The sequence below is a fragment of the Oncorhynchus masou genome, chromosome 29 (genome assembly GCF_036934945.1).
Source record: "Oncorhynchus masou masou isolate Uvic2021 chromosome 29, UVic_Omas_1.1, whole genome shotgun sequence".
NCBI classification, from domain to species: Eukaryota; Metazoa; Chordata; class Actinopteri; order Salmoniformes; family Salmonidae; genus Oncorhynchus; species Oncorhynchus masou.
This window is the reverse complement of record NC_088240.1, coordinates 42172882-42317060: the sequence shown is the minus strand read 5'-3', so window position 1 is coordinate 42317060 and position 144179 is coordinate 42172882. Positions and strand designations below refer to the sequence as shown.

The window sequence follows — 144179 nt, the reverse complement described above, 5'->3', positions numbered from 1 at the left end:
CCAGTTGCACAGGGCGGGGTCGAGGCCCAGGGTCTCGAGCTTGATGACAAGCTTGGAGGGCACTATGGTGTTAAATGCCGAGCTGTAGTCGATGAACAGCATTCTCACATAGGTATTCCTCTTGTCCAGATGGGTTAGGGCAGTGTGCAGTGTGGTTGAGATTGCATCGTCTGTGGACCTAGTTTTACGAGGGTATGTTTGGCAGCATGAGTGAAGGATGCTTTATTGCGAAATAGGAAGCCAATTCTAGATTTAACTTTGGATTGAAGATGTTTGATGTGGGTCTGGAAGGAGAGTTTACAGTCTAACCAGACACCTAGGTATTTGTAGTTGTCCATATATTCTAAGTCAGAACCGTCCAGAGTAGTGATGTTGGGCGGGCAGACAGTTGCAGGCAGTGATCGGTTGAAGAGCATGCATTTAGTTTTACTTGTATTTAAGAGCAATTTGAGGCCACGGAAGGAGAGTTGTATGGCATTGAAGCTCATCTGGAGGGTTGTTAACACAGTGTCCAAAGAAGGGCCAGAAGTATACAGGATGGTGTCATCTGCGTAGAGGTGGATGAGAGACTCACCATCAGCAAGAGCGACATCATTGATGTATACAGAGAAGAGAGTCAGTCCAAGAATTGAACCCTGAGGCACCCCCATAGAGACTGCCAGAGGCCCGGACAACAGGCCCTCCGATTTGACACACTGAACTTGCAAGAATTTCGGCAGATCATTTTAGAAAGAAAGAGTCCAGATTGTGTAGCCTGGCTGATTTGAAGGGGTCCAGATTATGCAGCTCTTTCAGAACATCAGCTGACTGGATTTGAGAGAAGGAGAAATGGGAAGGCTTGGGCAAGTTGCTGTGGGGGGTGCCGTGCTGTTGACCGGGGTAGGGGTAGCCAGGTGGAAAGCATGGCCAGCCGTGGAAAAATGCTTATTGAAATGCTCAATTATAGTGGATTTATTGGTGGTGGCAGTGTTTCCTATCCTCAATGCAGTGGGCAGCTTGGAGGAGGTGTTCTTATTCTCCATGGACTTTATAGTGTCCCAGAATCTTTTTGAGTTTGTGTTGCAGGAAGCAATTATCTGCTTGAAAAAGCTAGCCTTGGCTTTTCTAACTGCCTGTGTATATTGGCTTCTAGCTTCCCTGAAAAGTTGCATTTCACAGGGCTGTTCGATGCTAATGCAGAATGCCATAGGATGTTTTTGTGTTGGTTAAGGGCAGTCAGGTCTGGAGAGAACCAAGGGCTATATCTGTTCCTGGTTCTACATTTCTTGAATGGGGCATGCTTATTTAAGATGGTGAGGAAGGCATTTAAAAAAAAACAGGCATCCTCTACTGACGGGATGAGGTCAATATCCTTCCAGGATACCCCGGCCAGGTCCATTAGAAAGGCCTGCTCGCTGAAGTGTTTCAGGGAGCGTTTGACAGTGATGAGTGGAGGTCGTTTGACCGCTGACCCATTACGGATGCAGGCAATGAGGCAGTGATTGCTGAGATCTTGTTTGAAAACAACAGAGGTGTATTTAGAGGGCAAGTTGGTTAGGATTATATCTATGAGGGTGCCCGTGTTTACGGCTTTGGGGTGGTACCTGGTGGTTCATTGATAATTTGTGTGAGATTGAGGGCATCTAACTTAGATTGTAGGATGGCTTGGGTGTTAATCTTGGAACTACCCATCCCGGATCCTGGAGAATTGTCATCAACTACACTAATTAGCATAGCGCAACGGTCAAAAAATATTACTAGAAAATATTTATATTCATGAAATCACAAGTGAAATATAGTGAAACACAGCTTAGCCTTTTGTTAATCACTGTCATCTCAGATTTTGAAATTATGCTTTACAGCCAAAGCAAGACAAGCGTTTGTGTAAGTTTATCGATAGCCTAGCATAGCATTATGTCCAGCTAGCAGCAGTAAGCTTGGTCACGAAAATCAGAAAAGCAATCAAATTAACCGTTTACCTTTGATGAGCTTCAGATGTTTTAACTCACGAGACTCCCAGTTAGACAGCAAATTTTTCTTTTTGTTCACGTTCTGTTCAGAAATCCACCGGTCACGACAATCCTCAAGGTGTTTTTCAAATATCTATTCGATAATATATCAACCGGGACAATTGGCTTTTCAGTAGGAGCGAGAGGAAAAATGACTACCTCTGTCTTTTACGCAAGAATCACTCTGAGAGCCCTCAGCTGGCCACTTACGCAATGTAGTCGTTTACACTCATTCTTCAACATAAAGGCGTGAAACTACATCAAAATGCTGTAGACACCTTAGGGAATACATAGAAAAAGGAATCTGGTTGATATCCCTTTCAATGGCCAATAGGGGTGCATAGGAACACAATGGTTTCAAAATAAGAGGCACTTCCTAATTGGATTTTCCTCAGAGTTTCGCCTGCAATATCAGTTATGCTATACTCACAGACAATATTTTGACAGTTTTGGAAACTTTAGATTGTTTTCTATCCTAAGCTGTCAATTATATGCATATTTTAGCATCTGGTCCTGAGTAATAGGCGGTTTCCTTTGGGAACTTTATTTTTCCAAAAATAAAAATAGTGCCCCCTAATTTCAAGAGGTTTTAACCTGTTGTATCTAGGGGGCACTATTTTCATTTTTTATTTTCACCCATTTGAGTCCCCAGGACCAGGACTGAGAACCACTGCTCTTCATTGGGACCTCTTAATCTGCAGACAGGCTTTCACAGCTCTCCGTATCTGAGGACAGACAACCTCACAAGAAAGTACCTGTTCTGTCCAGAATAGCCTCCTCTCTCACTTTGACAGCTGGGCCTGCTATCCTTTCACCCTCCTCCAAAAAATACAAATGTTTGCCATTATCATGAGTGGCACTGGGCCGAAAACAACATCCTCCATAGTGTGGGAGAACTGCACCTAAAAAGGCTGGAGACTCATAACTAATCGAAGAACATGCATGTATATGTATATGACCAAAAGATGAGGAGTCAGTGGTAGGGTTCACTTGACATTGCAGCACAGCAAGAGTCTCAGTAGACAGGGGGCATGGGATGTCAGGAACAATGACCCCATTGTCAGTGTTTCCAGATTCCAGATTATCCTCCTGATAAAGCAGGTCATCCACCTGTTGAATCTGGAATGCTCAAAATAAACAAATCTGTATTAGTGATGATAAATGTGGAAGCAACAGGTCCAGTGAAAATAGCTCAGTGTTTATGTGGTGTAAATCTGAAAATTAGCAGCGGACATCTTAAGGCTTTTTAAATTAATGCATGTGAGACAGGTTCCATGTACAACAAGGCAGGCAGAGAGGAAGAAAGAAAAAGAACACAGAGCAGTAGAATTACCTCTGGTTATGGACACTTTTGCCAGCAATAAAGCTTCTATGGCCTGTTCCTCGGACAGTGAACATACATCACACAATATCTACATTTTCAACCCCTTGATCAGCTCGCATTCTGAAAGTATAGAAAATAGCTTATTTTTTGTAGATATGAAAACAATAACTGAGATATGAACGTTCAATCTAAACCAGCAGATGCCATTTTCAGGATATGTCAATACAGCACAGAAAGCTTAACACCAGACTGGTATTGTGGTTGTTCATTAGGTGATGAGAAATATGCAAAGATACCTGTACCATCTACACACTGCAAAGACTCCCTAACTCTTCGCCATTATACACGATTGCCCAATTGCTTGGAGACTTCCTTTGATCATTCTAAAGCCTGGATGGTGCATCCTTGCCTTAATGGCCCTGAATTTCTGGTCTCTTCATCTGACATAACAGAATATCATTCCCTGACAGACATATTGTGTTCTTTCATCCCTCTGGAAAAAAAACTGACCGTTACAGTGTCATGAAATATGATTATATATCGACTATGAAACAAATAGGACATGGCCTGTTTATGAGTTGTCATGTAAGAAAGTTAGATGAATTCAAATGAAAATGGTGAGAAAAGGCGTTCGTAGCTAAATATAAAAGTTTTGCTCTCGACAAAAATACATCCATTTGTTGCAAGTTGGGGAGGGGGGCTAATAGCTGAACAACAGACTATTCAACCTCCAGTAAAGAATAGTCGAATAGGGCAAATCTGATCTGTGATAGGCTAACGACCAAGGGGGAGTTAGAGCACTGATTATGCTTTTGGGTCCCAGTGCACTACTGTGTCTCTAACTGAAAATGAAAGGGCAATATAAACCAAATAATAAACTGATAATTGTACACGACTTTAAATGAAACAAGAAGGGAGCAGGTTTCGAACCCACAAACTTCTTGCCCAAAGTCCAGCGAGCTATCGACTGTACACGTTATGTTGGCTGACAATTTATTAGCTACGCTGTCCTTACGAACCACATAGCATATCATTACAGCAGTATGTACCTGTATTTTAGCTATCTACGAAACGTTAGTAGTTATACATCAAACTTGACAGTATATTAACAAACTACCCAACGTTTATGGACTTGATTATTCCCATCATTCTTAGCTTAGCTAAATGGTATAGTCGTTGTGCGTTGTGCTTTTGTAAATTAGCTCTGGCTATCTACTCCGATTTCATAGCACTCTCGTCTGACTGTACCATAGTGCAGAATAATGAATTGATGAGAGCTCAACACCCATTGAATATGGCCAGTGTCAGTAAACATCGGAAAAAAGGGTTTTGTTTCCAGCAGCACAGTTAGTCACCAACGCTCTGGTTAACACAAACGGTTTAACTAGCTCTGCTAGGGCGAGTAATATGGTCAGTGGTCTCATTTGTGTCTGGAAGTAGCTAGCAGGCTAGCCAACGATAGCATGGGTGCTTGACTGCCGTTGTAAGGCTAGAACGTTCAAATCAACCCTACACCTTGGCACGAACGTCCACTGTGCGCTCCGAGAGCGAAACGGTCTGAATTTACCAAGAGGGTTTTTGTTTTTTTCATGGAATAGAAACAACATAATATTAAACAAATTACGTAAGCAAGTACCAGTCAAAAGTTTGGGCACATCTACTCATTACAGGATTTTTCTTAATTTGTACTATTTTCTACATTGTAGAATAATAGTGAAGACATCACAACTATGAAATAACACATATGGAATCAGTTAAGAACAAATTCTTATTTACAAGGACAGCGTACTCCTTCCTCTCCGTTGGGGAATTGAACCATGGTCTCCCGTCCCCACGACACAGGGATTCTTTAGCTCCATAGCACAGTACTGTAGTGCCGACCGTCACGTTGTACAGTGCCATATTTTCCGTTCCTTCCTAACAGACACCCAGAGGGTTTTTCATTTTTCATGGAATAGAAACACCATAATATTAATCAAATTAATTAAGCAAGTACAGTGCCTTGCAAAAGTATTCATCCCCCTTGGCATTTTTCCTATTTTGTTGCATTACAACCTGTAATTTAAATCGATTTTATTTGGATTTCATGTAATGCACACTCAAAATAGTCCAAATTGGTGAAGCGAAAAAAATGACTTGTTTCAAAAAATGCTATAAAATAAATAACTGAAAAGTGGTGTGTGTACATGTATTCACCCCCTTTGCTTTGAAGCCCCTAAATAAGATATGGTGCAACCAATTACCTTCAGACATCACATAATTAGTTAGAATGCACACAGATGGACTTTATTTAAGTGTCACATGATTTGTCACATAATCTCAGTATATATACACACCTGTTCTGAAAGGCCCCAGAGTCTGCAACACCACTAAGCAAGGGGCACCACCAAGCAAGCGGAACTATTAAGACCAAAGGAGCTCTACAAACAGGTCAGGGACAAAGTTGTGGAGAAGTACAGATCAGGGTTGGGTTATAAAAGAATATCACAAGATTTGAACATCCCACGGAGCACCATTAAATCCATTATTAAAAAATGGAAAGAATATGGCACAACAAAGCTACCATGAGAGGGCCTCCCAACAAAACTCACAGACCAGGCAAGGAGAACATTAATCAGAGAGGCAACAAAGAGACCAAAAATAACCCTTGAAGGAGCTGCAAGCTCCACAGCGGAGATTGGTGTATCTGTTTATAGGACTACTTCAAGCCGTACACTCCACAGAGCTGGGCTTTACAGAAGAGTGTCCAGAAAAAATGCTGTTGCTTAAAGAAGAAACAGATAAGCAAACCCGTTTGGTGTTCGCCAAAAGGCATGTGGGAGACTCTCCAAACATCTGGAAGAAGATACTCTGGTCAGATGAGACTAAAATGTAGCTTTTTGGCCATCAAGGAAAACGCTATGTCTGGCACAAACCCAACACCCCGAGAACCCTATCTCACCATCCCCCAGTGAAGCATGGTGGTGGCAGCATCATGCTGTGGGGATGTTTTTCATCGGCAGGGACTGGGAAACTGGTCAGAATTGAAGGAATGATGGGTGGCACTAAATACAGGGAAATTCTTGAGGGAAACCTGTTTGTCTTTCAGAGATTTGAGACTGGGATGGATGTTTAACTTCCAGCAGGACAACGACCCTAAGCATACTGCTAAGGCAACACTTGAGTTGTTTAAGGGGAAACATGTACATGTCTTGGAATGGCCTAGTCAAAGCCCAGACCTTAATCCAACTGAGAATCTGTGGCATGACTTAAAGATTGCTGTACACTAGCAGAACCCATCCAACTTGAAGGAACTGGAGCAGTTGTGCCTTGAAGAATGGGCAAAAATATCAGTGGCTAGATGTGCCAAGATTATAGAGACATACCCCAAGAGACTTGCAGCTGTAATTGCTGCAAAAAGTGGGGGGTGAATAGTTATGCACGCTCAAGTTCTGTTCTTTTGTCTTTTTCTTGTTAGTTTCACAATAAAAAATATTTAACTTGAACAAACTTTGTTTTTACATCGCGCTGGTCCCAAAAAAATGCAATACTTCCAGATCAACTGTAATATCAATACCATTGTAAAGCAAAATGTCTCCCCTTTCCAACAAAATCAATGACGAGACCTTCATGATGTCCATCTCTCCATGATTCAAGAGGGCAATGAGCTCTGTCGGGTCTTTTTAAAAATGGCGGGTGGGAAAGCGAAATCTATTGCTTGATAGTGAGAAGGATCTGTCCAACTTGTCACCTTATCACCTTATCTCCTCTAAAATTTAAATAAAACACTATAAAGAGTTTATATAATGTGTCATTGCATTCCTATTTGAAGGTTTGTGTCGAATTTGAATCGGGTTTTTAGGGCGGTGCTAAAGTGATCTTCAGAATTAAACAGAGGCTTTTGAGAGTCATGATAGCTTGCAGTGATGATGCAAAAAAATGACTAGGTATCCCCCCTTTACCCTGTCCTTGGCCATTTCTTGTTTTGAAACGGTGAGAGAAGCGCTACACCTGGTGAAGAGAGGCTGTAAGACAGAATTAGTTGCTTTATGGGTGCTGTACGTTACACCATGACACGTCATGTCAGTTTTTTCAACTTTTCTCCAATACTAGAGAGCTATTATCATGTCAATCAACGCTTGAATAGAAACGTAGTTCACACCCCAGAATTTGATGTCAACACAGTCACTGGAGTTCCATTCGTTTTCTTTGCAGCCTTGTTTGAATGTCACGGTTGCGCACATTTACACGAAATTGGGTTAGCGTACGTTATTGACATGCTGAATGCACCAGCTGTCTGTTTAAACTACAAGCACACAGCTCGGATACCCATGCATACCCCATGCCACCAGAGGTGTCTTCACAATCCCCAAGTCCAGAACAGACTATGGGTGGCGTACAGTGCTACATAGAGCCACGGCTACATGGAATTCTATTCCACATCAGGTAAATGATGCAAGCAGTAGAATCAGATTTAAGAAACAGATTTTTTTTAAATACACCTTATGGAACAGCAGGGACTGTGAAGAGACACACACAGGCACAAACACACACATGGATTTTGTACTGTAGATATGTGGTAGTAGAGTAGTCAGCAATGATGATTGGATATATGGACTATCCTACAAATATACAGACAATGTTCTGCCTGTCTAGTCCTTTCCAACCGCCTCGCTCTGATTGCTACACCCGCCCGCTTCTGTTGGGTTTTTAGCTTTAGTCTGACTTTAATTCGAGTTTGTCTACAAATGTATATTTGATACATTTGATTGACATCTCCAACACAACCTAAAATCTCAATGAAAGAACAGGACTCAATCAAATCAAACTTTATTTAAAGAGCATTTGATGTTAGATTTAGACCTATTCTTTAACTTGGATTTTTGGTTGAGATGGAGACGTGAATCCAACATATCAATTATTAATTTGAAATGAGTAACGCATCCATGGCCACACTGAAGTTAATGTAAGTATACATTTCTTCATATGTAATCTAATAAAGTGTGCATGTTCAAGATAGAATGCATAGATGGGTTGGCTGACAACTTCACGAAAATGATGTGCGCCCTTCCATGGAGCAGAAGTCAGATTGTTGTTGTGATTCTGGATGGGCAGATTGATAGCAAGAATGACAAGAAACTGCCATGTGTGGAATCGTAAGTGGCTTGTTTCAGCTTGTTTAATCTTGTTATTGATACCATGTCTTGTTTTGAGGTGTTGACTGATTTCATGTCAATGTTAATATTACAAAATTCACTAGCTAGCTAACCAACAACTATAATGATTTATTTGAGAGACAACAAGTGGTCATTGTTAAAATGTATTTATGTTTTTAATAAATATTGTAGGCGAAATATAGCATACATGTCAACAATCTTAGCCAACCTCACCTGTTTTGCCCCATGGTTGCGTGTGCATAGTTTTTGTTGCTAAACAATCAACCCGTCTATAGGTCATCGCAGGTCTGTGGAGCTCTTCACAATTGCTGTAATAATCTGTGTAAAATCTCAAACAGCATTGATGTACTTTTAATGTAATCTCAACTGCTATCCAGGTAATTTGGTTCTTCTATTAGTTTAAGCACAGTGATTAACACATTGCACAGTGATAAACACAACATTAGAATGTTGTTGTGCTTTTAAATGGTTGAAAGCAAAATTAGTTGTCACCCAAATGCCTAATCCAAAAACATTGATTTCCCATTGTAATTTGGTTGTGCTTTTAGTGCCTTCAGAAAGTATTGACACCCCTTGACTTTTTCCACATTTTGTTGTGTTACAGCCTGTATTGAAATTGATTAAATGTAGATGTGTCACTGGCCTACACACACACACACACACACACACACACACACACACACACACACACACACACACACACACACACACACACACACACAATGTCAAAGTTAAATTATGTTTTTAGAAATGTTTACAAATGAATTATGAATGAAAAGCTGACATCTCTTGAGTAAATATGTAATCAACCGCTTTGTTATGGCAAGCCTAAATAAGTTCAGGAGTAAAAATGTGCTTATCAAGTCTAGTTACAGTTTGGACTTGAATTGGCTTGTAAATCTATAGCAAGACTTGAAAATGTCTGTCTAGCAATGGTCAAAAGCCAACTTGACAGAGCTAGAAGAATTATTTTAATAACAATGTGTAAATATTGTACAATCTAGGTATGCAAAGCTCTTCCCCAGTCCTCTTCTGGCTTTGCCGGGTGGAGATTATAAAAGTATGAGGCCATTAAGGCCAGCTTGTTCTTCAAGATGTTCAAACGTTTATAGATGACCAGCAGGGTGTAACGGTTTTCTTCCTGGGAAGGAAAGGAGGACCAAAATGCAGCGTGGTTGGTGTTCAACATCTTTAATATTGACGATAAATGAGAACACTACAAAATACAAAACAACAAAAGTGAAAACTGAAACAGTTCTAGCTGGTGCAATGACACAAAGACAGAAGACAATCACCCACAAAATACCCAAAGAACATGGCTGCCTAAATGTGGTTCCCAATCAGCAGCAATATCTAACAAGTAATATCTAACAATTTCACAACATATATCCAATACACACAAATCTAAGTAAGGAATGGAATTAATATATAAATATGTGGACAAGCAATCTCAGAGCGGCATAGACTGATACAGTAGAATAGTATAGAACAAAGTATATACATATGAGGTGAGTAATGCAAGATATATAAACATTATTAGTGACATTATTAAACTGATTAGTCTTCCATTTAGTAAAGTGGCCAATGATTTCAAATCTGTGTATATAGGCAGCAGCCTCTCTGTGCTAGTGATGGCTATTTAACCGTCTGATGGCCTTAAGATAGAAGCTGTTTTTCAGTCTCTCAGTCCCCGCTCTGATGCACCTGTACTGGCCTCGCCTTCTGGATGATAGTGGAGTGAACAGGCAGTGGCTCGGGTGGTTGTTGTCCTTGATGATCTTTTTGGCCTTCCTGTGACATTGGGTGCTGTTGGTGTCCTGGAGGGCAGGTAGTTTGCCCACGGTGATGCGTTGTGAAGACTGCACCATCCTCTGGAGAGCCCTGCAGTTGTGGTTGGTGCAGTTGCCATACCAGGCAGTGACACAGCTCGACAGGATGCTCTCAATTGGGCATTTGAAAAAGTTTGTGAGGATTTTAGATGACAAGCCAAATTTCTTCAGCCTCTTGAGGTTGAAGAGGCGCTGTTGCGCATTCTTCACCATACAGTCTGTGTGGGTGGACCATTTCAGTTTGTCAGTGATGTGTACGCCGAGGAACTTGAAGCTTTCCACCTTCTCCACTGCTGTCCCGACGATGTCGATAGGGGGTGGGGGGGGGGGGGGTGCTACCTCTGCTGTTTCCTGAAGTCCACGATCATCTCCTTACTGCTGTTGTGTTGTCTGCAAACTTGATGATTGGGTTGGATGCATGCTTGTCCACGCAGTCATGGGTGAACAGGGAGTACTGGAGGGGGCTGAGAACGCACCCTTGTGGGGCCTCAGTGTTAAGGATCACCAAAGCGGAGGTTTTGTTTCATACATTCACTGCCATGGGGCAGCCCGTCAGGAAGTCCATGACCCAATTGCACAGGGCAGTGTTCAGACCCAGGGCCTCAAGCTTAATGATAAGCTTGGAGGGTACTTGGGTGTTGAATGCTGAGCTATAGTCAATGAACAGCATTCTTACATAGGTATTCCTCTTGTCCAGATGGGATAGGGCAGTGTGCAGTGTCATGGCAATTGCATCGTCTGTGGACCTATTGGGGCGATAAGCAAATTGAAGTGGGTCTAGGTTGAGAGGTAAGGTGGCAGTGATATGATCCTTGACTAGTCTCTCAAGGCACTTCATGATGACAGAAGTGAGTGCTATGGGGCAATAGTCATTTAGTTCAGTTACCTTTGCATTCTTAGGTATTCCATGCGAGAAATTGACAAGAAACTTAAGATCTCCTACAACGCTGTGTACTACTCCCTACTCCCACAGGAGTGACGGTTTCTGATAATGGGCCTCTATACACCTATGTAGATATTCCATTTAAAAAATCTGCCGTTTCCAGCTACAATTAGCAATTTACAATATTAACAATGTCTACACTGTATTTCTGAACAATTTGATGTTATTTAAATGGACAAAAAATATGATTTTCTTGAAGAAAATAAAAGGAAATTTTGAAGTGACCCCAAATTTCTGAACGGTAGTGTACGTAATAACGCATAACATTTTCTGGGCTAACGATATAAGAAATAATACATAAAAAAACGAAATAATGCAAAGTTTCCTAAGAACTAGAAGCGAGAAGGCCCTCTCAGTCGGCGTCATCTTGTTTATGCTTATCAGTCCCGTGACATTAAATTGATATTATTTTATAGTAAGAAGAATATAATTGGACTTAGTTGAATAAAATAGAAAGAATATTATTCCCATTCCGGAGTGAATGTGCATGTTCAGTGTAAATGTGAAACAGGTCCTATATTTTAGATTTAGAGTTATTTGGCAGGTTTAGTTGTGAATGATCCAAACCTTAGAGTGTTTTAAAAAACAAAACATATGGGCTGCGTGATGCAACTATAAGCTATTGATGATTTGAGAAGGTCACAAAAAAAGCTTGTGCTCTGTTCCTTGCCTCAGGCTGTGCTCATTGTTCTCTCATGAAGTGATCATATTTTCACTATTATCAATTGAATCTGGTCTTTACACTTTAAAAAATATAAATGCAACAATTACAGTTGCAGTTCATATCAGGAAATCAGTCAATTTAATTAAATTGGCCCTATTCTATGGATTTCACATGACTGGGAATACAGAAAGTAATCTGTTGGTCACAGATACATGGGCGTGGGCAGAAAACCAGTCAAAAAAACCACTGTACGTTCCCTAGCAAGAAACCAAAAATTGTTGCTCAAACCGAAGGGGGAACTAACAATGAATCACTCACAACCAAAACAAAACAGAAAGTTGACTAACAATAACAACTGGGACCTAAAAGACACCCACCATGAGCGCCCATTAAATTTGCCATAAAAGCGGCAAACAAAATTAAAACCCACACCAAACTTTAGACAGAAAGTAAACCAAAAGTTGGTGCAAATCAGGGAAAATCTGATTGAAGATTGTTTTGTATAGGCAGAGTCAACTAAAAGGTGTTAACCCTCCACGTCTCTCAAGACCACTGAAGCACTGTGGCAGACACTTAAATATCACCTGGGCCTGTACAGGTGAAACACCTCCGACTAACGAGATGGACAAGCCAGCACAGGTGTAACATATGCTGATTAATGTGGTGACACCAATCAGTGCGCCCCATTTGTTAACGTCCAACCTCAAAATATAAATCGGAAAAACCAAAGCCTGTAGCACAACCATTTGCCTGATGCAGTTCGACATCTTCATTGCATAGAGTTGATCAGGCTGTTGATTGTGGCCTGTGGAATGTTGTCCCACTCCTCTTCAATGGCTGTGCGAAGTTGCTGGATATTGACGGGAACTGTAACACGCTTCCGTACACGTCGATCCATGCAGGCCATGGAAGAACTAGGACATTTTCAGCTTCCAGGAACTGTGTACAGATCCTTGCAACATGGGGGACGTGCATTATCTTGCTGAAACATGAGGTGATGGCGGCGGATGAATGGCACAACAATGGGCTTCACGAACTTGTCACGGTATCGCTATTCATTCAAATTTGCCATCAATGGGCCTCCAGAGTGGTGCAGTGGGCTAAGGCACTGCATCTCAGTGCGAGCTGTGCCACTAGAGATTCTGGGCCGAGTCCAGCTGCTGTCGCAGCCGGCCACGACCGGGAGACCCATGGGGCAGTGCACAATTGGCCCAGCGTCGTCCCGGTTAGGATAGGGTTTGGCTGGCAGGGATGTCCTTGTCCCATCTCGCACTAGCGACTCCTGTGGTGGGCCGGGCACAATGCACACGGTCGCTATGGGCACCTCCGACGCATTGGTGTGGCTGGCTTCCGGGTTAAGTGGGCATTGTGTCAAGAAGCAGTGTGGCTTGGTTGGGTTGTGTTTCGGAGGACGTACAGCTCTCGACCTTCGCCTCTCCCGAGTCCATACAGGAGTTGCAGCAATGAGATAAGAATGTAACTACCAATTGAATACCATGAAATTTGGGAGAAAATGGGGTATAACATTTTTTTTAAATAATGGCCATCGATAAAATATTATTGTTTTTGTTGTCCATAGCTTATGCCTGCCCATACCATAACCCCACTGGGGCACTCTGTTCACAACATTGACATCAGCAAACCGCTTGTCCACATGACGGCATACACGCTGCCATCTGCCCGGTACAGTGGAAACTGGGATTCATCCATGAAGAGCATTCTTCTCCAGCATGCCAGTGGTCATCAAAGGAGCATTTGCTCACTGAAGTCGGTTACCATGCCAAATTGCAGTCAGGTCAAGACCCTGGTGAGGATGATGAGCACACCGATGAGCTTCCCTTAGAAGGTTTCTGACAGTTTGTGCAGAAAATCTTTGGTTGCGCAAACCAACAGTTTCATCAGCTGTCCGGGTGGCTGGTCTCAGACGATCCTGCAGGTGAAGAAGCTGAATGTGGAGTTGCTGTGCTGGCGTGGTTACACGTGGTCTGCAGTTTTGAGCCAAGTTGGACATACTGCCAAATATAAAACGATGTTGGAGAGGGCTTATGGTAGAGAAATGAACATTCAATTCTCTAGCAACAGCTCTGGTGGACATTCCTGCAGTCAGCGTGCCAATTGCACGTTCCCTCAAAACCTGAGACATCTGTGGCATTGTGCTGTGTAACAAAACTGCTAATTTTAGAGTGGCCTTTTATTGTCCCCAGCACAAAGGTGTACCCGTGTAATGGCCATGCTGTTTAATCAGCTTCTTGATATACCACACCAGGTGGGTGTCTTATTTTGGCAAAGGATAAATATCTACTAACAGGAATCTAAATAAAAGGTGCACAAGATTTGAGAGAAAATCTTTTTGTGCATATGGAACATTTCTGGGATAATTTATTTCAGTTCATGAAACATGAGACCAACACTTTACATGTTGCGTTTATATTTTTTGTTCAGTATATTTAAAACTTGTTTCAATTTAGAATGGCCTATTATCAAATGGGCAGGAACAGGAGGAAAAATATATCATTTGAATAGCAAATGGTTGCTGCCTTCCAGCTGGTTCATTTTTCAATAATGCAGGAGCGAAGTTGCTGGATATTAAGCTACTCCGGTTATTTCACTCCATCCATAAATCACTATTTGAACATACCTGCATGACAGATGATATTCCGCACAAACTCTGTATGCCATGGGCTCTCCAAACCTGCTCCTGCAGCTACCCAGCTTAATTTGGTTAACCAAGTGAAATCTGTTCCAGAACATCGATAGTAACAGGTTTTCACACCAAACATTTTATTAAACTGTTGACGTGCTCGAGAAAGGAATAGAGAGAGGAGATGGAAATGCACGGTGGTGAGATATTCTGTACCTAAAATGGTTCACGTGTCAGCCTATTAAATATGAGGATAAAAAGCTCCATTACTCGTCTATTCAAAATCAAATTCACTATAATTGTAGGTTTAGCCACCCTGCACAATCAGCCAACAGCTTCTCCTTGGCCCATACATTCTCTCCCAGACTCATGGATAATTTGGAGCGTAGCATAAGGTAACCAGTCCATCCAGTATGCACAATATAGTCCACACTCAAAAGCGATTACTAGAATTTGTTTCATTATGGAGTATAGGCTAGACTAGAATGCCATGGGATGTTCACAGGAACAAGCACACCAAACTTCTCACCAGGAAGCCATGTTCACCCGTCTCCTCAGTGGTGTATCCTCCATTTGCCAGTGACCAGTATCGTCATCACTACCAATGTACAGCTTATTGTTTGATTATTTTCGATCCGTTGATTGGAACTTGGAGACGTGGTAAAACTGGATGCAGTAGAAATAATGTAATTAAAAGTTATGAAGACACCCTAAATCCCTGCTCTGTGACTACTGCAATAAGTGGTTTAAAAAGAGAGAAACACCCTTCTCTTTGAAGTGGAAAGTGAAAACTCACTTTGGCACCCGTCATGCCAAACAACCAGGTGGGCACTGGGTGGAGTGTGACTTGGTTCTGTAATTAAATTGATCAAATTAAAATCTCTGATAGGAGTTTCTCCTCAGCTGTAACAAGCACTCTGGGGACCTCCAACCAGAGACAAGGGGGTGAAAGTGAATGAAGCTGTGCACTGTTATGTCTTGTTTAGTCTCTCCCCATGCCAATTGGGCACCTGATGTTTATGATGCACGACAATGAGCGACACACTCCATGGACTTCCAAAAAGTGTCGTAGGTTCACGTCCCGAGCAAACGTCAGCTGCCAGGCGCTCTCTTCATATCAAATGCAATTGCTAAAATAGACGGAAGTCTCAAAAGCATAAATCATTTCAAATTCCATTTATTAATCAAAGCAGACGTCACCATTTTCTTGTTTAACATTTTTACAGAGTGCCAAGAGCACACTCCAACATCCACACATTAATTACAAAATATGCATTTGTGTGTTGTGAGTCCTCCAGACCATAGGCAGTAGGGATAACCACATGTTATCTTGATAAATGCGTGAATTTCACAATTGTCTTGTCCTGCTAAGCATTCAAAATGTAACGAGTACATCGGGTTGTCAGGGAAAATGTATGGAGTAGAGGGAAGTAGAATTGAGTATGCCCTTTTACTGGCCATTGGAAGAGCATGGGCTCTCATTTTATGATGAGAGCCTTGTGGAGCGCCCTGACCTTAAAGATCTCATCCAGGCCTGTATGTTTGACTCCAAGTACCTTGCTTGCTGTGGTGATAATCCTTCTCAATATATTTATTTGGCTGACAGTGGCATTGCCAAACAAACAAACATAAAGAAGTTTAAATACTCTCAATGAAAGATTTGTAAAACAGAGTCATTAGTACAGTCAAAAAAGTCCCCACTTTTTGAGAAAGTACAGTCTCTGTTGACTCTTTGTAGATTTGGTCTGTACATTTACTCCACTGAAGCTTATTGTCCAAGAGCAAACACAGATATTTGTATTCCTCTACAATCTCTATGTTCTGACCTCCGATAGATGTTGCAGAGGTAGGTGTTGTACGCTTCCTGAAGTCTATGCACATCTCTTTGGTCTTGTTGATATTGAGGAACAACAAGTTCGTCACACCACTCTGTAAAGTCATTTAGGATCGGGCCATGGAGTTCCTCATCATCATGCAACAGACGGATCAAGGCGGTGTCATCAGCAAACTTAACTACACAGTAAGCAGTTACACAATGGTGCTACCCTACAGAGAGCTGTTGAGGCTACTGCAGACCTTCATTGCAAAATAGTGTGTTTTAATCAATTATCCCGCTAACGGGTTCTATGCGCAGAGAAGTTAACCAGGTAAGCTAGTTGAGAACAAGTTCTAGTTGAGAACTGCGACCTGGCCAAGATAAAGTAAAGCAGTGCGACACAAACAACAACACAGAGTTACACATGGAATACACAAGCGTACAGTCAATAACACAATAGAAAAGAAGAAAGTCTATATACAGTGTGTGCAAATGGCATGTGGAGGTCGGCAATAAATAGGCCATAGTAGTGAAGTAATTACAATTTAGCAGATTACACTGGAGTGATAAACGAGCAGATGATAATGTGCAAGTAGAATTACTGGTGTGCAAAAAAAAAGCAGAAAAGTAAATAAAAACAATATGGGGATGAGGTAGGTAGATTGGGTGGGCTATTTACAGATGGACTATGTACAGCTGCAGCGATTGCTTAATATCAAACCTGTATGTCATCTGTAAATATGAATAAAATTGTTATGAACCTAGTTTGTTTAGCCACAGAGAGAGCCAGCAACCTTCCCACTAGCCATGATTGGCTGAGATAATGAGTGGGCTGGACATGCTGAGAGATGAGTTTGGATTGGTCTGGGTGATAAATCTTGTGTCTATAAAATGAGCTGCTCGTAAATGCGTAGATAATCCTTTCTACTGCAGTTTTTTCGAAAGATATAATGTTAGCCATGGAGAACTACAAATATGTTGCTCCTGCTCTCAATAACATTGCTGCCCTGGACGATCGTGCCCTGGACGATCGTGCCATGCTGACTCTTTCTGACTCTGAAAATGAATCAGACAATAGCCATCCAGATCAGGGGAGCATGGTCCGTGAACAGGGTGAAGTGGGTACCTAACAGGTAATACTTGAGTGTCTAGCACCCACTTCACAGCTAGACACTCTTTCTCAACAATAGAGTCCTTTTTTTCTCTAGTGATCCGCTTTCGGCTGATGTACATGATGGGGTGCTCCTCCCCATCGTGTATCTGGGACAGGACGACTCGTATCACATGCATCCGTCTGGACCACCATCGGTACCTGGAAATTGGGCGTTATGAGAATCGGATAGGAGCACAGCGCTTCCTTCAGAAGGCCGAACGCGGCTTCTGTCTCGTCTCTCCATTTCACTGTTATAGCCACAAAGTTGGGGATAAACCGGCTATAGTATCCTGCCAGTCCCAGGAAGGACTTGACCTGTGTCTTGGTGCGTGGAACGGGTCAGTCACGTACCGAGTGAACCTTCCTCTCCTGGGGCTTGACATTGCCCCGTCTGATCAAATACCCCAGGTACTGAACCTCCTCGAACCCTTATTTTGCATTTCTTTGGGTTTGTGGTCAACCCGGCTTGTCTGAGCACGTCCAGCATCACCTTGAGGCACGTCAGGTGCCCTTCCCAACCTTGGCTGTGGATGATTATATCATCCAGATTGGACGCTGCGTACTGCTGGTGGGGTCGAAGCACTCTGTTCATCAGTCGCTGGAATGTGGGCGAGGCTCCGTGGAGACCGAACGGGAGCACCCGGTACTGATACAAACCGTCTGGTGTCGAGAAAGCCGTCTTCTCCGGGAGGAGGCTGCCAACAGTACCTGCCAATATCCTACCTGCCAGTACCCGCCTTTCCTAATCGGTCAATGAGCTAGTTCACCCTCGGCATGGTGGTAGGCGTCGAATAAGTTTATGTCGTTCACACCCCGGAAATCATTACAGAAGCGGAAGCTACCGTCCGGTTTGGGCACCAACACGTTGGGTCTGCACCATGCACTGTGGGACTCTTCAATGACCCCCATCCTCAGCTTAGCCTCCACTTCCTGGTTTACGGCCTTCCTTCGGGCCTCCGGAATCCGATATGGCCTCTTTTGTACCATTTCCCTGGGCCGGGTACAGATGTGGTGTTCAATGAGGGTCGTGCGGCCCGGCTTCTCGGAGAACAACGCAGTGTTCCTATCGACGAGCTCCCTGAGCTCTTGCTTCTGGACGGTGTCGAGGTCCTCATTGCTCGGGACCACCACTGGTACCATTGGCGTCCTGGGTCCCGACCACAACAATGCCAAGGCTGTCCTCTCATGCCACTTCTTCAACAGGTTCACGTGGTATATCTGTTGGGGTTTCCGTCTCCCCGGGTGCCGTACGCGGGCCTTCTCCATATATTCCTCACGACTGGCCATATAGCTGCCAACCGCTCCCTCATCGTCTCCACGTGCTCTACCACGCTGCGTAATGGGGTCGTTTGGGCTTCCCTCACGTCCTTGGCTAGGTCCAGTAGGCCGCATGGCCTCCTCCCATAGAGGAGTTCGAAAGGGGAAAACCCAGTCGAGGACTTCTCAGATTGAGAACATGGTGGGATAGTAGCTGGTCCCAGTTCTTCACATCCTACTTGATGACCTTCCGCAGCATTTGTTTGAGCATTATATTGAGCCCATCCGTCTGTGGGTGAAAGACGGAGGTCCGGATCTGCTTGATCTGCAGGAGAGCACACAACTCTTTCATTAGGTGGGACATAAACTCAGTACCTTGGTCTGTCAGGATCTTGTTCAGGATGCCCAACTTGTTCGGGATGCCTAAAGAGGTGATTCCCTTGGATACCGCCGCCCATAGGGGAATGGCCTCGGAATGGTCTCAGGGCGGCAGGGTAGCCTAGTGGTTAGAGCGTTGGACTAGTAACCGAAAGGTTGCAAGTTGAAATCCCCGAGCTGACAAGGCACAAATCTGTCGTTCTGCCCCTGAACAGGCAGTTAACCCACTGTTCCTAGGCCGTCATTGAAAATAAGAATTTGTTCTTAACTGACTTGCCTAGTAAAATAAAGGTAAAATAAAAATTACAAATATCTGGTGGCATAATCTACTATCACCAGGATGTACCGGTGTCCTCATGCTATTTTTACCAGGGGTCCCACTATGTCCATGGCGATGCGTTCAAAGGGCACCCCGATGATTGGTAAGGGGACCAGTGGATTTCGGAAGTGTGCTTTCGGGGAAGTGAGTTGACACTCCGGGCAGCTGCGACAGTGGTCTTCCATGGCCCTCCTCATCCCAGGCTAGTGGAACTGGGCGGCAATCCGTTCCCAGGTCTTCTCTATTCCCAGGTGCAACAGGTGGACGTACCGTCGGGGAAGCAACAATACCTCTCGAAGTCCCCCTTTTTGGTGCGACACCTGATACAAGGGGGCATTGCCAGTCACTCACCCCTGGAAGTAGCTGTCCATTCTCCGCTTTCACTTGGGCTGCGGCGGATTTCATGTTCGGATCCTCCCACTGGGCTGTCCCAAATTGTCCCCTCGTTGGCTCCCAGCGAGTGTCCCAACTGGCTCCTCGAAATTCATCTTCATCTCGTGCCCCCATAGGGCCGCGAACAGCAGACAATCCCATCCCACTAGGTGAGGAACAGGAAACTACGGTACTGCACCCACCATCATCTGGCAGCTCCCTTGTGGCGCCACGATGTTGGTCCATATGGTTGGATACCGCTTTGTGTCACCGTGAACACAGGAAATGGACATCTCCCTGCCCCATTCGGTCTCCTGGTCCAGCAGGCTCGTGGTGACGAGCGTAACCATACATCCGGAGTCTAATAGTGCTTCCGTGTCATGTCCGTCAACTTTCACCGGTACCATAGGTGCAGTTGATTCAGGGTGCGCCCAACAGGAGGTGACATAGTTCACGGCGTGATCCACCTCGCCTCCGGGGCTAGCTGATGGCATAGACTCCTCTCGAGCCGGGCTAATCCAGGCAATGTGCCCCCGGGCGCCACACTCAAAACACCTCCTTTGGTTTCCATCTACCAGGGGTCGTCAGTAGCGGGTCAGCCCTACCCCAGCCGTCTCTCCATGGGTTTGCGGTCCTTTGGCCCTGTCGACTGTCGGTTCGGGGTACACAGTGGTGGGGCTGCCCTTCCGTCCCCTCGAACGGGTCGACGACTCATCCCGACTCCCACTCAGCAGGGCCTGAGTGTTCTGATGTGTCTCCACTGCTTCCAGGAGGCCCTCCAAGGTCTGGGGCGCACATGGTATCGCAGCCCTCTACATGTCGTTGGGTAGCACCCGTAAGAAGCGATCCAGGACCACTTTGTAGAGGATGGAGAGGGTGGATACATCGGTTAGGAGCCATGTCCTGGTGACGTGCAGTAGGTTGCTCATCTGGGCTTGGGGGATGCGTTGGGTACGAACCTCCAGTCGTGGAACAGTTGAGTCAGATGGGCCAGGCTGTACCCGTAGCGGTTGAGTATCTCCCGTTTGAGTCCGTTGTAGTTAGCCGCCTGTTCATCGTTCAGGTACCAATATGCCTTTTGGGCATTCTCAGAGAGGAACAGGGCCAGCAGACTTGCCCACTTCTGTCTTGTCTGTGCTGTGCTTGTCTGTGCTGTGTAAACGTCAACCCTGATCTGACCACGTTATTAGACGTGCCCGTGTTCTCCACCACTTGGGGCAGACCAGGGGGTTTGGTCAAGACATTTACACAGATCAGACAAAGACAGAGTAGGATTAGCTCGGTTTCAAGGGTGTTTATTTAAATAATAAATCAAAATCAAAATGATAGGTCTCCCCCATGAGACCCTCTCCGAGATACTGTCTTCTGGGCCTTGGGTCTTGCTGTAACCTGTCGGGCACAAAAACTGAACTCCCTCCTGTTACCTCTGCAACCATCCTCAACTATATGGGAGTTCTTTCTTCCTCTTTCTTCTTTCTGTGTGCTGCCCTTCTGGCAGCTTTATGGGACTTGCACAGCTGGTGAGCAATCAGCCCTTGATTACTCACAAACTCCCAATCAGCCCCAATTGGTCCTGGCCGGAGAGCCCGTCGAGACCTGGCACATCCAGCAGATGGAGCCATCGCCTCTTGATGTATACTCTGTCTGTCACCAGGCCTCGACGAGTCTCCCCCTGGTGGCTGACCTGCTGTACACTACAATATATATGCACATATACAGTACCAGTCAAAAGTTTGGGCACACCAACTCATTCCAGGGTTTTTCTTCATTTGTACTATTTTCTACATTGCAGAATAATAGTGAAGACATCAAAAACAATGAAAAAACACATATGGAATCATGTAGTAACCCAAAACATTATTAAAGAAATCAAAATATATTTGAGATTTGAGATTCTTCAAAGTAGCCACCCTTTGCTATCCTTGATGACAGCTTTGCACACTCTTGGCATTCTCTCAATCAGCTTCATGAGTTAGTCACCTGGTATGCATTTCAATTAACAGGTGGCCCTGTTAAAAGTTCATTTGTGGATTTTCTTTCTTAATGCGTTTCAGCCAATCAGTTGTGTTGTGACAAGATACAGCACCTTGCAAAAGAAATCACCCCCTTGGCGTTTTTCCTATTTTGTTGCATTACAACCTGTAATTTAAATAGATTTTTATTTGGATTTCATGTGATGGACATACACAAAATAGTCCAAAGTGAAATGAAAAAAATGACTTGTTTCAAAAAATTCAAAAAAAATTACAAATGGATGGTGAATGCATATGTATTCACCTCCTTTGCTATGAAGCCCCTATATAAGATCTGGTGCAACCAATTACCTTCAGGCGTCACATAATTAGTTAGATTGCACACAGATGGACTTTATTTAAGTGTCACATGATCTGTCACATGATCTCAGTATATATATACCTGTTCTGAAAGGCCCCAGAGTCTGAAACACCACTAAGCAGGGCACACCACCAAGCAAGCGGCATTATGATGACCAAGGAGCTCTCCAAACAGGTCAGGGACAAAGTTGTGGAGAAGTATAGATCAGGGTTGGATTATAAAAACAAATTTGAAACTTTGAACATCCCACGGAGCACCATTAAATCTATTATTAAAAACTTGAAAGAATGTGGCACCAAAACAAACCTGCCAAGAGAGGGCCGCCCACCAAAACTTTAACCTCTTACACTTATGGTGGCGCTATTTCATTTTTGGAAGAAAAACGTTCCCGTTTTAAACAAGATATTTTGTCACAAAAAGATGCTCGACTATGCATATAATTGCTACTGTTCGAAAGAAAACACTCTGACGTGTCCAGAAATACAAAGATCTTCTCTGTGCGTGCCCTTTAACGTGAGCTTCAGGCAAAACCAAGATGACTTGGCATCCAGGAAATGACAAGGATTTTTGAGGCTCTGTCTGTCACGATCTCCTTATATGGCTGTGAACGCAAGAGGAATGAGTCTGCCCTTTCTGTCGTTTCCCCAAGGTGTCTGCAGCATTGTGACGTATTTGTAGGCAGATCGTTGGAAGATTGACCATAAGAGACCACATTTACCACGTGTCCGCCCGGTGTCCTGCGCCAAAATTGGTGCGCAAAAGTCACCTGCCAGTATTTTTCCATGGGGCACAGAGAGAGAAGCAAGCTTCCATGAACTGCATGTCAATGAAGAGATATGTGAAAAAACACCTTGAGGATTGATTCCAAACAACGTTTGCCATGTTTCGGTCGATATTATGTAGTTAATCCGGAAAAAGTTTCACGTTGTAGGTGACTGCATTTTCGGTTCGTTTCGGTAGCCAGGCGCAATGTAGAAAACGGAACGATTTCTCCTACACACAGACGCTTTCAGGAAACACTGCGCATTTGGTATGTGGCTGGGAGTCTCCTCATTGAAAACATCAGAAGCTCTTCAAAGGTAAATGATTTTATTTATTTGGTTATCTGGCTTTTGTGAAAATGTTGCGTGCTACATGCTACACAAAATGCTATGCTAGCTTTGCATACTCTTACACAAATTAGTCAATTTCTATGGTTCAAAAGCATATTTTGAAAATCTGAGATGACAGTGTTGTTAAGAAAAGGCTAAGCTTAAGAGCAAACGCATTATTTTAATTTTATTTGCGATTTTCAGAAATCGTTAACGTTGCGTTATGCTAATGAGCCTGAGGCTTAGTCACAATCCCGGATCCGGGATGGGGAGTTTCAAGAGGTTAAGCCGAACACTCCACAGAGCTGGGAATTACGGAAGAGTGTCCAGAAAAAAAGCCATTGTATAAAGAAAAAAACAAGCAAACACATGTGGTGTTCGCCAAAAGGCATGTTGGAGACTCCCCAAACATATGGAAGAAGGTACTCTGGTCAGATGAGACTAAAATTGAGCTTTTTGGCCATCAAGGAAAACACTATGTCTGGCACAAAACCAACACCTCTCATCACCCCAAGAACATCATCCCCACAGTGAAGCATGGTTGGGGCAGCATCATGCAGTGGGGATGTGTGTCATCTGCAGGGACTGAGAAACTGGTCAGAATTGAAGGAATGATGGATGGTGCTAAATACTGGGAAATCCTTGATGGAAACCTGTTTCAGTCTTCCAGAGATCTGAGACTGGGACGGGGGTTCACCTTCCAGCAGGACAATGATCCTAAGCATGCTGCTAAGGCAACACTTGAGTGGTTTAAGGGGAAACATTGAATGTCTTGAAATTGCCTAGTCAAGGCCAAACCTCAATTGAGAATCTGTGGTATGACTTAAAGATTGCTGTACACCAGCGGAACACATCCAACTTGAAAAAGAGCTGGAGCAGTTGTGCCTTGAGGAATGGGCGAAAATACCGGTGGCTAGATGTGCCAATCTTATAGAGACATACCCAAAGAGACTTACAGCAGCTGTAATTGCTGCATAAGGTGACTCTACAAAGTATTGACATTTGGGTGGGGGGGGGGGGTGTACGCTCAAGTGTTCAATATTTTGCATCTTCAAAGTGATAGGCATGTTGTGTAAATCAAATGATACAAACCCCCCAAAAATCAAATTTAATTCCAAGTTTTAAGGCAACAAAATAGGGAAAATGCCAAGGGGGTGAATACTTTTTGCAAGCCACTATAGCGGTGGTATACAGAAGATAGCCCTATTTGGTAAAATACAAAGTCCATATTATGACTAGTACAGCTCATATATGCAAAGAGAAATGACAGTCCATCATTACTTTAAGACATGAAGGTAATCAAGGGTTATGATGAAACTGGCTTTCATGAGGACAACCACAGGAAAGGAAGACCTAGAGTTACCTCTGCTGCAGAGGATAAGTTCATTAGAGTTGCCAGCCTCAGATATTCTAGCACAAATAAATGCTTCACCGAGTTCAAGTAACAGACACATCTCAACATCAACTGTTCAGAGGAGACTGCGTGAATCAGGCCTTCATGGTCGAATTGCTGCAAAGAAACCACTACTAAGGACACCAATAAGACAAAGAGACTTGCTTGGGCCAAGAAACACGAGGAATGGACATGAGGTTGGTGGAAATCTGTCCTTTGATCTGATCTGAGTTCAAGTAACAGACACATCTCAACATCGACTATTCAGAGGAGACTGCGTGAATCAGGCCTTCGTGGTTGAATTGCTGCAAAGAAACCACTACTAAAGACACCAATAAGACGAAGAGACTTGCTTGGGCCAAGAAACACGAGAAATGGACATTAGGCTGGTGGAAATCTGTCCTTTGGTCTGATGAGTCCAAAATTGAGATTTTTTGTTCCAACCGCCGTGTGTGTGAGACGCAGCGTAAACAAAGGGATAATCTCTGCATGTGTGGTTCCCACCATGAAGCATGGAGGAGGAGGTGTGATGGGGTGGGGGTTCTTTGCTGGTAACACTGTCTGTGATTTATTTAGAGGCACACTTAAACAGCATGGCTACCACAGCATTCTGCAGCGATACGCCATCCCATCTGGTTTGCGCTTAGTGGGACTATCATTTGTTTTTCAACAGGACAATGAACCAACACACCTCCAAGCTGTGTAAGGGCTATTTGACCAAGAGGAGAGTGATGGAGTGCTGCATCAGTTGACCTGGCCTCCATAATCACCTGACCTCAACAAAATTTAGATGGTTTGAGATAAGTTGGACCGAAGAGTGTGGGAACTCCTTCAAGACTAGCTGGTTGAGAGAATGCCAAGAACGTGCAAAGCTGTCATCAAGGAAAAGAGAGTGGCTACTTTGAAGAATCTAAAATATATTTAGATTTGTTTTTTAAAAATGGGTCACTACATGATTCCATAGGTGTTATTTCATAGTTTTGATGTCTTAACTATTATTATACACTATAGAAAATAGTAAAAATAAATAATAACCCTTGAATGAGCGGGTTTGTCCAAACTTTTAACTGGTATTGTAGGTAGAGAACATTGAACAGAACAAGGCTATGTCAATAACTACATTTTAACAGAAATGCAAATACAACCGTATATAGCGCATTCGGAAAGTATTCAGACCCCTTGACTTTTTCCACATTTTGTTATGTTACAGTCTTATTCTAATATAGATTCGATTGTTTTTTCCCCCTCATCAATCATTCTACACACAATACCCCATGATCACAAATTTAAAACAGGTTTTTAGAAATTTTAGCTAATTTATTACATATGTTCAACTGAAATATTACATTTACATAAGTGTTCAGACTCTTTACTCAGTACTTTGTTGACGAATCTTTGGCAGCTATCACAGCCTCGATTCTTCTTCGGTATGATGCTACGAGATTGTTACAACTGTATTTTTTGGAGTTTCTCCCATTCTTCTCTGCAGATCCTCTCATGCTCTGTCCGGTTGGATGGGAAGTGTCGCTTGCACAGCTATTTTCAGGTCTCTCGAGTGAAGTTCGATTGGGTTCAGGTCTGGGCTCTGGCTGGGCCACTCGAGGACATTCAGAAACTTGTCCCAAAGCCACTCCTGCTCTGTCTTGGCTGTGTGCTTAGGAACGTTGTACTGTTGGTATGTGAACCTTCACCCATCAAGGATCTCTCTATACTTTGCTCTGTTCATCTTTGCCTTAATCCTGAATAGTCTCCCAGTCCCTGCCGTTGAAAAACATCCATACAGCATGATGCTGCCACCAAAATGCTTCACCGTAGGGATGGTGCCAGGTTTCTTCCAGACGTGACTCTTGGCATTCAGGCCAAAGAGTTCAATCTTGGTTTTATCAGACCAAAGCAGACTCCAAGCAGGCTGTCATGTGCCTTTTACTGAAGAATGGCTTCCATCTGGCTACTCTACCATAAAGGCCTGATTGGTAGAGTGCTACAGAGATGGTTGTCCTTCTGAAAGGTTCTCCCATCTTCACAGAGGAACTCTGGAGCTCTGTCAGAGTGACCATCGGGTTCTTGGTCACCTCTCTGGCCAAGACCGTTCTCCCCGGATTGCTCAGTTTGGCTGGGAAGCCAGCTCTGGTTCCAAACTTCTTCTGTTTAAGAGTGATGGAGGCCACTGTATTCTATAGGACCTTGCAATGCGCAGAAATGTTTTGGTACCCTTCCCCAGACCTGTGCCCCGACAAAATCCTGTCTCGGAGGTCTGCGGGCTATTCCTTGGACCTCATGGCTATGCTTTTGCTCTGACATGCACTGCCAACTATGGGACCGTATATAAACAGGCATGTGCCTTTCCAAATCATGTCCAATCAATTGAATTTTACCACAGGTGGACACCAATCAAGTTGTAGAAACATCTGAAGGATGATCAATGGAAACAGGATGCACCTGAACTCAATTTTGAGTAGTACAGCAAAGGGTCTGAATTCTTATGTAAATAAGATATTTCTGTTCTGTTTTTTTTCTTCTAAATTTGTAAAACAATTGGAAAAAAAACTGTTTTCGCTTTGTCATTATGGGGTAGTGTGTGTATTTTTTTGTATATACATTTTTGAATTGGGCTGTAAACCTTAAAGGCCGCTCAACAAGGAAGAAGCCACTGCTCCAAAACTGCCATAAAAAAGCCAGACTACGATTTGCAACTGCACGTGGGGACAAAGATCATACTTTTTGGAGAAATGTCCTCTAATCTTATGAAACAAAAATAGAACTGTTTAGCCATAATGACCATTGTTATGTTTGGAGGAAAACGGGGGAGGCTTGCAAGCCAAAGAACACATCCAAACCGTGAAGCACGGGGGAGGAAGCATCATGTTGTGGGGTGCTTTGCTGCAGGAGGGACTGGTGCACTTCACAAAATAGAGGGCATCATGAGGAAAATTATGTGGATATATTGAAGCAACATCTCAAGACAAAGGTCAGGAAGTTAAAGCTTGGTCGCAAATGGGTCTTTCAAAAGGACAATGACCCCAAGCATACTTACAAAGTTGTGGCAAAATTGCTTAAGGACAACAAAGTCAAGGTATTGAAGTGGCCATCACAAAGCCCTGGCCTCAATTTTATCGAAAATGTGTGGGCAGAACTGAAAAAGTGTGTGCAAGCAGGGAGGCCTACAAACCTGACTCAGTTACACCAGCTTTGTCAGGAAGAATTGGTCAAAATTCACCCAACTTATTGTGGGAAGCTTGTGAAAGGCTACCTGAAACGTTTGACCAAAGTTAAACAATTTAAAGGCAATGCTACCAAATAGTGTATGTAAACTTCTGACCCACTGGGAATGTGATGAAAGAAATAAAAACTGAAATGAATCATTCTCTCCACTATTATTCTGACATTTCACATTCATAAAATAAAGTGGTGATCCTAACTGACCTACGACAGGGAATTTTTGCTAGGATTAAATGTCAGGATTTGTGAAAAACTGAGTTTAAATGTATTTGGCTAAGGTGTATGTAAACGTCCGACTTCAACTGGATGTAAGAATGCTGTTTATTGACTATAGCCCAGAATAAAACACCATAGTACCTTCCAAGCTCATCATTAAGGCGTATGTAAACGTCCGACTTCAACTGTACATCTAGGATACTTTTCTGTGAAAATGAAGTTATTGAAACTCACTACCATATTTCTTTCCACTTCAGACATTGTTTCTTCAATGAAGTACAATATACCATAGTAGGCCTACTGGCCTTGAAGTCCGGTAAGAAAATTCTCTCAACTTTTTTCTCATTCATCTGGTGTGGACAGTGCGCACGGGTTGTTTATTTTAATTTGTAAATATTGGCTTAACAAGAGATCAGCTGGCGATAAACTAGTGGCAAACCTTTGTTGCAATAGGCCCCTATGTTTATCTAGAAAGCTAGTATCCATGTGCTCTTTCAAAAATGTCACCTTGAATAATCAAAACTATTTGTGCTGTTTGTCCATTTTAGAGCAATTTCAGAAACCAAAAACAACCTTGATTCTCTCCTTAACTTTTCTCTCAGTCATCAGGTGTGGACGGTGCGTTCACTGAAGTGAACAGCAATATTTACAGATTAAAAATAAACAGCTCGTGCGGAAAAGCATTCACACAATAGCGCCAGCAATATGCTGAAATCTTGGAGCACAAAGCCAATTTTCACCATGGCAACAGAATACGTTGTTGAAAAAAATGGGGGCAAAGTATGAGAATTATTGGCATGGTCCCTAAGTGAAATAAACTGCAGATCAAAGCGCTCTGTGCAGTACAGTCCATAATGGGATTATTGAGTTCAGTGTTTCAGTGTTATTGATTGGTGTGAAATGTAATAGAATGAAATCAATTGCACATCTGAAACAATAAAATGAGGAAGAGATACCTTTTTGCTCAGTAACATTCTATACGATCTTTGGCAGGATTCTGATCTCAGATGTGAGGAGAGAGAGGTGAGCTGAGAGAGGCGGAGGAAAACACCCACGAGTACAAGAGCTCCAGGGCTACCTAAAACCCTGAGTTATTGAAATTAGCTGCAGTGGGGAGGAACTTGTCTGTGTGTGTGGTGGGGGAGGGGTGTGTCAAGTAGATAGGAAAGAGGGGTCTTGTATATAGAATATCTGCCAGTGTGTGTGTGTGTGTGTGTGTGTGTGTGTGTGTACAAACCACCATGTGTGAGATAAGTGTGCTGCCGATGTACAGAGAGACCGTGGCTGTTGCTGCTATTTTTATCTGTCCTCATCACCTCGGGGAACAGCCACGATCTGCAGCGGAGTGGGCCATGGAGTTGAGTGAAAGGGGGATAGGAGTCAGCCAGGACACACACACACTCAGAGGTCTATTATTCAAGTTTAAAGATTTAGCTTTTCTCTGACCCAGTGCTGTAGTTGTGTTAGTTGCAGCAATGAAGGTCTTGCTGGTATACAATCTGTGCAAGTGCAAGGAGAAAAGGGACTGAGATTTAGGTCCAATGCACTCACAGATACGCAAGCACACACACATAAATACATACACACACATACCCAACGGTTTTGTAGTCCGCCGAACCATTGAGCCTGAACGAAATACAGCCAACAAACTCTCCCTCGTCTTCATTCTCCATCACTACCCCATTAAATAAATACCGAACCCTCTGCCCATTCTGAACAGTCCTTACTCCCATCCAGTCGTCCTCATCCCATCCTCATTCACTGACTTTGGGACCCTATGCCTTTACACATTGGCAATTTATATCATTCTGCCACTATAAATATCTCCATCATCCAGTGCATGGCTGGCACCCCACATCTCATCTGCAGCATATGTCGTGGAGAATCGTTTCAGAATATAACACTTACAAGAACCTGTGAATTCAATATAGGCTTTTAATACAAACACATCAGAAGCCTAGATGGTCTGCGGAACACACACTTTTCCAGAGCACTGGCTCTGTATTTATACGCACACAGCATATGAGTTCTTTCCTATGTTTATGAAGTTACTTCCCTCAGGTCATCTGCCACCATTATCTTTCAGTTCAGGCTTCCTATTTGTTCATTCCCAATAACGCCTGTATCCGCTCTTGATTAGATTACAATGGTGGCAGGACCCTTTCTTGTCCTAAGAATAATACACTGCTAAAAAAAATAAAGGGAACACTTAAACAACACAATGTAACTCCAAGTCAATCCCACTTCTGTGAAATCAAACTGTCCACTTAGGAAGCAACACTGATTGACAATAAATTTCACATGTTGTTGTGCAAATGGAATAGACAACAGGTGGAAATTATAGGCAATTAGCAAGACCCCCCCAATAAAGGAGTGGTTCTGCAGGTGGGGACCACAGACCACTTTTCAGTTCCTATGCTTCCTGGCTGATGTTTTGGTCACTTTTGAATGCTGGCGTTGCTTTCACTCTAGTGGTAGCATGAGACGGAGTCTACAATCCACACAAGTGGCTCAGGTAGTGCAGCTCATCCTGGATGGCACATCAATGCGAGCTGTGGCAAGAAGGTTTGCTATGTCTGTCAGCGTAGTGTCCAGAGCATGGAGGCGCTACCAGGAGACAGGCCAGTACATCAGGAGACGTGGAGGAGGCCGTAGGAGGGCAACAGCCCAGCAGCAGGACCGCTACCTCCGCCTTTGTGCAAGGAGGAGCAGGAGGAACACTGCCAGAGCCCTGCAAAATGACCTCCAGCAGGCCACAAATGAGCATGTGTCTGCTCAAACGGTCAGAAACAGACTCCATGAGGGTGGTATGAGGGCCCGACGTCCACAGGTGGTGGTTGTGCTTACAGCCCAACACCGTGCAGGACGTTTGGCAAATTCGCCACTGTCGCCCTGTGCTCTTCACAGATGAAAGCAGGTTCACACTGAGCACATGTGACAGTCTGGAGACACCATGGAGAACGTTCTGCCCGAGTGGCGCAGCGGTCAGTGCAAGAGGCGCCACTAGTAATGCACCGATATGACATTTTTGGCCGATACCGACATCCAATATTTTCCTTACCAAAAAAAATGATACCGATATTAAACATTTCTGGAATTATATTAAACATTTCTAACACAATAGATTTGAAGCGTGTTGCTCCAAGCCGCGCTCCGCGGTAATAACTATAAACAATAACTGATGGCCCACTATTGTGCCTAATCCTTATTGTGGCTAGCTTCACAACACATAACCGGGCCCGTTCGAGCCTCACTAGTAGATAAAGCAAGCTGGCTGCTTATAACCTTAGCTTTGGGCAACATGGTTAAGTAGCTGGCTAGCTATTTATTGTCATGAATTGAAGATCAATTTCAATAAGCGAACAACAAGTGGCTACCTACCTAATACGTACTCACAAGGATTCCTTAATCATTGCTAAGAATAATGAGAATGACTACAGTTTCGACTGGTCATTGTTTTCAGGCTGGTTGTATTGGTGCTAGCTAGGTACCAAGCTAAAGCTAGCTACCCCAGAAGTTGTGGTCAAACAAATAATGCTTTATTACTTTATTAATAACTTTAATGTGGAAAGACTGAAAACTAGTTGCATTTCATTTAATTTGACCTGTTTAAGTTTGACATTTATTTGGATATATCCATAAAAATTATGCCAGTTGATTCATAATTTCAACTGGCTAAGAAAAGCTGTCTGCCTGTCTGCCTGTCTACACTGCAGTAAAAGTGCACTAACTGCAGTCGACTCGGGTATTTTGGACGCTGCGCTCTAACGCTAATCTGTTTTACACTGCAAAAATACTGCGGTAAAAACAACTGTGTTATTTTGTATGCAGTATTTGCAGCATACTGCAATTATACTGCACTCTGACTGCAATATTTTGATGACTCATGATGACGACTGCTAGCTTGCTAGCTAAGATTTTGAAAGTATGTCAGTCCAATCAAAGCTACTGTAGATATAACATGATTTGAGGTCATTTTATCTGCGACCAATGACAATGAGCCTTCTTGGATAGGCACTTTGAAAGTAACTCTATTTTTGAGCTCTACCCTTAGATTTGGAGGTGACGTAGTGTCCCCACGAGTGACAGAACACTGAGCCAATCACGGCATAACTAACCCCTACGCTCTGTATTTTCCGCTGGCTGCCCCACCACCACAGAAATCACTGAAAGCACTGAAAGCACTTGGCTGAAATACATGCATTTTGGAGCTGCCTAAATCAAGAAAGCAGACAATGTTTGTATGCAACTTTACTAACTTAATGACATATATTTTTTAACATTGTTTTCAAACGGATATGTGACACGTATTAATGCCAAAATAACAAGCAGAACAGGCATTTATTTATTTATTTTTAGCTAAAAATGTGAGGCTCAAAATAGGTGGGTCTTGAGTCAGTTCACCTGTCCTAAAACACAATATTCTATAACTGCCTAGTTTTGTCTCGTCTCCTCTCTCCTTATGTCTGCTTCTGGATCGTTCCAGAGGGGCAAGTCCTGGAACAACTAATACCCCTACACTGTGGCGACCTGTCATTTAGGGCAGTTGGGGCAGAGCCCCTCCCTGTTTTGAGCCCCACATTTTTAGCAATGTTTACTTGGCATTAATACGTGTCACATATCAGTTTGCAAACAATGTTAAAAAAATAGATATATCATTGAGTTAATAAAGCCACATACAAACATTGTCTCTTTTTTGTTTTCTTGAGTAAGGCAGCTCCAAAATGTAGGTGTTTCAGCCTAACTCAGTGCTTTCTGTAGTGGTGGGGCGAGCCAGCAGAAAATATGGAGCGTTGCACCGTGATTGGCTCAGTGTTCTGTCACTCATGGGGACACCACATCACAGCCAAGTCTACGTGTAGAGCCTGAAAATTCTAGCCCATTGGGTGCTGCATAGAGTTACATTAGAAGTGTCCATCCAAGAAGCCTCAAGGTCATTGGCCACAGGTAAAATTACCTCAAATCATGTGATATCTACAGTAGCTTTGATTGGACTGACAAGTTGACAATCCACTGGCAAATCCAGTAGATTTAATCATTGTCATATGAAGAGAAATAATGAAGATAAATTATAGATCCAACGTTTTGGTGCTCATCGGCCACTGGGCATAACCATTACACAACAAGTTGGAAATCGCAAATTCAACAATGAGTGGTTTGGAAGGAATCAGTGGCAAACTGCAAGCATTGCCAAGCAATCATTATCCTTCTATTAAGTAGAGTGGCTTTGTGGTCTTAAATCTAAGATTAAGGGTTTCTTTTCCTAGTTTAAAATTATAAGCATTCAACATTGGCCATGCCGTCAATTAAGCAGGATTTGAACCGTGCTCAGAACAACTGTTGACTCCGAACTGCAAAATATGACTTTCGTGAGTTCAAAACAACTGGGAACTCGGGAAAAACTAGCTACTTACAGTGGGACAAAAAAGTATTTAGTCAGCCACCAATTGTGCAAGTTCTCCCACTTCAAAAGATGAGAGAGGCCTGTAATTTTCATCATAGGTACACTTCAACTATGACAGACAAAATGAGAAAAAAAATCCAGAAAATCACATTGTAGGATTTTCATTTAATTTATTTGCAAATGATGGTGGAAAATAAGTATTTGGTCAATAACAAAAGTTTATCTCAATACTCTGTTATATACCCTTTGTTGGCAATGACAGAGGTCAAACGTTTTCTGTAAGTCTTCACAAGGTTTTCACACACTGTTGCTGGTATTTTGGCCCATTCCTCCATGCAGTTCTCCTCTAGAACAGTGATGTTTAGGGGCTGTTGCTGGGCAACACAGACTTTCAACTCCCTCCAAAGATTTTCTATGGGGTTGAGATCTGGAGACTGGCTAGGCCATTCTAGGACCTTGAAATGCTTCTTACGAAGCCACTCCTTCGTTGCCTGGGCGGTGTGTTTGGGATCATTGTCATGCTGAAAGACCCAGCCACGTTTCATCTTCAATGCCCTTGCTGATGGAAGGAGGTTTTCACTCAAAATCTCATGATACATGGCCCCATTCATTCTTTCCTTTACATGGATCAGTCGTCCTGGTCCATTTGCAGAAAAACAGCCCCAAAGCATGATGTTTTCACCCCCATGCTTCACAGTAGGTATGGTGTTCTTTGGATCCAACTCAGCATTCTTTGTCCTCCAAACACGACGAGTTGAGTTTCTACCAAAAATATCTATTTTGGTTTCATCTGACCATATTACATTCTCCCAATCTTCTTCTGGATCATCCAAATGCTCTCTAGCAAACTTCAGACGGGCCTGGACATGTACTGGCTTAAGCAAGGGGTCACGTCTGGCACTGCAGGATTTGAGTCCCTGGCGGTGTAGTGTGTTACTGATGGTAGGCTTTGTTACCTTGGTCCCAGCTCTCTGCAGGTCATTCACTAGGTCCCCCCACGGGGTGAGATCTTGCGTGGAGCCCCAGATCCAGGGAGATTATCAGTGACCTTGTATGTCTTCCATTTCCTAATAATTGCTCCCACAGTTGATTTCTTCAAACCAAGCTGCTTACCTATTGCAGATTCAGTCTTCCCAGCCTGGTGCAGGTCTACAATTTTGTTTCTGCTGTCCTTTGACAGCTCTTTGGTCTTGGCCATAGTGGAGTTTGGAGTGTGACTGTTTGAGGTTGTGGACAGGTGTCTTTTATACTAATAACAAGTTCAAACAGGTGCCATTAATACTGGTAACGAGTGAAGGACAGAGGAGCCTCTTAAAGAAAAAGTTGCAGGTCTGTGAGAGCCAGAAAGCTTGCTTGTTTGTAGGTGACCAAATACTTATTTTCCACCATAATTTGCAAATAAATTCATTAAAAATCCTACAATGTGATTTTCTGGATTTTTTTTCTCTCATTTTGTCTGTCATAGTTGGAGTGTACCTATGCTGAAAATCACAGGCCTCTCTCATCTTTTTAAGTGGGACAACTTGCACTATTGGTGGCTGATTAACTTCTTGAAACTCCCCATCCCGGATCCGGGATCGTGACTAAAGCCTCAGGCTCATTAGCATAACGCAACGTTAACGATTTCTGAAAATCGCAAATAAAATTAAAATAATGCGTTTGCTCTCAAGCTTAGCCTTTTCTTAACAACACTGTCATCTCAGATTTTCAAAATATGCTTTTGAACCATAGAAATTGACTAATTTGTGTAAGAGTATGCAAAGCTAGCATAGCATTTTGTGTAGCATGTAGCACGCAACATTTTCACAAAAGCCAGATAACCAAATAAATAAAATCATTAACTTTGAAGAGCTTCGGATGTTTTCAATGAGGAGACTCTCAGTTACATAGCAAATGTGCAGTTTTTCAAAAAAATATTATTTGTGTAGGACAAAACGCTCCGTTTTGTTCACGTTTGGCTATGAAAAAACCCTGTATACAGTTATAGCCTGAAGCTCATTAGCATAATGTAACGTTAACGATTTCTGAAAATCGCAAATAAAATGAAAATAATGCATCTGCTCTCAAGCTTAGCCTTTTCTTAACAACACTGTCATCTCAGATTTTCAAAATATGCTTTTGAACCATAGAAATTGACTAATTTGTGTAAGAGTATGCAAAGCTAGCAATGCATTTTGAATAACATGTAGCACGCAACATTTTCACAAAAACCAGATAACCAAATAAATAAAATCATTTACCTTTGAAGAGCTTCTGATGTTTTCAATGAGGAGACTCTCAGTTACACACCAAATGCGCAGTGTTTCCTGAAAGCGTTTCCTGAAAGCGTCTGTGTGTAGGAGTTCCGTTTTCTACATTGCGCCTGGCTACTGAAACGAACCGAAAATGCAGTCACCTACAACGTAAAGCTTTTTCCGGATTAACTACATAATATCGACCGAAACATGGCAAACGTTGTTTGGAATCAGTCCTCAATGTGTTTTTTCACATATCTCTTCATTGACATGCAGTTCGTGGAAGCTTGCTTTACTCTCTGTATTGTTTGGAAAAATACTGGCAGGTGACTTTTGCGCACCAATTTCGGCGCAGGACACCGGGCGGACACGTGGTAAATGTGGTCTCTTATGGTCAATCTTCCAATGATCTGCCTACAAATACGTCACAATGCTGCAGACACCTTGGGGAAACGACAGAAAGGGCAGACTCATTCCTCTTGCGTTCACAGCCATATAAGGAGATCATGACAAACAGAGCCTCAAAAATCCTTGTCATTTCCTGGATGCCATCTCATCTTGGTTTTGCCTGAAGCTCACGTTAAAGGGCACGCACAGAGAAGATCTTTGTATTTCTGGACACGTCAGAGTGTTTTCTTTCGAACAGTAGCAATTATATGCATAGTCGAGCATCTTTTTGTGACAAAATATCTTGTTTAAAACGGGAACGTTTTTCATCCAAAAATGAAATTGCGCCCCTAGAGTTCAAAGAGGTTAAATACTTTTTTGCCCCACTGTATATGGCCCTTTATTTATCTTACGGTCCTGACTTGGTGTACAGGGAGAACACTGAAAGAACTGCACATGCTCTGAATTCTGTCGTTGTACATTTCAAAAGTGCTGAACAAATAGTTATATTGACTACGTCCATCTTAGCTCGCTCATTAATGTCTTAATTAAAATTACGGATTGTCTCTTCTCTGCTTGTCGTCCCCTTATGCCATAGTTTGTACATCTCAATTGTCAGTAGAAACCACATTTGTTTAGGCAAGTCAGCCATATCAGCTATATTTTTGTAAAAGGCAGTAAATGAGGCTGAATTAACTGTTTCACTGCCAGACAAGGCTCCGCTGATTGCCAGGTGTAGCAGTGGTAAGGTGTTGGGACTGCTGTTGGGACCGTTTCTTTTCACCGTTTGTCACCTTTATTGTGCAATTAATCTATTGTTTAGTGTTGTGTTGTGTAGTGGCTTCGCTGTTATGCATCCCACATTATTTGTTTTTGCCCCACCAAGATGTATATACTAAAATCGCCACTGCCCCTAAAGGTGTAGGCTACATGTAAACATTGCACAAACATCCCCCATCTTGAGTAGGAATACATTATCAACAAACAATTTATGGGTGTGTTCGTGTTACAAAATCAAAACATTTTCTGCTGTAAATATCATAGTGATGTGCTTATAAAGACAGTATTTCTACACTTAAACCTAGAAAATAAAAACAAGTTGTGTGTAGAGCACAAATTCAGCTGTCTTACTAAAACTCTGTGTGCAATGGACTCTGCAATAATACTGTTTAACATGCTTTTTGAATGACTACCTCATCTCTGTACACCACATATACAATTATATTTATACTTTATATTCTCAAGCCTGGTGGTGGCTGCATCATGTTATGGATGTGCTTGTCATCGGCAAGGGTTAGGGAGCAAAATCCTACAGGAAAACCTGGTTCAGTCTCCCAAACAGATATTGGGAGACCCTTCAGCAGGGCAATAACCTAATACACAAGCCCAAATGTACACTGGAGTTGCTTACCAAGACCACATTGAATGTTACTGAGTGGCCTAGTTAAAGTTTTACTTAAATCGGCATGAAAATCTATGGCAAGACTTGCTGTCGAGCAATGATGAACAACCAGTGGTGTAAAGTACTTAATAAAACATACTTGAAAGTACTACTTAAGTCGTTTTTGGGGGTATTTGTACTTTACTATTTTTATTTTTGCCAACTTTCACTTTTAATTCACTACATTCCTAAAGAAAATAATGTACTTTTTACTCCATACATTTTCCCTGACACCCAAAAGTACTCGTTACATATGACAGGAAAATGGTCCAATTCACACACTTATCTAGAGAACATCCCTGGTCATCCCTACTGCCTCTGATCTGGCAAACTCACTAAACACAAATGCTTAGTTTGTAATTTATGTCTGAGTGTTTGAGTGCGCCCCTGGCTATCCATCAGAAAATTGTGCCGTCTGGTTAGCTTAATATAAGGAATTTGTTAAGGTTTATACTTTTACTTTTGATACTTTTACACTTTTACTCAAGTAGTATTTTACTGGGTGTCTTTCACTTTTACTTGAGTCATTTTCTGTTAAGGTATCTTTACTTTTACTCAAGTATGACAGTTGAGTACTTTTTCCACCATTTGAACTGTCACGACTTCCGCCGAGGTCGGTCCCTCTCCTTGTTCGGGCGGCATTCGGCTTTCGAAGTCACCGGTCTTCTAGCCATTGCCGATCCACCTTTCATTTTCCATTTGTTTTGTCTTGTTTTCCCGCACAACTGGATTGTATTCCCTCATTACTCGTCTTGCATATAACCCTCGGTTTCCACCCCATGTCTGTGTGTGGGATTGTTATGTGTAAATGTATGTGTACTCCAGGATGGTTTGCAAAGGGTTATTGTAACCCGTGTGTGGTTAGTTTTCTGAGTGCTGTGTTTTGTTCGCCTCAATAAAGGGCTCTGTTTGCTATGCATTTCTGCTCTCCAGCACCTGACTTCCCTGCAGCCAGGTACGCACTCCTTCACCGAATTGCACACCCGAATTATGGAGTCAGCAGGAGCAGGTACCCCTGATAGCGGAGTCGAGGAGCGCGACCAGGAGCATGCGGCGATGCTTCACCATCTCGGCGCTGCCATGGACCGAGCCGTCCAGACGAAGGACCGCTGGGAGAGACAGGGAGTCATACGCATTCCCCCCGAATATTCCGATTTGGCTCTTGCCTTCTCCAAGAAGAAGGCGACTCAATTACCACCCCATCGTCGGGGGGATTGTGCGATAAACCTCCAGGTAGACGCTGCACTTCCTAGGAGTCACGTGTATCCCCTGTGACAGAATCCATACTGGATTCGAGGTGTCGGGCGAGGGTCCTTCAGTACCTCGTGGAGTGGAAGGGGTACGGTCCGGAGGAGAGATGCTGGGTGCCGGTGGAGAACGTGTTAGACCCGTCGATGCTGTGGGAGTTCCACTATCTCCATCTGGATCGCCCTCCAGGTCTTCCCCGAGGCTGGTGTCGGCCCGCTGCTGGAGCTGCGCGTCAAGGGAGGGATACTGTCACGACTTCCGCTGAAGTCGGTCCCTCACCTTGTTTGGGCGGCATTTGGAGGTCGACGTCATCGGTCTTCTTGCCATCGTCGATCCACCTTTCATTTTCCATTTGTTTTGTATTTGTTTTCCACACACCTGGTTTCAATCCCCAATTACATGTTCATGTATTTAACCCTGTGTTCCCCTCATGTTTTTGTGCATGATTGTTTCTATGTTCATTCGGTACGTTATGGCTGGTTGTTTTCACCCGCGCGTAATTGATTACCGTTTATTGTTGGTAAATTGTATGTTTGCCTTGTGCCTTTATTTTGAGTAAAGTATGTTGCTCACTCATTCTGCTCTCCTTCGCCTCACTTCATGCACCAGCTACACCCACCTTCTGACAAATGTAGACATTTAAACAGTGACTCAGAGCAACAGAGGGCCAGAAAAGCATCCCACTGGGAAAAAACTGGTTGAATCAACGTTGTTTCCACTTAATTTCAACCTACAAATGTAATGTGATGACAATGAATCAATGTAGAATTTTCAAAAAGTCAACATGGGAATGTCTTGTTTTTATCACCTAACCTTTAACCTAAATCCAATGACAGGGTTACATTTTTGTTTTATTTCACATTCAATTCACGTTAGTTGACAACTCAGCCAAATGTCAATCAAAACTAGATGTTGAACTGACGTCTGTCCTCAGTTGGATGCAATTAAAGCAAATCCCCTACATTAATCTTAAGTATAAATTCATACAATTTTGAATTTGTTCTTTGTTGAGTTTATTCTCAAAGTTTAATTCTGACTTTATTTCCCAAATAATAATAGAAATTGAGATTTTAAAGTACTATCCATGCAGAAGAAAAACAATACATCACATTAAAAAAAAATATATATATGCTTGTCCCTAATACTCTTTCAGTAGAAATGTGTAACCTACAGGAATATTGCATTTGATAAGAAATATGAAATCAAGGACGAGTAAAATGATTAATGGTTGCATCAATTGGAAACAAAATGGATCCTACACCATGATTTCTTCCACTCATATAATGTGTATGGTATGGCTAATTGCCATGTTGATTTGCTTTGGGAAAATTAAGAAATCAAATACTTTATTTTAGTTGTACGGAATAATTGTCTAATATATAAATCACCCTTAGTCTGCTCAAGATGCAAGAATAAAATATAAAATGTTCCGACGATAATACCCACCAGAGTGTGAAATCGTCTTGAAAAATGTTGCAATCAGTACTAAAAGATCACCCCTTAATCTGAGTTATGAGCAGTAAATCTGTGGTGAACAACAATTGCAATTAAGATCAGCTGTGCTGATGATTTTAGAGCATGGTTGAATGAGAAATCAGCTAGCAAAAGTCTAGTGGCCATTAGTGGTTGCAGTTGGCCCCTTGGAATTGCAACATGTCAAAATTGAAAATGATATATGAATTAGAATTGTGAATAGTCATCCTGAGGGATTGAATGTTTAGGTTTTAAACCATTTGCCATACCGACTTTTTTGACACTCAAAATAGGTATTATATGTGTTTTGTCTCTAAACTGTTTCATGGTCAACTTTTCCAAAAGATGGCGATATAGTATACTATCCCCAGTGACATCTTGTTTTGTGGAGTCTACATTTTTACATGTACTCTCATGTGCAGGATAACGAATGGTATAAAATTGTGAATCAATAGCACTTTTTACTCAATATTTTTTCAGAGCCACAGTTCATTTTAAAGTGGCAATCTGGGACTGATACATTCATTTTGGACTTTTAATTAATGATATATAGCCATTGATTGTTTAAGAATGTAACTTACAAATGCATCATGAGCATAGTTCAACTGTCTTACTTCATCACAACCATAAAGATAGGCTTGTTTTACCCCACTGTTTGTAAACCATCCAATTGTAAACAAAGACTGTATACAGTGCCTTGCGAAAGTATTCGGCCCCCTTGAACTTTGCGACCTTTTGCAACATTTCAGGCTTCAAACATAAAAATATAAAACTGTATTTTTTTGTGAAGAATCAACAACAAGTGGGACACAATCATGAAGTGGAACGACATTTATTGGATATTTCAAACTTTTTTAATAAATCAAAAACTGAAAAATTGGGCGTGCAAAATTATTCAGCCCCCTTAAGTTAATACTTTGTAGCTCCACCTTTTGCTGCGATTACAGCTGTAAGTCGCTTGGGGTATGTCTCTATCAGTTTTGCACATCGAGAGACCTCCTTGCAAAACAGCTTGAGCTCAGTGAGGTTGGATGGAGAGCATTTGTGAACAGCAGTTTTCAGTTCTTTCCACAGATTCTCGATTGGATTCAGGTCTGGACTTTGACTTGGCCATTATAACACCTGGATATGTTTATTTTTGAACCATTCCATTGTAGATTTTGCTTTATGTTTTGGATCATTGTCTTGTTGGAAGACAAATCTCCGTCCCAGTCTCAGGTCTTTTGCAGACTCCATCAGGTTTTCTTCCAGAATGGTCCTGTATTTGGCTCCATCCATCTTCCCATCAATTTTAACCATCTTCCCTGTCCCTGCTGAAGAAAAGCAGGCCCAAACCATGATGCTGCCACCACCATGTTTGACAGTGGGTATGGTGTGTTCAGGGTGATGAGCTGTGTTGCTTTTACGCCAAACATAACGTTTTGCATTGTTGCCAAAAAGTTCAATTTTGGTTTCATCTGACCAGAGCACCTTCTTCCACATGTTTGGTGTGTCTCCCAGGTGGCTTGTGGCAAACTTTAAACAACACTTTTTATGGATATCTTTAAGAAATGGCTTTCTTCTTGCCACTCTTCCATAAAGGCCAGATTTGTATTGCAGTTTGAGAATATGTCTTCTCTAGGCCTCAACCTCCAGGTTATCTTATGATAATGGTAAATTAATCAATGAACTAAAACGAATGTATTTACAAACTAATGTCAGAATAGTCAGTTCTACCCACAGTCTGACACAATAACATCCAAATAGCCTTGTTGCCACACTTTAACTTCTTCTTTCAGAATCATGTACTGTTGCATTTCAGTTTACATCCACTATGACTGTAATTTGTGGTAGTCTTACCTAGCTACCTTAAAATGAATACACTAACTGGACTTTGGATAAGAGAATCTGCTAAATGACAAAATGTCAAATGTAAATATACTTTGACAGAAGTTGTGTCATGTTCAGCTTCTCTCGTTATGATGGAAAGTATCAGAAAATTTCACATATGCAAAATTATGCTGAGACTCACTTTTTCACTTTTTCAAAATGTAAGCCAAACAAACCATTGATCGCAAAGTTAAACAAACCATACAACTCTATGCACAAGGACTACTAAACAAACATACCTTCCAGTTGTTCTAGAGCTCACTCAAAGAGGAAGGTCATAAGGTCATAATTCTACATCCCTATTACACACATGCCTGAGATGGTTTATACCAAATATGATCTATTATTATGAATATTAGAAAATGGGTGGTTCGGGCCCTGAATGCTGATTGGCTGAAAAGCCGTGGTATATCAGACCATACACCATGGGTATGGCAAAACATTTATTTTTACTGCACGGCTAAGGACTGTGTCATAGAACAGCCCATAGCAGTGGTATATTGGCCATATACCACACCCCCTCGGGCCTTATTGCTTAATTATATTATACACTGTGTGTACAAAATATTTAGAACACCTTCCTAATTTTGAGTTGCAGTGGATTTAACAAGTGGCATCAGTAAGGGATTGTAGCTTTCACCTGGATTCACCTCGTCAGTCTATGGAAAGAGCAGGGGTTCTTTAATAGTGTTTTGTACATTTCCTCTTTGTTCATACTATTTTCCTCCGAAGCCTTCCTGTCATGTGGGTGGTTGTGTTTCACAAGCTAACTGACGTTCACCTCAAGCAGTCAGTCAGCTGCATAGAGAACACACCCATGACAGTGAGTTGAGGGTTACGTAGGAGCTGCAGCACCTTGACCTTTGTGAGTAGGATCCTTACTGCTGTATTTGAGATGTATGTTTGTTGATTCATGTAAGGTTACTGGACACAATAACCTTTTGATTAAGCCTAATTAATAACTGATTACAAAATGTAACTAATGGGACATTCTATCTTTAGGAAAAGCATACAGATAATAGTTTTTAATGTGTTGAAGTAGAGGATCAAAGTAAAAAAATAATGTAATTTTGTGGCATATCAGATCAAAGATTTAGTTTCAGGATTTACGATTACCTGACTATAAGGATTTATATAAAATATATCAATCAAATGTATTTTTAAAGTCCTTTTGACCTCAGCAGTGGTTACAAAGTGCTTTACAGAAACCCAGCCTAAAACCCCAAACAGCAAACAATGCAGATGTAGACACACTGTGACTAGAAAAAACTCCCTAGAAAGAGAGGAACCTACTATAGGAAGACATCTGGAGAGGAAGCAAGCTCTGTGGGGTGTAAAAGAGATAACCATCACACTTGAGCCATATGATTATTCTATATACTACAGCACATATTTGGTTCTTTCTATAAAATCTGCCAATTGTTTAAAATGTCATTACATTGAGATATAAGGGGGAATCATAGCTATATTCAATAAAATTCACGAGTTGATTATCATGGTTGGTGACGTGATGGATTTGTCCAAAATCGTGTGACATAAACATGAATTTTCTGTCATCAAAAAGAGCGGAGGACCAAGGCACTCTTCATATAATTAATTAAAATGCCTTTATTTGTATGACATGTTCAATGGAAACAAAATGTTAAAAGTCTGACGTGTTTCAGCGGCATGGCCTTTGTCAAAGAGCACTTTCTGTCTACCAAAGTCTACTATTGTGTACCTTAGCGGGGCTTCCTTTCCTTCCCTTTGTATTCCGTTTCTGTCCTTGCATTGTAAGTTGTCCTTATATCATATATTAACCATTAATCAGTTAAATTAGACATTGAACTTGAACGATGTAATAATCCTGGATCTAGGTGTTTTTTGGTATAGCGATCTCAGGAATGCAGTGTAACTATGTAACGTTTGGTGTCTTCTTATATTACAGGGTGAAAACAGTTTTCAAAGGCACACTAATTCTAAATAATAAATGCAATTGCAAAATCAAATGCCTCTAAATGAAAGATACTTCAAACGTACATCCATACTGTCATTAACGTGGTTCTTCAATAATTATGCGTAATACGTATTGAATGCGCATTTGGTGTCTAGCTGATTTGTTACGCCTGGATATTTTCACATATCATCATCTAATATGAAGGAATTTCTCAAATGACAGTCAAGTGAAAAACAGCTGTTGTTTTCATGTGTTTTTATGCCTCTGATTGGACACTGAGTCAACTGTACGCAATTGTGTAGGATAAACTATTGTGCAACACCCAACGCGATTCCTATTAATTATTCTGGATATAATTATCAATACATATACAAATAAAGATTTGCAAGAGGAACTAACATTGTAACTCTAATGCCATGTTTGGAGGACAGAAAAAAATCATAAAATGACAGTAGCTATCCAATATTATCAGAAACGAAAGCTCACAGCTTGTTTTATCCGGCTATTATTCGTTTCTCTATAGCCTAAAGTGGAGCATTTAATGTTTCTAAAATTAACCCATTTAGTTGACACATATTTGAGACGGATTGCTCACCACTTAATAGTGAGGCAAGAAAAGATCATGATTGCTCATGCCTTATAAGGAGATGAGTGAATTGCTTAAGTACTGCTAGTTAACCATTTGAGAAGTGAGATATTTCACAAGAGTATGGGTCGTTCCAACTTAAAAAGCACCATCTCAGATTGTTCTAAAATCATGTCTGTAGTTAGTAACATATATGATTAGCATTCCTGTGTCACGACTTCTGCCGAAGTCGTTGCCTCTCCTTGTTTGGGCGGTGCTCGGCGTTCGGCGTCACCGGTCTTCTAGCCATCATTGATCCATTTTTCATTTTCCATTGGTTTTGTCTTGTCTTCCCACACACCTGTTTTCAATCCCATTCATTACCTGTTGTGTATTTAACCCTCTGTTTCCCCTCAAGTCTTTGTCAGAGTGTGTTTTTTTTGTCAGTGTAGTGGTTTTTTGTATAGGTGCGCGACGGGTACCCATATTTGTTTATATTCATTTTTCTATTTAGTGTTATGGAGCATGTTACTTGGACATTATTAAAAGACTCCATTTTACACTCTGTTTGACTCTCCTGCGCCTGACTTCCCTGCCACCTATACACATATGTCTGACATCCAGAAACATTATTTTGTTGAAATATAATTTGATATAATTTAATAAGCAAATATAACCCAGAAGCCAAATGAGAAAATAACCCAAATTAGCCATTTTCATTTATAGGATTCAGATAACATTCAATACATGTAGTGCCCAACATCCAATTTGGATCTTCCTACATTTAAGTAAAACATGAGGAATCAAAAACAAAGCACCATTAAATCCATTATTAAAAAATGGAAAGAATATGGCACCACAACAAACCTCCCAAGAGAGGGCCGCCAACCAAAACTCACAGACCAGGCAAGAAGGTCATTAATCAGAGAGGCAACAAAGAGGCCAAAGATAACCCTGAAGGGGCTGCAAAGCTTCACAGCGGAGATTGGAGTATCTGTCTACAGGACCGCTTTAAGCCGTACACTCCACAGAGCTGGGCTTTACGAAAGAGTGGGCAGAAAAAAGCCATTGCTTGAAGAAAAAAATAAGCAAACACGTTTGGTGTTCGCCAAAAGGCATGTGGGAGAATCCCCAAGCATATGGAAGAAGGTACTCTGGTCAGATGAGACTAAAATGTTGCTTTTTGGCCATCAAGAAAAATGCTATGTCTGGTGCAAACCCAACACCCAAAACCTCTCATCACCCTGAGACCACCATCCCCACAGTGAAGCATGTTGGTGGCAGCATCATGCTGTGGGGATGTTTTTCATCGGCAGGGACTGGGACACTGATCAGAATTGAAGTAATGATGGATGGTGCTAAATACTGGGAAATTCTTGAGGGAAACCTGTTTCAGTCTTTCAGAGATTTGAGACTGGGATGAAGTTTCAATCTACTGCAGAGATAGCCTGCAGAGTTCTGTCATACTATCCAGGTCTGTGCCCAAACAATTTGAGCTTCTACTTTTAAAAATCCACCTTTCCAGAAACAAGTCTCCCACCGTTGCCGCTTGCTATAGACCACCCTCTGCCTCCAGCTGTGCCCTGAAAACCATATGTGAATTGATTGCCCCCCCATCTATTGTCAGAGCTCGTACTGTTAGGTGACCTAAACTGGGACATGCTTTTAACACCCCGGCCATTCTACAATCTAAGCTAGATGCCCTCAGTCTCACACAAACTTTCACTGAACCTACCAGGTACACCCCCAAAAAGATATCATCCTAACCAACCTGCCCTCCAAATACACCTCTGCTGTCTTCAACCAGGATCTCAGCGATCACTACCTCATTGCCTGCGTCCGTAATGGGTCAGTGGTCAAACGACCACCCTTCATCACTGTCAAACGCTCCCTAAAACACTTCAGTGAGCAGGCCTTTCTAATTGACCTGGCCCGGGAGTCCCGGAAGGATATTGATATCATTCCATCAGTAGAGGATGCCTGGTTATTCTTTAAAAGTGCTTCCCTAACCGTCTTAAATAAGCATGCCCCATTCAAAAAAATTTGAACCCGGAACAGATATAGCACTTGGTTCACTCCAGACCTGACTGCCCTTGACCAGCACAAAAACATCCTGTGGTGTACTGCATTGGCATAGAATAGCTCCCGCGCTATGTAACTTTTCAGGCGAGTTAGGAACCAATATCTGTAAATAGCCCATCCAACTACATATTTATTTATTTTGCTCCTTTGCACTCCAGTATCTCCACTTGCACATTCATCTTCTTTGCATCTATCACTCCAGTGTTTAATTGCGAAATTGTAATTATTTTGCCACTATGGCCTGTTTATTGCCTTACCTCCCTTATCTTACCTCATTTGCACACACTGTATATAGATATTTCTGTTGTGTTATTGACTGTATGTTTGTTTATTCCATGTGTAACTCTGTGTTGTTGTTTGTGTCGCACTGCTTTGCTTTATCTTGGCCAGGTCGCAGTTGTAAATTAGAACTTGTTCTCAACTGGCCTACCTGGTTAAATAAAGGTGAAATAAATAAATAAATCACCTTCCAGCAGGACAATGACCCTAAGCATACTGCTAAAGCAACACTAGAGTGGTTTAAGGGGAAACATTTAAATGTCTTGGAATGGCCTAGTCAAAGCCCGGACCTCAATCCAATTGAGAATCTGTGGTATGACTTAGAGATTGCTGTACATCAGCGGAACCCATCCAACTTGAAGGAGCTGGAGCTGTTTTGCCTTGAAGAATGGGCAAAAATCCCAGTGGCTCGATGTGCCAAGCTTATAGAGACATACCCCAAGGGACTTGCAGCTGTATTTGCTGCAAAAGGGGGCTCTACAAAATATTGACTTAGGGGGGGTGAATAGTTATGCACGCTCAAGTTTTCAGTATTTTTTTGTCTTATTTCTTGTTTGTTTCACAAGAATCTTGCATCTTCAAAGTGGTAGGCATGTGTAAATCAAATGATACAGACCCCCCAAAAATCAATTTTAATTCCAGGTTGTAAGGCAACAAAATAGCAAAAATGCCAAGGGGGATGAATACTTTCGCAAGCCACTATAAGTCTATGTAGATTCATATGTAGTGTATGACTGATTGTCCTCCAATACACAACATGTTAGCTATACCTCACTGGGTGTTTTATTTGTATTGTTTTTTTTGTTCTTAGATACCCACCAGGATATATGATAGTAATTCATAATTTACAGTGCCTTCAGAAAGTATTCATCCCCTTGACTTAGTCCAGATCTTGTTGTGTTACAGCCTGAATTCAAAATGGATTAAATATATTTTTTCCCACCTATCTACACACAATACCTTATAATGACAAAGTGAAAACGTGTTTCTAGAATTGTTTGCAAATGTATTGAAAATTGAATACAAAAATGCTAATTTACTTAAGTATTCACACCCCTGAGTCAATACTTTGTAGAAGTACCTTTGACCGTGATTACAGCTGGGAGTCTTTCTGGGCGAGTCTCTAAGAGCCTCCCATACCTGGATTTGTGCAACATTTGCTCATTATTCTTTTTAAAATTATTCAAGCTCTGTCAAATTGGTTGTTGACCATTGCTCGACAACCATTTCCAGGTCTTACTATAGATTTTCAAGTACATTTAAGTCAAAACTGTAACTCGGCTTTCAGGAAGATTCACTGTCTTCTTGGTAAACAACTCCAGTGTATATGTGGCCTTGTATTTTAGGTTATTGTCCTTCTGAAAGATGAATTCATCTCCCAGCATCTAGTGGAAAGCAGACTGAACCAGGTTTTCTCTAGGATTTTGCATGTGCTTAGGTCCATTCCATAATTTATTTTCCCTGAAATATTCCCCAGTCCTTCATGATTATCATATACCCATAACATGATGCAGCCACCACTATGCTTGAAAATATGGAGCATGGTACTCAGTAATGTGTTCTTTGGATTTGCCTCAAATAACTTTTTGCTCCTGAATACAAAGTGTTAATTGCTCTGCCACATTTTTGGCAGTATTACTTTAGTGTCTTGTTGCATGTTTTTGAATATTTGTATTCTGTGCATGCTTCCTTCTTTTCACTCTGTCAATTAGGTTAGTATTTTGGAGTAACTTCAATGTTGTTGAACCATCCTCAGTTTTCTCCTATCACAGCCATTTAACTCTGTAACTGTTTTAATGTCGCCAATGGCCTCATGTTGGAATCCCTGAGTGGTTTCCTTCCTCTCTGGCCACTGAGTTACGAAGGACACCTGCATATTTGTAATGGCTAAGGGTGTTGATACACAATCCAAAGTGTAATTAATAACTTTACCATACTCAAACGAATATTCAATGTCTGTTTTTTTTACCCATTTACCAATAGTTGCCTTTCTTTTTGTGAGGCATTGGAAAACCTCCCTGGTCGTCGTGGTTGAATTTGTTTTTGAAATTCACTGTTCAACTGAGAGACCTTACATGTAATTGAGTGTGTGGGTTACAGAGATGAGGTAGTTATTCTAAAATCACGTTAAACACTATTATTGCAAACAGAGTGAGTCCAGAGTTCAATCCATTGTACATTCAGGCTGTAACAGCAGCTATGCTTTGGAACGATCATTTTATCTCCTTTAGCCTCTTCATTCATATTAGTGGATTTGTCTTCAGTATGTGTGGTTTTAGTTCATGGAGGTCCGTATGCAAAGCCCTCTTTGTCTGTGTTGCCCACTCATTTCCATTATAGCAGCCCAATGTCCGAAAGTGGAACTGTAGATTTCTCTATGAGAAAAGATTAAGTGTCATGTAAGAAAAATGTATATTTAAAGTAATGAATTCAGAAAACACTGTGTAAAACCATGTATGGCCTGTTTACTTCAACGCTGTAATGGTGTGAGTCCACAAAAACAAATAACTACGGCAATAGTAGCCTCCATTACCACAAACAGAACGAGCACATAATCATTATGACCAGTGCTAATAAATACCAGAGCCATATATTTAAAGTTACTTAAGTCCAACTTTTAGAGTTTGAAATATTATTTTAATTCTAGACACCCGTTTTTGTGCTCGCTCTAAAGAAATGAAAATATTAAGCATATAACTTTGATATCCTGCGTGTGCTTTTCCCTGTGGATGTATTTTACATTTCCTATTTTTGAAGTTTGCACAGCAAACATTTACTTGGAACAATTTATTATGATCTTGGCTGCAAGGAGTTTTGTTTTGAAGATACTGTATATTAACAACAATCACTGTGGGTGTGAATGTTTGGGAAAGTTTCCAGGCCTGGCGATACTGTGGTAGCCATTGTTGACGTTCTCTTTTTTTCTTCATTTCTTTAACTCTGAACTTCTAATGGATCCATCTCAGTTTTTATTTTGTTCAACTGCCCTTAAAAGTGAGAGGGTTGAACACGTCAACCCAGATTGTTTTTGCTCAGGCAGAGCGTTGTACAGAGGCTATATAATGTGCATCAAATTGTAGTGGTGTAAGAGCTCTTAAAGTGTATGTTCATCTACAGCGCATGCATCTTTTACTGGTACTTGAAAAGATAAAAGATATATATCGCTGGATATCTAAAAGGTGTGCCTGTAATAGTCTTCGACGTGGTCAAGGTTGATGGACTGACGGCTGTTCCCTCTTTCTGTCACCAGGGAATGTATAAGTGTGTGTCTCTCCTACTCCTACTGATGGGCAGAGGAGGTAAGTTTTTACAGTCATCAAATCCCCTCTTGATATTGAAAAGTCTCACAATTACATAATGAGAGTCATCCTGTGTGTGTGTGTGTGTGTGTGTGTGTGTGTGTGTGTGTGTGTGTGTGTGTGTGTGTGTGTGTGTGTGTGTGTGTGTGTGTGTGTGTGTGTGTGTGTGTGTGTGTGTGTGTGTGTGTGTGTGTGTGTGTGTGTGTGTGTGTTTACCCTAGTTCTCTCCCAGGAAGTGGAAGTATGTTCCAAAACGGTGATCAACTCCTGCAGTGACTGCATCAGATCAGGAGCGTACTGCACGTGGTGTAAACAACTGGTGAGGAGCACAAATATGTGTGATACTAGAGTCATACTTGAGTAAAAGTAAAGATACATTACCTTAATAGAAAATGACTAAAGTAAAAGTGAAAGTCACCCAGTAAAATATTACTTGAGTAAAAGTCTTTTGGTATTTTGTTTAAAATATACTTAAGTATCAAAAGTAAAAGTATAAATTATTTCAAATTCCTTATGTTAAGTATACCTGCACTCAGACATCATTTACAAATTTGTTTTTAGTGAGTCCGCCAGATAGGAGGCAGTAAGGGTGACTCGAGATGTTCTCTTGATAAGTGTGTGAATTGGACCATTTTCTTATCCTTCTAAGCATTTAAAATGTAATGAGTACTTTTAGGTGTCAGGGAAAATGTATGGAGTATAAAGTACAATATTTTCTTTAGGAATGTAGTGAATAAAAGCAAACGTTGTCAAAAATATGAATAGTAAAGTACAGAAGCCACCAAATAATGATACTTTAAAGTATTTTTTACTTAATTGCCTTACACCGCTGCTAGATGCTAGCATTATGCATTTGGCTGTCTATGTAAAGCAGTGTATGCAAACAGAGCTGAGAATATGCATGAAGGTGTTAAGCCACAGTATGTGGGTTGGTGTGCTAGCATACGCTTGTGAAGACACTGTTTTATTTCCATCCTTTGAATAATAGTCAATTTACATCTAAATGTGTAACTGTGCACAAGGGCAGTCAACTGTAACAACATTTACAGAGAATGGGCAACTGAAGTAAAAGTATCATTTTGAGTTACAGGATCGTTTGTTGATAGTCTGATAGAGCGTCTACAGACGTGGTTGACATACCTAAGGGCCCTAACCATTCAAAATGAATCCAAACACACTTATTTTAAATCCAGAGTTTATGTTTGTCCCATTCCCAGAACTTCACCAAGCCAGGTGAGCAAGAAGCAGCTCGCTGTGACACCCGGGCTCAGCTAGAAGAGAGGGGCTGCATGGAAAAAGACATCATATCCCCCCTGAATACCCTTACTGTGACTAAGAACACCGCCCTGTCCACCAATGCATTTGTCAAGGACGAACCCATCCAGCTGCGTCCTCAGGAGGTCAATCTGAAGCTCAGACCAGGTGGGTGTTCTCAAAATGGCCAAATTGGGTTTTTCTTCTTCTTCATTTTTTTCTTCTACTTCGGCCACTAACATTGCATTACCGCCCAAACTGAGTTCTAAGATGACTGCCATGTTTTGAAAATGGATAAAATCATGTAGTTGGATGAAGGACAAAAAGCCTGTTTTAGCATGGGCAGCGCCATTATAGACTTTCAGCATTTTGAAGGTGTCAACTGTGTGGGACTTCCTATGGGTTAAGGAAGGGTCACAGAATTACATCCAGGTCACCACCAGGGATCTGCCAATTAATTAAACTCCTCAGCAATCATCCCATTATTGCATGTGGCAGTAAACAACCAACCTTGGCTTTATGCCCTCTGTCCAACTCTATGGCTCAAACATATTAAAAGTAGCCCTAAGTAATCAAATAGAATGAAATTATCTTAAAATAGCAAATAAATACCCTAAATTTCATCATATCACATTATCGTCATGTGCTTTTGACTTGACATATTTTTATGTGCTTGAGATTTCAGTTTTCACCTCGATTTTGCTTTGTTCAGGGCTGCCTCGGACGTTCAAGCTGGACTTTCGGAGAGTGGAGGGCTATCCTGTTGATCTCTACTACCTGATGGATCTCTCCTACTCCATGGAGGACGATCTGAGGAGTATCAAGACTCTTGGAAACGAGCTCTTTAAAGCTCTGCAAGGAATCACAAAACAAGGGCGAATAGGTGATATCATCAAATATCATTTGACTCTTCTATTTGCATTTGGTTTAGCATACCTTGGGGTGCCAGGTTGGTGGGATTTACCCTTTTGGGACGTGTCTATTAATTCCATTCCAACAGCCAAGCTAAAGTATTTCAAATGATTTCAAATAGTATTTAAACCAAGGTCTGTCTCAACCTCAATTTCTAATCTATCTATGAGTGTCCATGAATCGTATTTTTTATCACCTTTATGTTTTACTGCAGGCTTCGGCTCTTTCGTAGACAAGACTGTCCTGCCTTTCACTAACACCAACCCAGAGAAGCTGAAGAAGCCATGCGAAGAAAAGGAGCTGTTCTGTCAACCTGCCTTTGGCTACAGGCATGTTCTTAGCATGACAGAGAACAAAGCTGACTTTAATAGGGAGGTAGACAAGCAGCGCATCTCTGGGAACTTGGACTCCCCTGAAGGGACGCTGGACGCCATCATGCAGGCTGCAGTATGTGGGGTAAGAGTAGTCTAATCCCACAGGGCAAAATTGGTTGAACCAACATTCTATCAACATACTGATATTGAACATCAATATAATGTTTGGTTAACCTATTGTCAAAGCAGCATTGTGTATCATAGATAAGTACAGTAGGGCAAAAACGTATTTAGTCAGCCACCAATTGTGCAAGTTCTCCCACTTCAAAAGATGAGAGAGGCCTGTAATTTTCATCATAGGTACACTTCAACTATGACAGACAAAATGAGAAAAAAAATCCAGAAAATCATATTGTAGGATTTTTAATGAATTTATTTGAAAATGATGGTGGAAAATAAGTATTTGGTCAATAACAAAAGTTTATCTCAATACTCTGTTATATACCCTTTGTTGGCAATGACAGAGGTCAAACATTTTCTGTAAGTCTTCACAAGGTTTTCACACACTGTTGCTAGTATTTTGGCCCATTCCTCCATGCAGATCTCTTCTAGAGCAGTGATGTTTTGGGGCTGTTGCTGGGCAACACAGACTCCCTCCAAAGATTTTCTATGGGGTTGAGATCTGGAGACTGGCTAGGCCACTCCAGGACCTTGAAATGCTTCTTACGAAGCCACTCCTTCGTTGCCCGGGCGGTGTGTTTGGGATCATTGCCATGCTGAAAGACCCAGCCACGTTTCATCTTCAATGCCCTTGCTGATGGAAGGAGGTTTTCACTCAAAATCTCACGATACATGGCCCCATTCATTCTTTCCTTTACATGGATCAGTCGTCCTGGTCCCTTTGCAGAAAAACAGCCCCAATGCATGATGTTTCCACCCCCATGCTTCACAGTAGGTATGGTGTTCTTTGGATGCAACTCAGCATTCTTTGTCCTCCTTTTTACCAAAAAGTTCTATTTTGGTTTAATCTGACCATATGACATTCTCCCAATCTTCTTCTGGATCATCCAAATGCTCTCTAGCAAACTTCAGATGGGCCTGGACATGTACTGGCTTAAGCAGGGGGACACATCTGGCACTGCAGGATTTGAGTCCCTGGCGGCGTAGTGTGTTACTGATGTTAGGCTTTGTTACTTTGGTCCCAGCTCTCTGCAGGTCATTCACTAGGTCCCCCCGTGTGGTTCTGGGATTTTTGCTCACCATTCTTGTGATCATTTTGACCCTACGGGGTGAGATCTTGCGTTGAGACCCAGATCGAGGGAGATTATCAGTGGTCTTGTATGTCTTCCATTTCCTAATAACTGCTCCCACAGTTGATTTCTTCAAACCAAGCTGCTTACCTATTGCAGATTCAGTCTTCCCAGCCTGGTGCAAGTCTACAATTTTGTTTCTGCTGTCTTTGACAGCTCTTTGGTCTTGGCCATAGTGGAGTTTGGAGTGTGACTGTTTGAGGTTGTGGACAGGTGTCTTTTATACTGATAACAACTTCAAACAGGTGCCATTAATACAGGTAACGAGTGGAGGACAGAGGAGCCTCTTAAAGAAGAAGTTACAGGTCTGTGAGAGCCAGAAATCTTGTTTGTTTGTAGGTGACCAAATACTTATTTTCCACCATAATTTGCAAATAAATTCATTAAAAATCCTACAATGTGATTTTCTGGATTTTTTTTCTCGCATTTTGTCTGTCATGGTTGAAGTGTACCTATGATGAAAATTACAGGCCTCTCTCATCTTTTGAAGTGGGAGAACTTGCACAATTGGTGGCTGACTGAATACTTTTTTGCCCCACTATACATACTGTAAATAGATAGGTAGATGGGAAAGTAGTTCACTTCTGAAACACCCATCTCTTTTTTTGTCTTCAGACACAACACTCCCTCACACATGATAGGCTGAGTATAGCACTGCATGAGGCTTGCATGCGGGAACAGTAGATAAAGTGACTCACACTTCCTCTGTGAGTGTGACTCAAAAAAACTCCAATGTGGGATGTAGACTTTTTCGCATCTTTTCCATCCATTTTACATGAAGCCTCCAATTGTTTTCCACAGGACAGGATTGGCTGGAGGAATAGCAGCACTCGGCTAATCGTCCTGACCACCGACGATGGCTTCCACATGGCAGGGGATGGCAAGCTGGCTGGCATACTGGAGCCCAACGACGAGAGATGTTACATGGACAAGCAGCTGTACACTAAGAGCAATGACATGGTATGTGATGGTGACATGGGACACATTCAGATCAATATGATTGGTCCTCACCAAGACTTTGATATACTGTACTGGATATGAAAAATACCATAAGAGAATATGAAAAATATGTAATGAATGCAACAGCATGACTGGACTGAACTAAAGCCTGTATATTTCAACCCTTTTGGCCCTAAACAATTACAATCTTGAGGTTGTACAAGTTAAGTGTCTCTGTATGTAGGACTACCCATCTGTTGGTCAAGTGGCTTCACAGTTAGAGAAGAACAACATTCAGCCAATCTTTGCTGTGACAAAGAACATGGAGAATGTATACAGGGTAAGTGGACTCTTTATTTCGATCTTTCTAGTCTTTTTTTCTTCCTCAGTTTTTCTACTGTTATAAACGCCAACATATGTAATGCAGTAACTTATTAATACTGCCACATAATAATGAAGATTATCCTAAATAACTCTCACAGTACACCTGACCCCGCCCCCCCCTCCCCAACAAAAAAATACTCTGTTGAGGGGAAATGTACTTGATTCGATTGTGATGTGTTGTTGTCTCACCTAACTATCTTTCAGGAACTCAGTAGAATGATCCCCAAGTCTGAGGTGGGAGTACTGTCAGAGGACTCCAAAAATGTTGTTGAATTGATCCAAGCTGCCTACAATGTAAGATATTTACAATATTTGTTTCATTCTTATTCAGATATTTACAGTCTTTTCTTATTTAATTTAACGAATCTCTTTAAAAAAAAAGGTACTCCAATAATTATGTGTTTAATGTGTAGAACCTTGCTTGATTTTTATCATAAACCTATAGTATCTCTAGGAATAATGTGTCAGTTTGGATTTGCATGGGATGTTTTATTTCTGGTGATTTGGCATTGGTGTCATCTCTGAGACTGTTTTGTGTCTGACACAGAGGCTCTCCTCCAAAGTGACAGTGACTCATGATGCTCTCCCTGACCATGTGAGAGTCACTTACACTCCACTCTGTCCTGGAGGGGGACCCGCAGGGGACAAGGGGGTCTGTGATAACGTCAAAGTAGGAGAATTGGTAAGAGCTCAGAAGTAAAAGACTATCACATACCAAATAATTATATGGTAACACTTGATAATAACTGAAGTATTAATCAACTATTGATAAAACAGTAATATGTATTTCATTTTTTTGTAAACACTTATGTACATTTATAGTAATTATAAGCAATATAATTAATATAATGGCTAATTAGTGACATTTATTATAAAGTGTTATACTTTGGTATTTGGAATTTTATTAGGATCCCCATTAGCTGTTGCAGAAGCATCAGCTACTCTTGCTGGGGTCCACACAAAACATGAAACATTACATAATACAGAACATTAATAGACAAGAACAGCTCAAGGACAGAACTACATAAAAAAAAATATTCAAGCATACGTAGCCTACATATCAATACACACACACAAACTATCTAGGTCAAATAGGGGAGAGGCGTTGTGCCGTGAGGTGTTGTGTTATCTGTTTTTTGAAACCAGGTTTCCTGTTCATTTGAGCAATCTGAGGTGGACTGGAGTTCCATGCAATAATGGCTCTATATAACACTGTACGCTTTCTTGAATTTGTTCTGGATTTGGGGACTGTGAAAAGACCCTTGGTGGCATGTCTTGTGGAGTAAGTGTGTTTGTCAGAGCTGTGTGTAAGTTGACTATGGAACAAAAGATAGATTTTCAACATACTAATGTTTCTTATAAAAAGGAAGTGACGCAATCAGTCTCTCCTCAACTCATAGGGAAGAGAGACTGGTACAGTATGCATAGTAATTATATCATCCCTATGATTACAATGAAAAGCAAGACGTGCCGCTCTGTTCTGGGCCAGCTGCAGCTTAACTACGTCGTTCCTTGCCGCACTCGACCACGCAACTGGACAATAATCAAGATAAGACAAAACTAGAGACTGCAGAACTTGCTTTTTGGAGTGTAGTGTAAAAAAAGCAGAGCATCTTTTTATTACTGACAGACCTCTCCCGATCTTTACAACCACTGAATTTTTATGTTTTGACCATGACAGATTACAATCTAAGGTAACACTAAGTAATTTAGTCTCCTCAACTTGTTCAACAGCCACCCCATTCATTACCAGTTTCAGGTGAGGTGTAGAACTTAGGGAATGATTTGTACCAAAAACAATGCTCTTAGTTTAAGAGATGTTCAGGACCAGTTTATTACTGCCCCCCCCCCCCCATTCCAAAACAGACTGCAACTCTTTGTTAAGGGTTTCAGTGACTTCATTAGCTATGGTTGCTGATGCGTTTATGGTTGAATCCTCAGCATACATGGACACACACATGCTTTGTTTAATGCATGTGGCAGTTCATTGGCAAACATATAAAAGAGTAGAGGGCCTAGAAAGCTGCCCTGTGGTACACCACACTTTACATGTTTGACATTAGAGAAGTGTTGAATTCCCAATTAAAATTAAACACTCTGTCAATTCATAAGGATTTGTAAGACCCTTATTTTATAGGAATGGACAGAGTCCCGGTCTTAAAGTCAAGTAACATCTTTATTCAAGAGAGTACTGAGTACATACACATTTTACCACAGGTTATAAACTGAAAATGACGTCAGCTTTTTTCTAAATGTTCCATCTCTTCTTGACACTGGTAGAAAGGCTCTATAGATCTCAAGCCTTCCCTCCTCGCCTAGAGCCAAGGTCAGTCAGTGTAGATAAGCATTCTAGACAGTCTGGAGATAGTTCATTCATTTGTACCAAGGAACAGACTGTCATTGTTCTAAACTCTTGACTACATTATATTCAATACTGGGAGCAAGAGAGAAAATTCATACATGTACAGTAACATAATAGTATTCGGATTAGTCAGTCCTGATTGAAATGTATACATAATTAGTCATCATTGATTAAAAAAATCCCTCAACAAGAAGATTCCATGAAAGAAAACCCGTTGAGTTCTATTAGATACAGTAGATAGCTCTGAATCCACAATATGGCAGAGGTTAAAAAGCAATAACACATGAAGTACCAGTCAAAAGTTTAGACACAGCTACTCATTGAAGGATTTTTCTTTATTTCTACTGTTTTATACATTGTAGAATAATAATGAAGACATCAACAACTATGAAATAACACATATGGAATCATGTAGTGACCAGAAAAGTGTTAAACAAACCAAATATATTTTAGATTTTAGATTCTTCAAAGTAGCCACCCTTTGTCTTGATTCAGCTTTACACACTCTTAGCATTCTCTTAACCAGCTTTACCTGGAATGCTTTTCCAACAGTCTTGAAGAAGTTCCCACATATGCTGAGCATTTGTTGGCTGCTTTTCCTTCACTCTGCGGTACGGTCCAACTCATCCCAAACCATCTCAATTGGGTTGACGTCAGATGATCAGTCAGGTGATTGTGGAGGCCAGGTCATCTGATGCAGCACTCCATCACTCTCCTTCTTGGTCAAATAGCCATTAAACAGCCTGGAAGTGTGTTGGATCATTGTCGTGTTGAAAAACAAATGATATAGTAGTCCCACACAGCGCAAACCAGATGGGATGGCGTATCGCTGCAGAATGCTCTGGTAGCCATGCTGGTTAAGTTTGCCTTGAATACTAAATAAAACACAGACATTTTCACAAGTATAGCATCCTCACACCATCACACCTCCTCCTCCATGCTTCATAGTGAGAACCACACATGCGGAGATCATGCGTTCACCTACTCTGTGTCTCACAAAGACGGCAGTAGGACCCAAAAATCTCACATTTGGACTCATCAGAACAAAGGACAGATTTCCACGGGTCTAATGTCCACTGCTCGTGTTTCTTGGCCCAAGCAAGTCTCTTCTTATTATTAGCGATTTCTTTGCAGCAATTCGACCATGAAGGTCTGATTCACACAGTCTCCTCTGAATAGTTGATGTTGAGATGTGTCTGTTACTTGAACTCTGTGAAGCATTTATTTGGGCTACAATTTCTAACTCTAATGAACTTGTCCTCTGCAGCAGAGGAACCGCCTTTCCTGTGGTAGTCCTCATGACTTCCTGTGGTAGTTTCATCATTGCGCTTGATGGTTTTTGCGACTGCTCTTGAAGAAACTTTCAAAGTTCTGGAAATTTTACGGATTGACTGAAGCAATGGACTGTTGTTTCTCTTTGCTTATTTGAGCTGTTCTTGCCATAATATGGACTTGGTCTTTTATCAAATAGGGTGATATTCTGTATACCTTGTCAGAACACAATTGTTTGGCTCAAAGACATTAAGAAGGAAAGAAATTAACATTTAACAAGGCACACCTGTTATTTGAAATTCATTCCAGGTGACTACCTCATGAAGCTGGTTGAGAGAATGCCAAGAGTGTGCAAAGCTGTCATCAATGCCAAGGTTAGCTACTTTGAAGAATCTCATATATAAAATATATTTTGATTTAACATTTTTGGTTAGTACATGACTCGGTGTGTGTTATTTCATAGTTTTGATGCCTTCATTATTACTCTACAATGTAAAAAAATTGTCAAAATAAAGAAAAACCCTTGAATGAGTAGGTGTGTCCAAACTTTTGACTGGTACTGTATGTTTTTTCAACAACAGGTTATGGTCAATATTATCAAAGGCTGCACTGAAATCTAACAGTACAGCTCCCACAATCTTCTTATTGTCTTTCTTCTTATTTCTTTCAACCAATCATCAGTCATTTGTGTCAGTGCAGTACATGTTGAATGCCCTTCACTATAAGCATGCTGAAAGTCTGTTGTTAATTTGTTTACAGAGAAATAGCATTGTATTTGGTCAAACACAATTCTTTCCAACAGTTTGCTCAGAGCTGGCGGTAAACTGATAGGTCTGCTGTTTCAACCAGTAAAGGCCACTTTACCACTCTTGGGTAGCGAAATTACTTTGGCTTCCCTCCAGGCCTGAGGACATTCCTGTAGGCTCAGATGAATGATGTGACAGATATGAGTGGCTATAGAGTCAGCTACCATCCTCCGTAGCGTTCCATCTAAGTTATCAATGCCAGGAGGTGTGTCATTGTTGATCGATAACAATCATTTTTCACATTTCCCACACTAACTTTACAAAATTGAAACTTGCAATACTTTTCTTTCGTAGTTGTGATGCTTTCTTTCTTTTTTTATGGATGAATACAATGGCTCACTGTTCGTTGTTGTCGTTTCCTGCCTAAATTTGCACAATTTGCTACATGTAATGAAGTAATCATTAAAATAATTGGTGAATAATGCCCATAATTTAATTTAAAGTACTTCAAAGTTTTTTTTCCATCATTAGTCACATCATTTCTCAATTTGCAGTAAGTCAGCCTGTCAGATGAGCAGGAGGACTTATTAGCCACTACTTTTGCCCCATCTCAACCATACAGTTTTTCAATTCCTCATTAATCCATTGAGCCTTAACAGTTCCAACAGTCAGTTTCTTAACAGGTGCATGTTTATGAATAATTGGAAGAAGCAATTTCATAAATTCATCAATTGCAGTATCTGGATGCTACTTATTAATCACATCAGACCAACAAATATTTTTAACATCATCCACATAAGAGTCACAGCAAAGTCTTTTGTATGATCTTACACAATATTTATTTTACTCTCTTATGCACTATTTTAGATCCATTCAGTTGAATGATAATAAATAGCAAAAAAAGACATTATCCAAACACATACCACAAATGTACTCATTGTGTCTCCTGAATTCCTCTCAGGTGTCTTTCAACGTAACAGTGACGGCAGATGAATGTATAGACAGGGAGAGGTCTTTTCTGATTGGCCCTTTGGGCATAAAAGACAAGCTGAAGGTGAGCTTGTCGACTCGCTGCGAGTGTGAATGTGATGACCCCCAGGAGGAGGATCACAAGGACTGCGACAGGAAGGGCAAAGTCAACTGTGGCATGTGCAGGTAAGGCGGGCATTGGCTGGGATATACAACAAATAGCATGTGCTTTTGTTTCCCCAATATATTCCAACTTATGTTGATATAGTCAATATTGAATCCAATATATGATGCATGATTTTCCCTTCATCCCCCTAGAAGTGCATTGAGTCACCTGAAGAACAAAGAAACTGAGAAACATGGATTGTTATGAACCATCTATTTCATTCTATTTTCTATACTGTATTTCTATTCTCTGTACTCAGGGGGAACAAAAAGCCGACACAATTTTGGGGGGTGGTATATGTAAAGTCTTCACAAGCAATTTGTACAGTAGGCTTTTTCCTCCCAACTCTGTGCAGTTGCAAAGCCGGCTTCGTGGGTCAGAGGTGCGAGTGCGCCATCGGGGAGAAGGACGAGAGCTCTCTGAGGGCGGCATGCCGGAAGGACAACGGCACGGAGTGCGAAGGACGAGGGGACTGTGTGTGTGGCATTTGCCAGTGCTATGCCCAACAAGGCGGCAGCACCTACTACGGCACGCACTGCGAGTGTGAAAACGAGAGCTGCGAGAAGTTTCAGAACAAACTGTGTGGAGGTGCAGTCTGATAGAATATATGAAAATATCAATAAATAAATTAATAGATTAATAGATTTTTCCAGAAACATTGGAAATTTAGATGGAAATATATATATACAGTACATGTACTGTATAACAATAGAAAGAACACCTGCCATCTGTTAATGACAGTCTCATTATGACTGAAGGTACACACGTGAAGTATTAAAACAATTCTGACGTAAAATCACGTCTCTGTGTTGAAGGGAATGGGAAATGCCGTTGTAAAACTTGCGAATGCAACCCCGAGTACGAAGGCACCGCCTGCCAATGCAAGAAGTCGGACGAGCAGTGTCGCACACCAAGCGGGAGCGTGTGCAGCGGCAGGGGCACATGCCAGTGTAACCAGTGCAAGTGTATCGAGGGCTACCAGCGGCCCTACTGTCTGACCTGTCCTGCCTGCCAGACTCCCTGTATAACCAAGGGGTAAGACGGCCTGGGCCCACCTTTTTCACCCACTCAACCACTGTATTCACTGGCCCCTTTAGGTAATGTTGTTGGATCCATCGTGTATATGTTAAATTGCATCCACAACCATAGGACAAACAAAGACGGTTACCATTGACCGTAAAGGATGAATGGTAGAATAAAATGTAGCACTTAAAAATATAATTTCTGCGTGTTGCCATCTTACTCAACGCGAGGGGTTTTGGAACCAAAGCATGTGTTGAAGTCCTTAAAGGGAGGAGACAAAATGTTGGTCAAGGAAGTTTTCCACTCTCTACCTCGTTCTTCTATTTTCAGGAAGTGCATCGAGTGTCTGGGCTTTCAGACAGGCCCGTTCAGCAAGAACTGCTCCCAGACCTGTAAGAGTATTAATGTATTTGAGATGGTGGAGACATTGCCACCTGGTAAGCCTTGTGACGTGAGGGATGCGGAGAACTGCCGGGTGTTCTTTATCATTAAACAGTTGGATGGAGAGGACAACTACTCCGCCCAGATACTAAAGACCCGAGGTAAGAGACGTATGTCTTGTGCAACTAAAAAGTCTGCCCATGTTACCTTCATAAGCCCACAAAAAAACAGATAATGTTTACTGGGGTTTTAATTGACTGACCACGTTGTTTGATGGGCATCAAGTTAAAGCCTCCAAGTCACATTGAAAGCATCTGAATCACAGTGTCCGAGAGATTTTTGCTACCAAATGTTTTCACAGTAAACGTAACCTGCTATAGCCTCCAGGACTGCCTAAAAATGTATGGTTGTTAATGTCTGTCATAATTGTTTTAGAATGTCCGGAGTTGCCAAACATCTACGCCATCATTGGAGGCTCCATTGCGGGCGTGGCCCTGATTGGCTTACTGATCCTGCTCATCATCAAAGCCATCATCTACATGAGAGATGCGAAGGAGTTCCGCAGGTTTGAGAATGAGCAGAAGAAAGGAAAGTGGTCCCCGGTGAGTGACATTTGCTACTTCGTAGAAATCATCACTTTGGCCCAGATTCATTATTCCCTTTTTATGTGCTTTTCTCTCTATGCGTATTCTGACAAAGAACTTAAGCATGAGAATAACATACTCTTCACCCACTATTAGTTTGAAGTGGAGCTTGAATAAATGAATATGTGACCATGAATTAGTTCCCTAATAATTCTACCACCTTTACACGTGAGGAAACCAGGAATACGATCTAGGGAACCTACCAGTTCCAAATGGAAAAAGCATTTACTTGTTTTTTTTCTGATAGAAATAGCACCATTCTCCATGCCTTGTAATCTACAACTTGGTAAGGTCTATTGATAAGAGCTATGTCAATTAGTAATCCATTTGGATAAGGGGATTATAAATACGCATAGCAATTGTTTTTAGATGATTTTTCCTTATGATCCCTGGACACTAATGGGAAACCAGCCATATGGCAGCAAACTGAAAATCATATGAACATGACATGTACTGCACAGTGAAATGGGATATAAATAGCAGTGCCGATCAGAATTCTGACTGTGTACCCTTATAATATGTGTGCATGAAATTTGGAGACCTAAGCTATAGGCTTATGTAGGGTCGAACCTGCCGAATTGACGAATTGATGTATGCCAGTGTTTCCAAACTCGGTAGTGGGGACCCCAAAATGTGCAATGCTTGGTGATTACTTGATTATTTGAATAAGCTGTGTAGTGCTATGACAAAAAACAAAATGTGCAACTAAATGTGCACCCTTATATGCCCAGGCCTTTCTCCATTTTATTTTACAATTTGTATCATGTTAAATATTAGCCACTATCGGTAGCCACTGTCAGTAATACCCACATACATTTAATTTTGCATCATTCCATTCCATTCCGTTTACCTTCCTTTCCCCTCTCATGTCCTTGTAAATTGTTCTTGAGGGTCTCTAGCATTAGTGGATCATTTTAAGCTAACGTTGTGTAATAATTTAGGACACGTAACCGATTTGAATTATTATGAAACTCAGTGAGAATTAGGGTAGATTTATAGGATTATTGTTCAACCCCTATTGTACTTGTTTTCATATTCCAATATTTAATGGATTGAACTCGAATATGGTAACTTTCAGACGAAATCAAACCACTGTATTTTCTGTATACTATTTTGTGCATAAATGCTCTCCAAGTTTTTTTTCAAGGATTCATACATACTTTTCTAACCCAAAAATATGCCTAAATAATCTACAAAATCAGTATTTTTTTAATCCACCAGTTGGTGCTGAAACGGAGACGAATATGCATAGATGGCTTTCTTTCATTGACCCTTATATTCTGAACCCGTTCTCGCAATATATTCTATTGAGTATGTCGACAAAATTCTAATTAAAGGTGCATCATATTTAAAGGGATGGCTTAAGACAAAAGTACTGAAAACCCCATTGAATGAAAACTCCACGAGGAAATATGTTGGCCGCAAGCGGGATGGTTTCAGTGGTTGAATTAAATGTATTCAGGGTGCGCAAAGTAGCCACACCTGCTGAGCGCGTTATTCGACTAAATACGGTAAGTCTGAATACCAAATACTGAGAAGTGCGTAGGAGGAAAGGCATACATTCTTAATTGGGATCGGGCCCTTTGAGAATAGATAGAGCTGCACAGCAGCGTTCTCCAGAACCTGAGGAGACTTGTTTATAAAGCGCTTTTGCAAGATTTGATCAGTAACTGCGTAAATCGAAATCCCATGCCAATGTTGTGATTTGCTATAAATGTATGGCTGGCAGAGACAGCAGCTATTTAAAACAAGACACCGCATTTATCACCATATATCTGAGTTCCATACATTACTGATTTTTCATCATACGTAATTTACTATCTTTCTCAATAGGGAGACAATCCACTATTCATGAACGCGACCACCACCGTGGCCAACCCTACCTTCACTGGAGAATAAGATCAACATCAGTCAGCCCAGACAATCAAGTTGGATTCAAATGCATGTACATTTATTGTTTCTGTTTTAATGTGCTTTTTTTTCTCCATAAGTTGGTTTACAAATAGTATTTTTTTATGTGTTCCAAGACTGAATTCAAGAATGATCATGCACTGATTGGAAAAAAACTGCTGCAATGTTGCTACAGGGTACTTCCACCTAAAAAAAAGACCAAGTGAGAGGTTTTTGACACCCACCTTCTCAGATTATTCTGAAATGGTTTCTGTTAACGTTAGCATTCCTGCAACGTTATTTTGTTGGAACAATATTTGATCTCTGAGAAATTAAGCTAATTTATTGCACGAAAATTGGCCATTTTAATTTATAGGATTCATATAATATTCAACAATTATAGTACCTAACATTCGATTTGGACCAAACTTTTGATAACAATGGTTAAGACATGAGGAATCAAAAGAAGTGGTCTAAAGCCATCCACGGACCCCCCACCCCCCCCCCCACCCCCACCACCACCACCACCACCACCACCACCACCCCACCACGCCAATCCCAACAAGGAGTATATAGTGTCAGTTCTCTATGTTTGACAAGTAGTATGGACATGTGGCTATTAATTTTGTTCCTTCATCCAATGTAATGTATTCTCAGTGAATTGAGTGATGTTTTCTTCCCCTGTTCAGAGGAATTAGTCATTGAAGTTGTTGGGTCCTACATCCTGACCACTAAATGGTGCTGTTCCTGCTATTTGGGGATCATTTATTAAAGATTTTCTTACCCTGTAAGCAGTTTATGGACCAGGTATGACAGCAACCCATATTTTGTTTTTTTTACCTTGCCACTGTTTCAAATGCTAACTTTTTAGCATTTGTGTCACAAATCCAATGCAAGTTAATGGTACCTATATTAGGATAATTCACGCTTTATATCCAAATCATCCTAAATTTTCAAATAATGTATTGTGTAACTCAATGATATTACTTACAGCAATTATGTTTGTAGCTTTTATTTACTTATCTACAATGTACCATGACTCTACAGATCCTATGAGGAAATATTGTGTAAAGCAGCAAATGATCACTGATATTTTTCATTACAAATAAAACTCTCTCTCTTGATTTGATGGACTCCAGCTCATGCTTCAGAGAAAGAGAATGTGATGCACTCTGCAGTCATCACAACGACAGAGCATCTACAAAGATCTACTATTGTGTACACTAGCAGCGCTTCCCTTCCATTTTCCCCCTACATTTTAATAATATTCAAATTCATATTATCAACAAATCTACTATCTCATCTTCCTATTATGCAAACCTTGATGTCAGGAAAATACCTGACTTTCAAATCTACACAATACAGAAAGTTCTGCAACCTGCAGCTTCCCAAGCGCTCAAAATCCTGTGCAACCTTGCCTTACCAGCTGATCGGCCCATTGTGTTAGAGACGGGGAGGGGGGGAACGGGAGAGGCAACTACGGAGAGAGGCAGGGAGAGCTGGGTCTCCTATGCGTGATTGTTGAGGTTGGGTCTTATCCCCTCCTCTGAGGGCCTTCGACACTCCGTAGCACTTTCACAAAGGGAGAGCCATGGAGCTGAACTAACCATTCACCCAGAGCCACGGAAGGAGGGTGAGAGTCCGCCAGCCCAGCCCCAGGAGAGGAGCACCCAGTGGCAGCCACTCAACAGGGGATACAGGCAGCTCCGAGGTGCTGGCTCTCTTTATCTCCTTCTAGGCACCACCACCACAGCACCAAGGGGTTGGTTAATGAGTTGGAGGAGGCAGAGGGAGTGGCTGTACACAAGGGGCTGAAGTTCACCGAGACACAAGCTGCAGGTGGAAGGAGAGATTGTGAGAGAGAGCCTGACGCACTGACGCTGTCAAGGAGACACACACACCCTCCACCTGACTGAGGTAGGTGAAGCAGTGTTTGACGGGTGAATGCTCCTTGTTTGTTTCCTTGTGTTTCCAGGGGGGTTGTGGTGCACGGCACTTGTGGGGCACGACGCTGGGAACAGGCTTTGATTTAGTGTGGATTGGACACCAATTCCGAAAGGGAGAAGGTTGTTTCGTGAGTAAACGAGACCTGGAGTCAAACCCTTAGGGCTGACTTTCCACTGAAGGGCTTCAGAGCTGTCAGCACGTGTTTGTGTGTAATGTGTTAGTGTGTCCGTTTGTATGGATGTTTAAGGTCATCTGTTTCTTTGAGCCTGCTTACATGTGTGCACTGTTCGTGTGCCCCTACTGGCATTGTTTGTATGTTGTGTCTCTGTACGCGCCTACTGCGTGTGTGTGTGTGTCTGTGTGTCTGTCTATCTGATGTGTGTATGCAATCACAGGTCATTGCAAAGCTGAGGGGAAGTGCACCGTACGTATGGCACTGCCTGCAATGTTTCTGTGTCTCTGTACGAAGCCTACTGTTTGTCGGTGTATGCATATGTACGTGCATGTCTGTACATCACGTGTAGCCTGTGCCTCTGAGTGTTGGTAAGTCCGTAGATACCTTTCTTGCTCTGAATTTTCCCATGCCCACCCCTCTTCTCTAATCAGCAGCGTTTCTGAGGGGCTCCTGTGTTGAGTTGTTGCATGACTTCAGGGGAACAAAAGTCCAGCCCATTAGTGGACCAAACAGCTCCCCACTGTAGCAGTGCACCTCTCACTTAGCGTTTGGCAAATTTTAATGGTCCATTTAACTTTGTGAAGTTCTTTGAAGATCCATTTGGCCCGGGAAAACGAAGGCAACCCGGTCCAAATGACACAGTCAGACCATAGTGGTCTGATCTTTTGGACAGTGGTCAGACAGAGAGGCTAACAAAGGACAAGGAGGGAGAGAAGAGAGTGGTTGGCTGAGGGAAGGGGCCTCCATGATAACAAGAAGGCTTGAATAACAGCCTTCATTCAATATTTGGTTCAGCTGTAGTTCATACTTTACATCATGCTTAGCCTGTAAGTGGTTAGGGTTTGTAAATTGTTGTGGTGTGTGCATGTGTGTGTGACGCGTGTGTATACATTTGCAGGTCATCATAAAGCTGAGGGGAACTACAAGGGTTAATCATTTGTGCATTTCAGACCAGATTTTGGATTGTGGTCAGGAGACCTGAGGGTTGATAAGAACTGCACATTTTAAAGCAGCCTTTTATTGCACCCAGCACAAGGTGCACCTGTGCACTGATCAAATCAAATTTATTTATGTAGCCCTTCTTACATCAGCTGATATCTCAAAGTGCTGTACAGAAACCCAGCCTAAAACCCCAAACAGCAAGCAATGCAGGTGTAGAAGCACGGTGGCTAGGAAAGAGAGAGAGAGAGAGAGAGAGAGAGAGAGAGAGAGAGAGAGAGAGAGAGAGAGAGAGAGAGAGAGAGAGAGAGAGAGAGAGAGAGAAAAAATGCTCACTAACAGGAATGTAAACACATTTGAGATAAATAAGCTTTTTGTGCATATGGAACATTTCTGGGATATTATATTTCAGCTCATGAAACATGGAACCAACACTTTACATATTGCATTTATATTTTTTGCTCAGTGTACATGCAGTCGTTGTCAGCAGCAGCCAAAAGAGAGATCTACCAGAAGATCTTGCTAATGCAAGACAGCAAAATCGTGTCTGTTAAAAGTCATGTAATGATTAACTATGCTATTGAATCACTGAAACTTATTTTACATAATGTATTAGAAATAATTTATACATACATCCTCTGAGTCAGCAACAGTCGTCTAATGGCTTCATTAAGTATAGTCCCCTCAACTGTCTCCACACTGAAATACTGAAATAAATTAACAATTAGCTAATTGCCAATGTCAGGCTGGGTCTGTAGTTCTATTTGGCATATCCCATTTAAAATAATTATGTTTACCTGAAAGAGTAGCGAATTAAAGTAGCCTAGATGTTTGGTTTATATTGCTAAATTAGCTAGCTAGCATACAAATAGGCTCAAATTGTAATAACGTTTAACTTCGTCTAGCTAATAGTTTATTACTTTGGCTTCATATATTTGAATTAAATAATCAACTTTGCTTACCTTAATACATTGAAAAATAATGTGTTTATTGGTGGGCTACTTGCGTGTTGGTTCAGCCACTGTCCTCTTGCATGTTCATGTTGGAATGGCAGTTGTTTTTTTTTTAATTGACCAAAAGGTACTATACAGAACCCCTTTGAGTTCCCACAAAATTTCCATACTCATAAAAAGCTTATTTCTCTCAAATTTTGGGCACAAATTTGTTTACATCCCTGTTAGTGAGCATTTCTCCTTTGCCAAGATAATCCATCCACCTGACAGATGTAGCATATCTAGAAGCTGATTAAACAGCATGATCATAACACAGGTGCACCTTGCGTTGGAGACCAAAAAGGCCACTCTAAAATGTGCAGTTTTGTCACACAACACAATGCCACAGATGTCTCAAGTTTTGAGGGAGCATGCAATTGGCATGCTGACTGCAGGAATGTCCAACAGAGCTGTTGCCAGAGAATTGAAAGTTAATTGCTATACCATAAGCCACTTTCATTTTAGAGGATTTGGCTGTACATCCAACCGGCCTCACCACCACAGACCACATGTAACCACTCCAGCCCAGGACCTCCACATCTGGCTTCTTCACCTGCGGGATCGGGGGGGGGGGGTATTTCTGTCTTTAATAAAGCCCTTTTGTTGGGAAAAACTCATTCTGATTGGCTGGGCCTGGCTTCCAAGTGGGTGGCCCTATGCCCTCCCAGGCCCACACATGGCTGCACCTCTTCCCAGTCATATGAAATCCATAGATTAGGGCCTAATGAATTAATTTCAATTGACTAATTTTCTTCTATGAACTGTATCTCAGTAAAATCTTTGAAATTGTTGCATGTTGCGTTTATATTTTTGTTCAGTATATATACCTATTGGATGTCATAAGGTGAATTCACCAATTTGTAAGTCGCTCTGGATAAGAGCGTCTGCCAAATGACTTAAATGTAAATGTAAATGTTTAGGAAAGGGTTCCTTAAGCTCATCCAAAAAACCAAAAGGTTCTATATAGAACCCCAAAGAACCCTTTTTTCTAAGAGTGCATAACCTACAGAAAACCATAATACAACCAACGAAGAACAAATAACACACACTGTATTATCTGCATTATAAACTGGGTGGTTCGAGCCCTGAATACTGATTGGTTGACAGCCGTGGTAAATCAGACCATATACCACGGGTATGACAATACATTTATTTTTACTGTTCTAATAACATTAGTAACCCATTTATAATAGCAATAAGGCACCTTGGGGGTTTGTGGTATATGGCCAATATACCATGGATAAGGGGCGTATCTAGGCACTCTGCGTTGCGTTGTACGTAAGAACAGCCCTTAGCCATGGTATATTGACCATATACCACACCCCCCTGGGCCGTATTGATTAATTGTGCTTCCCTTTACTGACCAAACCCACAGACAGACCAATAATACACAGAAACAACCCATACTTATAACAAACTCAAAATCACCATGTAACTCCGTTATTATTGAATGGGAATTTCACTGATACAACACGTTCAGTTTGAAACTAATTGATGGCCAAAGCCAACTCAAACACAATACGGCTAGCTTTCATGGTATTCATGGGGAAATTGTGTTCTGTACATTCTAGGACTTTCTTCAAATGAATTTAACACAATTGTTTGGGGAAAAAACAAACATGTAACACACAAGTCATTACTGTGCAATTAAGAATAATTTCCATAGAAATACCTGGTAATTTTCTATAGCCTAAATTAAAGTGTTCCTCTAAATGTATATTCAACAGCAAACAAACAACAAGGGCAGGGAGGGGAGGGATGACCACAAGTAAATATGAGTCACTACTGATGAGGAGGACAAACACAATGAGACAGCTATGGACTAAACACTTGTTTCTAGGAACAAGGTTGCTCGGCACTAGATGAGAGAAGGCACACACACCTGTATGCATATCACATCTGCTTGCCATATATGGTCACTGAGGTAATGGACAATCATGTGTGTGTGTGTGTGTGTGTGTGTGTGTGTGTGTGTGTGTGTGTGTGTGTGTGTGTGTGTGTGTGTGTGTGTGTGTGTGTGTGTGTGTGTGTGTGTGTGTGTGTGTCTGTTAGAGAGAGAGAGGGCAAATTGCAGGTGCTGTAAATGGGGTGGTAAGATCCTGCTAGATCCTGACATATCTCACCCTTTCCTCTCCACTCCTGGTTCCACCACATTAGGTGAGTCCTTTGTACAACGTACCAAGCTATTGGTCGGTTTCTGTTTGTTTCCGCGAAGATAAAAGAGGGTTTATGTTAAACAGGCTCTGTCTTGATGTAGACAATTAAGGTGAAATGTTGACTTGGTTACTGTGTTGATTCTTGGAGAGGTAGGCTAAGGAAAGCTGACCTGCGTTAGATGCCGGTATCGGCTACAGTAGTGAAATTGTCAACCTGCAAATGTTATATTGGTATTAGGATACACAGACATTTAAATGACCGTACAACCCTTCAGCTTGACGCATTGAAAAAGTATGGATCACTGTAGATTTTGGGCACCGATGGTGAAAGTCTTCATGCCGTGACATGGTTGTTGCTGAATTAGATACACGTAGGCTACTTTTTTAGCTTTTGTGATCCATTTCACAGCTAGCATTTGTGTGCAAATTTTCCTTTGTATTTTTTACATGTTAGTAGATGGCATGAGAAGGGTGGAGAAAGCAACCTAATGAACCAAAACCAAGGACAACTAGGGCATGACCACAGGCACAGTACCTTAGAAATTAGGCAAGGCGTGGGCTAAAAAACTAGGACGTATTGTGTCTACACACACAAACAATTTCCAGACCATTAAACCTGGTATTAGACTTGTGCAGCTTTCTAAAATGGGGACTTGACTGATCAACCAGGTGAAACAGTGTCTTAACGTTGTATGAGTTATTGTATTTCACTGTAGTCCACATGTTGAGGGGATGTACACTACCGTTCAAAAGTTTGGGGTCATTTAGAAATGTCCTTGCTTTTGAAAGAAAAGCTTCTTTTTTGTCCATTAAAATAACATAAAATTGATCAGGAATACAGTGTAGACAATGTTAATGTTGTAAATTACTATTGTAGGTGGAAATGGCTGATTTTTTTAATGGTATATCTATATAGGCGTAGAGAGGCCCATTATCAGCAACCATCACTCCTGTGTTCCAATGTAGTAGTACACCACGTTGTACGAGATCTTCAGTTTCTTGGCAATTTCTCGCATGGAAAGTCTTCATTTCTCAGAAAAAGAATAGACTGACGAGTTTCAGAAGAAAGTTCTTTGTTTCTGGCTATTTTGAGCCTGTAATCGAACCCATAAATGCTGATGCTCCAGATACTCAACTAGTCTAAAGAAGGCCAGTTTTATTGCTTCTTTAATCAGAACAACAGTTTTCATATGTGCTAACATAATTGCAAAAGGGTTTTCTAATGATCAATTAGCCTTTTAAAACTATAAACTTGGATTAGCTAACACAACGTGCCATTGGAACACAGGAGTGATGGTTGCTTATAATGGTCCTCTGTACGCCTATGTAGATATTCCATTAAAAATCCCCTACAATAGACATTTACAACATTTGCAAGGTCTACACTGTATTTCTGATGAATTTGATGTTATTTTAATGGACAAATTTTTTTGCTTTTCTTTAAAAAACAAGACATTTCTAAGTGACCCCAAGTTTTTGAAAGGCAGTGTAGATGTTATAGTATGGGGAGGGATCTACAACACTACTACCCTACATCACCTTAGTAAGAGGAGAGATGCCATTTGGCACTATGCCAGGCCCTCACCCGATGGGGCCATATCAGTCAATATTATACCACAGGGTGCTGCCCTGCTTGGTCGACGTCAGGGGTTGGTAGTAACTGTAAAGCTATGGGACCTTGAGGTCACAGGCAGGATGATTATCACAGTGCAATAAAAGTTCACCGATCATGAACCATCTCCACCTTTTGAACTGGGTTGAGGAAATCAGTGGGATTCATTTCATGGTTGGTTGGCCTGGGAACGGATGTAGGAGGAGGAGTGTCCTCTGTCAACCTGTCATTAAACCAACGTTAGGCCCCTCCTTCATCATAGAGTATTATCCAATCAGGACACAGCGAATATAGGTGTGGTTGCAATGAGTCATTATTGTATTACTCTATCAACAGACCTCTGAATAGCAGTTAGAGGATAATTATTTTCCTCATAAAGTTATTGTTTTATGATAAGCATACACGCATCTATACTGTGGTTAGTTCATAAGTAGAAAGACAAATTATGAGTGCATTGGTCTCACTTATCCTCAATTGGAAATGCTAATAGACTAAATATAATAGTAATCATGTTTTTGAGGACGTAGATTAAGCAGTGGTATAAATGTAAACAGTAAACACATACAGGAGGAGTACATCATCAAGCTCTCAGAGTCTCACTGTAGAATCAGATATCCAAACCCTTGTCTACAAGCTTCACATTTCGAAGGTTAAGTTTAGGAATTCATTCGGATAGTTAAGGGTTAAGGTTTGGGATAGGGTTCAAACAAACCCAAAAAATGAGTGCCTAGCACTGGGATTGAACAAGTAACCCTCAGAGCTGGAGCTCGCAGTTTACGCCCACCTGCTCTCCCGATCACAATGCCCTAGCAAAACCCAAGCCTACTTTATTGTAATAGCACTCACCGTTTCCCCCTAGTGGCGGATTTTGAAGTTGTCTCCTGACGTCCTGCTTACCCAACCGGAGGTCTAGTTTCGCAGTGGATGTGTGAATAGCCTATCATGGGTCTTTGTAATATTGAGCGTTATACCCATCTGTAAATGTACCAATGATGTAGGGTGGGGCTCATGATTGATTGATTTACAAACACTCGAGCTACAAAGGACACAGTGTGATAGACAATTACCTTTAGATTTCCAGTCGCAGAATCTGATTGAATAGAGCCCTTAGTCTGTTTCAGCAATGGTTGCTGTTTGGTTTAGCAGCCATATGGAGACAGCTGGGAAGTCTGAGGTTACAAGAAATGGGCAGAGAGCAAACACAGCACAATAACACGTCATGGTCCACTTCTCATAAACTGAACTATGCATCCTCTATGGTCTATCAGCAGCCAGCCTGCCTGCCAGCCACACATAGCATACTGTTCCAGCTGGCCCTCATACTCTCAAAAGGAAGATGCTTTCAATGGGGACAATTTTTTGTTTTATAAAAAAAGAAATCACCTTTATTTAACCAGGTAGGCCAGTTGAGAACAAGTTCTCATTTACAACTGCGACCTGGCCAAGATAAAGCAAAGCAGTGCGACACAAACAACACAGAGTTACACATGGAATAAACAAAAGCACAGTTAATAACATAATAGAAAAGTCTGTATACAGTGTTTGCGAATGAAGAAAGATTAGGGAGGTAAGGCAATAAATAGGCCATTGTGGCGAAATAATTACAATTTAGCAATTAAACACTGGAGTGATATATATGCAGAAGATGAATGTGCAAGTAGAGATACTGGGGTGCAAGGGAGAAAGAAAAAAACATTTGGGGATGAGGTAGTTGGGTGGCTATTTACAGATGGGCTATGTACAGGTGCAATGATCTGTATGCTGCTCTGACAGCTGATGCTTAAAGTTAGTGAGGGAGATATGAGTCTCCAGCTTCAGTGATTTTTGAAATTTGTTTCAGTCATTGGCAGCAGAGAACTGGAAGGAAAGGCGGCCAAAGGAAGTGTTGGCTTTGTTGGTGACTAGTGAACTATACCTGCTGGAGCGCGTGCTATGGGTGGGTGCTGCTATGGTGACCAGTGAGCTGAGATAAGGTGGGGCTTTACCTAGTAAAGACTTATAGATGACCTGGAGCCAGTGGGTTTGGCGATGAATATGACGCGAGGGCCAGCCAACGAGAGCATAAAGGTCGCAGTGGTGGGTAGTATATGGAGCTTTGGTGACAAAACGGATGGCACTGTGATAGAGTACCTCCAGTTTGCTGAGTAGTGTTGGAGGCTATTTTGTAAATGACATCGCCGAAGTCAAGGATCGGTAGGATAGTCAGTTTTACGAGGGTGTGTTTGGCAGCATGAGTGAAAGATGTTTGGTTGCGAAATAGGAAGCTGATTCTGGATTTTATTTTGGATTGGAGATGCTTAATGTGAGTCTGGGAGGAGAGTTTACAGTCTAACCAGACACCTAGGTATTTGAAGTTGTCCACATATTCTAAGTCAGAACCGGGCGGGCAGGTGAAGGCAGCAATCGGTTGAATAGCATGCATTTAGTTTTACTTGCATTTAAGAGCAGTTGGAGGCCACGGAAGGAGAGATGTATGGCATTGAAGCTCGTCTGAAGGTGTCCAAATAAGGGTGGGATAGTAGTCCTGCTATGTGGACGTTTTGTTCCTATATGTTGTTGGGGATTATATCTATCTGATATTCAACTCAAGGCTTTTTGCAGTGGACATTTAAATACAGATTAAACATAGGCTAGTCCGGGACAAAAATACATGCTCTGTGCCGAATTTCTATTGAAATATTTTATTTGTTCAGGACTAGGCTTAGCCTAATGTCACGTGATCAGATTGTGTGCAGATGACAAAATTACGCAAGAGTTTACTTCATGGTTAACAGAGATTCGGTTTCGCCTAATCTGTGTCTGAGATACCAGTCCTAAAGGTTTAAAGCCTTCATAAGGTCATTGTTCTCCATCTCTCTCTTAGATTCATAGAGAAGAACTTGGCTTCGGCTCGCAGCAAAATGTACCAACTAAATGACAAAACATAATGTGTCAATCCCTTAATTTATGCTGTGCAATGGAATAGACTATTACATGAAACACACTTTAGATGCATTTTCAGTTTTGAGATAGATTGTAATGAGTCAAATAAGCCATGAGACCATAGCAGTATAACCATTATAGACACCGTTGTAAGGCGGCACCATGTGTTTTGGCACTCAGGAAATTGGAGACTGCTGTATGTGTTCAAGGATGTGGTAACATTTGGGCGATACTGAGACTTTCACTTCCTTCAATGTGGCCAACTGTTTACAATTCTCCTGCAATGGTTTCTTCAAAATAAGTGGTTCATTCGAGTAGGGCCCCACCCTGCTTTTGACAGTACAATGAGCAAATAGTGAGATATTCTTGAGCAGTATACTCCCATTACCATTCTGTGACCTGAGACAGAAAATGAAATAATCTACTGAGGTGACATCATTGACTCAGCAAATGAACAACTCAAAGATATGTGGGTCAACACCAGCACCAGCTGTCAGAGCAGCTCACAGATTACTGCACCTGTACATAGCCCAGCTATAATTCTATAATAATTCTATAATAATTTAGCTCAAACTACCCCTTCCCCTACTGTAGTTATTTATTTATTTATTCTCCTTTGCACCCCATTATTTCTATCTCTACTTTGCACATTCTTCCACTGCAAATCAACCATTCTAGTGTTTTACTTGCTATATTGTATTTACTTCGCCACCATGGCCTTTTTTTTGCCTTTACCTCCCTTATCTCACCTCATTTGCTCACATTGTATATAGACTTATTTTTCTACTGTATTATTGACTGTATGTTTGTTTTACTCCATGTGTAACTCTGTGTTGTTGTATGTGTCGAACTGCCTTGCTTTATCTTGGCCATCTTGTAAATGATAACTTGTTCTCAACTTGCCTATCTGGTTAAATAAAGGTGAAATAAAAAAATTAAAAATTAAAACTCCTCCCCTTAGTAAGTCATATAAGGTAGCGGAGCCAGGTAACACTAAGAAACAGTAGAGTTGATAGAGTTTGTGTCTGTTTTGATGAGGTTTTCAGTATTCTAAGTTCTCTGTGTCATGGTACGGAATAGTACTGAATGCTGAATGTGTATACAAAATAATTAACTCAGGTTAGCTAGTTCCATTAAGACATAGTGAACCCCGCAATGACTCACATACCCCCCCCCTTTCCTTCTAGGTATCTTTTCTATGCTGAATCTGGCACCATGCCACAGATGCAGGTCAAAACCCAAGTTGCAAAAGTCCTCAATAAAACCACACCAGGGCTGCAGATATGGAGGATAGAGGTGAGACACCAGAACATATATATTTTGTCATCACTACACACACCACACACAAAAAAGGTGCTACTTAGAACCTAAAATAAATATTTGGCTGTCCCCATAAGAGAACCCTTTGAAGAACCCTTTTTTGGTTCAAGTATAACCCTTTTGGTTCCAGGAAGAACCCTTATGGGGTCCATGTGGAACCCTTTCCTCAGAGGATTCTACATGGAACCCAAAAGGGTTATACCTGGAACCCAAAAGGGTTCTCCTATGGGGAGGGCCGAAGAACCATTTTGGAACCCTTTTTTTCTAAGAGTGTGTAAAGAATATGATAGCAGAACAAACGTCTAACATGTAAATGCCATTCCAAGTTAGGCTCTTAATCTAAACTTTTTCACACAAGGACATTAAATGCTCTTGAACTTGTTCATATTTGCCTATTGGTCAGGACATGGGGATGGTGCCCTTCTCTTCTAAAGCATATGGACAATTCTATGAAGGTGACAGCTACGTTGTTCTATACGTAAGTAATCAATGTAACATTATGTTGGCGTATTCAAAACTACTCCTGAAAAGTGGCCTATACGGACAAAATACACAAAGTGACATCCCAGTAACATATTTCTGTCTGATCCCGTAGACCAATAAGATGCGTAGCTCGTTCACCTACGACCTCCACTATTGGCTGGGAAAGGCCACCTCTCATGACGAGCAGGGGGCGGCGGCCATCTACACCACTATGATGGACGAGCACCTGGGAGGCATGGCTGTGCAGCACCGTGAGGCACAGGGCAATGAGAGCGACACCTTTCGTGGATACTTCAAAAAGGGCATCATGTGAGTGATGTACAACAAACTACACCTGTCTACTGTATGGATAATATGTCATGTCAAACTATTTATAGACAAACAACTTCAGTTCTTCAACTCATTATTCACACATCAGAGTGCGACGTATATTGAACAATGAACGAGAGACCTCGGTTTAATGTTTTTGTAAATTTGTGACAGTATTTCCTTGCAAAAGTTTAATTTATATACTTTTTGATTTTGTGACCCCTACCATCTGCCCTGTGATTGCCGAAGCTAGCTACTAGCCTAGCTGGGAGCTATCATTGTCAAACTAGCAGGGTTTTCCACAAACAGCTTGAACACAGTACACGGCACAGTGAGCCCTTGTCCAACGGTTATTGTTGCTGTATTCTCTGCTGCTTTTCCCCTGCAACCTGACCTGGCTGGAACTACAATGTATTGCTACCAACATCAGCGATGCTGCAACCAACAGTATGTGCAAAGATACTGCTTTTGTCCTCACTGCTGTGAGCAAATCATTAGGAGGACACATTTCAGATTTTTGGATTTATAACATAATCCAGTTAGAATCAGGAATTCCCCAGGTCAACTATCTAGGTCCCTTGCCTTTTTCAATCTTTACTTACGACATACAGCTGGCTTTGTGTAAAGCCAGTGTGTCTATGTAGGCAGATGACTCAATACTATACACGTCAGTTACTACAGCGACTGAAATGACTGCAACATTTAACAAAAGAGCTGCCGTTAGTTTTAGAATTGGTGGCAAGGAATGTTAGTCCTAAATATTTCAAAAACTAAAAGCATTGTATTTGGGACAAATCAGTCATTAAACCCTAAACCTCAACTAAATCTTGTAATGACTAATGTGGAAATTGAGCAAGTTGAGGTAACTAAACTGCTTGGAGTAACCCTGGATTGTAAAAAGTCATGGTCAAACATGTTCATACAAGAGTAGCTAAGATGGGTAGAAGTCTGTCCATAATAAAGCGCTACTCCTCATTCTAAACAACACTATCAACAGGGCAGGTCCTACAGGCCCTAGTTTGTTGCATCTGGACTACTGTTCAGTCGTGTAATCAGGGTCCACAAAGAAGGAACATTACAATTGGATCAGAACAGGGCAGCATGTCTGGCCCTGAAATGTACACAAAGAGCTAACATTAATAATATGCATGTCAATCTCTCATGGCTCAAAGTGGAGGAGAGATTGACTTCATCACTAGTGCGTAAAGAATGGTGCCGGAGGAGATGGCTGCCGTTTTACAGGCTCCGAAGCAATTGTGCTATTTTGTGTGGTTTTTTTGTGTTGTTTGTAACTTATTTTGTACATAATGTTTCTGCCACCGTCTCTTATGACAAAAAATAACTTCTGGGTATCAGAACAGCGATTAATCACCTCGAAATGGACGGAAAAAATGATTTAACGAGTCGGACGCAAAGGATTTACTCCAGATACCGGACCAGGCCCAAATCCCCTTCATTCTCATTAATTTAAGATGCCGATACGGGGGACCATCCATCCTATTGGCCAACGTGCAATCATTGGAGAATAAACTGGATGAGCTCCGGTCAAGTCTATCCTACCAACAGGACATTAAAAACTGCAATATCTTACATGGATAATATACAATTGGCTGGTTTGTCTGTGCATCAGCAAGACAGAACAGCTGCCTCCGGTAATACAAGGGGTGGCAGTCTGTGTCTATTTGTCAATAACAGCTGGTGCGCGAAGGTTTTAAGGTTTTGCTTACCTGAGGTGGAGTATCTCATGATAAGCTGTAGACCACATTATTTACTAAGAGTGTTTTCATCTATATTTTTCGTAGCTGTCTATTTACCACCACAAACCGATGCTGGCACTAAGACCGCACTCATCGAGCTATATAAAGTCATGAGCAAACAAGAAAATGCTCCTCCAGAAGCAGTGCTCCTAGTTGTCGTGGACTTTAATGCGGGAAAACTATTTTCTACCAGCATGTTACATGTGCAACCAGGTGGGAAACAACACAGAGACGCTTACAAAGCTTTCTCTCGCCCTCCATTTGACAAATCTGACCATAATTCTATCCTCCTGATTCCTGCTTACAAGCAAAAACTAAAGCAGGAGGCACCAGTGACTCAGGGGTCTCAAATGAGCATAGAGAGTTTAGAGGGTGTGTGTGTCTCAGTCACCAGATGTGAACACTTATGGGAGATTTTGGAGCAGCACCTGAGACAACATTTCTCGTGGCAGAATGGTGTCGCATCCCTCCAACAGACTTCCAGGCACTTGTAGAATCTATGCCAAGGCGGATTGAAGCTGTTCTGGCCAAACACCCTATTAAGAAACTTCATGTTGGCGTTCTTGGCAGTTCCTGTAGATTGTAGTGATATTATATAGCCCCCTCCCCTCTACAGCAAAGGCTGTTTCCTCTTGTAGTGTTTCTTTATCTAATCTTAAATTGCATTGCAACTGATGGTCAGAGGGGATGTTACTACAGCAGGCAGGATAAAAAAATTAACACTGTGAGGAAGTTAACACAACCATCACTTCTGCATTCTGGCTTCGGAAAAAAAGCATAATGGTCAGGCAGAAGAGTATGTAGGGTGGAGTGGAGTCAGTGTGGTACAGCGCAACATAAATAACTTCAGAACCAGAACGCAAGCTGACGTACCTAATATGTGATGATATTCAGCAGGGTTCAATTTAAAATGAAGCCAGTCAATTCAGGAACTGAGTTGAATTTTAAATTTAAAAAAAAAATTTAAAAATAGTTTATCCATTCTATAGAGAAGTCATTGAAAATATATGCCTATTCTTCAATTATTTATTTCGAATTTCAGTTTACTTCCAGAATTTACTGACATCAATTCAAATGGACCCCTATCCTGGTATTAATTCCAAATAACGACAGCTTTCAAAACCATCATTGATGGCTTGCATCTGACAGCACTCCTTGTGCGTGTTTTTCCACAGCTACAAGAGTGGCGGCGTGGCATCTGGGATGAAGCAGGTGGAGACCAACACCTACAACATCTGCCGCCTGCTCCATGTCAAGGGAAGGAAGCATGTGGTGGCTGGAGAGGTGAGAAAGCTCACAGATGTCGCCCCAACTCAAGCCAATATATCCCTAGTGGAATATATTACCTTCACACAGCCTCGGCTCTGCCCTTGACTAATGTCTTCTTCATTTACTATATTGCCTTCTTCAATTCTACTGGACTAGAAACAGCTCTCCACACCTCACCTCAGAAGAGATGCAGAAACTCTTGGGTTCAAGTATATAAATGATTAGTCACATTTGCTGTGCCACTGACTGCCTCTGTGTAGCTCCTCTACAACTGGCATAATCACACTTAAAGCCTGTCAAGAATTCACACTGATGTGTCTTTATGATCATCCCAAGGTAAATGTACTACTAATTGTGAAAGCTGAGTACAATGTCTTATAAGGAAAAATTGTTAACCCGTAGAGATCTCTAACCCTTAAAGAGAATGTTGGTCGACACATCAGTGCAATTTACCGTTAAAAACCTACAGTATCAATCGGGTGCGTCATACACCCATTATTTGAGAAGGGACACAAAGGACGGAGGGGGGTTGATTAATTTAGCATTTTTCAAACACATGAAAAAGCTTTTTCCTGAAACCTAAAGCCATAGTCATTATGCCTAATTTTATGTAATATGTAATACAGTGCATTCAGAAAGTATTCCCTTTTCCACATTTTTATACGTTACAGCCTTATTCTAAAATTGACCTGTAATGGTTTTCTTGTGGGGAAAGAGAGGCGGACCAAAATGCAGCGTGGTTAGTTTTGTGCATCTTTAATAAAGATGAAAGTACGACAATCTACAAAACAAGAAACGTGAAAAAACCAAAACAGTCTAATGCTGGTGCCGCAAACACAAAGACAGGAACAATCACCCACAAAACCCAACACAAAACAGGCTACCTAAATATGGTTCCCAATCAGAGACAATGACTAACACCCGCCTCTGATTGAGAACCATATCAGGCCTAACATAGAAATGGACAAACCAGACACACAACATAGAATGCCCACCCAGCTCACGTCCTGACCAACACAAAAACAAGGAAAACACACACGAACGATGGTCAGAACGTGACATGACCAAATGTATTTTTCTCTTCATCAATCTACACACAATACCCTATGGTGACAAAGCAAAAACTGAAATATAACATTTACACTCTGTACTTTGTTGAAGCACCTTTGGCAGCGATTACAGCCTCGGGTCTTCTTGGTTATGACGCTCCAAGCTTGGCACAACTGTATTCGGGGAGTTTCTCCCATTCTTCTCTGCAGATCCTCTCAACCTCTGTCAGGTTGGATGGAGTGTGTCGATAGCACAGCTATTTTCAGGTCCCTTCAGAGATGTTCGATGGGGTTAAAGTCCAGGTTCTGGCTGGGCCACTCAAGGATATTCAGAGACTTGTCCCGAAGCCACTCCTGCATTATCTTGGTTGTGTGCTTATGGTCGTTGTCCTGTTTGAAGAAGAATCTTCACCCTAGTCTGAGGTCCTGAGCTCTCTGGAGCAGGTTTTCATCAAGGATCTCTCTATACTTTGCTCCGTTCATCTTTCCCTCAATCCTGACTAGTCTCCCAGTCCCTGCCGCTAAAAACATCCCCACAGCATGATACTGCCACCACCATGCTTTACCGTTGGGATGGTGTCAGGTTTCTTCCTGACGTGGCACTTGGCATTCATCAGACCAGAGAATCTTGTTTCTCATGGTCTGAGAGCCTTTTGCTCTAAGCGGGCTATAATGTTCCTTTTACTGAAGAGTGGTTTCCGTCTGGCCACTCTACCATAAAGGTGATTGACTGCTGCAGAGAGGGTTGTCCTCCTGGAAGGTTCTCCCATCTCCACAGAGAAACTCTGGAGCTTGGTCAGTGTCCATCGGGTTCTTCGTCACCTCCCTGACCATGACCCTTCTCCCCAGATTGCTCAGTTTGGCCGGGCGGCCAGCTCTAGGAAGAGTCTAGGTGGTTCCAAACTTCTTACTTTTAAAAATGGTGAAAGCCACTGTGTTGTTGGGGATCTTCAATGAGACAGACCATTTTTGGTACCCTTCCTCATATCTGTACCTCGACACAATCCTGTCTCAGAGCTCTACGGACAATTCCTTCGACCTCATGGCTTGATTTTTTTCTCTAACGTGCACTTTCAACTATGTATATATATATAGACAGATGTGTTCCTTGCAGAATCAGAATTACTTATGCAAATAAGGTATTTCAGATTTGTATTTTTAATTTTGAAAAAAAAATATTTTGCTTTGCCATTATGGGGTATTGTGTAGGTGGTCTGAATACTTTCTGAATGCACTGTATATATTTCCTTTCTTGATATCTTATCTTAGCTTCATTCAATTGTCATGCACATTGATTGATTAAGAAGTGTTATGAGTTTACATTGGTATCTTAATTGAGAGTTATGAGGTTGGGAGATTGGGAACCTATTTAGCTGGTTAGCTGAAACCAACTTCAGAAAATTGCTAGGTGGCTAGTATTAATGAGAAACAACATTTAAATGTTCCTATTCATCAAGAAGGAATCAATAGGCTACATAAATTGAGTAAATTAATTTACAAGCATACCTCTGTCAGCTAAAATCAAGTAAAAAGCTGTGTGTATGTCACCCTCTCTCTCCTCCTTCACTGACGATAAGGGCACTCACTAGTGACTAAAGTATCTAGTGACCTGACTAAGCATCTCTTTGCTCCGTGCACCTTGGAAGGAACCACTTACTAGGGAGAATAGGGGGGATACTCTTTGCCTGATCCAGTTACTGTGCCCCCTCTGCCAAATACCTCTGACCAATTGTTTAGTATAATAATAATGATAAAGCGTGGGCTTAGAAATTACGTTTAGTCATGAATTTAACATCTGAAAATGTAAAAACAGGACAAATATGAGGAGGCATGTGCCTCTGTACCCCCTACATTACTTGATGTAACCACGTCAGCATCGAGTAAAAGCCTCAATCTCCCAAGTAAGTGGTTCCTTCCTGTTGCTGTTTGTAATCATATTGTTAATACAATTCAGGGAATGTTATAATGAAATTAATCTGTGAGTCCTTTCCATCCCCATCCATCACCTTTTCCATCACCATCCATCCATCCATCCTTGAGCACAGGTGGACATGAGCTGGAGCAGCTTTAACAAGGGGGATGTGTTCCTGCTTGACCTGGGCAACCTCATCATCCAGTGGAACGGACCCAAGAGCAACCGTATGGAAAGACTCAAGGTAAGGAGACATTCTATACCAGTGAAAAAGTGGAGGGGTGGCACTTTTAGTAAAAAAAAAACAAACTTAGGTGCATAATGAATGTGTGATAGGTGAAATCATGGGTCAAACTACATTGCCTTCACACCTCGAGGCATATCAGATCAGTGATAACCACGAGGAAGAGAAGTGAGGAAGGGTGCATTTTTTAAGGATTCAAACAAGGCCACTAAGTAGGAAGACCTCTGCCTATAAACCTAGCCCTTACAGCATGGAAAAGCATAAAATGAAGACTGGATTGCGGTTCCAATGGCTCAGTGGGGTAGAAAAATTGTGAATGACGACCGTTCTGTAAGGTTGATGTTGTCGTGGATGTTGTTCTTTGCAGGGAATGACTCTAGCCAAGGACATCCGTGACAGGGAAAGAGGGGGACGGGCGCAGGTTAGCGTGGTGGAAGGTGATGACGAGAAGTCTTCCGAGGAGGCCATGAAGCTGATGAAGCAGCACCTGGGAGAGACGAGACGAGACATCAGGGACAGCATCGCGTCTGATGACGTGGTCGACCAGAAGCTGAGGTCCAGCGTCAAGCTCTTCCAGTGAGTGTTGACCACTTCAAGGATGTTTATAACCTCCTTAGGACCTGTCATAACCATTATAGCCCCTTTGTGACCTGTCATAGACATTATAAACTCTTATGACTGACATTTCATAGACATTATAACCTTGTATGACCTGTCATAGACATTATAACCTCGTATGACCTGTCATAGACATATACTGTAGCAGATGTGAACTAGCTAGTGAGAGTTAGCCATCATGCAGTATGCTACCGGGTTGGCACGCTTCTCATTATTATAGAATTATTGTGAACATTAACAGAATTATGTTTGTTCTGTGCAGTATCTCAGATGCCCAGGGGAACCTTGTGGTGCAGGAGGTAGCAGTGAAGCCTCTATCTCAGGACCTGTTGAATCACGAGGTCAGACTCCTTGTCAATCATGGAAAGGGGAGGGAGCATGTTAAAGGGGAAGGGTTTTGGTGGCACTTTAGTTTTCAGTGCTGAAATAACAGGGCAATGTCCGGAAAGTAATAGGAAACCACATGGAAATAAGGCAGCAACGACCAGATACGAACTAATAACCCGTTAATAGTTTGCTTGTAGCTGCTAAATACTTACAGTACCAGTCAAAAGTTTGGACACACCTACTCATTGAAGGGTTTTCTAATACTTTTACAATTTTTTACATTGTAGAATAATAGTGAAGACATCAAAACTATAAAATAACACATAATGAATCATGTAGTCACAAATCTAAATATATTTTAGATTCTTCAAAGTACACACCCTTTGCCTTGTGGTCAACTTTGCACACTCTTGGCATTCTCTCAACCAGCTTCATGAGGATTGCTTTTCCAGCTCCTGTTTTCTTTGCAACCATTTATTTTAAATGTTTTAATTTTTACCTTTAACTGGGCAAGTCAGTTAAGGACAGATTCTTGTGATTCAACATGGCGGTTGGAACCAAAAATATCAAACTTGGACTCATCAGACCAAAGGACAGATTTCCACCGGTCTACCGTCCATTGCTCGTTTTTCTTGGTCCAAGCAAGTCTCTTCTTATTATTGGTGTCCTTGAGCAGTGGTTTCTTTGCAGCAATTTGACCATGAGGGCCTGATTCACGCGGTCTCCTCTGAACAGTTGATGTTGAGAGGTGTGTGTTACTTGAACTCAGTGAAGCATTTATTTGGGCTGCAATCTGAGGTGCAGTTAACTCTAATGAACTTACCCTCTGCAGCAGATGTAACTCTGGGTCTTCCTTTCCTGTGGCTGTCCTCATGAGAGCCAGTTTCATCATAGCGCTTGGTGGTTTTTGCGGCTGCACTTGAAGAAACTTTCAAAGTTTTTGAAATGTTCCGAATTCACTGACTTCATGTCTTAAAGTCATGGTGGACTGTTGTTTCTTGTGGCTTATTTGAGCTGTTCTTGCCATAATATGGACTCGGTCTTTTACCAAATAGGACTATCTTCTGTATACCACGTTCGTATCTGGTTGTTGCCATCTTATTTCCCTGTTGTTTCCTGTTAAATTCCGGTCGTTACCCTGTTGTTTCCACAGCTACATACTAACTATTAACAGGTTATTACCACTTTCTTACCTGGTCATTGCCGTCTTATTTCCCTATTGTTTCCTGTTACTTTCCGCATATTACCATGTTATTTCAGCACTTTTATCCACATTTTAAAGTATGTGGGTGTGCGCCATGAAATCATATTGACTGAGCTTAAGCATAATAAAATGATCAGGCTCATAAAAGAATGAGAAAATGATAAGGATATCCTCTTAGCCGTGGTGTATTGGCCATATCACAAACCCCCGAGGTGCCTTATTGCTGTTATAAACTTGTTATCAACGTAATTAGAGCAGTAAAAATAAGTGTTTACCTATGGTACCTGTGTCAAACCTGTGGTATGCGGTCTGATTTACAACGGCTGTCAGCCAATCAGCATTCAGGGCTTGAACCACCGAGTTTATAACAAACATTAGGAACACCTTACTAATATTGAGTTGCACCCCACGGGTTCCCCTGGTCTATGTAATGGAAAGAGAAGGTGCCCCTAATGTTTTGTTCACTCAGTGTACATCTCCCTCAATATTAATTTTGCAATACAGTAAATAGCCTATTAAGTTGCCGACAGATGAACAAATGATATGTTGGAATCACGTCTCCAATTAAATAAAACATGTAAGTGAAAAAATAGTGGCTCAGATGAAACCATTCAAGCATTAGATACAGCTCCTTTAAATGTTGATATTTGGTTGTGTTTTCAACCAAACACAATTCATTATTACTTTTGTACATAATAAAGGAAATAGCTTAAAGTAACGCGGCAATCAGCGGTTGCTACATACATTTTTGGACTTATAAATTCATGATAAAGTTGAAGTCAGAGGTTTAAATACACCTTAGCCAAATACATTTAAACTCAGTTTTTCACAATTCCTGACATTTAATCCTAGTAAAAAATCCCCTGTCTTAGGTCAGTTAGGATCCCCACTTTATTTTAAGACTGTGAAATGTCAGAATTATAGTAGAGAGAATGATTTACTTCAGCGTTTATTTCTTTCATCACATTCCCAGTGGGTCAGAATTTTACATACACTCAATTAGTATTTGGTAGCATTGCCTTTAATTTGTTTCATTTGGGTCAAACGTTTTGGGTAGCCTTCCACAAGCTTCCCACAATAAGTTGGGTGAATTCTGGCCCATTCCTCCTGACAGAGCTGGTGTAACTGAGTCAGGTTTGTCAGGCTCGCACACACTTTTTCAGTTCTGCCGCCCACACGTTTTCTATAGGATTGAGGTCATGGCTTTGGGATGGCCACTCCAATACCTTGACTTTGTTGTCCTTAAGCCATTTTGCCACAACTTTGTAAGTATGGTTGGAGTATTGTCCATTTGGAAGACCCATTTGCGACTAAGCTTTAACTTCCTGGTTGATGTCTGATGTCTTGAGATGTTGCTTCAATGTATCCACATAATTTTCTTTCCTCATTTCCTTCCTCATGAAGCCATCTATTTTGTGAAGTGCACCAGTCCCTCCTGCAGCAAAGCACCCCCACAACATGATGCTGCCACCCCCACGCTTCACAGTTGAGATGGTGTTCTACTTGCAAGCCTCCCCCTTTTTCCTCCAAACATATTGATGGTCATTTTCCTCTAAACATAACGATGGCCAAACAGTTCTATTTTTGTTTCATCAGACCAGAGGCCAAAAAGTACGATCTTTGTCCCCATGTGCATGTCCCTTTTTTATGGCAGTTTTGGAGCAGTGGCTTCTTTCTTGTTGTATGTCAATATAGGACTTGTTTCACGGTGGATATAGATACTTTTCCACCTGTTCCCTCCAGCATCTTCACAAGGTCCTTTGATTGATGTGCACTTTTCGCACCAATGTACGGTCATCTCTAGGAGACAGAACGCATCTCCTTCCTGAGCGGTATGACGGCTGCGTGGGCCCATGGTGTTTAAACTTGCGTACTACTGTTGAACGTGGTACCTTCAGGCGTTTGGAAATTGCTCTCAAGGATGAACCAGACTTCTGGAGGTCTACACTTTATTTCTGAGGTTTTGGCTGATTTCTTTTGATTTTCCCATGATGTCATGCAAAGAGGCACTGAGTTTGAAGGTAGGCCTTGAAATACATCCACAGGTACACCTCCAATTGACTCAAATTATGTCAATTAGCCTATCAGAAGCTTCGAAAGCCATGACATCATTTTCTGGAATTTTCCAAGCTGTTTAAAGGCACAGTCAACTTAGTGTATGTAAACTTCTGACCCACTGGAATTGTGATACAGTTAATTATAAGTGAAATAATCTGTCTGTAAACAATTGTTTGGAAAATTACTTGTCATGCACAAAGTAGATGTCCTAACCGACTTGCCAGAACTATAGTTAGTTAACAAGACATTTGTGGAGTTTTAATGACTCCAGCCTAAGTGTATGTGAACTTCCACTTCAACTGTATTTACCCATTGATTCTTGAAGAATACAACTTTTAGCTTCGTTCAACTGTCGTACCCAATCAGAAACTCGAACTCGAAGCTTGTTTTACTCCAATGTTTGTAAACAAAGTAAATGTCAACAAACTCTGTACTGTATAGCCACAAAACATACGTAAAACTATCATTTTAGTATCCATAGCTCTGTCTATGAATTTGAGACTGGTTCCATTTCTCCAGCCCCATCCCTCAGCTTTTTACCGAAACAGTGGCAAGGGCATGCAGTGAATGGAATGGTATCAAACAAATGGAAACTAGGTGTTTGATGTGTTTGAGACCATTCCATTGATTCCGTTCCAGCCATTATTATGAGCCCCTCCTACCCATTTAAAATGCCACCAGCTACCACTGCTTTAAATGTAACATTAAAATGCAATCCAGGTGGTTAGGTTGTGTTATTATATGAAGCACAGTGATAACACATTAAGTTGTTGTATAAATACAAATGATCTGACATTGTTTTCCAATTGGAATTTGGTTGTGCTTTTCGATGGTTGTCTTTTTGAATGGGTGAATTTGACCAAAATGGCCACCTTGAAGTGTCGTAGTGTGCCCAGTGGGCTGAATCTGTTAGAATGGTTACAGATATTCTGACTATGCCACACAAGAGTTGTGCAGCAATGAATAATGCAGTGCTGACACTCATTTAGGCAAACAGTAAACCTCTTCAGTTGGCGGTAGAGGTATCAATAAATTAAATTCTATTAAGTGAAACATTATCTAATGTAAATGAACTAATTTCACAGGATTGCTATCTGTTGGATCAAGGTGGTATAAGGATCTTTATCTGGAAAGGAAAGAAGGCTTCCAAGACAGAACGGTCCAAGTCTTTGGATAAAGCAGAAGTGAGCTGCACCTCTTGACACATTTATTTTCACAATGCTTTTGATATCCCTTTGCTGTCCCCTGGATGCTTTTTAGTTGAATACAGGGGGGGGGGTCCTAAAATATCACCTCCTCCCCCCTTTTTGTACAACCCAGATACCAGTTACTTCAACAAGTTAACCCTAAAATCACCTGGATACCTGAAAAACGTCTTCCGGTCCTGGATCACACAATCACTTACCAATTCAACTCTCTCTGACACCCATAACTCTTTACCAACCTAATTTAAGAATACTTTTAAAAAACGGAGGGGAGTGATATTTTAGGACCCCTTTGTATTCAACTAAAAAGCATCTTGTAATTCTAGGCATACAAGAAGGCGAAGGGCTACCCTATCTCCACCTACGTCGAGACGGTGAATGATGGTGCCGAGTCTGCCGTGTTCAAGCAGCTGTTCCAGAGGTGGAGCGTGAAGGGTCAGACTGTGGGGATGGGGACCACAAACAGTCCAGGCAAAATTGGTGAGCAAGTCACACAAAAAAAACACTGATTGAGCCAAAATTAGTATCTCTAAATGTTTTTTCTTGACAATGCAGCCAAGGTTGAGCAGATAAAGTTTGATGCTACATCCATGCATGCAAGGCCTGACGTGGCTGCCCAGCAGAAAATGGTCGATGACGGAACAGGCAAAGCAGAGGTTGGTAACAACCTGTAATAACTAGCTTTGACAAAATAATTATTCATAATCCTCCCCTTTAAACTGTATATGCAATGGAAATCAACACTTCCCATTTTCCTCCAATCAGGTGTGGAGGTTAGAGGACAGTGAACTGGTGCCTGTGGACAGGAAGTGGTTGGGCCACTTCTATGGAGGCGACTGCTATCTCATCCTCTACAAATATGAAGTCAGCAACAGGAGTCACTACATACTATACATATGGCAGGTCAGAACACCCTACAATCCAACATTCCCTCTTTGGCGTTATAGGCATAGCTCTCTGTGATGCCTGGCAATCAAGCTTTGATAATACCAGAAATGTTTTATATGAGCAGAGCTTAATTCCATGACTTAGTCTCTGGCTTGCTTGCTTTCCATGCAACCTTATGCAGAAAGGTACAGTAACTATGGTGTGTTTGATGTGTACAATGTAGGGTCGCCATGCAAGCACCGGTGAGCTGGCTGCCTCTGCTTTCCAAGCCGTGAACATCGACCAGCAGTACAACGGTGAGCCAGTTCAGGTCCGAGTGCCCATGGGGAAAGAACCACTCCACCTCATGGCCATATTCAAGGGCAAGATGGTGGTCTATGAGGTAGGCGTTTCATGGTATTCATTTGTCAAAGGGATTTCAAAAGTCATCTTACAAGAGGTGACTGAAATATGAGACCACATAGATCTTATTCAATTACGAGACAAATTAAAAAAAGTCCAAATTATGTTTGACATCATCTGGTTCCATCTTGGTGATTGGAATCTCACCATGAATGTTATCCTAGCTCATCATCAAGATTGTAATCATGGTTTGCAGGAGGGGAGCTCCAGGGCCAACTCTGCACATGTCCAGCCGGCGGTTCGTCTCTTCCACATCCACGGCACCAACGAGTTCAACACCCGCGCCATCGAAGTGCCAGCGCGCTCCTCGTCCCTCAACTCCAACGACGTCTTTGTGCTCAGCACTGACACTTGCTGCTATCTGTGGTACGGAAAGGTAAGCACCATTTCAGAGAAATGCCATAAACGTATAATCCAGGTTTGACAATGTAACAGTTCTCCAGTTAAGCACTGATGACGAGAGTACAAGGGCTGTACCTAGTTATGCGACAGGTATGACTCTTATCCCTTGCAGGGCTGTTGTGGTGATGAGCGAGAGATGGGCAAATCCCTGGCAGACATCATCTCCAGGAGGGAAAAACATGTAATCGCAGAGGGTCAGGAGACAGCTAACTTCTGGGTAAATCTGGGAGGCAAGACCCAGTATGCCAACAGCAAGAGGTACCACACTTCATCCCTTGGTTTTATAGTTCCCTAAGGGTCCTATTCGACTGAACTCAGTTAGCGGGTTGAAATGAAATGTATTCATAAACCCATTGCAAAACACTGTCTAGTACAATGTAACTGAAAAATGACATCCACTTCTGATGCCTTCTGCCTGGGTCATCTGTGGTCTCTACCAAGGCTTCAGGAAGAGCACAACAACATCACCCCACGTCTCTTCGAGTGCTCCAATCAGACAGGCCGCTTCCTGGCCATGGAGGTCACCAACTTTATCCAGGACGACCTGGACGAAGATGACATCATGCTGCTGGACATCTGGGATATGGTGAATACCTGTATTTTTAACCCTGGAATCCAAACTGATGTGCTGTGTTTCCCCGTTGTTTCAGTTTGGTCTTCAGGCAGGATACTACTGTACTGTCCTTTGTTCGTCTCTATCAATTAGTGCTGAGCGATTAGTGCTTTTTGGGGTTGGTTTGGTTTCAGTTAGATTATTAAGAAATAATCACAGTTTTCCATTTCGGTTTTCGATTATTTGAATATTACATATGTTTTATTTGAGGACTTTATTATTTCATTCCAAGTCATCATCTCATCTCTATAGCGCTGCTGCCTATGCTGTCTGACAAAATCACTATTTTGTACATCTTCAAAGAAAATAAGACATACTTTAATGACTGCTGAATGCCAACTATAAATCACTTTGATAATGTATTTTCAGGTAGATGCCTCGCGAAGCAACAGCTGATCTCTATATGCCCTCACGATTGCACATTCTTGTCCCTTCCATATCAGGCTAAAAGAAAGATTATGGTCATTGTAGTTAGTTATCACACTTTGTGTACTATACTAGGTAGATTATTGGACTGTCGGAAACTTCAACTCCCTACTACATCGCACAGTTGAGACTAGATCTGATTTATCTCTTGAGAAACTGTGCAATGTGCGCATTGAGCTCACAGAAAAAAAACGAACAAAATGGAATTCAAATAATTGAACCGCTGTCAGTCAATTAGTTGTTTTTAAAAAAACGAAAAAATAAAAGACATTTCAGTTAATCGCTCAGCACTACCATCAATCGACGATCTGGAAGTTTGGTTCTTTTAAAACACAGGAGGTCCTCTTCCTCCTCAGGTGTTCCTGTGGTTGGGCAAGGGAGCTAATCAAATAGAGAAGGAGAATGTGGTCCCCACGGCACATGAGTACCTGAGGACCCACCCAGGTGGTCGAAATGTGGACACCCCCATCGTGCTGGTCAAACAGGGCTTTGAGCCTCCCACCTTCACAGGCTGGTTCCACGCCTGGGACCCACACATGTGGAGTGTATGTAGCATGCTTTGTAGTCAGGATAATTATGAGATGATAATACATATTGTAAGAGGGTCAAATATGTATGACAAACCTAACAATGCATTCTAACTTGCATAATGATGCATTTCACCGCTTGGCTTCAGGTAGTGTTACCAAAGTCTCTTTACTCAGGGCACAAAAGATTGAATTAAACAAGCTGCTTTGCTTTGTATATCTACAGGGAGGGAAATCCTACCAGGAGTTGAAGGCTGAGCTTGGGGACGCCAGCGACATCATCCAGATCACCGTGGTGAGTCTCTAATCTCTCTCAAGCCCACTCACGTCACCTGATTTATAAAACAGTTCTCATGTAAACATTCTTTACAAATGCACAGTGCAACGTACAGTATGCAATCCAAAGGAAATGTACAGTATTTACGTGTTCATGTTAATATGCATTAGAAAAAAATGTCCACCGATGAAGTTCCCAAAGGTCTAGCCACCATTTGACCAGGTGTTCTAGCCTAGGCAAGTCAAATCCAAATAATGATTGTATCGTCATAGAAACCACAGTCAGATATGATTTTCTGCTCTGGTTAAATGAATGGTCTGTTGTCTGGCTACAGGACAGAAGCACATCCAACTCTACTCAAAAGAACTCCAACAGCATTGGAGAACCACTGCTGTCCTCCACCGTTGGGGCCACCTTCCCTGCAGACAAGCTGTTGAACTGCCAAACAGAGGACCTGCCCGATGGGGTTGACCCCACCAAGAAGGAGGTAAAATAACAATGGATCTCCATGATTGGTCTCTCGCCAGTCTGTACTTCAGTGTAGCTGTCGGCTAAATTCCTGATTAATGTAGTCAGTCACTCATCTATTTTAACATGTACTATACCATACCTCAATCTTTTCCAGGAGTATCTGTCCAATGCTGACTTTGCTCTGATCCTGGGTGTGTCCCGGGTAGAGTTCTACTCCATGCCCACCTGGAAGCAGCAGAGTCTGAAGAAAGAGAAGGGTCTGTTCTAGGAGAAGAATATCTGCACCTCAGGTCTCATTTTGACAGCGTAAAATAGCAGCGTGCTGTCGTCAAATCACACGGTATCTCCTCAAATACTCTCTTGGGAATCTATTTCATAGGGAGGTTGGAATGCAAGAACTATACATCTTAATTCTGTATCTTGAATTTGCACCGTTATTCGTGCATCCTTAAACTCCAATCATATTGCCCCTGCATGGACTTTGCGTCATTCCAAATTAGATGCACTAAAGCAAAATTATAGGGAGAATATCAGACATGGCGAACACTAGCACTGCTTTTTTGCCGTGTCAAAATTAGGCCCCTTGTGTTTTGTCATCTAGCATTGCAATTCACTCATTCACACATTCTCAGATAACCAACCTACTGTTGGTTATCAAATGACTGTGCCTTAGGCTTTTTTTTGTTTGTTCCTGAAATGTTGCTGTTGTAATTTAAACAATCAAGTTATGGAGAGGAAAAGTGTAGGGGATAGGAATAATTATATACGTTTTGTTATCTGAGATTTATCATAGGCACAATAAGCAGCACTTTTCCACTGAATTGCTACTTGTGTCACCGAATTCTACCTGGATATATAATGTAGATGTCAAGCATTTAAGACTAAGCAGGAGATGATATTGGTTCTATACTTTATTTTCACAATGAGACTTATTAACATTGAAAAATAAACATCTAAAATGTTTCTTTGTAATGCCAATATTCAGAGGACCGCAAGGGCTTAGTTATATGTTGTAGTGCAGAAATATAAAGATGAGTTACTTCATATGCTTTATAATATAAATGTTTAGATCTAATGTATCAATGATATTCAAGATTGTCAAATGGGGATAACCACTGCGGTATTTAATTTTTGCTATGTTGGATAAACACAGATTAATATGTCTTGATATGAAGACCCTTCAGATGCCATGCTGAATGGCAGTCAATAAAGATAATATTCCCCACTTTGTGTAAGTTCAATACCTTCAGCAAATCATAATAACTAAAACTGAATGTGAAATGAAATAGCAAAGTGTGGTAAAATACAGTTACTAACTGGGTTCCCATGCTTTAAAAAAATGTCTGTTCCATAATCACTTTCGTTTCCAGTTCAGATTCTGTTCCTCTAATCATTTCTCTGTTCTGTTCTCTGAACCGATTCCAACTCCTGCCGTTACTTGTATAAAAGCTGTGGATGGAAACGTAGTTAGTTGACATACACTCTGCATGAACTGAATGATAAATCCCATATCGGTCTTTCAGGCCAACCCCTGTACTGTGCAAGTAGGCTAACGTAGGCCTACTATTGAAACTGTCAAATTTTGTGAGGGTCTTAGGGGCCAAGACTAATTTCTCCAGCCTCCTGAGGTTGAAGAGGCGCTGTTGCGCCTTCTTCACCACACTGTTTGTGTGGGTGGACCATTTCATATTGTCAGTGATGTGTACGCCAAAGAACTTGAAGCTTTCCAACTTCTCCACTGCGGTCCCGTCAATGTGGATGGGGCGTGCTGTTTCCTGAAGTCCACGATCAGCTTCTTCATTTTGTTGATGTTGAGGGAGAGGTGAGGGCCCTGACTCGTCATTCTTGGTAATCGTCTGCAAACTTGATGATTGAGGCGTGAGTGGCCATGCAGTCCTGGGTGAACAGGGAGTACAGGAGGGGGTTGAGCACTCACACTTGTAGGGCCCATGTATTGAGGATCAGCGAAGTGGAGGTGTTGGTTCCTACCTTCACCACCTGGGGTGTGCTTCTAGTGTGTGCTTCTAGTGCTTCTAGTGTGTGCTTCTAGTTCCGACAATGCAGTAATAACCAACAAGTAATCTAACTAACAATTCCAAAACTACTGTCTTATACACAAGTGTAAGGGGATAAAGAATATGTACATAAAGGTATATGAATGAGTGATGATACAGAGCAGCATAGGCAAGATACAGTAGATGGTATCGAGTACAGTATATACATATGAGATGAGTATGTAAACAAAGTGGCATAGTTAAAGTGGCTAGTGATACATGTATTACATAAATATGCAGTGGATGATATAGAGTACAGTATATACGTATACATATAAGATGAATAATGTAGGGTATGTAAACATTATATTAGGTAGCATTGTTTAAAGTGGCTAGTGATATATTTTACATAATTTCCCATCAATTCCCATTATTAAAGTGGCTGGAGTTGAGTCAGTGTGTTGGCAGCAGCCACTCAATGTTAGTGGTCGCTGTTTAACAGTCTGATGGCCTTGAGATAGAAGCTGTTTTTCAGTCTCTCGGTCCCAGCTTTGATGCACCTGTACTGACCTCGCCTTCTGGATGATAGCGGGGTGAACAGGCAGTGGCTCGGGTGGTTATTGTCCTTGATGATCTTTACGGCCTTCCTGTAACATCGGGTGGTGTAGGTGTCCTGGAGGGCAGGTAGTTTGCCCCCGGTGATGCGTTGTGCAGACCTCACTACCCTCTGGAGAGCCTTGCAGTTGTGGGCGGAGCAGTTGCCGTACCAGGCGGTGATACAGCCCGCCAGGATGCTCTCGATTGTGCATCTGTAGAAGTTTGTGAGTGCTTTTGGTGACAAGCCAAATTTCTTCAGCCTCCTGAGGTTGAAGAGGCGCTGCTGCGCCTTCTTCACGATGCTGTCTGTGTGGGTGGACCAATTCAGTTTGTCTGTGATGTGTATGCCGAGGAACTTAAAACTTACTCTGCTGTTTCCTGAAGTCCACAATCATCTCCTTAGTTTTGTTGACGTTGAGTGTGAGGTTATTTTCCTGACACCACACTCCGAGGGCCCTCACCTCCTCCCTGTAGGCCGTCTCGTCGTTGTTGGTAATCAAGCCTACCACTGTTGTGTCGTCCGCAAACTTGATGTTTGAGTTGGAGGCGTGAGTGGCCACGCAGTCGTGGGTGAACAGAGAGTACAGGAGAGGGCTCAAAACGCACCCTTGTGGGGCCCCAGTGTTGAGGATCAGCGGGGTGGAGATGTTGTTGCCTACCCTCACCACCTGGGGGCGGCCCGTCAGGAAGTCCAGTACCGAGTTGCACAGGGCGGGGTCGAGACCCAGGGTCTCGAGCTTGATGACGAGCTTGGAGGGTACTATGGTGTTAAATGCCGAACTGTTGTCGATGAACAGCATTCTCACATAGGTATTCCTCTTGTCCAGATGGGTTAGGGCAGTGTGCAGCGTGGTTGAGATTGCATCGTCTGTGGACCTATTTGGGCGGTAAGCAAATTGGAGTGGGTCTAGGGTGTCAGGTAGGGTGGAGGTGATATGGTCCTTGACTAGTCTCTCAAAGCACATAATGATGACGGAAGTGAGTGCTACGGGGCGGTAGTCGTTTAGCTCAGTTACCTTAGCTTTCTTGGGAACAGGAACCATGGTGGCCCTCTTGAAGCATGTGGGAACAGCAGACTGAGATAGGGGTTGATTGAATATGTCCGTAAACACACCAGCCAGCTGGTGTGCGCATGCTCTGAGGGCGCGGCTGGGGATGCCGTCTGGGCCTGCAGCCTTGCGAGGGTTAACACGTTTAAATGTTTTACTCACCTCGGCTGCAGTGAAGGAGAGTCCGCATGTTTTCGTTGCAGGCCGTGTCAGTGGCACTGTATTGTCCTCAAAGCGGGCAAATTGTTTTATTTAGTCTGCATGGGAGCAAGACATCCTGGTCCGTGCCTGGGCTGGTTTTCTTTTTGTAGTCCGTGATTGACTGTAGACCCTGCCACATACCTCTTGTGTCTGAGCCGTTGAATTGAGATTCTACTTTGTCTCTATACTGACGCTTAGCTTGTTTGATAGCCTTGCGGAGGGAATAGCTGCACTGTTTGTATTCGGTCATGTTTCCAGTCACCTTGCCCTGATTAAAAGCAGTGGTTCGCACTTTCAGTTTCACGCGAATGCTGCCATCAATCCACGGTTTCTGGTTTGGGAATGTTTTAATCGTTGCTATGGGAACGACATCTTCAATGCACGTTCTAATCAACTCGCACACCGAATCAGCGTATTCGTCAATGTTGTTGTCTGACGCAATACGAAACATATCCCAGTCCACGTGATTGAAGCAGTCTTGGAGTGTGGAATCAGCTTGGTCGGACCAGCGTTGGACAGACCTCAGCGTGGGAGCTTCTTGTTTTAGTTTCTGTCTGTAGGCAGGGATCAACAAAATGGAGTCGTGGTCAGCTTTTCCGAAAGGAGTGTGCGGCAGGGCCTTATATGCGTCGCGGAAGTTAGAATAACAATGATCCAAGGTTTTGCAAGCCCTGGTTGCGCAATCGATATGCTGATACAATTTGGGGAGTCTTGTTTTCAGATTAGCCTTGTTAAAATCCCCAGCTACAACGAATGCAGCCTCAGGATGTATGGATTCCAGTTTGCAAAGAGTCAAATAAAGTTAGTTCAGAGCCATCGATGTGTCTGCTTGGGGGGGAATATATACGGCTGTGATTATAATCAAAGAGAATTCTCTTGGTAGATAATGCGGTCGACATTTGATTGTGAGGAATTCTAAATCAGGTGAACAGAAGGATTTGAGTTCCTGTATGTTTCTGTGGTCACACCACGTCTCGTTAGCCATAAGGCATACGCCCCCGCCCCTCTTCTTACCAGAAAGATGTTTGTTTCTGTCGGCGCGATGCATGGAGAAACCCGTTGGCTGCACCGACTCCGATAGTGTCTCTCCAGTGAGCCATGTTTCCGTGAAGCAAAGAACATTACAGTCTCTGATGTCCCTCTGGAATGCTACCCTTGCTCGGATTTCATCAACCTTGTTGTCAAGAGACTGGACATTGGCGAGAAGAATGCTAGGGAGTGGTGCACGATGTGCCCGTCTCCGGAGTCTGACCAGAAGACCGCCTCGTTTCCCTCTTTTACGGAGTCGTTTTTTTGGGTCGCCGGCTGGGATCCATTCCGTTGTCCTGGGTGAAAGGCAGAACACAGGATCCACTTTGCGAAAGTCATATTCTTGGTCGTACTGATGATGAGTTGACGCTGCTCTTATATTCAGTAGTTCTTCTCGACTGTATGTAATGAAACCTAAGATGACCTGGGGTACTAATGTAAGAAATAACACGTAAAAAAAAAAAAAAATGCATAGTTTCCTATGGAACGCGAAGCGAGGCGGCCATCTCTGTCGGCGCCGGGCCCGATCTTAATGATAAGCTTGGAGGGTACTTTGGTGTTGAAGGCTGAACTATAGTCAATGAACAGCATAGGTATACGTGGGTATTCCTCTTGTCCAGAAGGAATAGGGCAGTGTATGTTACTGTCCCTGATTTCTCTCTGGAAGGAGATCCTCGCACTACTTTATTGTCCAGAGACTGAACATCAGCGAGTAATATACTCGGTAGTGGTGGATGGTGTGCACGCCTCCTCAGTCGGACTAGAAGTCCACTCCAAATACCTTTTCTCCGCCAAAGGCATCTTGTAGCATTCTCTGGGATAAGTTAAATTGCCCGCTCTTTTTGTGTTATTACATACAGCCAGAAATAACTTTTGGTTATCAGAGCGACCGTAACTCACCAGCATTACTACCAGGAATACGACTTTCCCTAATTGTAACCTGATCGTAATGCTGGTGAGTTACCGTCGCTCTGATATACAAAGTTCTTTCCGGCTGTATGTAATAACACAAAATAACGTTCTGGGCTAATAATGTAGGAAATAAAAAAACAAAATACTGCAATGTTGCTTAGGAGCTAGAAGCAGAGCTACCATGTCTGTTGGCGCCATCTTCCTGTTAAGTCTTCACATAGGGATGAATGGTGTCACGTGATCAATGGATTTATCCATTTATATAATCTATGGTGCGAAACCGTTGTAGGATATCTACAGACCCCACCTTAACAACAGGGTGAAAGGTTAAACAGGAACGTCAGATATCTCAGTGATGAGATATGATGGCCACACCTCTCTCCCACACACCCAATGATAGACACTGACCTGTGCACCTGAGTGATAGACAGTCGTGACACACACCTCATACACACCTGACCCAACATCTTCTCGTCCAGGCTCTCCATATGTCGGGCCTCCCGGCCTGTGATCCAGCCGCAGAGGATGGTGGGATGGCGGGCCACTGTGTCGAAGCCACATATCTTATACCATATGTCTCTCCAGGCACCACCCTCTGACTGAGAGTGCTAGTATACCTCTTCATCCCCCCCTGCGTCCCACACCAATTGGATCCTGACCCAGTCGTGGGATCAGAACCTGTCCTCGAATCGCAGGTAGATCTTGTCCAATATGCATCGGCCTTGGACTTTGGGAGGGCTTGCTTAAACATGGCCACCACATTCTCAATCAGGAAGCCTAAAGGGATGGTCATGATGACGTGGTCTGCAGTAAATCACTGGCCCCCCTGGCACAGCGCTCTGGCTGGATGGGTGTGGCACTACTTCTCCAGAGCCCAGTGGATACTGTGTACTGGTCTGTCACACAGCATGGCTCCAGGGTTATGGCTGTCCAGGAGAGTGTCTGCCAGGACCCAGAGAGTTGAAAAAGTGCTCTTTCCCAGGCTATGTAGTGACCCAGCTGCAAGGCATACACCTTGTACAGGGGGGACCTGGCCTCATCCGTGCATTTACTCCTCTTGCACCACTCAAACACCCCTGGGCAGTCCTCTATAAGGCCGCAGGGTGGCAGCTGGGTGACCTCCTCGTCCAAGTAGCCCCTCAAGCTCTGGGTGGTATGCCTTATCTCAGAATCAAAAGCGCTGGAGGTGAGAACCTACTGAAGAGGGCACATACCTGCTCCACCTCACCCAACAGCAGCTGCCTCCCGCTCTTCTCGAAGAACAAGTCCCTAGGGGTGACGGAGATCTGCAGCCACATGATGCTAGCTGAGCCCCGCTACCTGGGCTAGCAAGAAAAGAGCAGTGGTGGCTGGTTGGAGGCCATATAGGAAGATATGCTCATTGTAATTGCTGGAATAGAATAAATGGAACGGTATCAAACATCAAACAAATGGAACCCACATGACGCCGTACCATTGATTCCATTCCAGGCATTACAATGAGCCTGTCCTCCCATAGCTCCTCCCATCAGTCACCCCTGGAAGAGTGGATTGCCCTCCTGGATCCAGTTGGCCCCCAGCTCAATGATATTCTGGCCAAAGGGTTTGGTGGTGTGGATGCGGCCTCCAGGCCTGCTCATAGCCTCCAAGACTTGGACCTGCTGAAAGCCTGCTTTGACCAGGGTGGATGCTGCAGATAAGCCTGCTTTGCCAGCACCAACAACCACCAGAACTGTACTCACTCTGCAGTAAGCTGTCTCCTGGGGGAAGTAGGTGGGAAGGGTAAGGTACCGTTTTTGCCCTGTCACCATTGGGACACATACCAAACAACACTTTACTATTGCATGCTGTACTTCTGCAACTGTGTAACAATAATAGGCCATTCCAGTTGCTCAACAGTTTAGCCCAAACTGTATCCACGTTTTCCATATTTAGAGACTATTCTATAATTTTCCAAAAGTTGCATGACTGTATTAGCATTTTTTACATTCAGCATCACTCCGTCAAGAGAAATATGCAGTGCCTTTGAAAAGTATTCATACCCCTTGACTTTTTCCACATTTTGTTGTGTTACAGCCTGAATTGAAAATGGCTTGGTTTTTGCTCTGACATGCATTGTCAGCTGTGGGACCTTATATAGACAGGTGTGTGCTTATCCAAATCATGTCCAACAATTGAATTTACCACAGATGGACAGACAGAAGCCACTCTTCAGTAAAGGGCACATGACAGCCTGCTTGGAGTTTGCCAAAAGGCACCTGATCTAATGAAACCAAAATTGAACTATTTGGCCTAAATGCCAAGTGTCACATCTGGAGGAAACCTGGCACCATCCCTATGGTGAAGCATGGTGGTGGCAGCATCATGCTGTGGGGATGTTTATCAGCGGCAGGGACTAGGAGACAAGTCAGGATCAAGGGAAAGGTGAACGGAGCAAAGTACAGAGAGATCCTTGATGAAAACCTGCTCCAGAGCATTCAGGACCTCAGAATGGGGCGGACCTTCACCTTCCAACAGGACAACAACCCTAAGCACATAGCCAAGACAACGCAGGATTGGCTTCGGGACAAGTCTCTGAATGTCCTTGAGTGGCCAAGCCAGAGCCCGGACTTGAACCTGATCGAACATCTCTGGAGAGACCTGAAAATAGCTGTGCAGCAACGCTCCCCATCCAACCTGACAGAGCTTGAGTGGATCTGCAGAGAAGAATAGGAAAAACTCCCCAAATACAGGTGTGCCAAGCTTGTAGCATCATACCCAAGAAGACTCAAGCATGTAATCACTGCCAAAGGTGCTTCAACAAAGTACTGAGTAAAGGGTCTGAATACTTAAGAAAATGTAATATTTCAGTTGCAAAAATGTATAAAAACCTGTTTTTCCTTGTCATTATGGGGTATTGTGTGTAGATTAAAGAGGGAAAAACATGTATTAATCAATTTTATAATAGGGCTGTAACGTAACAAAATGTGGGAAAGGTCAAGGGGTCTGAATACTTTCCGAATGCACTGGATATGTCATTTCCACCACACCCAGGTGGTAATGAGTATACTATGTAAAATTTATATTGATTGATTTGTTGTAGATAGGGAAATAGATATGATTGTTGTAATAAACTCACAAAAAAGGTTATGTGGAAATGTTTTATTTTTCATGATAAATAAATGTTTTCAGCTGTCACAAAGGAAGGTTTATACATTCAGGGGTCATGTTGAATGATTAATATTAGGAAAACCTTAAAAATCACTTAAAATAATTTTCAATACAAGTTAATGTACAAATATATAAGAAATGTGTTATAAATAAATTGTATGATATTTATTTATCATGAAAGTTTAATGGAAGTTTAACTTAATGACGTGATGGAAATTACATGTGTCTATGGCTATCTGCGGAAAATGACAGAAATATATGAATTCCTGAATAGTACGATCGCAGCCATTATTAAAAAAGATCATGATTATGAGAAAGCAAATTACGGACTCCTCTTTAAATCTGCGTATTCCTTCAAAGCTCAGTTGTCCTGAGTCTGCACAACTCTGCCAGGACCTAGGATCAAGAGAGACGCTCAGGTGTTTTAGTACTATATCTCTTGACACAATGATGAAAATAATCATGGCCTCTAAACCTTCAAGCTGCATACTGGACCCTATTCCAACTAAACTACTGAAAGAGCTGCTTCCTGTGCTTGGCCCTCCTATGTTTTACATAATAAACGGCTCTCTATCCACCGGATGTGTACCAAACTCACTAAAAGTGGCAGTAATAAAGCCTCTCTTGAAAAAGCCAAACCTTGACCCAGAAAATATAAAAAACTATCGGCCTATATCAAATCTTCCATTCCTCTCAAAAATGTTAGAAAAGGCTGTTGCGCAGCAACACATTGCTTTCCTGAAGACAAACAATGTACATGCCTCCGTCTGCTTCCGTCTGGTTTTAGACCCCATCATAGCACTGAGACTGCACTTGTGAAGGTGGTAAATGACCTTTTAATGGCATCAGACCGAGGCTCTGCATCTGTCCTCGTGCTTCTAGACCTTAGTGCTGCTTTTGATACCATCGATCACCACATTCTTTTGGAGAGATTGGAAACCCAAATTGGTCTACACGGACAAGTTCTGGCCTTGTTTAGATCTTATCTGTCTGTTCCTCAAGGTTCCGTTTTAGGACCACTATTGTTTTAACTATATATTTGACCTCTTGGGGATGTCATTCGAAAACATAATGTTAACTTTCACTGCTATGCGGATGACACACAGCTGTACATTTCAATGAAACATGGTGAAGCCCCAAAATTGCCCTCGCTACAAGCATGTGTTTCAGACATAAGGAAGTGGATGGCTGTAAACTTTCTACTTTTAAACTAGGACAACACAGAGATGCTTGTTCTAGGTCCCAAGAAACAAAGAGATATTCTGTTGAATCTGACAATTAATCTTAATGGTTGTACAGTCATCTCAAATAAAACTGTGAAGGACCTCGGCGTTACTCTGGACCCTGATCTCTCTTTTGAAGAACATATCAAGACCATTTCAAGGACTGCTTTTTTTCTACGTAACATTGCAAAAATCTGAAACTTTCTGTCCAAAAATTTTGCAGAAAAATTCATCCATACTTTTGTTACTTCTAGGTTAGACTACTGCAATGCTCTACTTTCCGGCTACCCGGATAAAGCACTAAATAAACTTCAGTTAGTGCTAAATACGGCTGCTAGAATCCTGACTAGAACCAAAAAATTTGATCATATTCCTCCAGTGCTAGCCTCCCTGCACTGGCTTCCTGTCAAGACAAGGACTGATTTCAAGGTTTTACTGCTAACCTACAAAGCATTACATGGGCTTGCTCCTACCTATCTCTCTGATTTGGTCCTGCCGTACATACCTACACGTACGCTATGGTCACAAGACGCAGGCCTCTTAATTGTCCCTAGAATTTCTAAGCAAACAGTTGGAGGCAGGGCTTTCTCCTATAGAGCTCAATTTTTATGGAATGGTCTGCCTACCAATGTAAGAGACGCAAACTCGGTCTCAACCTTTAAGTCTTTACTGAAGACTCATCTCTTCAGTGGGTCATATGATTGAGTGTAGTCTGGCCCAGGAGTGGGAAGGTGAACGGAAAGGCTCTTTAGCAACGAACTGCCCTTGCTGTCTCTGCCTGGCCGGTTCCCCTCTTTCCACTGGGATTCTCTGCCTCTAACCCTATTACAGGGGCTGAGTCACTGGCTTACTGGGGCTCTGGTCCAATAATAATAAGGCATGGTCCAATAATAATAAGGCAGAACAGTTGAAACTGGAGCAGCAGCACGGCCAGGTGGACTGGGGACAGCAAGGAGTCATCATGTCAAGTAGTCCTGAGGCATGGTCCTAGGGCTCAGGTCCTCCGAGAGAGAGAAAGAAAGAGAGAAAGAGAGAGGGGGGGGGTTGTGGCAGAGATCTTTGTGGGCTATACTTGGCCTTATCTCAGGATGGTAAGTTGGTGGTCGAAGATATCCCTCTAGTGGTGTGGGGGCTGTGCTTTGGCAAAGTGGGTGGGGTTATATCCTTACTGTTTGGCCCGGTCCGGGGGTGTCCTCGGATGGGGCCACAGTGTCTCCTGACCCCTCCTGTCTCAGCCTCCAGTATTTATGCTGCAGTAGTTTATGTGTCGGGGGGCTAGGGTCAGTTTGTTATATCTGGAATACTTCTCCTGTCCTATTCGGTGTCCTGTGTGAATTTAAGTGTGCTCTCTCTAATTCTCTCTTTCTCTCTCTCTCTCGGAGGACCTGAGCCCTAGGACCATGCCTCAGGACTACTTGACATGATGACTCCTTGCTGTCCCCAGTCCACCTGGCCGTGCTGCTGCTCCAGTTTCAACTGTTCTGCCTTATTATTATTGGACCATGCTGGTCATTTATGAACATTTGAACATCTTGGCCACCCCACATAGTCTGGTTCCTCTCTAGGTTTCTTCCTAGCTTTTGGCCTTTCTAGGGAGTTTTTCCTAGCCACCGTGCTTCTACACCTGCATTGCTTGCTGTTTGGGGTTTTAGGCTGGGTTTCTGTACAGCACTTTGAGATATCAGCTGATGTACGAAGGGCTATATAAATACATTTGATTTGATTTGATTATCAGATATTGTTTCTAGGCAAATCAAAGACAAATATAATACTGGAAAAGGGCTTGCAAGGCCAAAATGCCCAAAGTTGCAGAATCACCCATTTACTGTACATATGAAATGTCTTCTCGCATCCTTTGAATTAGTGCTGGCTGCATTCATATGCCGCGCATTGTTGACAAGTTGACTGTTTTAATATGGGCATCTTGTTTTTCCCTTATTCACTTCCATTAATCAAAGCCCTGAAAGGGAGGAGTATGACAATAACGGCCCGCTTCAGAGGCCCTTATTGGCCAAGACATAGCGTCAGCTATCCAGGGTTTATATACATCATTGGGAGACAAATTGTCAAATATGACATCCATCTTGCCTGGAGGATGTGTCATAATACCAATAAAACCAAGCAGTCAAACACAGAAATTGTCCCAATGGTGAATTTTACAAACACTTTAAATTAAGTATGTGTTTGGTGTTGGCTTACCTTGGGGTGGGGTTTTGATAACAGCGTAATTCCCTCTCGGACAAGGTGAGTTTTATCAATACATTTGCCTCAATTTACTAAACAAAAAATAAACGCTAATTAGCAACAGAGAAGACCTCAGCAAAACGACAAACTACTACGGGAAGCTACTGCACGTCATCTCTAGTTGACGCCGTCAGCCACCGTTCACCAGCAGGATCAAAGACCGTGTGTCCAATCCATGATGAATCCATGTGCTGTATTGAAATGAATTGAATAAAGTGTTGAACTTCTTCCATACCTTTTCTCTGTTTTAACTAACCACTGACTACACTTCAGCTAGCTAGTTAACAGAGCAGTAGTTAGCGGAGCTAGTTAGACCACTACAACTTACTGCTTTGGTCAGGGCCAGCATGAGGGATACAGTTTATCCTGTGTCGGTGAGTGCAGCTTTTAAGGTAAGTTTGAGCATCTTAGCAATACAATGTGTTGTATACAGCTGTCAACATTCTACACGGAATAATCCCCAATCAATGATATAATCATTAACCAGATTACCCTGGATACCAGACTTAGATGAGTGATATCTCAGTTGTAGAATGTTGTGATTGATGAGAATTTATCCCCCAAAACATCTATTGACATTCAGAATGGATTGAACTGAATAGCCTGTAGTATAGTTTTATGACCAGAGAAAAATCTTCAAAGCCACAGTATTCATTTATACAGATGGTACATAAATTCACAGTCTTTATTTATAGGATCCTTCCCACTATATGATTGATATGTCAAGTGATAAAATCCCAAGTGATCAATTAAAAGTTTATGGAAAAATTGTACTTGTCCTCTTGTGAAAAATACAGTTTATTAAATATTGTACAGCTGCAGTGTCATCAATCAAATCAAAATGTATTTATATAGCACATTTCTTACAACTAATGCATTTCAAGGTGTTCACAGTCATGCATTGAAAGGCATGTGGCACTTAACATCCTTCCTCTTGGCAGATCTCTATAGTTGACCAGGGGATTCTCTCTACCACATGCGAATGCCTCCATGGAGCTTATCAGTGTAGCCATGCAGCCTATTTTGGAGGTTCACAATATCGGTCGTATGGGTGTGGAATAAAAGAGAATGAAGCCAGCCAGGTGCAACAAGTGGAGGACCTGTACTCAACCGAAGACTACGACCCTCTGTCCCAAGACCCCACAGAGGAGGATCTTCAGTACGGTTATCTCTCTCTCACTCTCACTCTCACTCTGAACCGTCTCCGAAGCAGATTCTGTGGAATGGCATGTCATTGGGTGGGATGTTGTCTGTAAAGTGGGGCACAGATAACAAAGAAGAGGACATCAAGGCATTCAAAATGTCTACAGGGATGGATGTGCAGGAGTCATGGCTTTGGTTCATGGGGTCTGGGATCCTGGGTGCCTCACCAGATGGTCTCGTGGCCACCACAGCGGTGGAGGTCAAGTGTCCCTATGGTGCAAGGGGCCTTACCATTGAAGGGGCAGTGAAGTCAAAGGATTTTTATATCAAGAGGGAGGGTCTTACCGCCTCAGTGAAGACCATCCTCACTGGCACCAGGTCCAAGGTCAGCTCCAATTCACTGGAAGAGGCACCTGCTTCTTTGTTCTTCACCTGCTTCTTTCTTCTTTGTACAAATTCAGTTTTACACAATATTGTATCATATTTGATGAATTGCTAACCTGTCCGTCCACAGGCTCGATGTGCAGTCGTCTCCACAACTGGATGCTCGCGCTCGGATCCCACTGACACAGGATGTCCATGCACAGGATGGTCTGAGGGATGCACTCCTGTTGAACTGGAAAACAAAGAGATATTTGGTCAGTGGGGGAATCTTTTTTAAGGCTGTAAAACCATTTTTATCTAGACAGATTTGTCAGGATTTGGCCAGGGTTGTTCCGGGTTTTGGTCACTAGATGCCCCCATTGTGCTTTTTGACCTTATGTTTTTCCCTTGTTCCCCATTATTATTTGCACCTGTGCCTCGTTTCCCCTGACTGTATTTAAACCCTTAGTTTCCCTCAGTTCTGTGCTCTGTGTTTGTATGTTAGCACCCAGCCCTAGTGTTCTGTGTATTCTTGTTGATTCCGGGGATGCTCTTGTGGAATTCTGTTTTTGTTTTTGAGTATCTCTTGAGGCTTTTTTGTGCTATTCCTACCACCTTTTGGATTTGCCATTTTTGTATTGAAGGACTTCTCCTTTTTACTTTATTAAATACACCGTCTTAAGTACTGCTGTGTCTGCCTCATCTTCTGGGTTCTGCTGACTATTCGTGGCTCAGTTGGTTAAGTGACTGTTTCTCACTCCGGAGACCCAGGTTCGTAACCGGGTCCTGACAGAAACACAGAGCCAAAAATGAACCCAGAGGCAGCCAGTTCCCAGGACATTTTTGCCACGCTGTCCCACCACCAGGAGACTGTCCAACGCCACGAAGCCGCCCTGGTTCAGCAAGAGGCCTTAATGGCTAGACATTCTCATCTTCTGTCGGAGATGCTGACTTCCATTAAGCAAATATCTGATCGTCTTACCCCGGCAACAGTTCCCGTCCCAGTACCTCAGATTCACGTACCCATGGCAGTTAACCCCCTGGCTGAACCTCGTCTTCCACCTCCCCAACGGTTCTCAGGTGATCCAAGTGCTTGTAAAGGGTTTCTCACCCAATGTTCTCTCTCCTTTGAGCTACAACCCTCGTCGTTTCCCACCGACCGGTCTAAGATCGCTTATATCATCACCCTGCTGTCGGAAAAGCCCTGGCCTGGGCTACTGCTGTGTGGGATGCCCATAGTTCCTGCTGTGCCAGCTACTCTGCCTTTGCTGAGGAATTCAAACGAGTGTTTCAAGGCCCAAGCAGTGGTTCTGACTCAGCCAAACAGCTCCTGACTCTCCACCAAGGTTGGCGCAGCGTGACGGACTATGCCATCCAGTTCCGCACGGTGGCAGCAGCAAGTGGCTGGAACAACGAGGCGCTCACGGTGTGCTTTCTGAAAGGCCTTTCCGACACTATCCAAGATGAACTGGCCACTCGGGAACCACCGGACAATCTCGAGTCCCTGATCAAGTTGGCCTCACGCATTGACCAGCGTCTGAGAGAGAGAGAACTCAACCGTAGACCTCTAGCCCCTATCAGTCCCAGCTCCGAGTCCCCACCTTTATCCTCGCTGGCTCCATCGGAACCCATGCAGATTGGACGCATCTCCCAGGCTGAGAGAGACCGCCGGATGAGGGAGCGACGCTGTCTATATTGCGGCAAACCGGGCCATTTCCGTTCCACGTGTCCCGGGCTCCAGGGAAACGCTCTGTCCCGTACAGACCGGGGGAACTGTAACGGGAAACATAACCTCCTCCCATCCGTCCAACTCCCGTCTGCTCATTCCAGTCACCCTCTCCTGGGACAACCACAAGCTTCACCTTCAAGCCTTGGTAGACTCTGGAGCCGCAGGTAACTTCATGGATGGTGTCTGGGCGAAGGAGAATGGCGTTCCTCTGAACCTCTAAGTGAACCCATGAGGGTCACTACATTGGATGGAAGCCCTTTGGGATCTGGACTTGTCACTCATGTCACTACCTCCTTGCGACTTTCAGTTTCACAACACCAGGAATTGATGAACTTTCATTTGATCTCCTGTTCCGAGTTCCCTCTCGTCCTTGGATACCCCTGGCTTCACAGCCATAACCCTCACATCGACTGGTCTATGGGCACTATCAAGCAGTGGGGTCCTACGTGCCAAGCTACTTGTATTTTCCAGAATTCCCCGAGTTCTACTCCCGAGTCTTTAGAATCCATCGACCTGACCCGAGTTCCCGAGTGTTACCATGACCTCAAACTGGTGTTTAGCAAACAGAGGGCCACCATGCTACCACCCCATAGACCTTACGATTGCCCCATCGACCTGTTTCCGGGCACTTGCCCCCCAGGGGTCGGATCTTTTCCCTATCTCCACCCGAACGAGCTGCTATGGATACCTACATCAAGGACGCTCTGGAAGCAGGCCTCATGCGTCCATCCACCTCCCCGGCGGGAGCAGGGTTTTTTCTTTGTGGCCAAGAAAGACGGTGGATTACGTCCTTGCATCGACTACCGGGGACTCAATGCCATAACCGTCCGTAACCGTTACCCGCTACCCCTTATGGCCACAGCCTTCGAGCTGCTCCAGGAAGCAGTTGTTTTCACTAAGCTTGACCTGCGGAACGCATACCATCTTGTGCGGATCAGACCTGGTGACGAGTGGAAGACCGCTTTCAACACGCCTACTGGTCACTATGAATACTTGATGATGCCCTTCGGCCTGACCAACGCCCCAGCGGTGTTCCAAGCGCTCATAAACGATGTGCTTAGGGATATGCTTAACATATTTGTGTTCGTTTACTTGGATGACATCCTCATCTTTTCGAGCTCCCTTCAAGAACACACTAAGCATGTCAGACAAGTACTCAAATGCCTCCTGGACAGCCATCTGTACGTTAAGCCGGAAAAATGTGAATTCCATTCATCCCGAGTACAATTCCTGGATTTGTAGTGGAACCCGGTCGAGTCCAAATGGACCCCAGGAAGGTAGGGGCGGTAGCGGATTGGCCCACCCCAAATCCGTTAAGGAAGTTCAGCGTTTCCTGGGCTTCACAAACTTTTACCGCAAGTTCATCAAGAACTTCAGCTTGGTGGCAGCCCCTCTCTCAGCTTTAACCAAGGGTGGCAATGCAAGGTTTTTGTGGGGAAGAGAAGCTGAGACGGCCTTCCAAGGACTCAAGCAGCGCGTTCTCTCTGCTCCCATCCTGATACTACCGACTACGGATGAACCATTTGTGGTGGAGGTAGACGCATCAGAGGTTGGTGTTGGAGCTGTCCTGTCTCAGAGGGTGAAGACAAGAAGCTTCATCCGTGCGCTTTCTTCTCACACCGGCTTACCCCGACTGAGAGGAACTACGATGTGGGGGATCGTGAACTCCTAGCGGTTAAGATGGCATTGAAGGAATGGAGACACTGGCTCGAGGGGGCTTCTCACCCGTTTCAAGTGCTTATGGACCACAAAAATCTGGAGTATATCCAGCAGGCGAAGCGGTTGAACTCTAGACAAGCTAGATGGTCTCTTTTCTTCAATCGATTCCAGTTTATCCTCACCTATCGGCCCGGGTCGAAGAATCTCAAACCGGATGCCCTGTCCCGAGTCTACGCTCCTGCCATTCGAGATGACACGGACATGCCTGTCCTTCCTGCTGCTAAGATTGTGGCTCCGATCTCGTGGCAAGTTGAGGATACCGTGAGACGTGCTCAAGCTAGCGAACCGGACCCGAAAGGAGGTCCTGCCAATCGGTTGTTTGTCCCCAAGGCAGTGAGGACTCAGGTCCTTCTGTGGGGGCACTCCTCTCGCCTCACCTGTCATCCGGGCGTAGGTCGCACCTTGGAGTTCATCCAGCGTAAGTTCTGGTGGCCTACCATAAGAGAAGACGTTGCCACTTTCGTCAATGCCTGTCCCGTGTGCTGCCAGGGCAAATCTTCTCACCTCCGCCCTCAAGGACTCCTTCACCCTTTACCTGTTCCCCACAGACCCTGGTCCCATATCTCATTGGACTTTATTACTGGACTTCCTCCATCCCATGGCAATACTACTATCCTAGTCATAATCGACAGGTTTTCAAAGGCGGCCAGGTTCGTCCCTCTGACTAAGTTACCTTCTGCCAAGGAAACGGCTGAGTTGGTAATTAATCATGTGTTCCGAGTCTTCGGCATTCCTCAAGATATGGTTTCTGACAGAGGTCCCCAGTTCGCCTCAAGGTTTTGGAAGGCCTTCTGCTAACTCATGGGGGCTTCTGCCAGTCTATCTTCAGGGTACCATCCGGAGTCCAACGGCCAAACAGAGAGGATGAATCAAGAGCTGGAAACCACCCTCCGATGTATGACTCGTGACAACCCGTCCACATGGTCACCCTTTATTGTTTGGGCCGAATACGCGCACAACACCTTGCGCTCCTCCTCCACTGGTATGTCCCCGCACGAGTGTCAGTTTGGCTATGCTCCTCCATTGTTCCCGGACCAGGAGGCAGAAGTCAGAGTGCCTTCAGCCTTGAAGTTCGTCAGACGCTGTCGGCTTATGTGGAGGAAGACCCGTCTTAATCTTATGCGTTCCTCACAGAGGTACCAACAACAAGCCAACAGACATCGCCGTCCCGGGCCTACCCTGCGCCCCGGCCAGAGAGTCTGGCTCTCCACAAGAGACTTACCACTAAGGGTGGAGTCTCGCAAGCTGTCCCAAAAATACATCGGTCCCTTCAAGGTTGCCAGGAGAGTTAACCCAGTTTCTTATCGCCTACACTTACCCAGATCCCTTAAGATTAATCCCACATTTCACATTTCATTGTTAAAACCTGTTGTTTTTTCTCCCCTTGTCCCGGCAGACAGACCTCCCCCTCCGCCTCGTGTCATTGGAGGCCAGCCGGCTTATACCGTCCATCGGATACTGGATTCCCGCCGGGTGCAGCGGTCCTGGCAGTATCTGGTGGACTGGGAAGGCTACGGTCCCGAGGAGCGCTCCTGGGTTCCTGCCAAAGACATCCTGGACCCTGACCTCATTCGTCAGTTCAGGGCCCTCCACCCTGAGAGAGCTGGTAGGAATGTCAGGAGCCGTTCCTAGGGGGGATTCTGTCAGGATTTGGCCAGGGTTGTTCCGGGTTTTGGTCACTAGATGCCCCCATTGTGCTTTTTGACCTTATGTTTTTTCCCTTGTTCCCCATTATTATTTGCACCTGTGCCTCGTTTACCCTGATTGTATTTAAACCCTTAGTTTCCCTCAGTTCTGTGCTCTGTGTTTGTATGTTAGCACCCAGCCCTAGTGTTCTGTGTATTCTTGTCGATTCCGGTGGATGCTCTTGTGGAATTCTGTTTTTGTTTTTGAGTATCTCTTGAGGCTTTTTTGTGCTATTCCTACCACCTTTTGGATTTGCCATTTTTGTATTGAAGGACTTCTCCTTTTTACTTTATTAAATACACCGTCTTAAGTACTGCTGTGTCTGCCTCATCTTCTGGGATCTGCTGACTATTCGTGGCTCAGTTGGTTAAGTGACTGATTCTCACTCCGGAGACCCAGGTTCGTAACCGGGTCCTGACACCCACCTTGGACAATGTGACAAGTGGTCCCTCAACATCCAATCTTAAGTCATGAGAACCATACACAAACATACTGTGCAGATATATTTACAAATTCATTGTTGTATCACATTTGATGAGTTACTGATCTGTCCATCCACAGGCTCGATCTCCACAACTGGATGCTTGCGCTCCAAAATCACACTGGCACAGCACATCCACGCACGGGATGTCCTGAGGGATGGACTGGAAAACAAAGAGGCATTTGGTCAGTGGTCGGCCTTTTTCAATGCTGCATCAACATCTTTATCTGGACAGAAAATGTATTGTTTATCATAATACAAACCCACCTTGGACAATGTGGTCCCGTCCCTCAACACCCAATCCTCATTCCTCTTTGTTATTGTTTCCCAACCAACAGTCTGGAACTTCCTCTTCTGCCATGGTGGATGAGTTACCTTTTCTGGTAAAAAAAAACAGGGCCATTTCTCTCAATAGAGATTGCATCATCTGTGGATCTGTTGGGGCGGTATGCAAATTGGAGTGGGTCTAGGGCTTCTGTGATAATGGTTTGATGTTTGCCATAACCAGCCTTTCAAAGCACTTCATGGCTACAGACGTGAGTGCTATGGGTCAGTAGTCATTTAGGCAGGTTACCTTAGTGTTCTTGGGCACAGGGATTATGATGGTCGGCTTGAAACATGTTGCTATTACAGACTCAGTCAGGTTTAAAATTCCAGAAAGTTCCAGTGAAGGGAAATATTAATGCTACAGTATGCAATGACATTCTAGACAATTCTGTGCTTCCAACTTTGTGGCAACAGTTTGGGGAAGGCCCTTTCCTGTTTCAGCATGACAATGCCCCCGTGCACAAAGCGAGGTCCATGCAGAAATGGTTTGTTGAGATCGGTGTGGAAGAACATGACTGGCTTGCACAGAGCCCTGACCTCAACGCCATTGAACACCTTGGGGATGAATTGGAACTCCAACTACGAGCCAGGCCTAATTGCCCTACATCAGTGCCCAACCTCACTGATGCTCTTGTGGCATCAGTCAGTCCCCGCAGCAATGTTCCAACTTCTACTGGAAATCCTTCGCAGAAGAGTGGAGGCTGTTATAGCAGCAAATGGGGGACCAACTCTATATTGATTTCCATGATTTTGGAATGAGATGTTCGACGAGCAGGTGTCCACATACTTTTGGACATGTGGTGTATGAAGTAGTTCCTAAATCCCCAACACAGAAATTAATAGTGAAAAAAACAACGATTGGAACCATTTCCAGGTTTTACCGCTAGGTTTTATGGGGTTATATGACTCATACTGTAGTACTCAATTTGTGCACTGCAGTCATCGTGAATATCCAGACCTCATTATGACTAGTCCTACATGTGTTGATACTGCAGTTGTTTGACACCGTCAATAGTTGTACTTCCTGGTGACTGGTATGCTACTGCCATCTGCTGGACATTATTGCAGCATCCCTGACAGGTACCAATGACTGATTTTGTGACTGATCAACCACTGTGCGGTTTTGGTGCACCTGTATGAAGTTAAAATCCACATTAGAAATGGAACAACTTCACAGATGGAGGGAATGAGGTATACATAGTATGTTTTTATTTTTTATTTTAAAGCAGGCCTACTCACACACACGCAGAGGGGGACGCAGATATCAAGAACTACAACATCACTGTAGTGAATTTATTGACAGAAATAGAAAATACTTTCCATAGTAAGAAAATACATTTTCATCAACCAAATAGAGAATAGTTTGGTCTCGATATAGTTTGGTCTAGATACAGAAATTCATATTGTACATAATAATAAGTCATTGTAAAGCCTGTCCAGAATGACCAACATAAGTAGTGAAGTAAAGCTGAACCCCAGAAACTACAAAAACAAACCTTCAATACAACAGTATTAGGTTGGAGTGTAACAAGTTGCCGTTTCAGTCCAGCTTCCCCCTGCGTTCAATACAATGTCAACCTATTTATGTATGTTTATTTAAATTCAACGCTAGATATATTGAAGGCCTTTATAGCATTGCTACTTGGGTACATGGCTATCACCCAGCTTTAACAAATCAAAGTGCAGCTCTGTTTGTCCTCTCCACGAAGTGCAGATTGACTTGTCTGTCTGCTACTAAGACGGTGCGATTGCGGGCTTTCACCTCTCCTATGCTGGGGTCCGGTCTGATTTCAAACAGCTTGATTATCTGGGGGAGAGAAAATATATATTTTTGTCATTGTCTGGGTCTCTTCAGGGGTAACCATGTTCACTTTAACATCCATGTCCGATAGGCTCATTGGCCACACACAAGTTCATGCCTCCACCACCTACCACAAATTCATGAAGCCATGCACCCTGAGGTATACACACTATTGGAATTGGCTGCAGTAGCTTACACATGTAGAGTATGTTCTGTTTTTGTATTTTAATGTAATTCACAGCAAAGTGTGATTATAATGTCCACCTAGGCCTTCATTGTATTTGTAACTGAAAAGCAATGGAAGCCAAGGTAAACTTTTCATTGTGGGACTACCCAATGGGCAATACACGTTTCTTCAATACTTTTAATAAGTAGCCTGATGATGGTGAGTTCAAAGTTGCCAACTTGCCGGCAAGACAAGTAGCCTGTTACTGCGCAGCTTGGTCAAGCATCTACAGCAGTGTATACAAAAGCATTCGGTTCACCTGTCGGGATCACATTCAGGCTGCAGTTGATTGAAAATATGTCAGCTCCTCTGTGAACATTGGCTATGGAGGATAATAAGGTAGGCTATGAGTTGTTCCAATAGTTTGTTAACAGTAGAATAGGTCTAATAGGCTGTAGCATAGTGATTGAAGTAGCCTAGCCTGCTAGAATTGTTGATCAACTCTGCTATCTGCTGTGCTGCTATCCACATTCTATACTTTTCCCTATGACACTCGGGTATAAAATCTCTGGCTCTTACCCGTGACAGAGCCAAGTACATCTCCAGTTCAGCTATACGACGACCTACACAGCCCCGAACCCCAAACCCAAATGGTATAGAGCCAAATGGGTTTGGTCGAACTCGGCCATCCCTCAACCATCGTTCAGGCTTGAACTTTGATGGTTCTGGGAATGTCTTTTCATCCTGGCTGGTGGCATAGTGACACATTGTAAACGAAGTCTACAGACAAGACATCAGGGAGGGAATTAATTGCTACAGCACTACTTCGACAAAGACATAATTGACATGAATTCAAATGGTGTTTTGTTTCAATGGTTGGGCCATTTGTAGGCCATTAAAGTGAATATGTTGATTGTGCCGCTAAAGCTAGACTAACCTTCTTGGGAAAGAAATGTCCTCCAATTATGATATCATTCTCTACCATGATGCGTGCATTCATCGGGACCACAGGGTACATTCTGTTAAACAGGACATACATCAAAAAATTGTGTTAGAGAAAGGTAATGGAACTTTCAAGAACTCAATCCTTTCCAAAGAAAATATCAATGCTGCCATACAAGAGCTAAATTAGGCAATCATACTCATGATGTATACCCACCCACCCACCCCCCACCCCACCAACCCCCCGTAAACATTTTGTTTTTTGCCCTATGACTACACAGCTGTAGTGTTAAGTAAAAAAACAAAATGCTTGGTCCCGACCACTTCCACAGTTCTTACCTCAGTGCTTCCTTGATGACGGCCTTGAGGTACGGCATACGGTTAACGTCTTGGGCAGATGGGATCTTGTCTCCTGGTACGCAGTGGGACACCTCCTGATAAAGGGTGTCCTGCACATTGGGGTACCTGGACAGCAGGTGCATGGCCCACATCATGGTATTGGATGTCTTCAAGTATGACAACAACAACAACAGTGTTAGTGAATACAAGCCCTTACGGTACAACACATCGAGATTGTAGTGAAGCTCCATGGATTTGCTAACCGTGTCCACTCCAGCCAATAACAGCTCAGTGACGCTGCCGTACACCTCTTTGTTGGTCATCTTGGTGTTGGAGAGGAGGTACGTCAAATATTCTCCCTCGACTTCCTGGTCTGTATCCACTCGCTTCTGAATTGCCTCCATCTTCATGTCAATCAACTTCCCAGCTGAAAAAGTCCAGCATTATCTACCTCAGGGGTTCCCAAACTTTTTCACGTCCAGCATTCAGGAACATCCTGCGCCAACCCCTGCGGGTCTATTTCTATGGGCACAGGCACTGTTCATGACACAAACTGTTCACACCCATCTTGTTGGTGGAGATAATTTAGCAGTTTTAAAGCAAATTTTCTTGCATTTCTATACATTTTGCCATGTCTAATGAGTATTCCTGTGATATTTCAGTGAATAAAAAATGACAACAAAATCTATGTGCTAAAAAAACAAATAAAAAATGGGCTAGTTGATCGGGACACTTCTGACAAGTTATAAATATCTCTAAGGTATGCAATGACTGACATGACAAGAGGAACTGATGATGCACTACCCAATTTCGAAATTGCACCTTATGCATTCTGCAAGAGGAAGTTTAAAGTTGGACTAAGTTACTTAAAATGTTGTTTATGTGTTTTTATAAATATATATATATATATATATTTTTTTATAATGTACTTTTGGGGGGTGGGGGGGGGGCCCATGCTGACCCCTCAGTTTGTGAACCACTGATCTACGTGACCCAATAGGTACAATATCACAATGCACTCTCCAATCCAATGCTTTTTAAATTATTGAGAAGGTATGACCAAGTGACGGGATGTCTTGTCCTAAAAAACTCACAGAATTTGAAGATGCCCTCCCAGCCAGCGATGTAGTGCCTGTAGATTGGCAGGATGTTGCGGCTCCACTTAGGCAGCATGGCCACCGGCATGCTGTAGGAGAACATCTGAGAGATGGAGTCGATGAAGTCCTGCGTCTCTACCGGGATCTCTTCCTCCAGACAGCCGATCCGTGTCTCAAACAGGATGGAAGAGATTCCTGAAGAACAGAGATTAGATATTTATCACTGAAACGGATGCAGGCAATTCTCACATGCTGTATGTAGTAACCTACATTTACTAAAACCAACCCCCACAAAAGTATTTTGCTTTAAATGCTGTAAAGACCCACATATTCTGAAAGGCATCAGGCTTTCCTCTTATAGGGAGGCAAATCACAAAAACACAAAATATCAAACAAGTCAAAAAAAAGTAAAGTAAAAGTATTTTGCAAAAACAGGTGGCACATGTTAAAATGTACAAAAGACAGGTCTGTAAATGTTGAATACCCCTGTTGTGATAAGTAGGTAGGGAGGAGGAAGGAAAAGAACTGAAAATGTCAAAACAATCTTCACATTTTCACATTTTTGTAAATATTAAATAACCATTAAGATAACCGTATAGCAATAAGTAGCAGTAGAAATATTGTTGTCCGTTAGTTTACTCCAGCTAGGGTAGCGATTGTAGGGTAAAGGGGAAAAGTATAGAGAAGAAAAAAAACTAAATAAAGGGATTACAATTTATACCAATACTTACATTGATAGAACCTACGATCTATCTGCAATATTAAAGCTGGTCTTAAAATTAGAAATAGAAACTATATCTGTGTCCGCTATTGCTGTCCATTGGCTGGTTCAGGAGCCAGTTTCGTCCAGAGCCAGTCCCAGTAGGCAGGCTGCAGGGCCGGGTCCTGGGGCTAGTCCAGGTAGATCCTGGTCTTGACCAGCCTGGCCAGTCTGTGGTGGGTAGAGAGCTGACGAGGAGGGATGTCCTCCAAGAAGGCCAGGATGAGGATGTCCCTGTGCCCCACCAGCAGATGGAGGGTGGCCAGTCACAGCTCCAAGGAGCACCAGTTACTGCGCCGGTAGTGATGACTCACCAGACGCCACTGCCATAGAGGCCGTCTGTGATGTTTTCCACAATGACCTTCACAACAAGTCCCTGTTGTGCAGGTGGAAACGCAGGAACGGAGAACTTCTCTGCTTGAGGCCTGGCAGCAGTTGCTACACCATCCCATGTTCGTCTCTGCCGCTATATGACACAAAGGCATTGTAGCGGTATCGCTCCCTGGGGTTGGGCCTCCGCACGGCCTCCTCCATCTAACCACAAACAATGTGGCAGAGGGCCAGCAGGTAGTCTCCAGCCAGCTGATTGAGCAGGACCACAAGTATGAAGAGGAGCAGGCTCATGGAAGTGCATATAAAGAGGATAAAGCCCAGGGAAGAGTTGGCCTCTTGTTGAAACTCTGGATGCCATCTTAATTTTTGCACGTATTGCCAGCTCCCCAGCAAGCCATATGATGACCTGGATTTGTCTCTGTCCCCTGGCCCCAGTTCCCCAGCCAGCCGTTCTCACAGCTGCAGTACAGGCGAGGATAGTAGAACTTCACATACCTAAGGCTGGTCAGATTCTGGGAAGTTCTCCATCACACTAAACTCCACTGTCACATCCACATATAGGAAGTGCAGGTCTCTGCTCAACTCCTCCCCCAGAGGAAGGATTCTACAGCAGATGAGACTCAAGCTCTCCAGCCTGGTCAGGTCAACATGACGCCCAGTGCTGGCCGAGCGAAGAGGTCCACGTTCATTAGCTTCAGATCACTCAGCTGCACTAGTCTGTTTAGGTCAGTCATGTCCAAACTCTGTCGAGGAAACCAACTGAAATTCAAACTCCTGTAGGGAGGTGAAGTACAGGTCAAAGAAGTCATACCCACACAGGAGTTGTCCTGTCTTGACATTGAGGTAGACAACTGACCGAAAGCATGACCACCAGCAGTCCTGGAAGATCACAGTCGACGGAGAGCTGAGTTTTAAGGCGAAGCCTGGTTTTGGGGCTCTGTTGCTGATCATGATGATGGTAAGAGGACACCAGGAGCTAATGTTCGTGTGAGTCAGACCTTGAGGGAAGACACCAAATATGTGTGTCGGATTCACACTTGTCTCTAACTCACTGGTTGGAGGGCGAAAGTCCAAATGTAGTTCCTTCAGCAAAGTAAGGTGGATGAATGCAGATGCTTCAATATGTATAAGTGGGTTATCATATAGCAGTAGGGTTTCCAAGCTGTGCAGGCCAAATAAACTATTCTCAGATGTTGCGTAGTTGTTCCTGAATTTAGGATTAAGTAACAACATTTGTGTCATTGAAAGTTTGCGTTTCACAAATTGATTGAAAGAACTGTTTTCCTCATCAAAGTAAAAAGTATCTATTCTGCTGATTCTAGACTGCAGAAGCTGTCCGTCTGCTCACTAATGTCAAGCAAATTGAGAGATGAAATGTTTTCAAAGCTTCTGAATGCTCCTTTCCATTAATTATGTGCAATAGGGAATTAAAAAACATTTTTTTTTTCAGATGATATAAAGTTCAAGAATTGCTCCATTTGTGTCTGAGCAATTTTGGTGTCTCAAAATTATAATCCCATTTGACTCAAAATCCAGGGTTGTCAATGACCGTGATATATCAACTATCCTGCATAGCAAATCAGAAAGCTCCTGTGTACAGCTGTTGACTGTGATTTTCGTCAAAACAGGGATTCCCCCATTGCGTCCATTACCATCACAGGAAGCCCGTAATTCTGAATGGACAGTTCCTCCATATTAGCCAGGTCACTGAATGTGTTGGACGGAAGGGATGAATTGTAACACTGTAGCTCACAGAAAAAAGAAAGTGCCTTCACACTGGACAGCCACTTGAAGGTGCCAGGGAGAATCGGGGGCAGACAGCCTTTGACATTAAGGATCTCAAGGATGCGGAGTCAAGAGAGAGCGCCAGGCTACATCATATATGCATTCCTGATCTTGATACAGAGGGTCTGGCAGTGAGACAGGACTGTTATGGCGTGGCGCTGCTGGTGGAGAAGTCAGGTGCAGGAGAGCAGAGAGTTGTGATCAGGTGCACTTTATTTGGCAGGAGAAAATAACAGTAGGACGCAACTGCGTCAAAAACCTCCAACCAAAAATAGGCAAAAGTGTAAATGTGCCAAAATAGACAGTGAGGGAAAAAAGTATTTGATCCCCTGCTGATTTTTACATTTGCCCACTGACAAAGAAATTATCAGGTTTATTTTAACAGTGAGAGACAGAATCACAACAAAAAAATCCAGAAAAACGAATGTCAAAAATGTTATCAATTGATTTGCATTTTATTGAGTGAAATAAGTATTTGACCCCCTCTCAATCAAAATGATTTCTGGCTCCCAGGTGTCTTTTATACAGGTAACGAGTCTGAGATTAGGAGCACACTCTTAAAGGGAGTGCTCCTAATCTCAGTTTGTTACCTGTATAAAAGACACCTGTCCACAGAAGCAATCAATCAGATTCCAAACTCTCCACCATGGCCAAGACCAAAGAGCTCTCCAAGGATGCCAGGGACAAGATTGTAGACTTACATAAGGCTGGAATGGGCTACAAGACCATCACCAAGCAGCTTGGTGAGAAGGTGACAATAGTTGGTGCGATTATTTGCAAATGGAAGAAACACAAAAGAATCTCCTTCGGCCTGGGGATCCATGCATGTTCTCACCTCATGGAGTTGCAATGATCATGAGAACAGTGGTGAATCAGCCCAGAACTACACGGGAGAATCTTGTCAATGATCTCAAGGCAGCTGGGACCATAGTCACCAAGAAAACAATTGGTAACACACTACGCCGTGAAGGACTGAAATCCTGTAGCGCCCGCAAGGTCCCCCTGCTCAAGAAAACACATATACATGCCCGTCTGAAGTTTGCCAATGAACATCTGAATGATTCAGAGGACAACTGGGTGAAAGTGTTGTGGTCAGATGAGACCAAAATGGAGCTCTTTGGCATCAACTCAACTCGCCGTGTTTGGAGGAGGAGGAATGCTGCCTATGACCCCAAGAACACCATCCGCACCAACATGGAGGTGGAAACATTATGCTTTGTGGGTGTTTTTCTGATAAGGGGACAGGACAACTTCACCGCATCAAAGGGACGATGGACGGGGCCATGTACCGTCAAATCTTGGGTGAGAACCTCCTTGCCTCAGCCAGGATATTGAAAATGGGTCGTGGATGGGTATTCCAGCATGACAATGACCCAAAACACACGGCCAAGGTAACAAAGGAGTGGCTCAAGAAGAAGCACTTTAAGGTCCTGGAGTGGCCTAGCCAGTCTCCAGACCTTAATCCCATATAAAATTTGTGGAGGGAGCTGAAGGTTCGAGTTGCCAAACGTCAGCCTCGAAACCATAATGATTTGGAGAAGATCTGCAAAGAGGAGTGGGACAAAATCCCTCCTGAGATGTGTGCAAACCTGGTGGCCAACTACAAGAAACGTCTGACCTCTGTGATTGCCAACAAGGGTTTTGCCAACAAGTACTAAGTCATGTTTTGGAGAGGGGTCAAATACTTATTTCCCTCATTATAATGCAAATCAATTTATAAAATTTTTGACATGCGTTTATCTGGATTTTTTTGTTGTTATTCTGTCTCTCACTGTTCAAATAAACCTACCATTGAAATTATAGCTGATCATTTCTTTGTCAGTGGGCAAGCATACAAAATCAGCAGGGAATCAAATACTTTTTTCCCTCACTGTACAAAGTGACGGGACATGATGGGGAACAGAGGAATAAATACATATGATTGGAGAATGAAAACTGGGTGTGCAGGGAACAAGACAATGGATACATTAAAAATGGAGCGGCGATGGCTAGAAAGCCCGTGACGTCGACCGCCGAACGCCGCCCGAACAAGGAGAGGAGCCGACTTCGGCGGAAGTCGTGACAAGGACGATGGATAGGTTGAGTTTGAGGTCACATACTGTACATCCCAGCAAATGGCAAATTGGTAGTTGTAACGACAATCCCTTGGGTGAAAGATATCCCAGGTCCGGACAGACTGATATAAGACACGTTTATTACTCAACCAACCCCAGGATCCTATGATGCAAACTGCTAATTGTCTCAACTGAACACAGTGTAGCCTCATCTTTCTTGTGAAGTGGAGACACTGGTCATATCAAATCACATTGTATTTGTTACATGTGCTGAATACAACAGGTGTAGGCAGACCTCACTGTGAAATGCTTACTTACAAGCCTTTAACCAACAATACAGGTTGTTTTTTTTTTTTAAGGAATGTTATTAAAGAGACTATATACAGGGGGTACCGGTACCGAGTCAACATGCGGGGGGTACAGGTTAGTCGAGATAATTGAGGTATTGCAGTGCATTTGGAAAGTATTCAGACCCCTTGAGTTGTTCCACATTTTGTTACGTTACAACTTTATTCTGAAATGGATTAAATTGTTTTTTCCACTCATCAATCTACACACAATACCCCATAATGACAAAGAAAACCGTTTTTTAGAAATTTTAGCAAATTTAACTGAAATATTACATTTCCCTTTACACAGTACTTTGTTGAAGCACCTTTGGCAGCGATTACAGCCTCGAGTCTTTTAAGGTATGACGCTACAAGCTTGGCACACCTGTATTTGGGGAGTTTCTCCTATTATTCTCTTCAGACCCTCTCAAGCTCTGTCAGGTTGGATGGGGTCTCTCCATGTATGTTTGATCAGGTTCAAGTCCGGGCTTTGGCTGGGCCACTGAAGAACATTCAGAGATTTGTTCCGAAGGTCAACCTTCACCCCTAGTCTGAGGTCCTGAGTGCTCTGGAGCAGGTTTTCATCAAGGATCTCTCTGTACTTTTCTCCTTTAATCTTTCCCTCAATCCCGACAAGTCTCCCAGTCCCTGCCGCTGAAAAACATTCCCACAGCATGATGCTGCCACCACCATGCTTCACCATAGGGATTGTGCCAGATTTCCTCTTTGGATTTCATGCCAAAGAGTTCAATCTTTGTTCCTTCAGACCAGAGAATCTTTCTCACAGTCTGAGTGTCCTTTAGGTGCATTTTGGCAAAACTTTTTACTGAGGGGTGGCTTACGTCTGGCCACTCTACCATAAACACTTGTTTGGTGGAGTGCTGCAGAGATGGTTGTACTTCTGGAAGGTTCTCCCATCTCCACAGAGGAACTCTGGAGCTCTGTCAGAGTGACTATCGGGTTCTTGGTCACCTACCTGACCAAGGCCCTTCTCCCCCGATTGCTCAATTTGGCCGGGTGGCCAGCTCTGGTGAGAGTCTTGGTGGTTCTAAACTTTTTCCATTTAAGAATGATGGAGCCCACTATGTTCTTGGGGACTTTCAATGCTGCAAAAGAGTGTTGGTACCCTTCCCCAGATCTGTGCCTTGACACAATCTGTCTCGGAGCTCTACGGGCAATTCCTTCGAGGCTCATAGCAAAGGGTCTGAATACTTATGTAAATAATAATACTGTTTTTTATTTTGAATAAATTCGCAAACATTTCTATAAACCTGTTTTTGATTTTTCATTATGGGGTGTTGTGTGTGTACATTGATGAAGAAAATGTGTATTTAATCCATTTAAGAATAAGGCTGTAACGTGACAAAATGTAGAAAATGGAAGGGGTCTGAATACTTTCCAAATGTACTGTATGCACATGTAGGTAGGGTTAATGTGATTATGCATACTGTAGATAATACCTAGACTTGGCGCTCCAGTACCGCTTGAAGTGCAGTAGCAGAGAGAACAGTCTATGACTTGGGTGGCTGGAGTCTTTGACATTTTTAGAGGTTCTGGATGGCGGGAAGCTTGTCCCCGGTGATGTACTGGGCAGCACGCACTACCCACTGTAGTGCCTTGCAGTCGGATGCCGAGCAGTTGCCATACCAAGCGGTGATGCAACTAGTCAGGATGCTCACGATTGTGCAGCTGCAGGGCCCATGAGGGCCAATGTCAAATATTTTCAGTCTCCTGAGGGGGAATAGGCATTGTCGTGCCCTCTTTGTGACTGTCTTGGTGTGTTTGAACCATGATTGTTTGTTAGTGATGTGGACACCAAGGAAATTATAGTCCTCGACCCGCTCCGCTACAGGTTCATGTGAATGGGGGCATGCTCGGCCATTCTTTTCCTGTTGTCCAAGATCGGCTCCTTTGTCTTGCTCACGTTGAGGAAGAGGTTGTTGTCCTGGCACCACACTGCCAGATCTCTGACCTACTCCCTATAGGTCTCTCATCGTTGTTGGTGATCAGGCCTACCACTGTTGTGTAGTCAGCAAACTTAATGATGGTGTTGTAGTTGTGCGTGGCCACTCAGTCGTGGGTGAACAGGGAGTGCAGGAGGGGACTAAGCACGCACCCTTGAGGGGCCCCCGTGTGACGATCAGCGAGAAAGATGTGTTGTTGCCTACCCTTACCTCCTGGGGGCAGCCCGTCAGAATGTCTATGATTCAGTTGCAGAGGGAGGTGTTTTGTCCCAGGGTCCTTTGCTTTGTGATGAGCTTTGAGGGCACTATGGTGTTGAATGCTGAGCTGTAGTCAACGAACAGCATTCTCACATACATAGTTGTTCCTTAGTCCAGGTGGAAAAGGGCAGGGTTGAGTGCAAGAGAGATTGCAGGTTGAAAATGGCAGTTGGTCAGCGCATGCTCTGAGTATGCATCCTGGTAATCCATCTGGCCCTGCAGCCTTGTGAATGTTGACCTGTTTATAGGTTTTATTCATATCGGCTACAGAGTGCGTGATCACACAATTGTCACTGGACAGTCACTGGGCAGCTCGGGGTTGAGTTTCCCTTTGTAATCCATCAAAGTTTGCAAGCCCTGCCACATCCGACGATGTGACATGCGTCATAGCCGGTGTATTAGGCTTCAGTCTTAGTCCTGCTTTGCCTGTTTTATGGTTCGTCGAATGGCATGGCGAGATTTCTTATAAGTGTCCGGATTAGTGACCCACTCCTTGAAAGCGGCAACTCTAGCCTTTAGCTCAGTGCGGATGTTGGCTGTAATCCATGACTTCTGGTTGGGATATGTACGAAAGGTCACTGTGGGGACAACGTCATCGATGTAGTTATTCACGAAGCCAGTTACTGATGTGGTATTCTCCTCAATGCCATTGGATGAATCCCGTAACATATTCCAGTCTGTGCTAGCAACACAGTCCTGTAGCTTATCATCCGTGTCATCTGACCACATCTGTATTGAGAGAGTCACTGGTACTTTAAAAAACAAAATGTCTTTATTGAATATCCGAAACATACAATATACTGTACTTGCAGTGATGCCGCTCAACAAGTACACCATACCAGTCATCCAACAGATTCCCATTCAGAGCGACACACAGAAGCATCCAGGGTGCAATGCCCTGCTGTCACGTTCTGACCTTGATTTCCTTTGTTTTGTCATTATTTAGTATGGTCAGGGCGTGAGTTGGGGTGGGCAGTCTGTTTGTTTTTCTATGATTTGGGTATTTCTATGTTTCGGCCTCGTATGGTTCTCAATCAGAGGCAGGTGTCATTAGTTGTCTCTGATTGAGAATCATACTTAGGTAGCCTGGGTTTCACTGTGTGTTGGTGGGTGACTGTTCCTGTCTTTGTGTTTGCACCAGATAGGGCTGTTTAGGTTTTCTCACGTTTATTGTTTTTGTTAGTCTATTCATGTATAGTTTTTTTCTTTATTAAAGAACCATGAATAGAAACCATGCTGCATTTTGGTCCGCCTCACCTTCACCACAAGAAAACCGTTACACCTGCTCAGCTGCACATTGACAAATCTCTCGCCAGGCCAAAAAGCGCAAACCCGAACCCTCCAAGATCCCCCCACAGTTCCCCAATAGCTGTCCCGCAACCATTCGAGACCTCTCCCACAGTCCCCCCCAATAATAAAAAAAAAGAAAATACTATTAATTCCATTCCCCAAGAACCCCCAATGCACCAACAACCAAGAGAATGAACTGAAGAGAAACAATAAAAAGACAGAATAAAACAGCAAACAACAATGCAAAAAAACAAAAACAACAAAAATGTAAAACAAAGGACATCAAGGACAACTAAACTCATAACAGCAATGCCAACTGTATATGTTTTTGTGCATGTCTGGCACTATTACATCCATGTCTGTGTTCTTGTATGAGTTTATTTGAATGAGAGTGTGTGTGTATATGCATGTGTACAAACACCTGCATGGCATCAGCCTCAGGCAAACCGGTATTAGCTGTAAAAACACTACCCCTCAGTGTCATTCAAACATGCTTTTTATTATGTTTTATTTTGACTTTATTTTTACTTTTATCTTTGACCATTATTCTATCTCCCGTACAGCAACTCCACTCCCAATTGTCTCTAGTCCACATCCCAATCCTCAGCTTCCCTCAGCCCATCCCACCTATCTCTGCTGGCCACCCTCTTCGGATTTCTACGCAACATATATCTTTCAACTGTGCTGTGATGTTTAACGTACAATTTCAATCTATCTAATCAAATAGAATCCACAGATTGCGAGTTGAAGATAAATACTTTTACTATGCATATTAGAATATTAGTAATCGACTGACCCGGTCTCTTCAGATCTCCTAACAATACTATTTCTAGGGTCAATTTTAGATCAATGCTATGCGTTTTCAGCCATTCCTGAGCCTCAGACCAGAAACAGGCTACCAGAGGGAAATACCAAAATAAATGGTCTATTGATTCTGTATCCTCACAACGAAATCAAAATATTGTTGGTGGCAAGAAATCTCTGTAATAATTTTAGCTAAATAGCACGAAGTCTTGAATCTTGCGTTGTTTTATATATCTCATAACTCATACACCCTGTACCATGGAATCGGTACATCAAAAATCTCTTCCCAACTATTTTGCAATCTGTATGGCACAGTTGTCAACATCCTGGTCCTCAAATAAAACTGGTATACTTGCTATTTTTATTCCTCTGCCAGTTATGATCCTTTATATTGGGCAGACAGCCCAGTTCCCTACCTCCTCCCGCTGCCACCTGCCTCCTTCATGTTTAGGTTAATGGTGTAATCATTTGGTTGTACTCTTGGACTGAGTAGACCTTCCCGTACAATTCTGATAACTCCATGAAGTGCTTAACTCCACTACCATTACAATTTACAATATAATTTAAGAACAAAATACCCCTTTCAAACTTCTTTCTCATAAATGTCTCCTGACCCCTCCTGTCTCAGCCTCCAGTATTTATGCTGCAGTAGTTTATGTGTCGGGGGGCTGGGGTCAGTTTGTTATATCTGGAGTACTTCTCCTGTCCAATTCGGTGTCCTGTGTGAATCTAAGTGTGCGTTCTCTAATTCTCTCCCTCTTTCTCTCTCTCGGAGGACCTGAGCCCTAGGACCATGCCCCAGGACTACCTGACATGATGACTCCTTGCTGTCCCCAGTCCACCTGGCCGTGCTGCTGCTCCAGATTCAACTGTTCTGCCTTATTATTATTCGACCATGCTGGTCATTTATGAACATTTGAACATCTTGGCCATGTTCTGTTATAATCTCCACCCGGCACAGCCGGAATAGGACTGGCCACCCCACATATGCTCTCTCTAATTCTCTTTCTTTCTCTCTCTCGGAGGACCTGAGCCCTAGGACCATGCCCCAGGACGACCTGACATGATGACTCCTTGCTGTCCCCAGTCCACCTGGCCGTGCTGCTGCTCCAGTTTCAACTGTTCTGCCTTATTATTATTCAACCATGCTGGTCATTTATGAACATTTGAACATCTTGGCCATGTTCTGTTATAATCTCTACCTGGCACAGCCAGAAGAGGGCTGGCCACCCCACATAGCCTGGTTCCTCTCTAGGTTTCTTCCTAGGTTTTGGCCTTTCTAGGGAGTTTTTCCTAATCATCAAAAATGAGACATGGCAAAAAGGCCATTTTTAAACCATGGATGAGCTTTTCTTAGTAATCTACTCGAGAACCATATAGGCTTCAAGTAAAACTTTTGAATAAGTGAAGCTTTTAGAGAGAGGTTTAGTGCTTTTATATTTCATAATCTCTACCCACCCAATTCATCTTCATTATATAGATAAGCACGCTTTATTTTGTCTGGTTTAGCGTCGAAGAAAAAGCTAAATATTTTTTGCTAATATGATTTGAAATACCAATCATCAGGAGTAGGCAGTACCATAAGTAAGTGAGTAAACTGAGATATGACTAAGGAGTTAATCAGATATATTTTTCCATAAATAGACAGGTATTTACCTCTCCATGGTTGCAGGATCATGTCTATTTTTACAAGTCTTCTATTGAAATTCATTGTGGAGAGCTTATTTATATATTTTGTGATATGAATATCAAGTATGTCTACTTCACCATAAGCCCATTTTATAGGTAAACTGCAGGGTAATGTAAAAGTTTTATTTTTTAAAGATCCAATACATAATATTGTACACTTATCATAATTAGATTTTAGTCCAGAGTACAGAAAAATTATTTAGATCTTCAATGAGACGTTGCAGGGATGTAGCTTGCGGACTTAATTTAAAACCTGAGTCATCGGCATAGATGGACACCTTTATTTTTAAGCCTCGGATTTCTAATCCTCTAATGTTGTTATTGGATCTGATTTTAATAGCTAGCATTTCGATGACCATAACGAATAGATATGGTGACAGCGGACACTCTTGTGTAAATCCTCTTGACAATTCCAAACTCTCTGAGTAGTCGTTATTTACTATTTTACACCTGGTGTTGCTTTACATTATTCTTACCCATTTTATAAAAGAGAATCACCGAAATTGAAAAAAATCCAGTCTTACTTTATCAAATGCCTTTTCAAAATCCCCTATAAATGCCAGTTCTGGCTTCTTAGATGTTTCATGATGTTCTATTATTCCTAGTAGTTGTCGTATATTGTCTCCAATGTATCGTCCATGTAAAATAAAACTGTCTGATCAGGATGAACAATACCTGGTAAAACCCTTTTAATTCTGAGTGCTATGTATTTCACTAGTGTTTTTGCATCACAACATTGAAATGTAAGGGGCCTCCAGTTTATTAGATAAGCTGGGTCTTTATATTTGCCATCTGGGTCTTGTTTTCATAATAGAGAAATCAGATTTTCCTGCTGAATACCTGACATTTTTATAGGAGTAGTTAAAACAATCTAACAATGGAGCTTTTAGTACACTGCTCAAAAAAATAAAGAGAACACTTAAACAAGACAATGTAACTCCAAGTCAATCACACTTCTGTGAAATCAAACTGTCTACTTAGGAAGCAACACTGATTGACAATAAATTTCACATGCTGTTGTGCAAATGGAATAGACAACAGGTGGAAATTCTAGGCAATTAGCAAGACACCCCCAATAAAGGAGTGGTTCTGCAGGTGATAACCACAGACCACTTCTCAGTTCCTATGCTTCCTGGCTGATGTTTTGGTCACTTTTGAATGCTGGCGGTGCTTTCACTCTAGTGGTAGCACGAGACGGAGTCTACAACCCACACAAGTGGCTCAGGTAGTGCAGCTCATCCAGGATGGCACATCAATACGAGCTGTGGCAAGAAGGTTTGCTGTCTCTGTCAGAGTAGTGTCCAGAGCATGGAGGCGCTACCAGGAGACAGGCCAGTACTTCAGGAGACGTGGAGGAGGCCGTAGGAGGGCAACAACCCAGCAGCAGGACCGCTACCTCCGCCTTTGTGCAAGGAGGAGCAGGAGGAGCACTGCCAGTGCCCTGCAAAATGACCTCCAGCAGGCCACAAATGTGCATGTGTCTGCTCAAACGGTCAGAAACAGACTCCATGAGGGTGGTATGAGGGCCCGACGTCCACAGGTGGGGGGTGTGCTTACAGCCCAACATCGTGCAGGACATTTGGCATTTGCCAGAGAACACCAAGATTGGTAAATTCGCCACTGGCGCCCTGTGCTCTTCACAGATGAAAGCAGGTTCACACTGAGCACGTGACAGTCTGGAGACGCCGTGGAGAACGTTCTGTTGCCTGCAACATCCTCCAGCATGACCGGTTTGGCGGTGGGTCAGTCATGGTGTGGGGTGGCATTTCTTTGGGGGGCCGCACAGCCCTCCAAGTGCTCGCCAGAGTTAGCCTGACTGCCATTAGGTACCGAGATGAGATCCTCAGACCCCTTGTGAGACCATATGCTGGTGCGGTTGGCCCTGGGTTCCTCCTAATGCAAGACAATGCTAGACCTCATGTGGCTGGAGTGTGTCAGCAGTTCCTGCAAGAGGAAGGCATTGATGCTATGGACTGGCCCTCCCGTTCCCCAGACCTGTATCCAATTTAGCACATCTGGGACATCATGTCTCGCTCCATCTACCAATGCCACGCTGCACCACAGACTGTCCAGGAGTTGGTGGATGCTTTAGTCCAGGTCTGGGAGGAGATCCCTCAGGAGACCATCCGCCACCTCATCAGGAGCATGCCCAGGCATTGTAGGGAGGTCATACAGGCACGTGGAGGCCACACACGCTACTGAGCCTCATTTTGACTTGTTTTAAGGACATTACATCAAAGTTGGATCAGCCTGTAGTGTGGTTTTCCACTTTAATTTTGAGTGTGACTCCAAATCCAGACCTCCATGGGTTGATCAATTTGATTTCCATTGATAATTTGTGTGATTTTGTTGTCAGCACAATCAACTATGTAAAGAAAAAAATATTTAATGAGAATATTTCATTCATTCAGATATAGGATGTGTTATTTTAGTGTTCCCTTTATTTTTTGGAGCAGTGTACATCAAAAAGGCTTGATATACCTGTACCGGTATGCCATCAGGCCCTGGGGTTTTTCCAGACTGAAAGGATTTAATAGTTTCAAAAGGTTATTCCTCTGTAATTTGGACTTCGCACTGATCTTTCTGTACATTTGTTAATTTTTGACAAGACAATGTTAATAATCGTCAAGACAATGGTGAACAAAGGGCAGACTTATACAATTACTAAATCAGGGGAGAATATGTGGACCAGGTGTGCGTAATGACAGAGTTCAGTTCCTAGAGGCCGGTGACGTAGACTCCTGAAACTGGTGCACGGAATGAGTAATGAGGGATCCGTGACACAAGGTGTAGATGAGACTGTGGTTGCATCAAACACGATTACAACTTTCCTGTCCGACACATCATTACTTTAGTTTTTCACTACCTTCACACTCTTCACGCTCGCAACACTAGAAGTGCCACTGCTGTCAGCAGCACTTATAGCAGGGCCATTATTTGTACTTTTACTCTTCACCACAGACCATCCACGTCATTGACTTTCCTCATCCACACCCATACCAACAGAACTATCATCAATTTCGACCACAGTCCGGCAATGCTAGAGACCACAAACACGTTTTCCCTTTCCGTGGCTTCCGACAATGTCTGTAGCTCCGGATTCAACATTGTCTAACGCTCAAGATCGAGTGGATGTTCGTTCTGTAGTTTGTCCAAGGTAAATCAATTTCAATCGCAATTTTCTTTTCTCCAGTTGAATGCTGTTTGATCCAGTCAATTTATCCAATGAGATAATCAGAATGCTCATATATCCAATGGAATAACACATTGGTGGGATTGCTTGTCTGATGGAATGAAGACCTTCAGTTCTTCCACTACTTTGTCTGCTAGCTGTGTTGTATTTGTGTGCATCTTCTCTTTGTCTTGTTATATATCGTTTACTATACACTTTCCACAATTAGACACTTTGAGAGAGGCTGTAGGTTACAGATTAGATTATTTTTTTACCAACTGTTTTCTCAATTCCTCTTAGCCTCTACCTACAGTATGCCAGAGGTAGTGATTAGCATTATATACTAAGACACAATGTAAAGCATCACTTTCCGTATTATTATAAAACAACACTTTAGTTCTAGCATCCAAGTGTAATGCATTATCATGCAGTTGTAATGCATTGTAAGATGGTCATGCAGCCTGGTCTCATAGACAGATGTAAAATAGTACATTTAAATCTGGTACACTCAAATTAATATGATATGTTACTTTAAGCATGGTTACATAAGATAGAAGGTTACTTAAGACAAAAAATGAAAGGAGGTCAACTTTAGCATTTTAGATAATTACCAACTTTTCAACTACTTATGTTTTAGCTATTTTGCAACTACTTACCATGTTAGCTAACCCTTCCCCTAAACTTAACACTAACCTTAACCCATTAGCCACCTAGCTAACATTAGCAACAACAAATTCGAATTTGTAACATATCATACGTTTCACAAATTCGTAACATTTTGTTTGAATTGCAATTCGTGACATATTGTACAAATGGCAATTCGTAACATATCATATTAATTGTAACTCATAACTATCATATGAAATGGATGATGGACATTCACAAATGAATACATACCATATGAAACATAACATATTATACTACATGTAGTGTCTCGAATTTTCGTACAGAATAATACGAAGTGCTCTGAGAAGTGCTCTGTGTCATGAACATGCTTGGCCCTGTTATAATGTCTTATAATCATCTCAATGAGCTGGACGAAATAAGTTTGAGACAGTTGAAAATGTAATGCATGGTGACAGCCTACATAAGCCTCACACATGCTTATAATTAGTTATATAGCATTATACCTGATTCTTTATAATTTAACTTAAAATGAACTAGAAATAAGGGTGAAAGAATCGTCCCCTCACACACAGGCAGGATTTCCACGTACCCTCCAGAGAGAATCGGTAGAGCTCATTGGACAGGTTGGTCACAAGGTCTCCCGATGGACTTATCCGGCGCAGGTGGTAGATCCTCTTGATCAGGTCACTGACCACCTCGTTGACAACGTCTCCGTACTGCACCGAGTCTTTGGGGTGCATCATGCGCTTGTTCAGCACAGTCCGCAGCTTGTACCACTTTTCCCCTTCCCTGTCAGAAAACATAATATATCAGGCACTGCATGACACACTCACAGCACATTCACAGCAAAGCAATGATATGGCAGGATAATACATTTTGATAAGTTGGCACATATTGGAATATAGCTCATTACTGCTAATTTATATGGCTTTACTCTTCTTGAGCATCCGTTTGATTCACATGCCTGGAGTTTGACCTACAAAGGGCCTAACAGGTCTTGCAGCATTTGGAGAACACAACTGGGGAAATGTAGTCAGAATGTCTGCCGTGCTTATCTATTTGAAACATCTATGTTGGTATGCATATCAAATCTCACTAAGATAGGTGGCTGCTTAGGCCAAGTCAGATGGCTGTAGGCTTATACAGTTTGATGGTTCCAAAAGGAAGCTCCCAGTGCAAACTATGCTGTGTAAGTCTTAGGTCATGTTTCTTGCCTGCACACTTGCATGGCCTATGGAAATGGTTAATGACACAGCCTTTCTGGATCACTATTGATCACTATCTGTGGCAATCTCTTTCATGACAGAGCACTAGTGTATCAATTATGTCCCTGGGTGTGATTATAAGACATGTACTGTGTATGTACAACACTCTCATGTAACTGTTTTCCATTTCCCACTGCTATGTCCCTCTCTTATGTGATCCCATCACTGCCTGCCATCAGATGGCGAAGCTATCAATTGGTTGAGGCAAAATACCAGCAATGTACAGCCTGTCAAGAGACAGTGGCCATCCCTGAGCCTTACTCAGTAAAGGGGCCATAGCCGATGCCTCTCAGGTCCCGGTACTCTGTCCAGAGGGACATATCTCCTCGGCTGGGGAACTTCTCACCCTTCCTATGTAGCTCCTCCAGGAGCTCCACACTGTTGAGGGCGATGGAGTGAAACTTGCCCATGCCCATTTTGTACATGGGACCGTACAGCTGTTTCTCATACACCTAGAACACACACAGAGAGAGAGACAGAGAAAGATAGAGAGAGAGACAGAGAGAGAGAGAGAGAGAGACAGAGAGAGAGACAGAGACAGAGACAGAGACAGAGAGAGACTAGCATTTGCGGAGGGAAAAAACTCAGGGTGTTACATACAGTATACTTTATAGTACACACATTTCTAAACATCTCTACCATTCAGGATGTTCCACATTGTTGTGTAACTGAAAATATCCCTTTTTGAAAATATCACTTTTATGGATTAAGATGGCGCCGAGGAACATGGCTGATGTTTTACATTCTCCCAACCAATTGTGCTATTTTGTTGTTTTTTTGCATTTTGTGTAACTTATTTTTTTTACTTATTGTGTAAATAATTTGTTGATGCCGTCTCTTATGACCGAAAATAACTTCTGGGCATCAGAAAAGCGATTACTCACCGCGGACTGGAAGATAAACTTTTTCCTTTGATGAGTCCGACGAGAAGGATATCCTGCTTTCACAGGAACAGACCCAGATCCATACATTTGGCATGAAGAAAAGACGACAGAAAAGGAGTCGCAGATCAGGCAGCCTTCTGAGAATCCAGAGGCAAGTGAGTAAATTCCCACTGCCATCCGTTCTTCTTGCTAACGTGCAATCATTGAAAAATAAAAATGATGACCTACGATTAAGATTATCCCCCCCAAAGGGATATTAAAAACTGTAACATCTTATGTTTCACCGAGACGTGGTTGAACGAAGATAAGGACAATAAAGAGCTAGCGGGATTACCCTTGGTAAGACGAGGGGTGTTATTAAAGAAGTCGAGGTATTGCTCTCCTGAAGTACCTTATGATAAGCTGTAGACCACAGTATCTACCAAGAGAGTTCTCATCTGTATTATTTGTAGCCATCTATTTACCACCACAGAACGAAGCTGGCACTAAGACCTCTCTCAACCAACTCTATAAGGCCATAAGTAAAGAACAAAATGCTCACCCAGAAGCGGCGCTCCTAGTGGCCGGGGACTTTAATGCAGAAAAACTTAAATCAGTTTTACGTTGGCAAGAAGAACCAGCATGTCACATGTGCAACCAGGGGGGGAAAACATCCTAGACCACCTTTACTCCACACACAGAAATGCATACAAAGCTCTCCCCCAATCTCCATTTGGCAAATCTGACCATAATTCTATCTTCCTGATTCCTGCTTATAAGCAGAAACTAAAGCAGGAAGTAGCAGTGACTCGCTCAATACAGAAGTGGTCAGATGACACAGATGCTACACTACAGGACTGTTTTGCTAAAACAGACTGGAATATGTTCCGGGATTCATCCAATGGCATTGAGGAGTACAGCACCTCAGTCATCGGCTTCATCAATAAGTGCACCGATGATGTCGTCCCCACAGTGACTGTATGTACATATCCTAACCACAAGCAATGGATACACATAACATCCGCATCGAGCTAAAGACTAGAGCTGCCGCTTTCAAGGTGCGGGACACTAATCCGGACTATAAGAAATCCCGCTATGCTCTCAGACGACCCATCAAACAAGCAAAGCGTTAATACAAGATTAAGATTGAATCCTACTACACCGGCTCTGACGCTTGTCAGATGTGGCAGGGCTTGTAAACTATTACAGACTACAAAAGGAAACCCAGACGCGAGCTGCCCAGTGACCCGAGCCTACCAGATGAGATAAATGCCATTTTATGCTCACTTCGAGGCAAGCAAAACTGAAGCATGCAAGAGAGCACCAGCTGTTCTGGATGACTGTGTGATAATGCTCTCGGTAGCCGATGTGAACAAAACCTTTAAACAGGTCAACATTCACAAAGTCACTGGGCCAGATGGATTACCAGGATGTGCACTCAAAGCATGTGCGGACAATCTGTCAAGTGTCTTCACAGACATTTTCAACCTCTCCCTGACCGAGTCTGTAATACCTACATGTTTCAAGCAGGACACCATAATCCCTGTGCCCAAGAAAGCAAAGGTAACCTGCCTAAATGATTACCGCCCCGAGGCACTCACATCGGTAGGCATGAAGTCATGGCTCACATCAACAACATCCTCCCGGACAGCCTAGACCTGCTCCAATTCGCATACCGCCCCAACAGATCCACAGATGACGCAATCTCAATCGCACTCCACACTGCCCTTTCTCACCTGGACAAAAGGAACACCCTATGTGAGAATGCTGTTCATTGACTACAGCTCACCATTCAACACCATAGTGCCCACGAAGCTCATCACTAAGCTAAGGACTCTGGGACTAAACACCTCCCTATGCAACTGGATCCTGGACTTCCTGACGACTCCAACACCATTATTAAGTTTGCTGACAACACAACAGCCTGATCACAAATAACGATGAGATGGTCTATAGGGAGGAGGTCAGAGAACTGTCAGTATGGTGCCAGGACAACAATTGATTGTGGACTACAGGAAAAGGCGGGCCGAACAGCCCCTCATTAACATCAATGGGGGCTGGAGTGGAGCGGGTCGAGAGTTAAGTTCCTTGATGTCCACATCACCAACAAATTATCATGGTCCAAACATTCCAAGACAGTTGTGAAGGGGGCACGACAAAAACTTTTCCCCCCAGGAGACTGAAAAGATTTGGCATGGGTCCTCAATAGGTTCTACAGCTGCACCATCGAGAGCATCCTGACCGGTTGCATCACCGCCTGGTATGGAAACTGCTCGGCATCTGACCATAAGGTGCTACAGAGGGTAGTGTGAACGGCCCAGTACATCACTGGGGCCAAGCTTCCTGCCATCCAGGATCTATATAATAGGCAGTGTCAGAGGAAAGCCCATAAAATTGTCAGAGACTCCAGTCACCCAAGTTATAGACTGTTTTCCCTGCTACCGCACGGCAAGCGGTTCCGGAGCGTCAAGTCCATGACCCAAAAGCTCATCAACAGCTTCTACACCCAAGCCATAAGACTGCTTGTAACGGGTTTCTTCCAACTCCTCCTCTGACGAAGAGGTGGAACAAGGATCGGACCAAAATGCAGCGTTGTTCGTTCGATACATCTTTAATGATGAAAAAAACACGAACAATACAAAACAACAAACGTCGAAAAACGAAACAGCCCTGACTGGTGCAACAAACACAGAGACAGGAACAATCACCCACAAACACACAGTGAAACCCAGGCTACCTAAATATGGTTCCCAATCAGAGACAACGATAATCACCTGACTCTGATTGAGAACCGCCTCAGGCAGCCATAGACTAATCTATACACCCCAAACAACCCCAAGACGAAACACACTACAAATAAACCCATGTCACACCCTGGCCTGACCCAATAAATGAAGATAACATAATAAATATAGACCAGGGCGTGACAGAACTCCCGGATGCACATCAAAACAATAGGGAGGGTCCGGGTGGGCGTCTGTCCATGGTGGCGGCGCCGGCTCGGGACGTGGAACCCACTCTATGAATGTCTTAGTCCCCCCTCCTCGCGTCCTAGGATTGTCCACCCTCGCCGCCGACCATGGCCTAGTAGTCCTCACCCGGAACCCCACTGGACAGAGGGGCAGCTCGGGACAGAGGGGCAGCTCGGGACAGAGGGGCAGCTCGGGACAGAGGAAGCCCAGCACTGAGAGGAAGCCCAGCACTGAGAGGAAGCCCAGCACTGAGAGGAAGCCCAGCCAGGGAGTTGAATCCGGCAGATCCTGGCTGACTGGCGGATCTGGAAGAGTCTGGTTGACTGGCAGCTCTGGAAGAGTCTGGTTGACTGGCAGCTCTGGAAGAGTCTGGTTGACTGGCAGCTCTGGAAGAGTCTGGTTGACTGGCAGCTCTGGAAGAGTCTGGTTGACTGGCAGCTCTGGAAGAGTCTGGTTGACTGGCAGATCTGGAAGAGTCTGGTTGACTGGCAGATCTGGAAGAGTCTGGTTGACTGGCAGATCTGGAAGAGTCTGGTTGACTGGCAGATCTGGAAGAGTCTGGTTGACTGGCAGATCTGGAAGAGTCTGGTTGACTGGCAGATCTGGAAGAGTCTGGTTGACTGGCAGATCTGGAAGAGTCTGGCAGATCTGGAAGAGTCTGGCTGACTGGCAGATCTGGAAGAGTCTGGCTGACTGGCAGATCTGGAAGAGTCTGGCTGACTGGAAGAATCTGGCTGACTGGCAGATCTGGAAGAATCTGGCTGACTGGCAGATCTGGAAGAGTCTGGCGGATCTGGAAGAGTCTGGCTGACTGGCAGATCTGGAAGAGTCTGGCTGACTGGCGGATCCTGGCAGACTGACGTCTCTGGCTGCTCCACGCTGACTGGCAGCTCTGGCTGCTTCATGCTGACTGGCGGCTCTGGCTACTCCATGCTGACTGGCGGCTCTGGCTGCTCCATGCAGATTGACAGCTCTGGCGGCTTCTTGCAGACTGACAGCTCTGGCTGCTCCATGCAGACTAACAGCTCTGGCAGCTCCTTGAAGACTGGCAGCTCATTGCAGACTGGCAGCTCCTTGCAGACTGGCAGCTCCTTGCAGACTGGCAGCTCCATGCAGCGTGGTTCGTTCGATACATCTTTAATGATGAAAAAACCACGAATAATACAAAACAACAAACGTCAAAAACCGAAACAGCCATGACTGGTGCAGCAAACACAGAGACAGGAACAATCACCCACAAACACACAGTGAAACCCAGGCTACCTAAATATGGTTCCCAATCAGAGACAACGATAATCACCTGACTCTGATTGAGAACCGCCTCAGGCAGCCATAGACTAATCTATACACCCCACACAACCCCAAGACGAAACACACTACAAATAAACCCATGTCACACCCTGGCCTGACCCAATAATTGAAGATAACATAATAAATATAGACCAGGGCGTGACACTGCTGAATAATTCAGAAAATCGCCACCGGACAATTTACATTGACCCTTCCCCCTTTTGTAGTATGCTGCTACTCACTGTTTGTTTGTTATCTATGCATAGTCACTTCACCCCCTCCTACATGTACAGATTACCTCAAATAGCCTGTACCCCTGCACACTGACTCGGTACCGGTGCCTCCTGTATATAGCTTTGTTATTCTTATTCTTATTGTGATACTTTTTATTATTACTTTATATTTTAGTCTACTTTGTAAATATTTTCTTACCTCTCCTTGAACTGCTCTGTTGGTTAAGGGTTTGTAAGTAAGCATTTCACGGTAAAGTCTACACTTGTTGTATTCGGCGAGTGTGACAAATAAAGTTTGATTTGATTTGATTTTGATCTGATATTTGGAAAAGGGGTCAACAAACCCCTCAACATGCATTCTGGCAGAATAAATCTAAACCTCTGCCCTTTTGTAATCCTAGCTATGTCAATGGAGATGGCCCTCGGGATAGTATTTCCAAAGCGAAGGCAGCTCTTGGAGAAGGTAAACACTGTATGTCAGAGAATACCTGTTGTTAGCCCACTGGGTTAAATCCATTATACTCTCCTCTATGCACCATAATAGTCTCTGTGGGTCAGCTTTGACTAAACACAAATGCCTCACACAGATCTCATGTTTCAACTCTAGTGAGTGAGCAGTAACGGAGAAACACACAGTAAGGTATCGGAAACTTACTGTACCCAAAACATAGAGAGGGGTATCAACAGCCACCCTTCAAAAAACAGAGCACACTTAAAAAACACACATTTCCATAGAGAGCATAGCCTTTTTACCGTACCTGTAGCTCATGTAGGCGGTTGTAGTAGCCTTTGACAAACATTCTGTAAAACATATCCCGGGTTTTGATCCTGGGGAGGTCATCTGCAGTCCGAATCTTACCCTGGGAGGTGGATGGTAGGGTGTTGGAGGGAGAACGGGTGCCTCCTACCCACCTGGTGGAGACCAGAGCTGGGGCTGTGGAGCACAGCAGGAGCCAGCGGCCGCTCCTCTGCATCGCACTCTTGGCCAGATGCACGGCCATGATGGGAACAGTAAGAGGAATTATCTAAAAACACAGGGCTCCTCTTTCACCAGTGAGACTGGGGAGTGGCCATGTCTTTGGGAGCCTGGGGAGGTTAACCCTTCAGCTTCAACACGAAAGAACAGGAAATAAGGAAAAAAGGCTGAAGGCTGAAGAGCAGCCCTACTGGAAGACTGTTACCTTGGAACACATAGAAATAACTAGTCTCTCTGGTCAGATGTACTGTACCAATGTGTTATGGGATTTTTATGAATAATGACTAAATTATGTACAGTATATCACAAAAGTGAGTACACCCCTCACATTTTTGTAAATATTTGAGTATATCTTTTCATGTGACAACACTAAAGAAATGACACTTTGCTACAATGTGATAGGCCAACAGACGGGTTGGAACTATGTCTATCACAGTATAAAGAATACTGTTTACATACATCCTGTTAGTTCTCTGTTTTTGCCCTGCGAGGTGGGACAGAGAGCCCGTATATAAGAAAATTGCATTTACCACTTGTTGCTTAGCTCATAAAAAATACATAGTATACAATCGGTGACTCATTGTCATATTTATCCTGATACCAGATTCGAATTGACGCAATTCTAACACTCCCCAGTGCCGGCAGCACTCATGCAGCCCCAGTGTCACGAATTCCGCTTCCTGAGTCTGTGTTTGCCTGTGTTTCTGTCCTGGAGTGTGTTTCCGGTGTCCTGGAACGCACCCTGTCTGGTTGCCGGGCAAATCAGCTTGTTGGGAGATCGATGTTCACCCGCACCTGTATTCCATCAGTAATCTGCACACCTGTCCTGATCATCACCTCTCCCCTTCAAAAGCTCTGACCTGACATCCATTCCCTGCCGGATCGTGAGCCATGATCACCATTCACCCGGAACCCATACCTGTCTGCTCGTCGCCAGTGTGTTGTTATCCATTGGATCTGCCTATCCACTCCCATCAACCCACCTCCGCTGCCCGCTCCTCCACCCGGAACTATCTACCTCCACGTTCTCATTGATTAATAAATACGCACCATCTTTATACTCACCTTGTCCTGGTCTGCTTCTGGGTCCAATTCTGGTAAACCGTGACACCCAGACCATGGCACTCCCACCACCATGCTTGACTGTAGGCAAGACACACTTGTTTTTGTACTCCTCACCTGGTTGCCGCCACACACGCTTGACACCATCTGAACCAAATAAGTTTATCTTAAATACGTTTATCTTGGTCTCATCAGACTACAGGACATGGTTCCAGTAATTCAGCAAACTGTTTGCAGGCTTTCTTGTGCATCATCTTTAGAAGAGGCTTCCTTCTGGGACGACAGCCATGCAGACCAATTTGATGCAGTGTATGGCGTATGGTCTGACCACTGACAGGCTGACCCCCCACCCCTTCAACCTCTGCAGCAATGCTGACAGCACTCATACGTCTATTTCCCATAGACAACCTCTGGATATGACGCTGAGCCCGTGCTCTCAACTTCTTTGGTCGACCATAGCGAGGCCTGTTCTGAGTGGAACCTGTCCAGATAAACCGCTGTATGGTCTTGGCCACCGTGCTGCCAACATCCCTGCCGGCCAAACCTTCCCCTAACCCGGACGGCGCTGTGCCAACTCTTCCCAGAAGAGTGGAGGCTGTTATAGCAGCAAAGGTGAGACCTACTCCATATTAATGCCCATGATTTTTTTAATGAGATGTTCAATGAGCAGGTATCCACATACTTTTAGTCATGTAGGGTACATCTACAGTGTATTACCCAAAACCTCAATGGCTGTAGGTAGCCTGGCATGTAGGAGCGTTGGACCAGTAACCGAAAAGTTGATGGATAGAATCCTCGAGCTGACAATGTAAAAATCTGTTGTTCTGCCACTGAGCAAGGCAGCAAGGCACTGTTCCCCAGACGCCGGTGATGTAGATGTCAATTAATGCAGCCCCCCGCACCTCTCTGATTCAGAGGGGTTGGGTTAAATGTTATTTCTAGTTCAATAACATAGTATTTTGAGGCATGCCTTGTAAAGAGGCCTCTTGAAGTGCAAGTGATTTTAAACACCAAATCCATTAATATTCTGTAATGTGTAAACACTTTCTCTAGCAGCCAACCTGCTTGCACCAGTCCCTTGTAATTACAGTTAAATACTGTGAAATACAAACCCCTCCCCTCAATGAATTTCATTCATTCCTATTACTCGGACCTGACTCGGACCTGTCCAATGAGCCAAACTGATTAAAGAATCCCACAGTACCCAAACACTCTTACCTTACCCTCTTTCTCTCTCTCTCTCTCTCCCACTCACTCACTCACTCACTCACTCACTCACTCACTCACACACACACACACACACACACACACACTGGAAGCCCAGGCCTAATGACACCACTGCAAAGATTTTCTGAAGGGAATGTAGAGAAAAACAAATAACAATTTATAACATTTTAATATTTACTGATCAATATTGTATACCATCTATACCGTTTTTGGCTCTGAAATATACATTTTTGTTTCTGCAATGGAATTAGAAGCACCGAGATGGGATACATTACATCATTATCATAAGGTGATAAATCATAAGGCCTATAGACTGTCCTTCTCAACCATGTGAGTCAGGGAGGCTGTGGGCAACCAATTACCTTCAGAAGTCACATAATTAGTTAAATAAAGTCCATCTGTGTGCAATCTAAGTGTCACATGATCTGTCACATGATCTCAGTATATACTGTATATACTCATGTTCTGAAAGGCCCCAGAGTCTGCAACACCACTAAGCAAAGTGGCACCATCAAGCAAGTGGCACCATCAAGCAAGTGGCACCATGAAGAACAGCGAACTCTGCAAACATGTCAAGGACAAAGTTGTGGAGAAGTACAGATCAGGGTTGGGTTAAAAAAAGTATCGGAAACTTTGAACATCCCAGCGCCATTAAACCTATTATTAAAAAATGGAAAGAATATGGCACCACAACAAACCCACCAAAACTCACGGACCAGGCAAGGAGGACATTAATCAGAGAGGCAACAATGAGACCAAAGATAACCCTAAAGGAGCTGCAAAGCTCCACAGCGGCGATTGGAGTATCTGTCCATAAGACCACTTTAAGCCGTACACTCCAAGGAGCTGGACTTTAAGGAAGTGTGGGCAGAAAAAATCCATTGCTTAAAGAAAAAAATAAGCAAACACGTTTGGTGTTCGCAAAAGGCATGTGTAAGACTCCCCAAACATATTGAAGAAGGTACTATGGTCAGATGAGACTAAAATTTTGTTTTTTGGAAAACGTCAAAGAAAACGCTATGTCTGGCGCGAACCCAATACCTCTCATCACCCCGAGGACATCATGCTGTGGAGCTGTTTTTTGTCAGCAGGGACTGGGAAACTGGTCAGAGTTGAAGGAATGATGGATGTCGCTAAATACAGGGAAATTCTTAAGAGAAACCCGTTTCAGTCTTCCAGAGATTTGAAGACTGAAACTGAAAGATTTAAATGTCTTGGAATGGCCAAGTCGAAGCCCAGACCTCAATCCAATTGAGAGTCTTGTGGTATGCCTTAAAGATTGCTGTACACCAGCGGAACCCATCCAACTTGAAGAAGCTGGAGCAGTTTTGTCTTGAAGAATGGGCAAAAATCCCAGTGGCGAGATGTGCCAATCTTATAGAGACATACCCCAAGACACTTGCAGCTGCAAAAGGTGTCTATACAAAGTATTGACTTTGGGTGGGGGGTGAATAGTTATGCACACTCAAGTTAATTTGTTTTGTTTTATTTGTTTATTGTTTATTGTTTATTTCACAATAAAAAAAATGTTGCATCTTCAAAGTGGGAGGCATGTTGTGTAAATCAAATTATACAAACACCCCCAAAATCTATTTTAATTAGAGTTTGTAAGGCAACAGAAATGCCAAGAGGGTGAATACTTTCGCAAGCCACTGTATATACAGTTGAACCTTTA

General features: G+C 42.9%; 3 protein-coding genes and 2 pseudogenes across 8 annotated transcripts; 2 read left to right on the top strand and 3 right to left on the bottom strand.

The window, feature by feature from the left end:
• The first annotated feature begins 42910 nt into the window (after nt 1-42910).
• Nucleotides 42911-66000, top strand: LOC135519758 (integrin beta-2-like). Its single transcript, XM_064944985.1, has 16 exons — nt 42911-43014; nt 50262-50310; nt 50532-50629; nt 51528-51732; nt 52277-52447; nt 52691-52932; nt 54902-55060; nt 55284-55379; nt 55628-55717; nt 55971-56105; nt 60765-60958; nt 61294-61526; nt 61754-61973; nt 62292-62503; nt 62778-62944; nt 64820-66000. The coding sequence occupies exons 2-16, from the start codon at nt 50265-50267 to the stop codon at nt 64883-64885; spliced, it is 2334 nt and encodes a 777-aa protein (XP_064801057.1). The 5' UTR covers nt 42911-43014; nt 50262-50264; the 3' UTR covers nt 64886-66000.
• Nucleotides 66001-66071: 71 nt separating this feature from the next.
• On the top strand, nt 66072-94605 carry LOC135519757 (villin-1-like). Of its 5 annotated transcripts, XM_064944980.1 has the most exons (21): nt 66072-66793; nt 70982-71086; nt 76807-76915; nt 77343-77417; nt 77535-77731; nt 80664-80772; nt 83852-83962; nt 84330-84538; nt 84843-84921; nt 89255-89353; nt 89701-89854; nt 89930-90030; nt 90140-90277; nt 90486-90644; nt 90861-91040; nt 91179-91324; nt 91508-91652; nt 92462-92650; nt 92859-92927; nt 93244-93396; nt 93535-94605. In XM_064944980.1, the coding sequence occupies exons 3-21, from the start codon at nt 76835-76837 to the stop codon at nt 93646-93648; spliced, it is 2508 nt and encodes an 835-aa protein (XP_064801052.1). In that variant the 5' UTR covers nt 66072-66793; nt 70982-71086; nt 76807-76834; the 3' UTR covers nt 93649-94605. The 5 variants fall into 5 exon arrangements, with proteins under 5 accessions (XP_064801052.1, XP_064801054.1, XP_064801053.1 ...); XM_064944982.1 differs by lacking the exon at nt 70982-71086; XM_064944981.1 differs by lacking the exon at nt 66072-66793 and having other exon boundaries at nt 70685-71086.
• Nucleotides 94606-95219: 614 nt separating this feature from the next.
• LOC135519612 (uncharacterized) lies at nt 95220-100460 on the bottom strand (annotated as a pseudogene).
• A 14010-nt stretch (nt 100461-114470) lies between these two features.
• LOC135519755 (sterol 26-hydroxylase, mitochondrial-like) lies at nt 114471-140302 on the bottom strand. 2 transcript variants are annotated; one of them, XM_064944979.1, is made up of 10 exons: nt 139998-140302; nt 134143-134333; nt 133206-133405; nt 117549-117746; nt 116718-116881; nt 116455-116621; nt 116111-116192; nt 115753-115953; nt 115493-115555; nt 114926-115013 (listed from the first exon to the last, which is right to left on the bottom strand). In XM_064944979.1, exons 1-9 carry the CDS (start codon nt 140238-140240, stop codon nt 115508-115510), a joined length of 1494 nt encoding a protein of 497 aa, XP_064801051.1. In that variant the 5' UTR covers nt 140241-140302; the 3' UTR covers nt 114926-115013; nt 115493-115507. The 2 variants fall into 2 exon arrangements, with proteins under 2 accessions (XP_064801050.1, XP_064801051.1); XM_064944978.1 differs by lacking the exon at nt 115493-115555 and having other exon boundaries at nt 114471-115013; nt 139998-140301.
• On the bottom strand, nt 118359-119877 carry LOC135521210 (toll-like receptor 13; annotated as a pseudogene).
• Nucleotides 140303-144179: the final 3877 nt, after the last annotated feature.

Coding starts and splice junctions, on each gene's coding strand:
- LOC135519758 (XM_064944985.1), top strand. CDS start 50,265: ATGTATAAGTGTGTGTCTCTCCTACTCCTACTGATGGGCAGAGGAG. Junction 51,733..52,276: donor CAATCTGAAGCTCAGACCAG/GTGGGTGTTCTC, acceptor TGCTTTGTTCAG/GGCTGCCTCGGACGTTCAAG. Junction 62,504..62,777: donor CCAGATACTAAAGACCCGAG/GTAAGAGACGTA, acceptor TAATTGTTTTAG/AATGTCCGGAGTTGCCAAAC.
- LOC135519757 (XM_064944982.1), top strand. CDS start 76,835: ATGCCACAGATGCAGGTCAAAACCCAAGTTGCAAAAGTCCTCAATAAA. Junction 77,732..80,663: donor TACTTCAAAAAGGGCATCAT/GTGAGTGATGTA, acceptor GTTTTTCCACAG/CTACAAGAGTGGCGGCGTGG. Junction 89,354..89,700: donor AGTCTTTGGATAAAGCAGAA/GTGAGCTGCACC, acceptor TTGTAATTCTAG/GCATACAAGAAGGCGAAGGG.
- LOC135519755 (XM_064944978.1), bottom strand. CDS start 140,240: ATGGCCGTGCATCTGGCCAAGAGTGCGATGCAGAGGAGCGGCCGCTGG. Junction 117,747..133,205: donor CTACCGATTCTCTCTGGAGG/GTACGTGGAAAT, acceptor TCTGTTCTTCAG/GAATCTCTTCCATCCTGTTT. Junction 115,954..116,110: donor GACATTTCTTTCCCAAGAAG/GTTAGTCTAGCT, acceptor TCTTGTCTGTAG/ACTTCGTTTACAATGTGTCA.